The sequence below is a fragment of the Homo sapiens genome, chromosome 21 (assembly GCF_000001405.40).
Source record: "Homo sapiens chromosome 21, GRCh38.p14 Primary Assembly".
In the NCBI taxonomy this organism is placed as follows: Eukaryota; Metazoa; Chordata; class Mammalia; order Primates; family Hominidae; genus Homo; species Homo sapiens.
Window position 1 is genome coordinate 32,290,437 of NC_000021.9, and position 116,787 is coordinate 32,407,223.

A 116,787-nucleotide genomic window follows, 5' to 3' on the forward strand; every position below is an offset into this window, starting at 1 on the left:
AACCACAAATTGGGTTCAGTGTACACTGCTCAAGTGACAGGTGCACCAAAATCTCACAAATCACCACTAAATAACTTACTCATGTAAGCAAATACCACCTGTTCCCCAAAAACCTATGGAAATAAAAAGTTTTTGAAAAAAAGAACAAAAATAATAAATTCTTCCAAAGACAAAAAAGAATTGATATTGCTATTCTGGGGTCGTTTGTGTGTACGTTGTATATTGAGTAATTATGTTAGTCTTGTTGGGAATATAATTTTAAGTTTTGGAGAAAGAGATACAGCTAAGAAAGATAAGGTTAAGTAAAAACTCCATGCTTGTGATTTTGAAGTGGAAGCATCAGTATGAACTCATGCTATTTTTTATCTCAAAAAATAAATATTTTCTAGCTCTCTACATTGAATTGGTCTAAACATTATAACCAACCCAGTAGCAACAAGCACCCCTATCATCTAGACCATGATAGCTAAATACCATTTTCTACTAAGAACTGGGATTCCTTGGAGAAATGACTGAATTCAAGGTTCGCGGGGGTATCCAATCTTTTGGCTTCCCTGGGCCACACTGGAAGAAGAATAATTGTCTTGGGCCACACATAAAATACACAAATAGTAACAATAGCTGATGAGCTTTAAAAAAAATGCAAAAGAATCTCATAATGTTTTAAGAAAGTTTATGAATTTGTATTGAGCCACACTCAAAGCCATCCTGGGCCACATGTGGCCTATGGCAAGCTTGTTCTAGGACAAGAAATGTACAAAATGTACATAGATTTAAGTTCAAAAATGCATTTTATATATATATATTTCTGAGACAGAGTCTCACTCCATTACCCAGTCTGGAGTGTAGTGGCATGATCTTGGCTCACTGCAACCTTCACCTCTTGGGTTCAAGCCGATTCTCCTGCCTCAGCCTCCTGAGTAGTTGAGACTGACTACAGGTGTGCACAACCATGCTTGACTAATTTTTGTATTATTTTAGTAGAGACGGGGTTTCACCCTGTTGGTCAGGCTGGTCTTGAACTTCTGGCCTCAAGTGATCCTTCTGCCTCGGCCTCCCAAATTGCTGGGATTACAGGCATGAGCCACCGTGCCCAGCCTCAGAAATGCATAATTTTTTTAAGCTTCTTATTATTTACTGTTGGAAGACGCTAGGCAGGGATAAATAGGTGCAGCATAAAAGACTTTCAGGGCAGTGAAACTACTTTGTATGATACGATAATGGTGGATACATGTTATTATACATTTTCCCAAACCCGTAGAATGTACAACAACAGTGAACCCTAATGTAAACTATGGACTCTGGGTGATAATGATGTGTCATTGTCATTGTTGGTTCATCAGTTGTAACAAATGTACCACTCTGAGGCAGCAGGTGGATAATGGGGAGGCTATGCAGGTGTGTGGGCTGGAGGTATATAGAAAATCTGCCCCTTTTTCTCAATTTTGCTATGAATATAAAACCGCTCTTTAAAAAAAAAGGTTTATTAGAAAGAGAGAGAGTAAGAATAGGAAAGAGAAGATACCTGTAAATTTAACAAGACTTCAGAGACACATCTCCCATCAAGCAATTGCAACACATGGCCCTTACTTGCTCCCAATTTGAGCAAATTAACTGTAAAAAAATTATGAGACAAATAAGGAAAATGTGAGCATTGACTAGATAGTTGATTCAATTAAATAATATTCAGGTGGGATAATATGGTTTTGTTTAAAAAAAAAAGCCCTCCTGCAGAGATACATAGAGAAATATTTGCAGATGAAATGATATATTTTGAATTTGCTTCACAGTAATCCAGGGTTGGAGACGTGGGTAGGGTTACAGATGAAACTAAATTGGCCTTGGCCATGATTTGATAAAAACTGTTCAAGTTGAGTGATGGTTACATGTGAATTAATTATGCTTTCTCACTGCTTTTGCAAATGTTGAAATTATCTATGATAAAAATTGAGTTTTTATCAAAGTTATGCAAATTTTGCATGTACTCTGATATACACCTATGTTTGTTTCAGTATTAAAATGTAACTTTTTTTCCTTTGAGATGGAGTCTTGCTCTGTCGTCCAGGTTGGAATACAGTGGCGTGATCTTGGCTCACTGCAAGCTTCTCCTCTTGGGCTCAAGCGATTCTCTTGCCTCAGCCTCCTGAGTAGCTGGGATTACAGGTGTGCACCACCACGCCTGACTGATTTTTGTATTTTTAGTAGAGACAGGGTTTCACCATGTTGGCCAGGCTGGTCTCGAACTCCTGACCTCAGGTAATTCACCTGCCTTTGCCTCCCAAATTGCAGGTAATTCACCTGCATTTGCCTCCCAAATGTTGGCTCCCAATGGCTGGGCATGGTGTGAGCCACCATGCCCAGCCATTAAAATGTAACTTTTATAGCAAAAATCTTTAATAAAAACATGGACACTCCAGAAAGAAGTGTGTTTATTTTGAGGATTTATATTCCCAGGATGTGACATTGTTTGCCCAGTGCAGAGGCTGATTAATGGCCCCCAAAAATATCTACATTCTAGTCCCCTAAGCCTGTGCATTTTACTTTATGTGGCAAAAGGGACTTTGCAGATGTGATTAAGGATTGTGAGATGGAAAAATTATCCTTGATTACCTGCACGGACCCAGTATAATCACAACTGTCCTTATAAGAAGAGGAGCTTTGGAAGAAGAGAGAGTTGACTACGGAAGAGGGAAAAGGTGATGTGATAATGAAAGCAGGGGAGGACGGCAGTGTGGTGGGGGCCATGAACCAAGGAATGAGGACAGCCCCCCGAAGCTGGAAAGGGCAAGGAAACAGATTCTCTCCTGGGGCCTCCAGAAGGAACCAGTCCTGGCAACACCTTGTTTGAGTCCCATAAGACTCATTACAGGCTACTGGCCTCCAGAACTGTAAGGCAAAAAAAAAATAGAAATTGACATAAGGTAAGACACCAAATCTATGTTGTTTTAAGTCACCAAGTTTCTAGTAACATGTTGCAGCAGCCATAGCACACTAATGCACCCAGGTTGCAAATCTCAGGGGTACTGGAAACAGCAGGGCCTGGAGACGGCTGTATCTGGCTGTATCCAGCTCTTTGCCTGGAAAATGAGGTCCCACCACCTGAGACCATAGTATTGTGAGAATTGCCTAAAGCACCTCGTCCAGGTCATCGTTCAATAAACGTTTGTGCCGTCTCCCTCTCTAGATTTCTCCCTTCTACCTTTCTCTCCACACTCAATCTGTAGTTGTGATGATCACTAATGTAATAGAAAACATCCTAGAAAAAAGAACTTCACCTTCAAGACTTGGGTTACAAATTAAAGGGAGAAGAAAAACAATGCTAACAGTCAAGGACTTTGAGGTATTTGTTAATATAAGTATGTCATTATTATCTTAGAGTTAACCTTGACAGCAGTGTCACTTCTTACTAATGTCAAAGGGGCAACATTTTTTTAAATTGTTTTTCTACTAGGGGACTTGCATGGATCTTTTTTTTTTTTCTAGTCAGTCTCTGCTTATCCATCATGGATATTTTAAAATCCAGATTATTATCAGACAAATAAATTCAACTTAATAATCAGTATTTTGTCAGACAGAAGTAAAAATTCCAAACTAATAAAATTATGCTCAACTGGAAAATGTAGGAAGGTCTTTTTAATTTTATCCATTCTGTAGAGGTATCTACTGGTTTTGTTTTTTGTTGTTTGCTTGTTTTTTGAGACAGAGTCTTACTCAGTTGCCCAGGCTGGAGTGCAGTGGTGCAATCTCGGCTCACTGCAAGCTCCACCTCCTGGGTTTACACCATTCTCCTGCCTCAGCCTCCCGAGTAGCTGGGACTACAGGCGCCTGCCACCACACCTGGCTAATTTTTTTGTATTTTTAGTAGAGAAGGGGTTTCGCCATTTTAGCCAGGATGGTCTCGATCTCCTGACCTTGTGACCCACCCGCCTCAGCCTCCCAAAGTGCTGGGATTACAGGCATGAGCCGCCGCACCCGGACAGGTGTCTCCTGATTTTAATTGCATCTCCCTGATGACTAATGACTTGGAGCACTTTTTGATGTGCGTATTGGCTATTCACATATCTTTCTTTATAAAGTATCTGTTCAAGTCTATGGCCAGTTTTTTAATTGGGTTATCTGTCTTTTTATTATTGATGTATATACTCTTGGTATAAATTCCTTAGTAGATATATAATTTTTAACTTTCTTTCCAGTATGTGGCTTGCCTATTCATTTTCTTAGTAATCACTTTCGATAAACAAATGTTTTAAATTTCAGCTGAATGTAATTTATCAATATGTCCATTTCTACAGTTTGTAAAGCTGCTGGGATGATGATTGGGATTGCAGGGAACACGATCAATTTGGGGCCATTTAACATCTTAATAATACTGAATTTTTCAAACCATAAGCTGGTATCTCTCTCCATATTTTAGGTCTTATTTCGTCTCTCTCAGTAACATTTTGCAGGTTTTACTCTTGCATATCTTTTGTTAATTTTATTCCTATGTGTTTTATAATTTTTGACACTAACAGAAAACATTTATGATAGTATCAAAAAAGCATTAATTACACTTAAAAATAATGTGTATTCTGCAACTGTTGAATATAGTATTCTATCCAAGGCAACTAGATCTAGATGATGGATAGTGGTATCACTACTGGCAGCAAATTCATACGGGTCTGCAGCAACCTCAATTCTTGCCTCCTCAGAAGGAAGAATTCAACTAAGGGGCATAAGACAGGAAAAGCGCCTGAAGCAAGTTTTAGAACAGGAGTGAACGCTTATTAGAAAGCTTTAGAGCAGGAACGAAAGGAAGTAAAGTACACATGGAAGGGGGCCAAGCGGGCAACTGGCGAGATCAAGTGCACAACTGGGCCTTTTGTCTTTGGGCTTTATATGTGGGCATACTTCTGGGGACTTGCATTCCTTCTCCCCTGATTCCTCCCTGGGGGTGGGCTGTCCACATGCCATGCTTGAGCCCACTCGCCCAACTCCTGAGATCCTATCAGGAAGCTGATGACCAGTTTTAGGTGTTTTCTATCTATTGGGATTCTGCCTTTTCTTGGCGCCGCCTGTGACCAATTATTACTTTAGAGAGATAGTTAACAACAGCCTAACCATCACTTGATGTTTGCCCGACACTCCTGGTGTATGTGTAGGGGGAGCCCTCTCCTGCCTTGCTCATACCTGACTAGCTACCCATTATAACAGTATTAGTCTGCTTGGTCTGCCCAACTAGCCCAAAGTCCCAGAGTAGGTGTCTTAACAGAAATATGGCCAGGAGTGGTGGTTCATGCCTGTAATCCCAGCACTTTGAGAGGCCGAGGCAGGCGGATCTCCTGAGATCAGGAGTTCGAGACCAGCCTGGCCAACATGGTGAAACCCCATCTCTACCAAAAATACAAAAGTTAGCCAGACGTGGTGGCACCTGCCTGTAATCTCAACTACTTGGGAGGCTGAGGCAGGAGAATTACTTGAACTCAGGAGGCAGAGGTTGGAGTAAGCCAAGATCACGCCACTGCACTCCAGCCTGGACAACAGAGCAAGACTCCATCTCAAAAAACAAAACAAAACAAAACAAAAAACAAAAACACAGAAATGTATTTCCTCACAATTCTGGAGGCTGGAAGTCCAAGATCAAGGTATAAGTGGGCCTGGTTTCGTTCTGAGGCCCCTTGCAATTGTCAATGGCCATCTCCTCCCTGTGTCTTCACATCATCTTCTTTCTGTGCCTCGGTGGTATCCCAACCTCCTCTTCTTATGAAGACACCAGTCATCTTGGATTAGAACCCATTGTCATGGCTTTTTAACCTAATTATCTCCTTAAAGATCCTATCTCCAAATACAGTCACATTCTGAGATACTGGGGGTGAAGGCTTCAACTTAGGAATTTGGGGGAGCACAATTCAGCCCAGAATAGTGTTATTTGCACAGTGTTGTACACACCTGGGAGACATGTGTACAGCAGTGTACACAGAAACATCTGGAAGTACACAGGTGGGTGCATGGTGTGGGGGATGTCTTTGTGATATTTTGATATAAGAAACATGTAGAGTCATGTGTCACTTCACAACGGGGTTACATTGTGATAATTGCATCGCTAGGTGATTTCGTTATTGTGTGAACATCAGAGAGTCTACTTACACGAATCTAGAGGGCACAGCCTACCACACACCTCGGCTGAACGGCCTAGCCTATTGTCTCCAAGGCTATAAACCTATTGTTACTATGCTGAATACTGTAGGCAATTATAACACAATGGTAAGGATTTATGATAGTATTATGATATTATTAGTGTTAGATATAAACATATCTAAACATACAAAAAGTACAGTAAAAATACACTATAAAAGATTTTTTTAAAAATAGTACATCTGTATAGGGCCCTTACCATGAATGAAGCCTCCAGGCCTGGAAGTTGCCCTGCATGAGGCAGGGAGTGGTGAGTGAATGCGAAGGCCTAGGACATTACTGGACACTACTGTAGACTTTATAAGCACCACACTTAGCCTATACTAAATTTATTTATAAAATAAAGTAAATGTGCAATGATGTTATGTTGGCTACGGTGTCACTAGTGATAGGAATTTTTCAGCTCCATTATAATCTTATGTGACCACTGTTCTATATGGAGCTGGTCATTGATGGAAGCATTATTAGTCAGCATTTGACTGTATTTGATCTTTGTCCCTGGTAGCACAGAACTCATAAAACTTGCAATATCTGAGTAATGGGGTAAGAGAAGCATCTTCTGTTAATCAGCATAAGCCACTTTCAACTCTACCTGAGTTTATGCCAATGAGGTGGGGGCTAGTTGTCAGAGGAACCAACCATATATTAGAGGGTTGCAATGTTCACTCCCACCCTGGAAAGGGGAGAGAGGCTGGGGATTGAGTTCATTCACTGATAGCCAGTGATTTCATCAATGGTGCCCACATAATGGAATATAATAATCATCTAGATGGCATAGCACATGATAAAACCCTACAAAAACCCTCCTCAAGGGGCTTCAGAGAACTTCCAAGTTGGTGAACACATTGAGGTGCTGGGAGGGTGTGCACCTGGATCAGGCGTGGAAAAATCCGTGCCCTTTCCCACACCCTGCCCCATGTGTCTCTTCCACGTGGCTGTTCCTGAGTTGTATTCTTTTATGACAAACCAGTCATCTAGTAAGTGAACTGTTTGACCTGAGTTCTGTGTGTGAGCCATTCTAGCAAATGACATAGTGTCAGGATTGAGTTACATTGTAGGACACCCAGCGAGTGTCTACCAAGAATAGGAAATTGCTTGGTATGGAAAAGCCCACAAGTCTGGCGTCAGAAATGTACGGTGTAGCGGGAGCAGAGGTTTTATTTTACTTTTCAAGTAGATATTTTGCCCCTCACTTGGGAAACACAAGAGCCTCATTCCTCCCCTTCTGGTCAACTGAACTACCCTCAAAGTGCTCCCCAAGGAATGCCTCAGGCGTGGCAGGCCTCAGCAAAACCAGCGGAGGGGCTCAAGTTATCTGGGTGGACTGTCTACACTGTCAATACCCAGGTTTACTCTGATACTGTAGACCTGAATCAAGAACACAAGAAAGCTGGGCGTATTGGAGGGAAAGGCCATGTAAGCCGTGTGTTTTGGCCTCCTAATTCTCAAAGGCTAAATTCTAGGGTTCCTCTCACCTGTGGTCCTGCTCATTCCAGATGTTCAGAATGTTCCTCTTGTTAGTGTCTGAGGATCTCAGAGGAGGGTGTATAATTTGGAGTCAAGCTCTACAGAAACCCAGAAGAATCTGCGTCACGTGTGGTATCAGCCAAGAGCTGAGTGGACTCTATTTCCCAAGAGCTTGGACCACATGGGGTTGTGTCAGAGATAAACAGCCTTTTGAGTCTGAACAAATGCAGCCGGCTGGTTGGTTCTTGGGGGGCTTAGATATAAGTGGAGAGGTGCACTCTGTTGGGGCAGGGGGCTCTCTTTTGGTTTTAATTAACTGGCTATGAGTACATGACAGAGGTTTACAAGTTCACGGCTGGCATCACTCGATTTCTGCCCTCAGATATTGAATCTAAGCCAGCAGTTTGGTGGTTGCTCAATAGCATCCAGAATTGCTTAAATGTAAGTCAAGGGCACTGTCGGGCTTACATTTTGGTTCTTTTAACTTTTCAAGTATTTAAGACAAAAAGCGATTGTCTTTCCAGCCCTATTGGGCATCTTCTAAGGGGCCCTGGGCGACTATTTCCCGCCCAGCTCCCTGTCCTCACACAGAGAGGGATCCTAGGGCTGCCCTGGAAAGCCGTTCTCCTGCCTCTCTGCTCTGTGTGCTTTGGAGTTTTATCAAGAAGGGGCAGATGGGAAGCTCTGCTGGATGCTGGCGTTGTGAGACACACCCCCCTGACCTTTCTTCCAGCCAAATAGCTCTGATAAGTGGGCAGACCTTGAGCCTAGAGACCCACAGACACACTTGGACGATTCCTGCAGAAATCAGTGAGGCAGTCTCCTCCCAGGGGCTTGGCGCCTGGCTCGAGGCGAGGCTGCCGGCCCGGACGCTGACTGCCCAGTGCCACAGACATGGCCAACGGGACCAACGCCTCTGCCCCATACTACAGCTATGAATACTACCTGGACTATCTGGACCTCATTCCCGTGGACGAGAAGAAGCTGAAAGCCCACAAACGTAAGTCTGAACTAGGGAAGCCGGTCAGACAGAGGCTGGGGGCCGGGGCCCAAATGACTGGGCACTCCCGGCTTTCTCTGCATTCACTTATTAACTCCGGTAGACATCATGGGAAAGCAGGAATGTGGCCAGTTCACTCATAGATATAAATGAATGGGGCTGGGAGAGAAACTGTATTTGCTAACTTCTGTAATAAGCTTGGAATTAACCTGCTAAGTCACGAAGACACTTTGGAAGCAGAATTTTTATTTTTTACTTTATTTTATTTTATTTTGGAGATAGGGTCTAGCTCTGTTGCCTAGGCTGGAGTGCAGTGGCGTGACCATAGCTCACTGCAACCTCGACTGCCCTGGGTCAAGTAATCCTCCTACCTCAGCCTCCCAAGTAACTGAGACTATGGGCACATGCTACCACGCCTGGTTAATTTTGTGTATTTTTTTATAGAGACATGTTATATTGCCCAGGCTGGTCTGGAACTCCTGGCCTCAAGTGATCCCCCAATCTCGGCTTCCCAAAGTGCTGGGATTACAGGTGTGAGCCACCGTGCCTGGCGAGAATATTCTTTTAAAGATAGATTTCTTGTTTAATTTGTTTGGGGCTCCAATAAGCTGAGCGAGTTTCCTCAAATTAAAGATTTGCCTTTTCCACTGTCTGTATTTAGATTTGGGACAGTTATTCTCTCCATCCCTAAAATGCAGATTTAATGATTTTTACTAAAATGCCAACATACGTTTAATCTTCATAGTCTCAGCAAGGACAAACCAGCATGACTTCACTTCTTTTTGCTCATCTGCCCTCGGGTTCCTTATCTCTTGGCTAACGTGGCATGTGTGGACAATCTTCTCTGAGGAGTCCAGCTACTTGATCACAATGACAAATTAGATGCGGAAGTGAGCATGAGAAACAAAACAAAAACAAAGCCTGGGAAGATTGGGTCTCAGCCCTGGAAACCCATGCGCTACCTATCCCGTAGGAAGTCTTAGCTTCCTTGGGTTTTCACTCACTATAATCACATACTGTCTGTCAAACAGTAAATGCAGGGCTGGGTGCAATTGCTCACGCCTGTAATCCCACCAACTAGAGAGGATCACTTGAGGCCAGGAGTTCGAGGCCAGCCTGGGCAACACAGTGAGATCCCATCTCCACACACACACAGAAAAAGTAAACGCAGACCAGGCATGGTGGCTCATGCCTGTAATCCCAGCACTTTGGGATTACGTCGTATGTCAGATGCGTCATGTGTCATGCATCCTATGTCAGGGGCGTCACGCGTCCTATGTCAGATGTCACACATCCTATGTCAGGGGCGTCACGCATCCTATGTCGGATGCATCACGCGTCCTGCGTCGGATGCGTCATGCGTCCTATGTCAGATGTTTCACACGTCTTATGTCAGGGGCGCCATGCGTCCTATGTCGGATGTGTCACGCATCCTATGTCACGTCATGCGTCGCATGTCAGATGCGTCACGTGTCCTATGTCAGATGTTTCACACGTCATGTCAGGGGCGTCACACGTCCTATGTCGGATATGTCACGCGTCGTATGTCAGATGCGTCACACGTCCTATGCCGGGGGCGTCACACGTCCTATGTCGGATGTGTCACGCGTCCTATGTCAGGGGCGTCATGCGTCCTATGTCGGGGCGTCATTCGTCCTATGTCAGTGTGTCGTGCGTCCTATGTCAGGGGCGTCATGCCTCCTATGTCGGATGTGTCATGCATCCTATGTCAGGGGCGTCATGTGTCCTATGTCGGATATGTCATGCGCCCTATGTCAGGGGCGTCATGCGTCCTATGTCGGGTGTCATGCATCCTATGTCGGGGCGTCATGTGTCTATGTGTCATGATATATCGTGTATGTCATATCAATGATATATCATGATTTCAAAGATGTATCATATTTCATATATCATGATATATGATATGATGATATATCGCATATGTATCAGATATATCAAATATATCATATGATATATATCATATCATATATCCATATATATCATGATATATCGTATATGATATCATATATCATATGATATATGATGGCTAATTTCTTTGTATTTTTAGTAGAGACGTGGTTTCACCGTGTTAGCCAGGATGGTCTCGATCTCCTGACCTTGTGATCCACCTGCCTCACCTTCCCAAAGTGCTGGGATTACAGGCGTGAGCCACCACGCCTGGCCCAATTAGGATGGATTGTAAAATGTTTGTGCTTATGCTCTGATGTGTGATGTGTGGGTTAGCACCATGCCCTTGGTGCTTTCTCATGATAGTGAGTGAGTTATTAGGAAATCTGGTTGTTTAAATGTGTGTGCCATCTCCTCTTTCTTCCTCTTGCTCTGGCCATGGAAAGTGCTGGCTCCCCCTTTGCCTTCTGCCATAATCGTAAGTTTCCTGAGGTCTCCCCAGAAGCAGAAGCTGCCATGCCTGTTTCCTGAGGCCCTGCCTGAATTGACTAATTACATGTTTGATCTTCATCTGTGCCCTTTTCCGAGGCTAAGCTTAGAAGAAAATCAATCTTACAGCAGCAATACAGATTATTCTAACATAGTGAGTCTCCAGATACCAGCCTAATGCTCCCTTTCAGAGAGTAGGATGGGCTGATTTCCCTTGAGTAGTGCCTGGCTTAATGCTCTATTATTTACCTCTCAGGTCAATATATCTGCTTCCCTTTAGTTATGGGTTAAGAAGAACTGGTCATAGTCCATATTGACCTCTGCTGTCATGGTGGTTCAATGAGACAGTCTGTTCCTCTGCTTCTCTGAGCACAGGACGCAAGAGAACAAAATGACACTGTCAACCAATTTCTCTGCACACAATGTAGAAAATTCAAAGTATAGATTAAACAAAACGACTACATAAAACTCTTTTTCTCTCATTCAGAGCAATCATATTCAGGGCATGACATAAGTAGTGAAAGTAATTTTTAAACAAAGATAACAGAATGTGTATCTGTAAATGAATTTCCATCAAGGTAGCACCAGGGGCAGGTGCAACACTTGAATGACTCTACTGTTGCTCAACAACTTCTTGAACTGATGTTGTTGGGTGGCCACAAAACATTCTAGCAAACATCTGTGGTGATAAATTGTGTATATCTTTTGAGGATGAATTTTCTTTTTGGAAATAGTTAAGACTGACCCAGAAAAAAGTCAGGTTAATGAAATGGGTGATTAAGCTGGTTGATACCATCTGGATGTCATAAATAAACTATCTCACAACATAGCAAAATTGTGTCTATGTGTGAGTCCTTGAAGGTAATTCCAAAAGAAGAGACCTGTAAGTATTTGATGAATATATGTGTTTTAGTAAGAATTCTATGACTCCATGGTAGAGAGAGGATGATTATTTTGAAGGTCACCTTTCATTTGGATTTTTAAGTTCTGGTACATTCATTGAGAAAGTCCGTTTCTTTGCTGACTTGGTAAAGAAAATGGATTACAACTAACAGAGTACCAGATAAAACAGAAGTTAGTTTATCTCAGTCTACAGGACTGGGCTAGTGAGGTGGCTCCATGGAGTCCTTAGGAACTCACATCCTTCTAGCTCATTGCACTACCATCCCTGGGACATGGCTGCCCTCATCCTCAGGTTGCAAGCCATGCTCTGACCATCACATCCGTGTTCACGGAGCAACATGGAGTAAGGGAATAAGAACGGACACACGGTGCTAGAAGTCTAGTAACCCCTGGAGGGAGGCTCCTAGAAGCTGTCCTGTGATGGCTCCACTCATATCTCATTGGCCAGAACCTTGTCACATTGTTCTCTGAAAAGGAGGCAAGGAAACATAGTCTTTAACTCAGGCAGCCAAGTGTCCTGCTAAAAGCAAAGGTTCTATCACGACGGAAGCACACAAGGGCTGACCTTAGAGTTGACAGTAGTAACCTATGCCCCAATTCCCTTTTTTTTTTTTTTTTTTGAGATGGAGTCTCACTCTATCACCCAGGCTGGAGTGCAGTGACTCAATCTCGGCTCACTGCAACCTCTGCCTCCCAAGTTCAAGCTATTCTTCTGCCTCAGCCTCCCAAGTAGCTGGGATTACAGGTATGTGCCACCATATCTGACTAATTTTATTTTGTATTTTTAGTAGAGACGGGGTTTCACCATGTTGGCCAGGCTGGTCTCGAACTCCTGACCTTAGGTGATCCACCCACCTTGGCCTCCCAAAGTGCTGGGATTACAGGCTGAGGCACCATGCCCAACCACATCTTGATTTTCTGCTGGAACTCTGGAACCCAAACGTTAGTAGAATGAAGAATGGAGGAATGCTAAAACTGTTTATTTAACAAAACAGAAGTGTCTACTATAAGAATGAACCCTTAGATTGGATTAATTTGTTAACTCCAAGTTAGGATAAGAATCCTCCCAAGATGAAGTGCAGCCTGGCCATGCCATCCAGAACCATTCCTGTCACTCCGCTGCTGAGGACTAATTCCCCTCATTCCACCAGTGTGGACCCAGAGGGGAAGGAGAGAAAGGAAGGAGGGAAGAGAGGAGAGAGGGAAGGAAAGGAGGAAAGAACAGGCAGGGAGGAGAAGGGAGGATAGGAGAGAGGAAAGGAGATAAGTTTCTATGGCTGGACCACTTTCATTGTCAACCCAGCCTGGGGCTCCCTGTTGGGAAAACCAGCCTAGGGATGTCTAACTATTTCTGACACTGGAGAGTCACACAGCTCTTGCTTTTGGAATGAAATGTTCTCTCCAAGCACTTGGGTGAACCTTCAGAAGGAAGAGGAAAAAGAATGATATTCTCTTGCCTATTTTTTTTCAACAGAACATGATGAAGGAGATTTTAGTAAAGAAAATGACTATTGGCTGACGATTGCCTTTTGGTCTGACAAAACTTAAACTCCACTTATATGAAGACACTGCGTTCTGTGAAACCTGTCATCTTATTTCTTGCTCAATATCTGGGGATGACGATAAGGACTCAGACAAGTGTCAGTCTGGGAGAAAGGGGCTCTCAGGTGCTGAGTTTGAAGCTGTTCCCTTAGATCCCTGGTAGAATTTATGTAGGTGCTATAAGACCTCAAACCCTGCACTATTTTTAGGAAGGAAAAAGAGCATTAGTGTCCGCAGAAACCTAAAATATCCCTACAGAATAAAACTTCCAATCCCATTTTCTGACAGCATATGCACTCTTTTACTGTAAGGGTTGTAAAATAGATTGTAACTCTTCGGGAGTGTAGGACAATGCACAGGGGGTGGGCAAGGAAGGCTAAGAGAGTCAGAGGCTTCTTTCAAAAATCCTTAAGCTGGCTGGGTGCGGTGACTCACGCCTGTAACCCCAGCACTTTGGGAGGCCGAGGCAGGTGGATCATGAGGTCAGGAGATCAAGACCATCCTGCCCAACATGGTGAAACCCCATCTGTACTAGAAATACAAAAATTAGCTGGATGTGGTGGTGGGCACCTGTAATCCCAGCTACTCGGGAGGCTGAGGCGGGAGAACGACTTGAACCCGGCAGGCGGAGGTTGCAGTGAGCCGAGATTGTGCCACTGCACTCCAGCCTGGTGACAGATTAAGACTCTGTCTCAAACAAAAAAAAACAAACAAAAAACAAAACAAAACAAACAAACAAACAAAACAAACCAAAAAAACTCCTTTTAAGCTTAGGACACACAGTTCAACCTCATTTCCCTTTCCCCAGGAATCCAGAGGTGCTCTTAAACAGTTCCCTGCTCTAGGGGACTGCGTCAGTTTCTCAGCTCGGAGACAGACAGGAGAGACATGAGAGCCAGCCTGGGGGTCTTTGCTGTCCCTGCCCCCGTGGAGTGTAAATGCCAAGTTGCTGATGAATTACAAGGCAATGGATGCTCATGATTCTTTCGCCAATACTGTGCCTTTTCATTATACCCTGTTTTGAGGGGGATTTGTTTTTTTTGTTGTTTTTTTTTTTTTTTTTTTTTTTTTGAGACAGCATCTTGCTCTGTGGCCCAGGCTGGAGCACACTGGCGTGATCGTAGCTCACTTCAGCCTTGAACTCCTGGCCTCAAGTGATCCTCCGACCCCAGCCTCATGAAGGGGTAGGACTATGGGCATTACCGTGCCCAGGTAATCAAAAAAATTTTTTTTTAGACATGGGGTCTTGCTATGTTGTCCAGGCTGGTCTCGAACTCCTGGACTCGAGTGATCCACCTCCCACCTTGGCCTCCCAAAGTGTTGGGATTATAGGCATGGGCCACTGTGCCCAGCCCATTATACCCTGTTTTTAATGTTACATTTTAGGGTCCAAGATCAACTCTTATGAGTCCTCAGTTTTTCCTGCTATCTCTCAGGGGTCGTAGATGGCAGAGATGACATCCTTTACTCAAATACCAATCTTCACCCCAGAGCCTCCACCTCTGCCTCTATGTAGATTACTCTCACTTTATTCATTCTTTCAGTGGTTTGCACGTTCTCTCATTCATTTACTCACAGTGTTAGTGCTGGAAGCACTGCAGAAGTTCAGAGGAGGAGGAGGTTGGGGGTGGAACATTGTGGGTGAATGAGGGGAGTTAGCAATTTCTAATGTGCTGGTTTAGCCCCCTCTGAATCCTGAACAGTCCCTCGCAAAAGGCGCTCAATGAATTCTCGTTAGGTTATCATCCTCTAATAGCGCCTTTTGGTCACACACATAGGCGTCTAGAATATCTCAGCTTGTGACATCTTGGCATTACGCAGTTGGTCTGGGATAAGACACTTGCAGACCCTAATTACGAGCCGGATTGCCCACAGCCACAGACAACCACCAAGAAAAACTGTCGTGCTAGAAAGTAGTTCCATAGCAACTGGCCTAACATTCCCAAACTGGAGCCTGGAGAAGGAAAAAGGCCCCTCCTGGCCAGCCAGGTTCTACCCAGGGCCCCAGGGGGGCTAAGTGTGTTTCCTGGTTTCCCTTTCCCCCTTCAGCCTCAGGCCACAAATACAGCCATCATGCTGGTAGCAAAAGTGCTTTTTCCTTCCTGCCACAGCCCCTGAGATGAGACTTCCTGCCTGAGAGAGGGACTCGCTATTTCCACCTTGCCGATCCAGGCATGAGCAGACCTAGGCTAACTCCCGTAGAGCAGAAAGGGCCTCCCCACCGGAGCGCTGTAGCCCAGCGCACATCCTCCGCAGGGTATCAACTCCTGGGGTCTCTGAAGCTGTTCCACCAACGGCCCCTGGTAGGCGCTGCATCCCTCCCGGGGGCCCAGGAGTCCTTCCTAACACACAGAGCTGCCCACAGCCCTCTCCTCTCCCTCCCATCCTTCAGGACTGTTCCTCTGAGCACCACTAGGAGCCGGGCAAGCAGATGCATGGGGTGGGGGGGCACACAATTCCATTCAGTGTTTCCTCTTAACAATCACCCTAAACAGACCCCGTGGCCAGCTGCCCTGAGGAAAAAGACACTTCTTGGCTCCCCTGTTCTTTCCCAAAGTTATTGTTAATGGGAGATCTTCCCCATGGTAACAGCTGAGAGGCTGGAGGACAACCGAAACTCAGGGCCCTCATTCCACAATACCCTGGGACTCCTTACTGCCCCTCAGCGTTGCTTTATGTTGACATAACCCAGCGCTGAGATGCATCTCCTCCTCCCGCAGATTCCATCGTGATCGCATTCTGGGTGAGCCTGGCTGCCTTCGTGGTGCTGCTCTTCCTCATCTTGCTCTACATGTCCTGGTCCGCCTCCCCGCAGATGAGGTGGGTAAGAAGGGGTGTGAGTCTGTGGGTCACTCAGACGCTCTCCAGTGAGTAACAGTGCAGGTTGAGTATCCCTCATCCAAAATGCTGGAGACCAGAAGTGTTTCAGATTTGGGATTTAAAAATATTTGCATTGTACCTACCAGCTGAGCATCTCAAATCCAAAAATCCGAAATATTCCAGCGAGCATTTCCTTTGAGCCTCATGTCAGTGCTCAGTATGTTGCAGATTTTGCAGCGTTTCAGATTTTCGGGTTTGGGATGCTCAACCTACGTCCCTACAATGGAATAGTATTCAGCAATAAAAAGGGATGGAGTTCTGATCCATGCTGCAACATGCATGAACCTCAAAAACATCATGCTAAGTGAAAGAAGACAGACACAGAGCTGCATGTTGTATGACTCCATTCACACAAAACATCCAGAGTAGGCAAATCAAATTCTGTAGAGACAGAAAGCAGATTAGCAGCTGCCTAGGTCTGGGGGGAGAGCGGGGAAGGGGGAATGACTACTGATGGGTTTCTTTTGGGGATGATAAAAATGTTCTAAAATTAAGCTGGGCGTGGTGGCTCACGCCTGTAATCCCAGCACTTTGGGAGGCTGAGATGGGTGGATCACTTGAGGTCAGGAGTTCAAGTTACCAGCCTAGCCAACTTGGTGAAACCCTGTCTCTACTAAAAATACAAAAATTAGCCGGGCGTGGTGGCACGCACTTGTAATCCCAGCTACTCAGGAGGCTGAGGCAGGAGAATTGCTGGAACCCAGGTGGCGGAGGTTGCAGTGAGCCGAGACTGTGCCACTACACTCCAGTCTGGGCAACAGAGTGAGACTCCGTCTCAAAAAAAAAAAAAAAAAAGAAGTTCTAAAATTAAGCCAGGCCCAGTAGCTCACACCTGCTGTAATCCCAGCACCTTGGGAAGCCAAGGCAGGAGGATCGCTTGAGCCCAGGGGTTCGAGACCCTATCTCCATAAAAAATAACAAAAAGTTAGCTGGGCATGGTAGTGCGCACCTGTAGTCCCGGCTACTCAGGAGGCTGAGGCAGGAGGATCACTAGAGCCCAGCAGGTCAAGGCTGCAGTGAGCTGTGATTGCGCCACTGCACTCTAGCCTGGGTGATAGAACAAGACCCTGTCTCAACAAACAAACAAAAAGTTCTAAAATTAGATTATGGTGATGGTTGCACAACTCTATGGATGTACTGAAGACCACTGAAATTGTACTCTTTAAATGAGTCAACCTCATGGAATGAAAATATATCTCACTAAAGCTGTTAAAGAAAATGAAGCCAACTTGACACCATGGGCATTAAGTCTTGCCGGCCAGCTCACCAGGAACATAAGAACCTTACCTTTGGCCAGGTGTGGGGGCTCACACCTGTAATCCCCGCACTTTGGGAGGCCAAGGTGGGCGGATCACCTGAGATCAGGCCTTTGAGACCAGACTGGCCAACATGGTGAAACCCCATCTCTACTGAAAATATTTTTAAAAAATCAGCCAGGTGTGGTGGTGTATGCCTGTAATCCCAGCTACTCGTGAGGCCAAGCAGGAGAATCGCTTGAACGCAGGAGGCAGAGGTTGCAGTGAACCGAGATTGCACCACTGCACTCCAGCCTGGGCAAGAAGAGAGAAACTCTGTCTCCAAAAAGAAAAAAAAAAGAAAAAAGAAAAAGAAAGATCCTTACCTTAGGCACCTATGGCCAGCATCTGTTCTCAGATGCCTGCTGTGTGCCACTAAATTGGAGGTGAAATCCAGGAGTTTTAAGGAGTAATTGGAACCCACCTTGTTTTATGTTAATTCTGTTGTGCTAGAGGATTGGCTGACACATCCAATGTTCCCTTCTAGGCTAATCAGCCCTCACAGCTGCTGCTCTCCTAATGACTGTTCTTAGGAGGGACCCTATATTTTGCCATCGCTCACCCGAAGAGGGCCTGTCCAGTGGCTGGCCCATGCCCTTGGAAACGTGTGCCCTGGCAAAAGAGCTGGGACTGGTCAGATTCTCATCTTTGGAATTTGGAATCTAGAACCTGAGGGATGGACCTGGTGGCTATGGGGGCTGCACTGATTGGTCCAGGAGGAGGACTAGGGCTGGGTGCCATTATAGACCATTATGTCCATTACGGACGGAAGTCTTGGGGACTGGAAACCCTAAGCGTAGGAAGCTGGTCAGCAGAGAGATGAGCCAAACTGTGCTGAGGAAGAGCTGAGTGGCCTTGGAGCCCCTGAGCCAGTGCGTCCCATGCCAGGTCCCGTGAAGAGCCGTGGACTCGCGCATTGGCACAGCGTCTTAGTGTTTTCTGTTGCTGTAACAGAATACCTGAGGCTGAGTAATTTATGAAGAAAAGAGGCTTATTTAGCTCATGGTTCTGAAGGCTTAGAAGTCTAGGAAGCATGGCACCGACATCTGCTTAGCTTCTGGTGAGGGCCTCATTTTGTAAAAAGATCTAATTCAGTCTAGAGAAAAAAAAAACTCATTACCTCTTAAAGGTCCCAGCTCCCAGTGTTGCCACACTGGGGACCAGGTCTCCACGAGTTTTGGTGGGGACAAACCATACCACAGCCCAACATTACCTTGAAGGGGCCTCTGATTCTCCTCCCCGCCCCTGCCTGCCCTGCCCGTGGTGTCTCACCCACCAGGGCTACACTCGCCAGGCCATTTCCGCTCACCTTTGGTCACATATGGAAGGTAGCTTTAGAGCAATGAAGAAATTCATTTTTTTTTTTTTGTTTTTGAGACAAGAATCTCGCTGTGTCACCCAGGCTGGAGTGCAGTGGCGTGATCTCGGCTCACTGCAACCTCCACCTCCCAAGTTCAAGCTATTCTCTTGCCTCAGCCTCCCGAGTAGCTGGGATTACAGGCACCCGCCACGACGCACAGCTAATTTTTGTATTTTTAGTAGAGACAGGGTTTTGCCAAGTTGGCCAGGCCAGTCTCAAACTCCAGACCTGTAATCCTAGCACTTTGAGAGGCCGAGGTGGGTGGATCACCTGGGGTCAGGAGTTCGAGACTGGCCTGGCCAGCTTGGCGAAACCCTGTCTCTATTAAAAATACAAAAATTAGCTGGGCATCGTGGCCGGTGCCTGTAATCCCAGCTACTCGGGAGGCTGAGGCAAGAGAATCGCTTGAACCTGGGAGGCAGAGGTTGCAGTTAGCCGAGATGGCATCACTGAGGTCAGGAGCCACTGTGCACAGCCTGAAATCTGTTCTTTTCTTTCAGTTTTTAGAACTCACATTCAATTTAAGCACATTTTTATACCCAAGACACATCTGAGGGATAAACGAGTGATGTCACCTTTCTTTACTACTCTTCTGAGATGACCTGCAGCCGCCCTATGCCAGGGAAGGTGCAAAGATCCCTGGTCTGGTCCGGCAAGCCCAGGGGCTGCCTCCACCACGCCCAGCTCCCTGGGGGGCACAGGCCTTCTGGGCTATTTCACAGGGGCAAACTGATGACACTATACATCCTGACCAGCTACATGGCTTACTAAAGAAAATGCTCTCAAGGCACTTGGTAACATTCCTGGAATGCTCAGGGCGGCAAAGTGGATCCTCAGCAAGATTTAGGAGTCATTCCCTGAGGAGCTGACACCTTCCCATGATGGGGGGGGGAGGGGAGGAGGGAGGTGGGGAGAGCATTCTTAGGCGAGTGCCATCTGAAAGCATGGCCTCTGCCCAGTGGGTTCATCACTTGGTACTCTTCATTTGTGCCAGCGCTGTAACCACATTTAAGTCGTTTTATACATCATCTCATTTCATCCTGAGGATATCTGTGAGCCAATATTGTCCCATTTTATGGATGACGTTAAAGGCAGCTGGGAAGTGGTGGCCAGAGCTCACTCCAGATGGCCATGTCCACTGCCCCAGCACTTCCCGGGCAGGAGAATCCACCCAGGGAGGACACATTTCTTTTTTTTTTCTTTTTTTTTTTGAGACTGAGTCTTGCTCTGTTGCCAGGCTGGGGTGCAGTGGCGCAATCTTGGCTCGCTGCAACTTCCGACTCCTTGGTTCAAGTGATTCTCCTGCCTCAGCCTCCTGAGTAGCTGGGATTACAGGCGCCCACCACCACACCCAGCTAATTTTTGTATTTTCAGTAGAGACGGGGTTTCCCTATGTTGGCCAGGATTGTCTCGATCTCCTGACCTCATGATCCACCTGCCTCTGCCTCCCAAAGTGCTAGGATTACAGGTGTGAACCTCCATGCTTGGCACAGGGAGGATGCATCTCTAGCCAAGTGTTTTAGTTTGTTCTCGGCTGCTAAGAAAGACATATCCGAGGCTGGATAATTTATAAAGGAAAGAGGTTTAATGGACTCACAGTTTCACATGGCGGGGGAGGCTTCACAGTCATGGCAGAAGGCAAAGGAAGAGCAAAGCCACATCTTACATGACACAGGCAAAAGGGCATGTGCAGGGAAACTCCCCTTTATAAAACCATCAGATCTCATGAGACTTACTATCACGAGAACAGCATGGGAAGACCCGCCCCCATGATTCAATTACCTCCCACTGGGTCCTTCCCACGACACGTGGGGATTATTACAATTCAAGGTGAGATTTGTGTCGTGACGCAGCCAAACCATATCACCAAGATACAAGTTGGCTTGGGCTATGGATATAAAATGAACTACACTCAGATACAGCGCTGGATGGGAGGTCAACCTGCTCCCCTCCACCCCCCACCCCCCCCATCCTAAATCAATGTAGGAAGAAGTGGCCTCCAGGGAAAGACCTGAGGCCTAGTTCCTGACAAAGCACTTCCTCTCCTCTGAGATTTCTCTAGAATGGCCACCTTTGTGAGCTGGCTGACCCTTCTCAGGAATTTGCCTGTGTGGCCTTCCCTATGGGGTCCGGGCAGATGGCAGGTGTGGCAGGAAACCCCCCAGCCCCACAGTATGGACTGTTCTGCAGCAACTATGATGCCTGCCTCCCACTCTGCTCTGTTCACAGGAACAGCCCCAAGCACCACCAAACATGCCCCTGGAGTCACGGCCTCAACCTCCACCTCTGCATCCAGAAGTGCCTGCCGTGCCACAGGGAACCCCTGGCAACCTCACAGGCTCAGGCGAGCTCAGTGGAGCCAGGGAGCAGAACTGGCCCTGACCAGCCGCTACGACAGGAGAGCTCCTCCACCTTGCCCCTCGGGGGTTTCCAGACCCACCCCACTCTCCTCTGGGAACTGACCCTCAATGGGGGTCCCCTCGTCAGGAGCAAGCCCAGCGAGCCTCCCCCTGGAGACAGGACCTCTCAATTGCAGAGCTGATGTCAGTAAATCGTGGCCATAGCTGAGTGAACTGGTGAAATCAAGCCAACCTGGACACATACGTTCCTCGTTCTTCTTAGAGGCCATTTGCATGTAGCAGAAAGGGCACCTAGGTCAAGTGCAACTAGAGCAGGAGCATCCTATGCCTTTGACAAAGATTGCAGTGGCCCCTCGAGTGCAGAGGTCATCCCAGGTGTTGCTGAGTTTATTGAGCACACCTAGCCTGCTTGCTTACTGCTTATATTTGCTCAGGGAAGAGTAGGAAAATAAAATATATGCAAATCAAGAGGAAAAGCTGTTTGCTTACTAATCTTTACTATGCCACTTTACCATTACTGTGTAATGCGTTATCAGCCCTGAGTTCACCTGGTCCTTCTGTACCTTTGTTAGGATGCTGGGTAAGTTCCCATCCAAGCTCCACTAACACCCGCCGGCTCCCCCAGATGTGATGGCATCTGCCCTGCCAGGTCAGCTCACTGCAGTCTGGGGACCTGAGTTGCACCTTCAACCTCCCCACAGCCTTTCAAAGACAGAGCCCAAGAAAGTGTCTCCCCTGGAGGGCAGGCAGCCAACGCCTGTCAGCAGCCAGGCCGGGTAAGCAGGATCTATGCCCAAATGCTGTCACAGAACACAAAGAGCCCTGGAAGCTGGCAGGAAAGGTCTTCTGGATGTGACTTTATGTGACAGTGGATCTGGGACCCTTGAAAGATCTAGTCCTCTAGTGCCCAGCAGCCTTGTCCCTGGAGAGGAGACAGCATCACACAGCAAATCTCAGAAGACCCATATGTCCCCTACAGCTTTCAGGCAAGGAGGGAGTTGATAGGTTTTATTTTTAAAATAACTGTGCCCCCCGCCCCACTTAAGATATTTCTAATTTAGCATTTTATATTTTAAGTCAGGTGAAGACCATGTTCGATCTATTCTCCATGGGATGAGATTCCCTTCCTCCACACTAAGTGACTGGAAAATACACGAACAAGGTCAGGGCAGTGGATTTAAAAGGGAGAACAAAGAAAAGCAAGACTGATGAGCTCCAGAGATGCAGAAAAGAAGGTGAGGTGCTGAAAATGTGTCCTCACTTGACTGAGCTGGAACTCGGCTTTGGAGCATTTGTCGCCACCTGACGTAGTATGTATTGACTTGCTGGGCCCTAAGAACCTGGGAGGCAGCTTAGGCCTGGAGCCAGGGATGAAGCCGTGGAAATCCACCCCACCTGCTCGCTGCCCCTCCCTGTGCCCCCAGAGGCATGGGGTTCAGGGATATTCCCCAGACCAATGTCCTTCCGGCCAATGCCCCCTGCATAAACAAGCAGAGGTGCCTATAACCAAAGGAATCCCCAAAGATAGGCCTTGGAGAGGTGGATAAAGATTAAGGGGAACCAGGAAGAGAACGCTTTGTTGGAGCAGCGCTTGCCTGAGTCCAGCTTGGATCTAAACGTGGGATTTCAAGTTCAGGATAGTCTCAAAGAATAGCGTTGTAAGGTTTATTTGGGTAGGGAAGGGGACAAGTGAGGTAACTGATCCTTGCTTTGTAGACAGTGCAAGACAATTATTTGTGGTGAAGGGACTGTATGCCAACAAACGTTACTCATGCTTTAGTTAAAACTTTAAGTCACCTAAAACAGAAACAATTCTAAAGAACACTGGTGGAAAATAGAAGTGTAAATGTTTCAGACAAAACCAAGGCATTGTCAGCACGATGTACATTATACGGCAGATAAAACAGCCACATCCTAGGCCACAGAGCAGATCCCAAGAGCCCCAGGCATGCAGGAGAGTTTTAAAGGAACAGACGGAAATTTTAACTGTGAAAACCACGAAATTTCATGACTTTTGTCAGCTACAACCCCAACTAATATATGACCATTAAGAGTAAAATTCTGACCTTTAAAATAAATGCAGGCCTATGTGGAGCAAAAATAGCCTCTTGACAACAATGAAAGGAAAACACAAAAACCTTACAAAAATAGACATTAACAAGCATTTATAAAATTCAAAATCCCCTCTTTGAAGTATAGCTTTAAAAATTACAGGCTGTCTTCTCAAAGCAGAGGTCAAATCACTTTTATTCTTTAAGGATTCAGTGTAACATCCTTTTCTTTAATAAAATAATTAAACACTGGCAGAAATTAACTTATTCAAAAAGTCATACTAATACTTTGTTATGACTTTTTATAGAAAAACAAACTTTATTTTTTTATTTTTTTGAGATGGAGTCTTGCTCTGTCACCTAGGCTGGAGCGCAATGGCACGATCTCAGCTCACTGTAGCCTCCACCTCCCAGGTTCAAGCGATTCCCCTGCCTTAGCCTCCCGAGTAGCTGGAATTACAGGTGTGCGCTACCATGCCTGGCTAATTTTTGTATTTTTAGTAGAGATGGGGTTTCACCATGTTGGGAAGGCTGGTTTCGAACTCCTGACCTCAGGTGATTCACCCGCCTTGGCCTCCCAAAGTGCTGGGATTATAGGCGTGAGCCACCTCACCTGCTGAAAAATAAACTTTAAACATCTCTCTTCGTTTTCATAAAAAAAATCTGATACCTTTTGACATTTCAGCTTTAACACAGATGAATCTCTTCTGCATTCAGAAGTGCTGCCTCAAACTCGAGCTATTTCCTGTGATGAGCTCCAAGCCCCTAGAGAGGAAGGGGCGGCCTGACGAGGCACTGGATGGGCCTCATGGCCTAGAAGTCCCCACATTCCTTGCAACTCTGATGCTGGGCACCTACAGGCCCGAGTTTATCATTTACTGGGCAGTTCAATAAAGTCCTCTCAACTTTTCTTGTCAAAGAACTGAGCCAATGTACTGAACCTGTTGTTTCCCATGCCTTCTCTGGAAACCCTTGACTCAACCAAACTTCTAGAAGCTGGTGCTGTGCTCGAGGCTCTGGTCATCAGGGTGCAAGGTGCTGGCCGGCAGGAGTCAAGCATCTGAGGCTGCGCTGGCGGCGTCCTTGCAGAGCACCACGATGGCCTCCTCTTCACTGCTCGGGGCATCATCTGCGGCCTCACACACCATCCGGACGTGGGTTAAGAGGGTGTCCGGCCGCTGAGCCCCCAGCCAGATGTCCTTTATGTAGAGAGACACTAGGAATGCTGCGGAGGCTGAACAAGAGCAGGGGATAGGCCATTAGGATGCACACCTGCTCAGCTCGAAAACAGGTCATCCTGCCCACAATGCAACGGCTTTGCCAAGTGCCCAAATGAACCGTGCCACAGGCCTGGGCAACCCAAGGTGAGCACACCGATACAACAACTCACTCTGCCTTTGCTTAACTTTTGTGTTAATCTTTTTTATTATTAAAAAGTTTCTTTTCTTTAAAAAAAAAAAAAAAAAAAGACAGGGTCTCACTCTGTCACCCAGACTGGAGTGCAGTAGTGTGATCTCAGCTCACTACAGCCTCAACTGCCTGGGCTCAGGTGATCCTCCCACCTCAGCCTCCAGAGTAGCTGGGACTACAGGCATGTGCCACCACGCCCGGCTAATTTTTGTAGAGACAGGGTTTCACTATGTTGCCCAGGCTGGTCTCAAGCAATCTCCCCACCTCAGCCTCCCAAAATGCTAGGATTATAGGTGTGAGCCACTGTGCCTGGCAGAAATTTATCTTTCTTCTGATGAATATGTGTGGATCCCCTCAAAAAGCTGTTACAAGACAAGTCTCTTCCTGGTTCTGACCATCCATGCCAAGAATGACAATGAAATTTGAGAAGAACTTCCCAGAATCATTTCCTACCATTTCCTCAGTGGCATGGGTGAGGAGGAGGAGAAAGCTTGCAGGCAAAAAGGCTCAATTCCCCAACTGCGGCCAGACCAGAGGGCAAGGTCACCCTGCTACCAGGTGAGCCTACCCGATAGGCTGCCAGCCCCTCCCTCCCCTGGGCCCCCACATTCCTCTGTGAAAGGACAGACCTCTGGGTTACCACACCCACCTCCCTGGAGCTCTAACGGCCCCCTGGAGCTTGTGCTACTCACTCATTCACACTGCTAGGCTCCTAGTGACTGCCAAGTACATAAACTGTTCATGTGCGCATTTATACGCATGTGAAGCTCTATGTGCACACACACGCGCATGCACATGCACATGCGCACACATGCAAGCATACGCACGCACGCGCACACACAGCTGGCCACATGTGAAACAGAACTCATCATGTGCCTAATGGTCAGAAACCCATTGCCTGCGGGGTGGAGGGATGCCAAGGTTCTGAGGTGCCCTCTCTGCACCGTCAACATAACCAGCACCAAAGGTTTCCCCTGCAAGCAAAGGCAAAGACTTCCTTCCCTTCACATTCACTGCCCAGTGGCAAGCTCTCTGCAACCCCAGAACCGTAAGGGGCCACCTAAACAAGCACAATACCCAGCTGAGGAAGTCAGCAGAAACCTGAGTGTTCTAAGCACAGAAATCACTCCTGCCCCCAGGCCCACTTCTGCATCTATTTCTTCAGCCTCCAACAAAAGAACCAGCCTTACCTTGTGTGGCTTCATCCTTCTCACTCAGAGAAGACAGGGAGAGGGCTTCCATGGCCGGGTGGAAGGGGCTCCCTGCCCGGCCCTGGGCAGCCACCAGCTGCAGCATGACCGTATTGAACAGGCAGGCCACCTCCTGCACAGGCCCTGCCAGCCCCTCAGCCCCACAGAGCCGGCTATACAGCCTGAATATGCTGCTCCTCACGGCACTGTCCTTAAGGAGGTCAGCCACGACCACAGGGTGTGGCAAAATATGGCTCTTAAGCCAGCCAATGAGTCCTGCAGCCTCTGCCCTGCTGAGCGGGTGCTCGGCCACCGACCGCAGCACCCAACTGACTGCCAGGGAAGCGGCAGCATATACGGGGCCTGGCGCATCGCTCTCGGGGCTGGCTGAGTCCACAGGCTCCTGAGTGGGGTCAGGACCAGGGATCACTGGTCTCCAGTAAGTCAAGATGGACCTCAGGAGGCCCTTGCATGTCTCCAAGGTAGATGCCATCAGCTCAGGGTCAGCCATCTCCTCTGCCTCCCCAGGCCTCCTCTTTCGGCCCCGTGGGCCTTTGGCTCGGGCTGGCATGACAGGCTTGTTCTTATCCTTGAGCATTTCTGTTAAATGCACAAAGAGAAGGTAATGAGACTGGGGTCCCTCCTGCCCACACAGATCCAGATGTGGGGAGGTGTCAATGGGGGACACGAGGGGCGGCTTGCATGTCCTGAGCACCCGGCCCTGCTCCCACGTCAGGAGCCTGGTGAGTGCTCGATGTTTCACTACGCCTGTCATCACTGTTATTATAACCAACTTATTAATCCTCACACCATGAGGTAGAAGCCATTACTGTCCTCTTTAAACACAGGGAATCAGGACAGCATCAGAGCTTCAGTCCAGGAGGCCAGGTTCCAGTCTTTTCCTTAACCCTGCACTACAGGAGGAGGTTGGGGCAAGTAGCTCATAGCTACCCCCAGCCTCTTTACAGGTGAGCACCATGATACTAAGGTAGGTGAAGTGACTTCTCCAAAGACAGGGAGCTAGTAAGCAGCTGGGCTGAAACTCAAAGGCTGCCCAGCTCCCCATCCAGGGCTCCAAGATGGATGTGTCCCATCTCTGAGCCTCATTAGCTTTGGAAATGTGGCTGAGAGACAGAGAGAGAGGGAGGGACGGACAGGGTGAGAGAGACATGTTGGCTACTCTGGGCCAGTCCTGGGTTCTGACACTCACTCATGAGCTCCCGGGCTTGGGCCTTCTCAATGGCTGCTCTCAGGTCTTCCTGGAGCTTGAGGTCTCTTTCAATGAGGCTCCACTTGTGCAAGAGGACAAGGACGTCCTTGGTGGAAAGCACTGTCTCATTTACGGTGAATCTGTTCATGTCCCTAAAGGCCTGTATGACAGTGGCCCGGTACCTCAGCACGGAGTCAAGTGTCCCGAAGAAGTTGGTCAGCTGGACGGGGGCCAAGGTGGGCCTGTTTGGGAGTCAATGTTACAGACTGAGCAAAGGCTGCTGCCCCTGCCTGGCAGTCAGCACTGCGGCACCCTGACGACATCACACACCCAGAGGTGCACACAGTCCCTCCAGGAACCAGGTTTTCCTGCACAGCAGACATCTAGCATGGGCCCCCAGGACGCAGAAAAGAAAAAAGTGAGCCACTCCAGGAAGGCACAAAGGGGACCTGGAGTCTGACCTGCACCCCACAGGCACAGAAACCTCCTGAAACCCTGGCTAAACAGGGCAGCCAAACACACAGCTTGACAGCCAGGGTACCAAGAGCCTGCGAGGGCTCCACTCCAGGCCTGCCAGTTTCCCTTGCCTCACAGACCACCAGTAAAGTGAGAAAAACCCAGGGAGGCCCTGGGACAGTGTCACCACCCACGGCCAAAACCTGATGACCACCAGGAGGAAAAAGATCTCCCTGAATTCCAAGACAGTTAAAGCCTGTAACATCAGTTCCACACAATTGTAAACATAAAACCAGTATTTTAAATAGCAACTGGTTCTTAGACACCAGCATGTCTTCCGAAGATCCCTACATAGGAAAGGTTGACTATCCAGCACGGACTTAACAATTTAGTTTTGAACAATACAAAACAAAAGGCCTTGTTCTTTTTATCAGGACATTTTTCCTTCTGAGATTACAATCCTCTTGCTACCAACCTTCTGGTTCCGGTTAGCATAACTTGGCTCCCAAATCAGAAATAATGAGTGTACACAGTGTATTTTCTGTAACATGGTAGAATTGGAGGGAAATTTAGCTCTTCTGAGGAAACCAAAAGCATGACTCCAAGGGATCGGAGGAAAATACTGAAACATTCCAGAGAATTCATGGACAATGAGTCTTCGCAGGCTAATGAAGGCAGAGGCAAGTTTGGGAACACCCTGTCTTATGTTAGAGTCACAGAAAATATTTTCTTTCTAAGAAACATCACTTGATTCAAGTGTTTGAATCACAGTATCAAGGCAGATGGCTCGCCAGCTAAAAATGACCTCGTACGATGCACATTAGGTGTTAATGTTAACAAGTATGTTAAGTTCTCGGGGTCTTGACAAGAAGCTTTATAAAATTGAAGGGCAAAGAAAGAGCTAATAAAATAGATGTTCTGACACTACCTACACCTGACACTGGTGCTCTGCCCCAATCCACAGCAGATCACGGCCCAGCGTCCCCCTGGTACAGAGTCATGACTGAGACATGGTGTCCACAGGTGGCAGACCAACACAGCATCCAAGAGGCCAGAAGGGCCCCCCTGGCGGGGGCAGGACTCACCTCAGGTGCTTCATGAGCACGATGAGAACATAAAGGAACTCATTGACCAGGTGCAGGGCAAGCCGCTTGGCAGGCTCCTGGGAGCTAGGCTGGCAAAGGCGCTGGCTCTCCCACTCCACTGCCTTGTCCCCCAGGTTGGTCACCCACAGTGTGTGTAGCAAGGAGATCACATTAGACAGCAGCGGAGTCTCCAGAAACCTAAAACCAAGCACAACAGCCTTCAATCCGCCACATCCTGACCTTTCAGCAGGATCAGACTATCGCCCTCCATAATCCTATCTGCTCATCCCCCTAGATAAGCATAGTCTCCAAGTAAAAACAGGGTGCTTGCTATACAAACGCAGCTTCCACACAGGACAAGGTGCACCGTCCTAACAGAAGATTGCCCTAAGTCCCTCCAAAAATTCAGGAGCCGCTGGGGCACACTAATAAAAACTGTCCTGTTCATGACAACAACTCAATTTCTAAAACAAGACACTATAAGCCAGGAACATTAGCTAATTGTGCCTTTTATAAACCTGAAACAGTCTTGAAGTTGATGTCCAAATACACATTCTAATTTTGGATATTAATTTCTTCCCCCCACCCACTTTTTTTGTTGTTTGCAGATGTACTTGGATATATTAGTTTCTTTTAGAGAAATTTCAGGAAATGCTTTTAAAAAAATGCACAAAAGGGCCTGCATTCTCCCAGGCTTATTATAGTAGTTAGTTCTTTGTAAGACAGAGCCCTCCCGCCAAGTGCTGTCTGCTGTGACAGGGTCTTCATCTTTTCAGACAGTCTCAAACAGCAGGAGAATCAGGAATCACAATAAATCATCAAGTTCAGACCCCTGGTGCTGCTCCTCTAATGCGGGCTCATCACTGAGGACAGAGACCCTGCACTGACAGCAGAGCCCTGTCACCCGTCAGACCGGCCTTCCTGCAAGAGGGCTGCAGCTGCTAAAGCCTTAGAGAACAGGACATTCACTTCAGAGCACAGAAGGCTGCTGGGACACCGGGGAGGAGTCTGACCTGTGCAGAACAGAGCCAGACAGGCTGGCGGAGACTCTGCCAGATGTGAACAGCAGCTGGTGTCTGCTGTCCCATGGCAGACAAGAGACACTCAAGGAAAGGCTGTGAATGGAGGAAAGGCACTTTGGCACTGCCAGGAACGGGACTGCCAGGCATATGGTAGCATTGGAGGACACTGCATTTCAGAGAGCATGGATTTTACTGGACATTTCCAACCAACAACAGAGCTGGCAGCAGACGTCATCGTTTCTGTTCCTTTCCTTCCCACCTGACGCGCACCTCGCATGCAAAAGGTACTTACTTGCTTTCAAGGATGTGTAAAATCCATGTTAAAAGGCTATAGTCTCGTATGATTTCATACGCAGATCTGGCAACCTGGGCAGCATTCTGTAGAATTTCCAGAATCCAATTCTGAAAACCCCAAACAAGAAGTTACTCTTCAGTGAGAAAACCCACTTTACTTGATTAAAGAAACCGTTTTAAAAATTAATGGTATGGTGCCATTACAGGTGGTGGCTGCAAATGAAGCCTGCTTTGCTAAGTCCGTCAGAGCGGTGGCCATGTACGAACGTGCCCTTCCCTACAAGAGACAGCCAGAGGACACAGACTTCCACAGCAATCTCTGGGCCCGGGGATCCCCACTTCCGTTAATCCATCATCTGGAACCCACCCACAAGCAAAGATGCACCACAGAAGCCAAATGGCCCAGATGCGCAGCCACCGGCACAGGGAGTGCGTGAGGGCCCGCCTCCAGGCCAGCTGCTGGCCGCCAGCCACGAGCCATGCGGCCCTGTGTTTACCACCTGGAAGGGAGGACATAAAAATGGGATGGTCCCCTGACTTGTTCATGGGGTGCTTCAGAATTCTCACATGCCATAGAAAACAAAAAGTTACTATACTCAAATTCAGTTTATTCAAATGGGCTTCTTAATCTTGACTTACTCCTATTTACCCACATTTTACATATGAGAAACAAAAGCTGACTACGCTAGAAATTAATCAAAATACTAAAAGCTTTTCCTATTTCCTTCTACCACCTACCTGTAATATTTAGAAGGTACACACACCAGCTCTTGGTTCCTGACTGGCTAGGTGAGGCTGTCTGTTTCAACCTGACCCTTGCTTTCTAAATGAGTTCTGACAACCCCCAACTTCTGTAGTAGGTGGAATCCTGGTGATTCAAAAGTGCCTCAGAGTACCTCAGTCACTGACAGGGGGTTTCTAGACTTGTGACCACTCTGAAGGCTCATGATTACTGATCAGTACCCCCCACTGATGGCCTTCGTATATGCCAAGGGCCGTATACACAGTAGGAGGGTTGCAGTGAAGAGTATTTAGAGGACAAATGACACTGGGGGTCACAACACTGCAGCCTCAAGTGAATCCACCTGCTCTGCATGCAGGGAACAGGACAGGCGCTCTCAACATCTCACTTCCCCTAACTGAGAGCCAGGGTTAGGTCGGTCGTGTCCAGGCTGGGAACTGAATTCATACGGACTTGACTTCCAGATAAAATCTTAAGAAGGGGCACAGACCTCTCGCTCTCAAATAAGCTTGCGGAACCCATGTACCTGTGCTGCCTCGTCACACAGCGGGCTGTGGAAGAAGGACAGGATGATGTGGAAGATGCCACGCCGGGCACACAGTTCGTAGCACTGCTTGTCACGGATCCCCTGCCGCAGAACGCCAAACACCCACTTCTGCTCTGTTTTTTGCTATAACCCAGGCACACAAAAAACTGTTGTTAATAAGTGAAAGTCCTTTCATCTGACAACTGTTCAAACACCACTATTTTAAGTGGTGGCAAAAGTTGTAACACAGCAGCCCTGACCTCCATGTCTGATTATGAAAAATCCCTGATCTCATCTTTGATTCCATTTCTTCAGGTCAGAAATAGAGGATCGAGTCAAGTTTAAATACTGAAGTCAGATAAGTATTCTATAAAAGAATATTTAATATGAATATCTAAAAACAGAATTTAATATTTAACCCAGTGATTCACCAAGAAAATATGAGAATGTCGTAAAACTCAGGACTCTGAAGCAGAGTTTTTAAGGTTTGAGGCGCCATGTAGAAGTGAGCCAACAGCACGGAGACATTCCGAAGTGCAGGCCTGCGTGGCCACCGACTGCACAATCGTGTTGGCCGTGCAGCATACAGGATCCATGGGGAAATGTCAGAATGACAACGGTGGCTGCATCATCAATTCAGGGGCCTGCAGAAAGCCGTGAGGACTCTGGAAGCATACCTCAAAGTCGGAGCTGTAGAAGAACTGGTAGAAGCCTGGCACTTTGTCCATGTTCAAGTACTCATGCGACAGCAGGAAGTTGCTGACCTTCAGGTACATGTGCTCCTCTGAGAACACAGGCAGTCAGTCAGTCATGGCAGGCCCCAGCAGGACGCCCCCTGGTCTGGCAGCACTAAGAGGCAGGCATTCTGGGTATCAGACATAAATCCCCTCCCAGGAACTTTTGTGTCCTGACCCAGAGGACTGGCTCTTGAGAATGAGAACAGAATTCAACACGTCAGCTCCATACCACACATGGGCTTGCTCTCCTAGCTCTGAAACCACTGCTGGATGTTGAGTCCTTCAGGGACCTCGCACCCTCCGCCTCCCCAGCTACCGTCCTACAGCACAGGCTTCAAACCAGCCGGTGGGAAGGGTGGGACTTGGTCACACATCCCACAGATCAGGGCTGACACCACACCCACCCGCTGCACCTGCCTCTAGCTTCTAACTGAAAGGAACCGTCACAGCGGGGGAGGCTCAGACACTACTGAGTGCCTCTGGAATGCAGCAACGCAGAGGGCAACGGACACCCTAGCTCCTGCTACCTCCTATCCTTGGATCACCAATGAGTCTACCCCATGACCATGCTGCCCTGCACACGCTCCACCCCGACATGAGCACCGGTGTGGGACACAGCCACACCCAGGACCAAAACCATCATGGTCTCTGCCAATTATTTTCTTCCCCTTCCAAATCTCCAAGGCAAGTAAATCCATGGAATAAAATGAAATGGGAGCAGATGAAAATGAGATCTGAATTCTAATAGCAACTTGACTGTGAACTAACTGTGGGGCCTTGACAAGCTATCTACCCTTGGGAGCCTCAGTTAGTGAGTATGGGGGATACAGGTGGAAACAGCACCCTGTGGTCCCTGATGGTACCAACTTTCTATGATTTTTCTCTCAATAACCAAAAAAAGTCTTAGAATGAGCTAACTTCTAGTCACACTATCTTAGCAGTGGTACCCCCATTCCTGTAACAAAAAGGAGCCTTGTTCTAACAGCGTGGATTACACATGTGCAGTACTCACATACCAAAAGCTTTGTAGCTAAGGACCCGTGAGCCTAAGCATGAATCAATGATGAATAATGGCGGTGATGGTGACGGCAGCTATCACTGATGAGTTTTTACTGTGCCAGGCACTTACATGTGTGTTAGTGTGCGTGATCTAGGCCAGGCATGGTGGCTCACACCTGTAATCCCAGCACTTTGGGAGGCTGAAGCAGGAGGATCGCTTGAGCCCAGGAGTTTGAGACCAGTCTGGGCAACATAATGAAACTCTGTCTCTACAAAAAATTAGCCAGGCGTGGTGGCATTCGCTGTAGTCCCAGCTACTCGGGAGGCTGAGGTAAGAGATTACCTGAGCCTGGGAGGTCGAGGTTGCAGTGAGCCGAGATCATGCCACTGCACTCCAGCCTGGGTGACAGTGCCAGACCGTGTCTCCAAAAAACAAAAAAAGTGTGTGATCCTCATCACCCTCACAGCAATGCTAGAGGCAGTGAGTCCGATCATCACCCCATCTTAGAGGAGGAAACGGGCATGGGGAAGTCCAGGACCGTCTGGCTGTGTCCACGCTTTCAGCCCCTGGGTTCCAATCCCTATGATGTGATTGGCCCACATTTTAACTTCAGTTTTATTTGCTCTCACCACAGTTTCCTATAACTACAAGCGAATATGAATATATACTCTTTCCCTCCATTATAAATACTGTTCTGCACTTTGCTTTGCCATCTACTTTTTTCTGGATTTCACCCCCCAGGGGTCCATGACGAGCTTCCTCATAGCCATCACCTATTTACTGTCCAGAGCTGATGGGGACTTCGGTGGCTCCTCATCTTCCACAATCATGAGCACGGAGTGGCCTTGAACACAGATGTGTGACCCACTATACCTGTGGGACTAATCCCTAGAAGTAGACTTGCTCAGCTTCAGCTTTTCAATTTCCCCTCAACCTAATTATGTCAGTGGTACCTGGTTTCAAAATCTGCAGGGCTGCTTTGGCAATGAAGAGAGCCAAGGTAAAAGTAAGTCTCATGTCCTGAGTTCGAATCCCATTCCGGACTACATCCAACAGGTAAAGTAGCTTGAAAACAGAACAGAAAAGGAAAATGTAAGATGAGCGTGTTCAGAGCTATGGTCAGTCCTCTCTGGTGCAGCCGAACCAGGGCTCGGCAGGGTGTGCCTGCTTCTCATATCCCAGGGGCCACTGAAGACGAAGCTCACAGGAGCAGACACACTACTTGCCAGCATCTCCGGAACGCTTTTCGTTTTTATTTTAGGAGTCAGTCAGGTGCACAACAGCAGAGAGAAGTCTGGCACCATGCCCTGAAAATCTAATCTGCTCTTGTTCCTCCAGCACCATGGGGTACAGGTTTCTAAGGTTCAGTGTGTCGTGGATAATAGCCACCTTAACCACTGAGTTTAGACCAAAGAAATACTCAGTAGAAGTCATATAATTTTGTCTACACACAACACAAGAAAGCCTGTAAGGAGAAACCTTTCTCAACCTCCACGGGGGGTTGTGGATCAAAGGCGACCTCCGGGATCACCTCCTAAGGGAACAGACTTTTGCTCTTCAGCAGAGATCTCCCGGCAACATGCCACCTCCGTGTTCCCTAGTAAATCCTTCTACCAAACCGGGTGGACAGCCAGCTCTCTGAAGTCCGCCAGGCCCACCCCCACAGTAGGATGTACGCTCTTCCTACTTACCTGGGACTGCTCTTGGAACCGTGCGCCCTCCAAGTGCGAGTAGTAGGCCGCCAGGACATGGTAGGCTATGGCTCGCATCTGGGGGTCATAGCTGCTGAGGGCTGTGACAGTTAGGCCCAGAGCATTTGAATCCAAAAATTTTCGACAATCCACCACAAACTCTGCAGGAAATGAAATACAGCATGAAACACACACAATATGATTTTATTATTCTTGTTAACCTGGAGAATTAAATTTCCTCTTGTGTCTTACCAATAGCTACATGTGCCAAGCACAAGGAATGCAAGTCTCTCTCCAACTCCTCCTAACTTCTGCTGAAGTTAGACAAAAAAACCTCTTCCTTTATGTGGCAATAATGACCATACCTTCAGTTTCTAAAATGCTCATACATCCCAACCAGGATAATTTCATTATTTCTCATAAACACCCAATGAGTCAGGATATTGGAGGTGACACTGAGACCCACTGCGGAGACCCCAGCATGCCAGAGGCCTGGGGAACACAACTGGGAATCAGCAGAGAAAATCAGTCCCCAGCTTCCACCTTGCTCAGCCCTCCACCGCGGGCGCCTGTCTATAAGCATCACCGAGGAAAGCACACACAGCAGTGAAAGCAGGAAAAGGCAGCTGATGCCAACCAGCCCGACAAAGGACTCACTCACACCCACTCTGCAACCCTAGCTCTTCCTTCAAATAAACAACACAAGTCTCACAGAAAAGTGGCTCATCAAGCTTAAGCAAAAGCTACGGTCCAGAGAGCCTGTTGGCTGGTATCCATTTGCCATTTGTGAGGCCGAGAGAAGCTGACAATCACTAGAGGAGAGGAGAAGACTCACAGAGAGAGGGAGAAGGTCAGACACATGAGGGGATGCGCCTTACCACAACCTAGAGGGCTCTTCACTAACGAAACTGAGGACACCTTCCCACTCCTTAATAAAAACCCAGGCTATTCTACAAGATAAATACTGTCAAGAAGAACCTTAGAATAGGAATTAATTATTAATGATTAAACTGATCATGATAATTATCCACAATGATGTTCTCGAGATAGAGTGACCAGTGGCCTAATTGGGAACCAAACACAAGCCAACTGAAATGACTACTCCAAATGAGTAATCATGGAATATAACATCAATAAGAGATAGTCCATTGATGACATTTTTAAAAGTTAAAGAAAGATAAAGCATTTTAAGCAGGGACACAGAAGATACAAAAACCCAAAACCAAGCTTCTAGAGATGAAAACTAAAATATCTGAGCTGAAAAATGCATTGGATGGTGAAATGGTTTGGATTTGTGGCCCTACCCAAATCTCATGTTGAATTACAAACCCCCATGTTGGAGGTGGGGACTCCGGTGGGAGGTGATTGGATCTCGGGGCAGATTTCCCCTTGCTGTTCTCATGCTAGTGAGTTCTCACAAGAGCTGGTTGTTTAGAAGCGTGTGGCACTGCCCCACTTCCTCCTGCTCTGGCATGTAAGATGTGCCTGCTTTCCCTTTGCCTTCTACCATAATTGAAAGTTTCCTGAGGCCTCCCCAGCCATGCTTCCTACACAGACTATGAAACCATGAGTCAATTAAACCTCTTTTCTTGATCAATTATCCAGTCTCGGGTTCTTTATACCAGTGCAAGAATGGACCAATAGAGATGGGATTATCAGTGATTAGACACTAGACCAAAAAGGATTAGCGAACTTAAGACAGCAATAGAAACTATCCAAGCTGAAAACACAGAGAGGAAAAATATGAACAGAACATCAGTGTCCTGTGGGTATGTGTAATAGGGGGTCCCTGAAAAAAATCCGAAGAAATAATGGCCAAAACTTTTTGAAATCTGACCAAAAAAAACTATAAACCTAGACAGCCAAGAAACTCAAAACATAAAACATTAAGAATATCATGCAAGCATCATCACAAATAAAGCATATATATTTATATATAAAAGAAAATCACACGAAAGCACATTGTGATCAAATTGTTTGACACCAGTGATTTAAAAAAAATCTTAAGAGCAGCCACATGACATACAGAAGAATGAAGATAAGAATGGCAGATTTCTTGTCAGAAATAACTCAATTCAGAAACCAGAGGAGCAACTTCTTTAAAGTACTGTAAGAAAAAAAACTGTCAACCTTGAATTTTATACCCCATCAAAATCTTTCAAAAGTTAAGACTTTTTTCAGACACAAAAAAGCTAAAACAATTGGTCACCAGTATCAAAATCTTTCAAAAGTTAAGACTTTTTTCAGACACAAAAAAGCTAAAACAATTGGTCACCAGTAGACTTGAACAATAAGAATTCTTAAAGGAAGTATTTTAGGAAGAAGAAAAATGATACCAGATAGAAATCTAGATCTACACAAAGGAATGGTAACAATATGGCAAATATCAAATATTTACACTTCTTTTAGAAATAATGACAATTTGAAGCAAAAACAACACTATATTGTAGGGTTTATAGCATACTGAAATGTAATGCATGACAAGAATAGCAGAAAAGCCAGAAGGGAGGAAATGGATCTATACTGTTACAAGGTCCTTATACTATACATGAAGTGGTATCATCTCACTTGAAGATAAACTATAATAGATTGAAGATGTGTACTATAAACCCTAAAGCAACCAGTAAAAATATGCATGCATGCACTCATACACATACAAAAGTTGCAGGTAAAAGTCAACAAGAGATAAAATAGAGTCAGATCAATAATCACATTAAATATAAATGATGTATGCACTCCAAAATAAAAGGCAGAGATGGTCAGATTAGATAAAAAGCAGAACCTAGGTACATGCTGCCTTCAAGAAACCCATTTTCAATATCAAGACATAGACTAAAAGTGAAAGGATGAAAAGAGCATAGTCAGATGACTCTTGGGCATAGCAGTTTAGGAACAAAATTTTCTAATTCTCTTATCTCTACTTTTTTAAAGCCAGAGTCTCCTTTGTCGCCCAGGCTGGAGTGCAGTGGCACAATCTTGGCTCACTGTAACCTCCACCTTACGGGTGCAAGCGATTCTTGTGCCTCAGCCTCCTGAGTAGCTAGGACTACAGGCATGTGCCACCATGCCCAGCTAATTTTCTTATTTTTAGTAGAGACGGGGTTTCACCATGTTGGCCAGGCTGGTTTCAAACTCCTGGCCTCAAGTGATCAGCTCGCCTTGGCCTCCCAAAGTGCTGGGATTACAGGAATGAGTCACCGTGCCCAGCCTAATTTTCTTATTTCTCACAAGTGACTGTTTTTGATAAGAGGGAAAAAGAAATCCAAAAGCTTTAAAAGCACCAAACTAGATACAATTATATTGTTTTACAAAAGATGGAAGAAATGTGTTTAAGAGACACCTACATAAGTACATAACAAATATAGGTAAATGGAATACATTTGGGAAAGAGAAAAGTCTAAACATTTAGTTTATACTCACTAAAAGCAGCTAATACTCAGCTGGCTGGGATATTTTTAGTAATCACTGACATTCTAAGACAAATGGATTTTCCACGTGTCCATGAGGAAAAGTCAGTTTCCTGTTTTGTGCTCATCTCTGCTACTCTATGAAAATCTTGGCTTTGTAACACTTATGGAAAAGAGCCGCCCTCAGAATGCTGAAAACATGATAGGCTATTTAAAAATAGTTATAAATGCCATTCTCTTTGTTTCAAGAACCTCATGAATAGCAACGTGGCCTTAACAGACCTTCAGATCAAAATGGCTTAACCAGGACAGTTATCAAGGATTAAAATTAAAACTGCCCCAGAACTGGGTGTAATGGCTCACCCAGCCTCCCAAGGTGCTGTAATCCCCCAGCAACTTGGGAGGCTGAGGTGGGAGGATTACTTGGGGCCAGGAGTTCCCCTGGCAACATAGAGAGATACAGTCTCTACCAAAAAAAAAAAATTAGCTAGGCATGGTGGTGCACATTTGCAGTCCTAGCTACTCAGGAGGCTGAGGCAGGAGGACGGCTTGAACAGGAGTTTGGGTATACAGTGAGCCATGATCATGCCACTGCACTCCAACCTAGGTGACAGAGTGAGACCCTGACTCTTAAAAAAAAATGTGCCCCAGTATTAGTGGGCTTCAGTAGCAGTGTAACTGCTGTTGGAGCATCAGAAATCTTCCTTACACCTCTTTTTACATAATATCCCCCAGAGGCACCCCAATAGGCTAGACTCATCACAGTGAGAAGAGTCAGAGGAGCCTGCGTGCTCTGGTCATCTAGTGATGAGGCTCAGAGAATTGCAAATGGGGCTTCCTGTTCTGGCTGCCTTGTGGCATGTGTGAATTATGAGCTGTAGATTTCAGCCCAGTTCTGTTGAGGACAAGAGTTTGCTGTGGAAAAAGCATTTGTCACTGCCATTGCTAACAGCCTTGGCTGGCCCTGTTTCTTGGCCAAGGACTCAAAGAAGGGAAGGAATAAGGTTAAGAAAATAGGTTCCCATTTCCAGCAAAGGGCTGAAAACGGAGCAGTGGGACTGTAATTACTCTCAAGACTGGCAGCCACATATAAAAATTAATTGGATGCTCAATTTAGGATTGCAGTTAGTTTAGCAATATCTGGACCCAGATGCCACCGCAGGAAGTAAAAACATACAGTTGAGAACTTCTGCTACACTCTGCATAGCTGAATCTCACAAATGTAACATGGGATAGATGCAGCTTGGCAGCAAAGATTACATCATGTGTATCGCCATTTACATGAAGTTCAAATACAGGATGCTGGCCCCTTCTAGGGAGGAAGGGGCTTGAGGAGCTGCTTACTGTTCTATGCCCTGATCTCACTGGTGGTGTCACCACTACTGACTTTTCTATGTGTCACACTTCAACTATTTTAGTGCCAGGAATTTGCCTCTTCCAATGAATGAGTGTGCTTCCTTTCAGCAGTCAATGAAATCTGTTTAAAAACCAGGCCTCCATCTTTCGTTTGGGATGACAAGATGCTCAGAGCAACATCTAAGAAATGTACTTTTTGGGGAGTGTTTTTTTTTTTTTTTTTTTTTTTGGGTATATCCATTTCCCTCTCCACCTGTATGCCTTTTGAAATGTTCTACTTTGATATGAATTTTTCGTGTAAATTTTTGACTATTGCAATTCCTTTTCAAATTGGGATAGGCAAGCTCTGCAAATTTTTCTACCTGTATTAAACCAATAAAACTTAAATAGTCGTATTTGGAAATTTAAGGTAAGGAAACTGGTACCTGGTACATTTTCCTAATTTGAAAGACCATTTACTAATGACAGCTCTTCAAAAAAGTCCTCCCAGACCAAGGGAAAAAAAAAAAAAAAGCACAGTACTCAAGATTTCATGAAAATTAACATCCTGATTTTGCTATTAAACTTTTTCCAAGCCTTTTTCTCCTGAAAGCTCTATCTGTTATAATTCACTAAAGTTAAAAGGTCCAGTAGTCTTGCATTTTTTTAGAGTATGGAAACTTTATTTCCATGTTTGATGAGTAACAGATTTAGCAGCACCACTGAGGCACAGGGGAAATCAGAAGAGCTTCCTGGCCACTGACTAGGAGATCTGCTGCAGTTAGCCTGCTGCTTAAAATCGCCATCAGGGCAATTAAGATATCCATTTGCTATTACCGTAATCTGACATTTGTATGAAATGCCCCCTGCTCTCTTGCAAACAAAATCCAGCTTCAGCAACAGAGCACAGTGCTCACCATGGGGAGCTAGAGCCAACACAAAGGCCTATTGATGGGAAGATCTCTATGATATCCTAGCCTCTTTGATCTTTTTAAAAGGGATACAAAGGGCACTGATAGAGGATTGGCAAATCTATTCAGAAGTAGGAGCATTTGTTGAGAAAATAAAATTTCAAGTTTAAAAAGGAGGAAAACAGGATGAATAGTGGAACAATGTCTCCCCAGTGCACCTAAATCTCCCCAGTTGTGAAGTCTGGGAGTCCATTCAGGGATCACGCGAACCAGCACAGAAGCAAAATGTGTGCCGCCACACCCCCAGCACACCCCACTGGAATCTCAAGCTGGACCTAGGAAAACATGAGGAACTGCAACAGTTCTCCCTCTAGAATGAGGAAACTGTGGCCAGAGGTAGGGCAGGAAGTGCATTTTCCCTGTATACCCTTCAGCACCTGCTGAATTTCAAACTGTGAATGTATTACCTAATGTTAAAAATTAATGAACTTAGACTTCCCAATTCTGGCAAGATGGAGTAGACATGCTTTTTCCTATTCTTCCTATCAAGTAGAACTAAAAATACTGAGCATCATATGTAGAACAAATATAAGATGATTCTGGAAGGTAGAAAGAAAGCAGACCAGTCAGAGACCTTGAGACCCAAAGAACAAGGGAGTGCGTTCCTGGGTTGTCTTCTTGCCTCATTTGTCCTAGACTTAGAACTCAAGTCAGCAACCTGGAAACATCGACAGGCTCTCACACACACAAAGGCCGGAACAAAAGCCTGTTCTCTCTAACAAAAAAGAATGGAAAAAGGGCTGCCTAGCAAGACAGAAAACTGTGAGCCAAGAGCGGCGATACTTCAGCCAAACACTTCACTGTGCCCCACTCCCAGCCACACCAGCAAAGGTGGAGCCTAGACTCCCACCCCTGCCAGGCTGGAAAGAGGAGCCCCAAATCCCCTGTTGGGGTGGCATGAGAGAAGGCCAAGTAGGGAGGCAGGATGTTCCTCTCCTGGGCAGTGACAGTACACTCCTCCTGCCCCCACTGGGGTGTCAGAGGAAGCCTAGCAGAGAGTAAGGACTTTCAGCATGCCCAGCAGTGACTGGGCAGCCCCCACTTCTACCTGTCCCCGCCAGGAAAGACCTGCAGAGGCCCAGTGAGCAGCTGGGACCCCCATCTCAACCAACAGTCACAAGCGGGACAGATGGACTTTTCAACACACAGAGGCTGTAACAACTGACAACAACAGGTGAAGCAGTATGAATCCAGACCTGGACATCACACCTCACAGAAAAGTGAGCTCAAAACAGATCACGGGCTTAAATTTAAAGAGTAAAACTAGAAACTTTTAGATAGAAACATAAGAAAAATTCCTCAGGATCTAGGAGTAGACAGAGTTCTTAGATGCCAAGAGCATGATCCGTAAAAGGAAAAACTGACCAAATGGGCTTCATCAAAATTAAAAGCTTTTGCTCTGTGAAAGAACTTGTTAAAAGGATTAAAAGATAAGCTACGGATTGTTAGATATTTGCAAACCACAAATCCTTCCAAGGACTAGTATCTGGAATATATAAAGAACACTCAAAACTCAATAGTTGAAAAAAGAAAGACAAAAAAAAAAAAAATCCCCAAACTCAAGTTAAAAAAACAAAAGACAAAAAAAAAAAAAAAATCCCCAAACTCAAGTTAAAAAAACAAAAGACAAAAAAAAAAAAAAATCCCCAAACTCAATAGTTAAAAAAACAAAAAACAAAAAATCCCATTAGAAAATGGGCAAAAGACATGAACAGACATTTCACCAAAGAGGATGTGCAGATAGCAAATAAGCCACAGGATGTTCAACATCATTAGCCATTAGAAAAATGCAAATTCAAGCCACAATGAGCTATCCCTGCACACTGTCAGAATGCTCCCAACCAAGAGACCTGACCAGCCTGGGAAGATCAATCTCAGTGTTTCTCAATGTGCGTTACATGGAAGTGTTTCTTTCTCTCCCCACAACCCATTCACCCACAAGGACTCCCACTCTGAGGCTACTAGACACAAAACATAATTTCCAAAATGTACTTAAGCCAAGAAAAAGGCAACCTCAGCAGGCTGACCCATTATCAGGACTAAAATCTCTCATTTCTGTTGGTATTTGACCAGTAACTAATAAAAATGCAGAAAATGTTCATCATTAGGAATTAGGAAAACATCAAAGACAATTGGACATTTCCAGATTTTAAAATTACAATTTTTTTTTTTAAATCACTGTATGTTCAAAATACTAACTGTGACTTTGCTGAAAATCACTGGAATGAACAGATGAGGATGGCTGAAGATCCTTTAAGAATTATTTCCAAGATTCAGGTCCTCATGTGGTAATTATGGCAATAATTACCATAATCAACCTGACCTCTGAGAAGTCATGCATAGCAAGCCCTGACCCAAGAGAAGACTGCAGTTACCTGGCCTGGTCAGCTCACTGAAGAGCTGAAGGAGAAAGCAGGGGTCATAGAGGCCATCAAGATCCACCCTGCTTTTGTCTTTGAATATCAGCTCCTGTGTGTCCTGAAAGAGCCAAAATCAACAAAAACGTGTGATTCAACCTCACAAAGGTAATACAGGTTGAGTATCTCTTATCTGAAACACCTGGGATCAGAAATGTTTCAGATTTTGGAATATTTGCATACATAATGAGATATCTTGGGGATGGGAGCCAAGTTTAAACACACAAATCATTTATGTTTCATATGCACGTAATATACATAGCATGCAGGTAACTTTATACAGGAATTTAAGATAATTTTGTGCATGAAAGAAAGTCTCTGTACACTGACCCTCAGGAAAGCAAAGGCGTCTCTATCTCATGTTAGTGCTCAAAAAGCTTCAAATTTTGGAACATTTCAGATTTGGGATTTTCAGATTAGAGATTCTCAACCTGTATGGCATAACTGTTTACCCTCTACTGCCAGAGCTCAAATTATTTTGAATATTTAAGGGCATAAAGCAAAGTGCTTGTGTAAAAAGCAGTGCTTGTACATGAAATGATAGGATCCTTGGGATGTGCTGCAACATAATCTCCTTGGGGGCAGGGGAACAGAGTGGTATAAACAGAACAAGCGTGGCCAGTGCAGATCATTGTTGCAGCTGGGCGGTGGGCTTATGAGGGTCTGGTCTCTATACCTTTATATATGATAAGATTCTTACTTAATAAAAAGGTAAATAACAAGAAAAACGAAGCTGAGGGTGCAGATGGAGCCCCTGAGGCTGGGGTGAAGGGGTGGGTAGGGACAGAACAGCAGCAGCCCAACCTCGGGGGGCAGCAGCCTCCGGTTCTGGGGGAAGTGCAGGATGGTCTGCATCATCCGGTCCCGGTCCAGCAGGCGAAGGATGTCCCCGACACTCGGCTGCTGCCACAGTGACCTGCCCAGGCTCCGGCACGTCTTGTGATGCTCCACGGCCGCTGGGCCCCACAGCAGCACCCTAGAGCCAGAAAAGGGAAAAGAGACTGGTCACAGAGCCCCCCGGGAACAGAATTAATCATGATAACAACAACAGGTAGCAGTTGTCAGGCTGCCAGTTCACACCAGGTGCTGTTCTGAGCATGCGACGTGTTATATCACTCAATCCCATCACAGCTTACGAAGTGGGTGGTGGTGATGGTGAGGCTGAGGGTGGGTGACAGTGTCAGTGATGACGACAGAAGCTGGTGTCTACTCAGCTGGCCCTATTCTAAGCCCTTCATGTAGATCAATTCACTCAATCTGCACAACATCTCCATCAGGTGGGTACTATTATTATACCCCTTGTGCAAATGGGGGAAAGAGGTGCGGAGAGGATTAAGCAAGTTGCTCAGCTGCTCACCTGCTCAGATGGTATGTTGCAGGGCTGGGATTCAGACTCAGGAAGTCTGGCTCCTGAGTCCATGCTAGAACATAGCGGCAGAATTCTGATCTCTCACTGCTCACATGTGGCCACGAGTGAACCAGGTCTGCCTACACAAGCCTTTCGGCTAAGCCCACCATGTGTGTGCTATGGACAACCTTCATACCTCAACCGCCACCACAGCTGTCAGAGGCCACCTTGCCTTCCTTCCTCCTAGAAAATGACTCCAGCCTAGCACTTCCCCCAACTCTCCTCCTCCCTCCCCCATCCACTGCCCTGCTGCTGCCCCGCTGCTGCCAGGCCGCTCCCCAGAGCCCAGCTGTGACGAGGAATGCTTCCCTGCTGTCTCCCAGATGGAATGGAAATGCTTCCATCTGGTACTTTCACCCTCCACTGGCAATCCACGTGGCCTTCCCATTGCCTGTTTCCCTGCACACATCCAATGACCCCGATAAGCCGGGCTACTCACCCTTTCCCCAAATGTCCTGAGTTTCCACTCCTGCATGCTGTTTCCTCCTCCTGCTGCCCCAGGCCCCTCTGCCCACCTCACCTCAATTAAATCCCTCTGACTCGCCAAATGCCAACCCTGGCACGAATCGGTCTTGAGCACATAGGGCCTGGCTCTTGGTGCTCCTGTAAGAGCTGGTTTATATCACGGGGCGTGAGTCAGCTGCCACTTTAAAAATGTCTAAATTTCTCACAGTCTGTTACCCTCAGCAGATGGGAAGACTGTATCTCATTCCCATAGGTTTTCCTGAGAGCACCAAGCCCAGCGCCTCCAGGCAATCAAGGAACATTATCTATAGAGCTAAATACTTCTAAACAAAATTCTTCTAAATACAGGTTCGCTTCTGTGCAAGTCGACAACAGTCACTAATGTCAGAAAAGGAAAGAATCATCCTTTCAGGAATGCTCGCTGTTCACCCCAGTTTCTGGCAGGCAGAGAGCCCATGCGCCAGGCACACCCGGCAGACTGCCCATCACAGACCGGCGGGAGAGCCGCCACGTAGCGTCCAGGATCCCCAGCTCAGCTCCCCGAGCTCAGGCCTGCTCCCTCATCTAAGGACGAGATGTTTATTTTGTTTGCGGAAATGCTCTGTGCCCCTTAGAGCCACAGTGCCAGTGAGCGGCACATCCTTGATTCGCTCTTCCCCGGCAGCTGAAACTAGACTCCCTTCACAGCCAGCCCTGTCCTGTGACTCCCTGGGCAGCCTCGCTTGGCGTTCTCTGCTGTGTTAGAGGTCGTTCTGCAGAAATGGGTAGCTGGAACAATGCTGCACTGTGATAAAACCCGCCTCCGACTTGCTCTCCCCTCTTCCTCACATAAGAAGGGCTATTCTACTCCAGAAAGGACATAACTGACATAGCACCAGCTCCGACGTCAAAAGAGCGAGGCTGCCGCAGGAGAAAGGAAAAGAGCTTCTATGCAAGCCCTGGGCATTCTTAAGAGACAGAAAAAAATGTTTTCATTTCCTTTTTCTTTCTTTTTTTTGTGGGGTGGGGAGGGTTGGGAGATAGCTTCTGGGCTGATACAGCTCTAATCTTTAAACAAAGTACTTTGACGTGGAAATTGTTTTCTCCTCCCTGCAAGCTCTCCTGAACAATCTTCCTTGGCCCAGTCAGCCCGCCTCCTGGCTGAACACACACACACACGTACATACTGAGCAGATGTTCCAGTGCTAGTCCCAAATGGCAAGGAGAAAAGAAGACTCTAGGGCAGCAAAGAGGATCCAAAAGTGCATTCTATCAATGGCACATTTGATCAAGCTCCTGCTTAGGTGCGGCACTTGTAAAGGTGAGGCAGGGCCCACAGGGAAAGGTGTCACACTCAGCCCTGCAGGACCAAAGCCCACCTGACCAAAAGACTGGGAGCCCAGGAAAGACAGACATGTACACCCACACCCACCTACATACACGCATGCACACACAGACACAAGCATGCATGCACATACAGACAAAAAAAAAGAGATTTTATGTACAGTTGAGCCCCCTGACACTTCCCCTGAAATCCCTATGGCATAAGTCAATCTACCTAAAGGCATGAGCAGAAAAGTTTTCAGAAAAATCAACCAAATGAGACACCCCAGTCCAGCTGACAGTGCACAACAGGGGCAATTCCAGACAGACAGGCACCCATCAGTCAGCTGCAGTGGCCCTGCCCAGATGCCTTATGGCATAAGGCCAAGCTTCCCCAGAGCACCCTATGCAGAAGCCAGTGTGAGTCAGGGGAGTGCTGCCTGCCTCACTCTTTCCCTGAGAACCAAAATGGAATGAGAGAAAATCTCGAGTCTGGAGCTCACTGTGTGGAGAGCAGGCTGTGACCTCAAGGCCTAGTCTACCTCTAGCCCAACACTCACCTGAAGTTGATGAGGCTGAGCTTGTTCTGCTCATACGCTCGAAGCAGAAGTAAAATCTTCTGATCTACAAGTCAAAGCAGGATCGGTTTAGGAAGATGAACCCCTGACACCCTCCTGCTGCTCCCACCACCTGCCCTCATACCCTCCCTGCTCAAATGGCCCGGTCCTCATATCTTCACCCTGCTTGCACCGCCTGGTCTCACTGTCTCCTCCTGCTCACATCCCTCCAGCTCTCATTCCCTATCTCTGCTCACACCCCCGGCCCTCACTCCCTCCCCCTGCTCACACTACCCAGCCCTCACACCCTCACCTAGGACGCTGAGAGTGGCGCCATAGGCCCCGAGAAGCACTGCAAAGTGGCTGCTCTCACAGACAGAGGGGCACATCTCCACCACCGTCAGCATCAGGTCCACCAGCGCTTCTGCAAGAAAACAACCCTGAAACACATGGCATGGTGGGGCAGACACACTGAATACCAGAAGAGGAGAGAGCCTTCCAGGCAACATTGAAATGCTGGAAATCTCCTCCTCTGAATAATACTGGTGTTTGGACTGCCATCTAATCCCTTCCCCGCTTATTTTTTTGTTATTATTATTTTCTTTTCTTTTTTTCTTTTTTTTTTTGAGATGAGGTCGTGCTATGTTGCCCAGGCTGAACTCCTTAGCTCAAGCAATCCTCCTTGGCATCCCAAAGTGCTGGGATCAGAGGCATGAGCCACCGCGCCCAGCCCCCCACGTGTTTTTCAATTAAGACATCTCCACAGTCACCTTTCTTCCTAGGCCTTTGACAAGGCTGAATTCAGTCCCTGCGCATTCCCCCTCCCAAATGTTAAGCCAATACAGATTTTCAATCCAGGCATGTTTTCCCCATGACTGTGCTACCAAAGCCTCTACTCTGTCTACTCTTGCCTGAATTGAATGGTGGAGCCCTTTTAGTTTTTCTACTACCCATACCAGTGATGTGGCTAATGGCTGTCTTCGACTTATTAATAGCAGTTTATTACAGTCTGACCCTGTGGTGATTGCTAATACTTCCGGGTGTGAATTTTATCTGTCTAAACAGAGCGTGGCGTCAGGAGGGCAGGAACCCTCGGATTATCTTCTCTGACATCCGACCTGTGAGCACTAAAGTGAATCCTTACTGAATTAGGGATGGAGCCTAAACTTAGGCTTTTGAAGTTCTTTACCACTGAACTGTCAATGGGCAAGTTCCAACCGTTTTCCCTTGATAAAAGTTTCAATCTTCCCAAGCAGAAATTTCATGCAACTAATCAATTTCTCTCAGGTTAGACACCCACACTTTTTTCCCACGCGTGACTTCCCCTCGATCCCAGATTTTAACATGAGCCCATGATAACGGCACTAAGATCTCAAACACAACTTCTGTAAGCCAGTTAAGGCCTTGAAAACAGGTTTGTATTTGCTGTTTGACCACAAGTCAGAGGAGACATTTCTTCACCCTGGATTTGACAGAAATAAAACATTCTGACACTGTCTTGGCAATGCTTCCTTAGCTCCGAGAGCCGGAGGGAGATGAGCCTCAGTGCAGCCAGTGTAAGGAAATCAGGAGATAAAATCTGGATACGGAATGGAAGGGCTGGGGTGAGGGGTCACCTTTTACTTGGCTGTCCGGGCTCTCCTCTCCGTCAGACGTCAGTAGAGTCGGCAGAAACAGCGAGTGCTGCATGAGCATCACGTAGACCACCGGGAGCTGGATGAGCTTCGTGCGCACGGAGCTTTCTGGGCTGTACAGGAGCTGTACGGCGGTGAGGAGCATCTTTAAAAATGTGTGGTCCTGGTACCGAAATCTAGGCGGCGAGAGTCAAAGGGAAAAGAGCTTTGCTAAAAGGAAAATTTATTTTACAGGAAACAATAAAGATTCTTTTTCTCAGTATTTTATTTATTTATTTATTTTTGAGATGGAGTCTCATTCATTCTATTGCCCAGGCTGGAGTACAGTGGTGCAATCTCAGCTCACTGCAGCCTCTGCCTCCCAAGTGCAAGTGATTCTCCTGCCTCAGCCTCCAGAGTAACTGGGATTAAAGGCATGCACCACCACGCCTGGCTAATTTTGTATTTTTAGTAGAGACGTGACTTCACCATGTTGGCCAGGTTGGGCTTGAATTCCTGACCTCAGGTGAGCTGCCCACCTCGGCCTCCCAAAGTGCAGGGATTACAGGCATGAGCCACTGCGCCCGGCCATTTTCTCAGTATTTTATTAAGAAAATGTTCAAACAACACCAAGTTGAGAATTTTGCAGCAAATACCCTATACCCACCATCCAGGCTCTACCACTGACACGGCACTGCATAGCTCTATCACAGTCTTGTCTGTCCACTGACACAGGGAGCACTTCTCAAAACAAGGGAGGGATGCAGTGCATTTATTTTCTTTTTTTTTTCTTTTTTTTTTTTTTGAGACGGAGTCTCGCTCTGTCGCCTAGGCTGGAGTGCAGTGGCATGATCTTGGCTCACTGCAAGCTCCGCCTCCCGGGTTCACACCATTCTCCTGCCTCAGCCTTCAGAGTAGCTGGGACTATAGGCGCCCACCACCACACCTGGCTAATTTTTTCATATTTTTAGTAGAGACGGGGTTTCACTGTGTTAGCCAGGATGGTCTCGATCTTCTGACCTCGTGATCCGCCCGCCTCAGCCTCCCAAAGTGCTGGGATTACAGGCGTGAGCCACTGAGCCCAGCCCAGTGCATTTGTTTTCTTTATGACTCAAACACCAAAAGAACTTCCTGCTTAGTGGAAACGCCAGGAGGCATGAGAACAGCTGCGCCTGAGAAAGAGGCAACTTAGTGCCTCCCAGGTCACCTTGCCCGGCCTCCCTCCTTCCTCACTCTCCTCTACTCAGAACTTCCATCAAATGGTTCAGAAGCCTTCTATGTCCTAAATCCCTTCAAAACCCACTAAGGAAAGGAAAGCAACACGCTCTAAAGAAAGTGTTTTTCAGTCCTATACGAATAACTTTAACCTAAGATGGAAAGAAATATCATAATTCTGTGATGGTAACCTATAGTTGTCATTAACCTGGCACCCACTCTCACTTCTCTCTCTCCTCTTGTGTGAAATACTTTTCTCTGTTTCAAGTTCATGGGATGGTCAGGGAAATGAAAATAATGCATGACTATCTGATTGCCCCAAACTGAAGAGCTGGAATGTATCAAGGGTCAGGAAGGATGTTAAGGGAAAATGAACGCTGACACACACTCTGTTGGGAGTGCAAATTCGCTGGCCGGGCACAGTGGCTTACGCCTGTAATCCCAGCACTTTGGGAGGCCGAGGCAGGTGGATTACCTGAGGTCAGGAGTTCGAGACCAGCCTGCCCAACATGGTGAAACCACGTCTCTACTAAAAATACAAAAAATTAGCCGAGCATGGTGGTGCGTGCCTGTGGACTCAGCTACTTGGGAGGCCGAGGCAGGAGAATCACTTGAACCTGGGAGACAGATGCTGCAGTAAGCCGAGATCACACCATTGTACTCCAGTCTGGGCAACATGAGCAAAACTCTGTCTCAAAAACAAAAACAAAAAATTTGCTCAACAACTTTGGAGAGCAGTTTGAGCATCTAGAACTGAAGATGCACCCACACTAAAAGCTAGTAAGTCCCCAATCCACCCCAAGAGACATGATAGAGACTGTAAGACTATAATGGGAGAGAATGAGAGAATGAGACAGAGAAAGAGAAAAACAGAGAGGGAGGGAGAGAGAGATGTGATGTAAAGGGGAGAATAGGGAGAACAGCCTAGACATTTGTCAGTAGAGGACTGGCTAAGTAATCTGGAATATAGTCAAAAGACCGAATATTCTACAGCAGTAAAAATGAATGACTTAGATCTACAAGTATCAGTACGGGTAAATTAGAAACATCTCAGTGAACAAAAGGATGTATAAAGAATGATACATTAAAAAAAAAAGAATGATACATTAGTGTAAAATGTTAAACACGCTAAATAATACTGTTTAACAACATACTAACACTCAGTGTATGAAAATACAAAATAAGATACTGACGAGACAAAGCAGAACCTCAGAAGAGTGTTGACCTTTGGTTACAGAGGGATGAGAAAGAAACAGGACAAACACAGAAAACTGTCAGCATGTATTAAATGTGGGGGCTACTATTATTCTCTGCACATTTCTGTATTTCTTTAAATAGTTCTTTTAAAAGACTGCTTCTCTCATCATCAGAAGCACCCTGTGTCAAGAGGCAAATCATTTAACTTCTCCAACTTCTATCTCTAAAAACGAGGTGACATCGGCTCCACCACGTGGATTATGCTAATAACAAGCTATAAAAGAGGCTTTGCATGCTGAACGACATTCACACCTTTACCGAAGGGCACCAAGAAAATAAAATCAACTTACTTGAGTCCCTTCTTCACGAATTTCTGCCAGTCACCAGGATCAACTTCATTAAGTGCATGCTATGAATAAAATAAGTAAGAAAAACACATGAAACATCTCAGTCTACAAAATACTAAAAGGCCCCAGCTGCAGAGCCTTCAGAAAGGCATCTGCCTCCATGGCCTGACTACCTCCTCTGTAAAACCCATGATCAAAGGGTTGAAAAGAGGAGCGCTGGTGTCCCCTTCTGCTCTGACACTTGTGATTCAACCCAGCAGCTGCTCTGTTCTGGACTCTCTGTGCAATGATTATTTTTTTTTAATAGAATAGGCATACAAATTTATTAATGTGCGTGGGAAAAATCACTGAGCAGTTACTCTTGTTTGCACAATTCTTGACAAGCATGTGATAGCTCAAACTTACAGGGGCAGAGAGCAGAACCAAGATTAATCTTAAAACAAAAACTAAAATGCAGAATATGAAATTACACTTAGAGCACTTAGAGCCATGTAATATGAAATTACACTTAGGGCCATTCAGTAAATATGAAACACAGTCATCCAAACAATCCACAAGAGCATGAAGGTTTTGGATTTTTTTTTTTAACTTAAAAAAAATTGTTTGGTTATTTCTGCTAGTAGCTCTGACATTTTATCAGCATAATTGTGTTTATCAAATAGTCAAAGGAAATTTCCTGAGTAGTCCTGTTATTTTTTTCCTTTGTCTATCATTTCAAATAGCACTAATAGATTTGTAATTAGCCTTTTATTAAATAGCCAATGAAAACTACTAGTGTGACACCTTTACCCAGCCTCCAGGACACAGGGTTGGATGACATGAAGAGGTCTGTGGAACTGGATGATCAATGCTGGCTCCAGAGAGACCAGCTACAGGCCGTGTGTGTGCAGGCTGCTGCCTCCCACCAGGCTGGCTGTGCAGTGGAGGCCACAGTTCCAGAAATCACAAGGAAATCCAAGGAGATCCTGGACCCATCAGCTGAGGTATATCTCACACTCGTGACTTTTTTTTTTCTTTTTTAAAAGAGATTGGGTCTTGCTAGGTTGCCAAGGCTGGAGTGCAATGGTGCAATGGCTATTCATAGGCGCAATCCCACTACTGATCAGCACAGGAGTTTTGACCTGTTCTGTTTCCAACCTAGGCCAGTTCACCTCTCCTTAGGTAACCTGGTGGTCTCCTGCTCCAGGAAGCACTAGTGCCAACTTGTGAACCAGGAAAGCCGGAACCCTGGTCAGGATCTCCTCTCGCTCCAGAGCAGCTGGAATTACAGGCGCGTGCCACCATGCCTGGCTCATCACATTTTTATATACATGTTCTCTTTCCCCCAGCATTTCCTGCAACTGGACATAAATGGCCAAGTGTGCAAAAATGGACCATGCAAAGATGTTTATCACAGCATTCTTTATCATAATAAAAAACTGGAAAACCACCCACAGCTCCAGTATCATACAACTGCGTGATACATGATGGTACATTTACCCATCTACCACTGACCACTAACAAAGTCACAGCAGGTCCGCAGTCATCGGGTGGGGAAAAAAAATCTCTAAATATGGTATTATGCTAAAAACAAACAAAAGACCAGGCTACACACAGCATGCATAATATCCTATTAATATATAAAATTATACATAATTTTATCACACACACACAGATATATAACAAGGTTTCTACAGGGAAATTCACCAAACTTATAATGAGATAGACTCTGGGTAATGGGAGTTTTTTTTTTGTTTTCTTCTCTATTTTTTGCAGTGTGAATACTTGCAATGAGTATGTCTTTTAGCCCTGTGATCACAAAAACCAGTAATTCCAAATTTTATGAGTGGTAGAGGAGAGTGGACATCATACAGTAGAATTCTACTCAGCAACAAAAAGTAAGAAACTACTTATTCCCACCACATGGATGAATCTGGAAAGCATCACTGAACTTAAAGAAGTGAAACGCATCACAGTTGACACACTATATGATTATACTGCACGGTTCCAAGTATACAAAGGTCTCAAACAGGCAAAACAACCTCAGGGTTACAGAAATCAAAAGAGTGGTTGCTTTGGAGGGAAGGGGATTTTGAGAAGATGCACAAGAAACTTTCTGGGATGATGAAAATCTTCTTGGATAGGAATGTGGGGTACACAGATACATGAAGTACACATATTTCTGTATATTTCAAAATATGTAAACTTACCTCAATTAAAAGAAAAGGCAGGTAAGGAGGGAGGCAACCCTCTAAAAGAGCCCAGTCTGTCATTCCATCATCAAGCCACCCACTGGATGGAGAGGAATAATGGCCAAATATCTCTAAATTTTGTGAAAACTATAAACCTACAGACCACGAAGCTCACTGAACCCAAAGTACAAGAAACTTGAATAAAACTACCCTGAAGTGTATCATTATCAAACTGCTTTAAACCATGTAAAAAAAAAAAATCCTAAAATCAGTCAGAGAAAGAAGACACAACACACAGAGAAACAAAGGCAAGAAAGGCAAGTTTCTTACTGGAAGCAAAGCAGGCCAGAAGACAGAAAAGCAACAAGTTTGAAATACTTAAAGGAGGAAAAAACTATCAACATAGAATTTTATACCCAGTGAAACTTCCCAACTTGTTTTATAAGGCCAGCATTACTTAATCCTTAAGACCAAAGACATTGCAGGAAAATAAAATTACAAATATCCCTCATGGACACAGATGCAAAAATTCTTAATGAAATATTAACAAATCAAACAATATATAAAAATAACACATCAAAATCAAGCAGGCTTATCCCAGGAATGCAAGGTTGGTTTAACATTCAAAAATTTGTTAATATAATTCATCTTATTGGTAGACTAATCAAAAAACAAGACATTATATAACATCTTGAAATGGAAAAAAGCACTTGACAAAAAGCATTTGACAAAATCCAAACATCCATTCCTGATAAAAGATGGTTCATCAATTCTGGGGTTATCCAGTATCTGCCACTCTGCCCCAGACACAGCCCCTCTCATTTCCTACAGGGCCATATTCATGCCACCTGGCTTGAAATGCATCTATAGCTTGGTTTGTCTAGCATACTCTTTCCCACAGAAATTTAATCTGGATCTCTAAGAAAAGACACTTACCAACAACGCATTTAATCTAAGCAGCATTTCCTTCTCCTGATTCTGAGTATTATCATCATCTTGCTGTCCACCACTGAAAGACACGATCAGCCACTTCACACAGGACTCCAAAAGGGTCCTTCTCCAGGCACACAGCTCTTCTGCTGACCCTTCCAGAGCTGCTGAAATGGAGTCGGCCACGATCCACCTGCAGCAGGAGATGAGAGTCAGAGACAGAGAGCAGGTTTAAATCCTTCTGACTTTACGTATAATCCAGCATCACAAAGAGCCATATGGGATAGATGCTGAGTCCTGCTCCCCACACTACCCACTCACAGGAATCACAGGCTTCCCTGGACTCTTACTCAAATGCCAAAGATATACCAAAATTTTTACAAGCAAGGGAAATACTATTAGTACACCAGGAAAAGGACACGTATGTCCAGACTTTTTCTAAATCAGGGTTTCTCAACCTCAGTGCTACTGACATTATGGGACAGATAATTCTACCCTTTAGAAGCCAGAAGCAACACCCTCTCATCCTAGTTGTGACAATAAAAGATGTCAGACATTGTCAATTGTCCCCTGGGAGAAAATCACCCCCAGCTGAGATCCATGGCTCTCAGGGAACCCGACCCAGCCATCTACTTGTGGAGATGTACAAGCTCCAGGCAGGATGGCTGGAAGTAGAGTTCTCATAGGAACTGCCTGATCACAGATGGGGCACAACAGTAATGCAGCAGTTTTTCAATGACTTACTCTATGAATTAAAAAAAAAATGACACCGAGAGTGGAACATCCTGCAACCAACCTGAGCCTTCATACCTCTTGTGACTGCTTGGGGTGTGAAGCAAGCTGGGCAGGCGGTCCATGAGTACACTGAGATCCTTGGCTCGTGCAAACGGGACCAGCTGTGCCAGGATCTCCTGGTACAGCCCAGATGCTGGGGGACTGTCAGTGCTAAGAAGCCTGCTCTGTAGCTGCCTCCACAGGGTCTTCCTCAAGACAGGAATGACAGCGGAAGACACTAGGGCAGAGATACAAAGGAGAAGTCATCACACCCAATGGTGGGCTGCAGCCAGCTTGGACCAGCTCCTAGGAACTGGTTGCTATATTTTAGGTATCCTGTGACCCTGGTGATGCCACACCGGTGGCCTGAAATTGGTCACGGCAGGAGTACTGACACCATGGAAACTGGCACACCTGTCTCCTTCAAGGGTCCTCCCCTATCTCATCAGTCAACACTCTTGATGGATACTCTTCAACACAGGGGGCCCTGGCTATAGACGCTATTTCTAAGCTCATGATGAGACCATGAGTGCCAAGGTTCTCAATTCATATGGGATTCATTCTTCAAAGCCATGGAATAGGGAGGGTAGCTGCTATGGTTTGGATGTCTGTCCCCTCCAAATCTCATGTTGAAATGTGATCTCCAGTGTTGGAGGTGGGGTCTAATGGGAGGTGTTTGGGTCATGGAGGCAGGTCCCTCATGAATGGCTTGGTGCAGTCCTTGTGGTAGAGTGAATGAGTTCTGGCTCACCCTATTAGTTCCCAGAGTGCCAGGTGTTAAAAAGAGCCTGCCACCTCCTGTGCCTCTTGCTTCCCCTCTGGCCGTGTGATCTCTGCAGAGCTGGCTCCGCTTTTTCTTCCACCATGAGTGGAAGCAGCCTGAGGCCCTCACAAGAAGCAGACGCTAGCTCCTTGCTTCCTGTACAGCCTGCAGACGCATGGGCCAAATAAGCCTCTTTTCTTTATAAATCACTCATCCTCAGGTCTTCCGTTATACCAATGTTAAATGGACTATGACTAGAAGACTTGCAGGGCACTGTCTTACTTTTTAAAACCTCTGTCATCAATGATAGGAAGTTATGCAAAACAGAGGCAAAGTGGTGAGTAAAAATCACCCATGCATTCAACAAAAGGGAATTACATTAAATTTGGGGTAATTGAAAAGTGCCTCAGCTCTGAAACCCAGTGAGTGGAGACAGAAGAGAGAGCTGAACCCAGGCTGCCTCGACTCAACATCAACTCATCAACATCTCCCCAGAGGGCAGGGAACCCTGGGACATGGGATGGATTGGCACCCAAGAACTCCTTCAACGTAACAGGACAGCCCTAAATAACCCCCGCTACTGTACCCAACTCCCGCCAGCTTCATGTGGGGGAACTCAGACCTGATGGGGCACAATGGGCTGTGCCTCAAGCCACAAAGTAGGGAGACTGAAGGGAGACAGGGTACTGGGGAGAATTACTCCACCTTTCTCCATCTTCAGAGTTGTGTCAGACACTGGAAACTAACCCACATCCCAGAACCTGAATTTCTAGGGTTTAAAAATGGCCATGCAGTTCACCTTCTTAGCCCGTGCAACTTAAGACCCCAGCTGCCCAAAGCTAGCCTTTCCCTTACCTCCTGCTGGGCGTGTGAAGTGGCTCCGTGTCCTGCACTGGAGGTACACATGGATGAGGGGAAGGAAGTCGTCCAGGTCCCCCTGGAGGCCGAGCCCTGGGCCAGCCTGCAGGCACCACTGCTCGAACCACAGCAAGTGGGTGCAGCTCTCCTGGAGGAGCAGGGCAGCGATGCTGAGGGCCGCCTGTGTGCGCCGGGCCAGGCAGTAGTCAAGCAGATCAGCCCCGACTGCGGGGGCCAGCACAGGGTCTCTCTGCAGAGTGTGGAGGAGCACTGTGTCCAGCTCGTCCACTGCTAGCGTGGGCAGCAGAGCCCCCAGGCCTCTCACATACTCGGAGGACCACAGGAGCTCACCACTCTGCAGCTGATCCTGGGGGCTGCAGGTCAGCAGCTGCACCAGGGTCTTTCCAAGAGCATTCAGGTGTCTTTCCTTCCCGGGGGATTTCGTGGGTTGCTGGGTCACCAGGTGTGTCTCAGGCAGGCTCAGCAAGGCCAGGGTGACCTCACGGAGCTGGGCACCCTCCATGTATGGATGCAGCTCCTGCAGGGCCTCCAGCTGCGGCGGGGTCTTTGGTGGTGATGTGGCCGGGCCCGCCCTCCTGTTCTGAAGTTCCTTCAGCACACTCTGGGTGATGGCCTCTGAGTACCTGGCCAGAAGGCCCAGCTGCCCAATGTTCTGGAGGATCGGGGCACTTGCTGCCAGCAGCTGAAGGACCCCTGCACTAAAGTGGGTGGCCAGGAGCTTCACGAGGACAGGGCTGAGCGTGTGCGGCGGGAGGGCCTGCTGCTCCAGGGCCAGGAACCAGCCCTCCAGGGTGGGGTGCCTGAGGATGGCCACAAGCACCTCCTCCAGCGTCTGAAAGGCAGTGACGAGGCACAGACGTCACATAGAGCACAGGGCTAAGACAGGGGCGGCAGCTGCCACGCAAGTATTCACTGTTGTTAGCGAGACAGAGAGCAGAAGGCCCCTTTCCTAATCCATTCCATCCTCAAGCCTACATTTCCATGCCCCCCTCGGGGTGCCCAAGGCATCGCAGCCAAGCCCAGCCAGAGCTGTCATCCAGTTATACCACAATCGCCTGAGACACTCCACCTGCCCCGGAAGGACTGGACTGTGACCTGGCTGGTGCCCCACCCACATTTGCGAGCACGTGTCTGAAGAACCCAGCCTGGGTGAATTTCCAGCATGGGAAAAGTGCTCTCTATGGTCACTCAGTGTGGGGGGCGGGCCGTGCAGAAACACCACCATGTGAGTAAGATCAATCAGCTGCTGGCTTCTCCTCAGCGGCCTTGCCCTCCTAGATAAATCTGGTTGAGGGACAGGGGTGTCTACTTACAGCTGGGGTGATGTCAGTTTAGATGAGACCATGTGTCCGGGGAAAGTGGGTTGGGATTAAACCACCGTGTGTCTACGATCCTGAATTGAAAGTAATCCTGTCTCCACTGTCAGGAGGAGACTGGGCCTTGAGTGACCCCACAAAACCCCCAAACTAGTTCTGACCTGGCCAACTGAGTAAACATTGAGCAGAATGCAGTTGAGCTCCCTTGCTGGATTAGAGAATAATTTCATTCAGTCATTCCTCACAGCCCTGCTGAACCGATTCCTCGCCAACGACACTCCACCAGTTCCCAGAGACAGAAAGAAATTTTCTTTCCTTATTTATTCTTAGGGAAGGAAAGAGGAGCCTATCACAGTCTCCACTCAAGCTTTACCAGTTAAAAACAGCAAAGCACGATTACATATTGAGAATGCTTTGCCTCACGCTGACTGGCTAATAATAGGTGGTCCCACCCAAGAAAATACCTCCCAGAAAGGCAACTCAGAGCTCAAAGGAAAAAAGTGTATATTTCAATTAGATTGTGCAACAAGGAACGTGTCTGCCTCCTGAACCCGGTAAAACAGGTTACATGGCAAACTGTGAAATAGTCATCTTGGCCCCAATTAAACAGCCTGCTTCCCAAGACTCCCAACAGGACAGAAAGGCTGCTGCTTCTCAGAGCAGTCTATTTCCTGTGTGTATTTCCTGTGAAAAGCAGCACCTGCTGCCCACCTTTCACTCAACACAAGCTGCAGCTATTCACACTGTTTCTCAGCAGGCTCACCTCACACAGCGTGAGAGAAAGCTGTCTGCAGGGAGGGTGACTGTACACAGAAAAGCAACAGGAAAGAGAAGCCCAAATTAAACCGCATGCTGGGCGGGTGCCAGGAAGTTTTTATGATCTCTGCTGTAGTTTCTGCATTTCCCAATTTTCCCACAATGGACCTATGTTTGTTTTTAATCAGAAGTGAAGAGAAAGCCACTGCCCATGACTCTGAGAATAGGCTACCAGGCAACCTGTGGCGGTACCTGATCATTGGCCAACTCCAGCGAGGCCACGGACTCCATGTCCAGGAAGAGGTCGGCTTCGGCCCGGGCGGCCTCGCATCTCTGCTGGTTCTGGGCATCCAGCTGCTCACAGTGGACAACCAGGCGCCTGAGGAGATCCAGGAAGAGCTGCAGGAGGGGCGGGCCCACACTTCTGCCCAGCTGTGAGGACAAGAGCACGAGCCTCAGCAGGGAAGAGACGGGTTCACAGCTACCAGGCAGTGACTTCCAGGGCCCGTGTTTTCAGAGCAGGAGACTCGGGAGGCAGGCTGAGATGGCAACTCCTCACAGAGTGTGTGAGACACCCATCAATGCAATGCCATTTCTCAAATAAGAGATGTGTCTTCCTAAGCCTTGGTGAAACACAAAGGTTGTTTTGACTAAACTGAAAGGGACAGGCCCACCTCAAAACTTAAAAATCCCTTGAACCACATCAGGAACAGAAATTCATCAGCCAGTTACTAAATTAATACACTTAAGAGGGAGGGCTGGGCCAGGCTCAGTGGCTCACGCCTGTAATCCCAGCACTTCGGGAGGCTGTGGCGGGTATATCACCTGAGGTCAGGAGTTCAAGACCAGCCTGGCCAACATGGCGAAACCCCATCTCTACTAAAAATACAAAAATTAGCCAGGCGTGTTGGTGTGCACTTGTTATCCCAGCTACTAGGGAGGCTGACGGTTGCAGTGAGCTGAGGGTTGCTGTTGAGGGTTCAACAGCTTGAACCCGGGAGGCAGAGGTTGCAGTGAGCCAAGATCCTGCCATTGCACTCCATCCTGGGCAACAAGAGCGAAACTCTGTCTCAGAAAAAAAAAAAAAAGAGGGAGGGAGGGCTGGGTGCGGTGGCTCATGCCTGCAATCCCAGCACTGTGGGAGGCTGAGGCAGGCAGATCACTGTGAGCCCAGGAGTTTGAGACCAGCCTGACCAACATGGTGAGAACCCATCTCTTCAAAAAACACAAAAATTAGCTGGGAATGGTGGTGCATGCCTGTAGTCCCAGCTACTTGAAAGGCTGAGAGGTTGGAGGGTGGCTTGAGTCCACTGAGGTCAAGGCTGTAGTGAGCTATGATGCGCCACTGCACTCCAGACTTGGTGACAAAAAAAACAAAGGCCCGGCAGGGCTGCCAACCCATTCTACTGTAGGAAGGGCTCTGTCTTGACCAGGCTGCCCTGAAAACAAAGTCAGGCTGACCTGGCTCCCATGGGCAGGGCTGAGGGACATGAAGAGTTTGCAGCTGAGGTCTGGACAGAACAGCACTTAAACTGCCTCTGCAGTGAGTTCCAGGGAGCAAGAGTGTGCTGGGCTGTGGGCCCGACTCAGAGAAGGCTTAGCTCTCTGGTGGCAGAGCTCTGAAGCCTGTGGAGGATGGGGGCAACGCTGACCTGGCCGAAGTTCTCCACAGTGCTCCGCAGGTAGAGCAACACCTGCTTGGCCGCGAGCAGGACCTGCTGCATGGACAGGTGTGGCATGGTGGCCTGCAGCTGCACCTGGATGTGCTCGTCCCGAAGCGCTTGGCTCTCGTAGGCTGCCTGCAGCAGGGCTGTGAAGGACGAGGCCAAGGGAAGGGCAGGGGGCGAGGGGCTGCCCTGTGCCTGCAGCAGCTGAGGGAGACAGCAAAAGGCCGGGGAAGAGAAAGACACATCACCACAGATGAAAACGGTCATAGGCACAGGTAACACACAACAAACGGACATTTCACAAAGAAGCACATGCTGAGATAAGACTAACGAATACGGGACCGTGTGGCATTTTACTTCAGTAGAGTAAGTTCTCGTACCATGTCATGCGTACTTTCCTAGAGCGTTTCCACTGACCACATGTGAAGGCCCAAATTCATGCTGCATCTACACCCCTTGGAGAACAAGGCAGAAGCCTGTCCCACAGGCAGGAGCCACGTGTGACAGAGGCAGGATGTGAATCACAAGAATCACTAGAAAGGGGGAAATCAGCCCACAGAGAAGCCCGCTCTGCGAGTGGCCTGCCTTCGGAAGACCTTCCCCAGGAGCTGCGGGTCGAATATCTTGTTAGAAGGACAGAAGATGGGCAGAACACAGAGAAATTTCTGGAGCCCTTCTGCCTCAAACTGAAGTTATTCATTTCTTCTAACATTACTACCAAGCTGCCTTCTTTATTTACTCCACGTGGCTTATGTTGCTATAATTCCATTTGACTTCCTTAGGCTAATAAAACCCAAGGCTGTAACATGCCCTGAAACTTGGTGGTTGTCAGTGTTCCCCAGGCCTGCAGCAGCATGTGTGAAATGCAAATTCTCAGGCTCCACCCAGACCTGCCGGGCCAGACACTGTGGCTGGAACCCGGCAGTCCAGTTTGAAAAGGCCCTCTGGGGAATTCCGACACACCCTGGAGGGTGAGAACCACTGCTAAGTCTTATTCCACAGAAGGTGGACACCCACTCCAAGCAACCACGAGGGGCAGGACAGAACCTCTAATACTGCCACATAAGTTGCTGTCTGGCTATCACTGTGGCCTACGTGTGGGGGAAGGTGGCAACATTATGGGTCAGGGCTCTGGAGCCAGACTGCCTGGGCCAAATCCTGACTCCGCCACTGACTGGTGTTGGAACCGCTCTGGGCCTCGGTTTCCCCATATGCATAAAGGATGGTGAGAGTCCCGGCCTACTTCTCAGAGTTACAGTAAGGATTAAACGGCCAAAAATACACATAGTACACTTAGTACAGGACCCGGTATGCCTCCAAAAAACACACAGAAAACATGCAATCGCTGTTGGCTATTGCTACCAATATCACAAGATAAGGAGGGTCTAAACTGACTGCTTTTTCGAATGCAGCTAAAATGAAATGAATGCACAAAAATGCATACCACAAATTTCGTGCCCCACACAGCATTGTAAATACCCTGCACATTGGAGCCAGAATCCCATTAAGAGAATGTAGTCCCCAGCAAAAGAAAATATACTTTTTCCTTTCCTTCCCCAACTTTAACAGAAGAGACCCTGCTGGAGGCCTTGAGGGGCCATGTGTGACAGCTGAGCACAGTTTGTCTAGGGCCATGCTAAGGTCTGCAGAGGAGAGCCAGGAGACAAGCACGCACAGATAACAAGGTAAGGAAAAAAAGGAAGAGGCAACGCTCCTGCCCCAGGCTGGAAGAGGAATTAACCTATTATCATTATCAGGGAGCCAATGGGGAATTTAATTTGGCTGCATCACTGAGTCCTGTGTGTTCAGTTATGTTAGCTGAGCACCAGGGATACTACTTAGCTTCCTCTCTTATGCAGGGGACTTTAGGGTAAGAAATTTCACCCTGCAGGCTGTCTGGCTACCCAACTGCACAGCTGTGGCCCAGCCAGCTGGGACCCTGGGAAGAACCCTGCACAGCAGCAGTGACCACAGCTGTGGCTGCAGCTCACCCAGGCCTCTCGGGCTTGCTCCGGGATCCAGAGGCTGTAGTATCTGTTAAACCGTGAGAGCTGCTGGCAGCAAGGCACCAGGCATGGAGGCTCAAGCTTATCATATGCCTGGAGCAGGAGACACAGAGCCAGGGGGTCCCTCTGGGTGTGGAGGAGGTCAGTCAGCACTGCCGTCAGATATGTCACAACGTTTTCCGCTGCAAAGGAACGAGATGCATATGGGAAGAGGCTGGCTGGGCCCACCCTTCTGTGACCTACCAACACCACCTTCTTCCACATACAGGCAAGACCCTGAAAAATTCATGCAACTCCATGAGGGGACACATAACCACAGGGAAGGAATTGCTACTACTGGAGACTGTACTAGGCTCTGTTTTATTAAACATATACAGCAAAGTCAGACATCCACTCCCGAGGCCCAGGAGTGAAGACCCAGGCATGTAAAAGGCCAGGCAAAAGCCACCTGGGACCAGGACTTGCTAGGTGCTCACCAATCCGTTTACTGTGCCTCGGCACACAAGCCTCTCTTGCGTGTAGGCTGGGACCACATGCCTGGTTAGTCACTTCCAGGCCATAACACCCCTTGCTTGACTGTCCACCCTTTCCAGTTCCCTTTCCATGGTGATCTTGGAAGCCATAAATTGAGATGGCATAGCTACAAAACGGGAGCAGCCTGAATCCCTGACCAACCTCCTAAAGGACAGCCAACCAGAAGAGCCACCTGGCCTGTATTGGACCACAGCATGGTCTAGAAACAGACCCTTATTTATTAAACTACTGACAAGTCAGGGCTTATTTGTTACTGCAGCAAAGCCTGAGTTCTCCCAACCAATCATGCTACTATAATCTGTGAGCACTTCCTTGGGTCTAAGTTGCCTGGAAAATCCAACAAGTATGAAGGATTCATCCTCTACATCAACGTATCAAGAATAAATGTTGACGAAAAAACATCAACGTTACAGAGGCTGTCTGGGCAGCCAGGCAAACACATTATTTCAGACTCACGCTCAAATGACCAATTTCCCAAAAGCCTAGCCAGCCCCAAGATCCCTCCCACTGTGCTCCTAGCTCTGCTGGCTGGGTAGCTATCACTCTGGGGGTTCTGACCTCCTATTGCCCTGGATTCTCAGCAATTGATCCCAGAGCCCCTGGAATCCCACCTCCCACCCTGCACAGACTAGCCGGCCAGGTGCAGCCAAGACATCCTGACTATACATAGGTACCTGCTTCATTGCCTGTCCCAAGGAGCAACTTATTCCTGGCTTCCAGGGCCGCAGGGACTACCGCACTGAATGGGAACGTGAGCAGGATCATGTCTTCACTCAACGTGAACCCTATTTCCTCATCCAAGCCTTCACTGCCCTCCACCAGGACATCCACCATGTCGAGAACATCTGAGACAGAAAGAGGAGAATCCAGCTGATGTGAGAGCCACTGAAGGGTTTCACTGCAAATACCCACAGGGAGGCAGAAGCAGAATACGTGCAAAAAGAAAAAAGCCAAATTCCTCTTGGGGGGAGCATTTAACATAGTTTGACCCTAAACAGACAAAAACATTGCCTATGAAATCTTTTGTATCTTTGTCTGATAAAATGCAGGATATTCAGCTGAGGTGGTAATAGGTTGAAGTTTCCTCAAGTGACACAAGAAGCCCAGGAACTTTAACCCAGATATTCAGGCAAACAAGCCAAAATCTGAGAGGCAAAATAGTGTGAGGGTTAAAGCACAGGCCAGAGCCAGAGTACCTGCGTTCTAATCCTGACTTTGCTATGTAGTAGCTGTATGAGCTTGAGCAAGTTATTATACTAAACCTCTCTGTGCCCCAGCCGCTTTATCTCTATATAAAATGAGTAGAATAATAATACTCTTTTCTCTTGGGGTTGCTTATGAGATTTACATGAGTTAGAACTTAAAAAGAGCTTAAAACCCTACCTGGCACCCAGTAAATACTATGCAAATAAAACAACAAGTGTTTCCCATTACATGAACACATAAGGAGATTATTTCCAGAACAGGCTGGTCTTTGCTGCAAAGGGACTGTGTGCACTTGGCCTAGGGCATTAGTGCAGTTCTTGTTCTCAATCTCTTAACACGTCACTGTGGCTTGGTCTTCAGACCTCTGAGCAGCGCAGAACAGAATGGAACATACCGTCAATGTGGGAGATGGGAATGCTCATGTCATCGGCTTCTTGCTTCGTCATAGTGGCCTGCAGCATGCTTGCTTCTTGGACAAAGTCAGATGCTTTGTCTGTGTATGAATAGGGATTCGCCACCAATGTCAATAAAATCTGGGCATTAAAGAGCCAAATAGAAAGCATTCAGATGGTCACAGGTGAAATGAAGAAGCCAAAAAATGTCACTGGTCAAAATCAAGGCAAGTGATAATATGTTCAATCCTTAATTAGAATAGTTTTACTATGAAATTGGGCCTAAACTTTTTATTGTGGAGTTAAAAAAAAATCTCCTTTTACTATAGCACTGCTTTTAATACCACTTTTGGTTTACCTATTCCCCTATGCAAAAACAAATTCCCAAAAGGAAATGAAACAGCATGCTGTAATATATACGTATTTTACAGATTCTAAAACTATGTAGATTCTGAAGTCTCAGCAAGAATTAGGAAGTAAGCCAGGACGAGAAGCCTTTTGGTGCTGGTGCATCAAAAATGCCTCGATGACGCTAAGAAGTTAATATAATTATCTCTGAGCATGTTCCTTTATGTGGGAAATATGTGCTTACGCGTTCCAGAAACTGAATCACAGTCTCTTTGTCCTCTTCCATGGTGTTCTCTAAATGCTCCAGCCAGAGCTCCAGCTCCTTCCAGGTGTGCTCAAACACCCCCGTGTCCCGCAGAATCTGCCAGGAAGTAGGCACCGGTGAAAAAGTCAGAACAGAACGCGCTTTCTTTCTTTTCTTTGAGACAGGGCCTCACTCTGTCACCCAGGCTGGAGTGCAGTGGCATGATCTCGGCTCACTGCAACCTCCGCCTCCCGGGTTCAAGCAATTTTTCTGCCTTGGCCTCCTGAGTAGCTGGGACTACAGGAGTGTGCCAACACGTCCAGCTAATTTTTCTAATTTTTTAGCAGAGACAAAGTTTTGCCAAGTTGGCCAGGCTGGTATCAAACTCCTAGCTTCAAGTGATCTGCCTACCTTGGCCTCCCAAAGTGTTGGGATTATAGGCATGAGCCACCACACCCAGCCTACAGGACCCACTTTCTGTCGGAGGTCAAGCAGTTTCATTGTGCTCCAGCACCACACGCCCAAGGAGCACGCAGGGGGTGAAAGTTTCATCCCATTTTTCTCTGAAAGTTAGTCTTTCAACATAACATCCCCAATTGTTGAGGGAAACAAGCAAATCATTCTATGCTCTCTCAAAGACAATATAATCTGGCCAGGCATAGGGGCTCATGCCTGTAATCTCAGCACTTCAGGAGACTGAGGTGTGAGAATTGCTTGAGCTCAGGAGCTTGAGATCAGCGGAGGCAACATAGTTGAGACTCTGCCTCTACAGCAAATAGTAATTAAAAAAGTAGCCGGGTTAGTGGTGGTGCGCACACATGTGGCCCTAGCTACTCAGGAGGCTTAGTTGGGAGGATCACTTGAGCCCAGAAGGTCAAGATGGCAGTGAACCGTGATTGTAGCAGTGCACAGCAGCGTGGATGACAGAGCGAGAGCCTGTCTCAAACAAACAAAAAAGACAATATGATCCCTTCTCTCAAGGCTACTCATCGTTTATCCTCATTTCCTAAATAAAAAGAAGGGAAAAAATTTGGCTGCTACTTAGGAGCCAAAGACCTCTGGATTTTCACAAAGACCCAGGTAAATGTGTAAAACTTGACCCCTCACAGCTACTCAACCCTTAGCCTGTATGAAATTCTCCAAGGTCACGAGCCAGTCACATCATATCACTTCAAATGCAGACCTCAAGACTCACTATTCCAACAGAAGAGAAACTGGTATGAGGCAGGACTTGAATGTGCAGAAGTGACGAAATGATTTCCCTAAATGGTCTGAAAGCAGAAACTCAGAGTCTAAGAGGCCTCACGGCACAGAGCCCTGCAACAGCATGCACCAAAGGAAAGCCTGACTGTGCCAATTTCACCTATTTGCAGTCAGTGATCACGAAATCTGGCTGGGGTCAGGTTCACAACTGCACTACCTGGAAGGAAATGGCAACCTATGGAGGTCAAGACTTAGACTGCCACATTCTTTAAGCAGCTCAAGAGAGAAGGCTGTAAGTGTAGCAAGGTTATCAGCATTTCAAATAAAAGTGAAAGGTCAAACCTCTGTACCCTAAACATAGTGCATCCCCCAAGCTGTTTGTTGCAGAGCAGAAATGAGGACTAGATGTCCTACTGCTATCATAAGACCTGACATAGCTCTGGAAACATGAGTATCAAGGACAAAACAAGATAAGGAAATAAATTCCTATTCTCTTCCACTGGCTTTGATGACCCATGTGCTGTGGGTGATGGATTCTGGCAAAAAGGCTGAAAGCCCTGGATAACGCCAGAGCCTGAGAAGGAGGAAAGAGGCACTGCCTAATAAACACCAAGAAGCCAAAATTTAGTATTGAGCCTACAACAAGCTAGAAATGACCTACCTAAAAAAAAAAAAAAAAAACATTTTTCCAATGCACCAGGCTGCCTCCCAGGAATGTAGCTAAGTGTAAGACACAATAAATTAAACTGCCATAAAACCTTCTATTTTAAAACTAAAAACAATTCCAATACCTCCTGAATTCAATAACTGTTAACTAAACACTTACCATAAGGAAGATCTATACAAAATGCTTTTCAGAGTTAGAAACTGGTAGAAAATGCTCACCTTCATGATCAGAAGTTTGGTCAATGACTTCAGTTGTAAATGGCTACTGGTCACAAACATTTTCATTAGTAAGTAAAATACTGATCGTTCACCTCCAATAATTTCTGCATCTGGGCCTTCCTAGAGTTTAAACAATATTACGTATTTTTAGTATATATAATTACATATATAATTTTAATATATAGTTATATATTAGAAACATACCATGGGGCCAGGCGTGGTGGCTTACACCTGTAATCTCAGCACTTTGGGAGGCCAAAGTGGGCAGATCACCTGAGGTCACGCGTTGGAGACGAGCCTGGCCAACATGGCGAAACCCTGTCTCTACTAAAAAATACAAAAATTAGCCAGTCATAGTGGTGCATGCCTATAGTCCCAGCTACTTGGGAGGCTGAGGCAGGAGAATCACTTGAACCCAGGAGGCAGATGTTGCAGTGAGTCCAGATGACGCCACTGCACTCCAGCCTGGGCAACAGAGTGAGACTTCATCTCCAAAAACAAAAAACAAAACATAACGTAGCAGGAGCCATCACTTGCTGAACACACAGTATGCTGCCAGGTCCTTACCTCATCTCATTTTAACCACAATTTGGCAGGAAGAGTAGCAAGAGTAAGCACAGGTAGCCCTGTTCCTGTGCTGGAGCCGTCCCAGGGGCCCAGCTTACACTGACTCACTGAATCCTCCCAACACCCCTGTGAGGTGGGTACAGCTGCTACCCTATTTTACATATATGGAAACTGAGGCACTGGGAAGGCACCTGGCTGTTTACTGGGAACCAAGGCAGATGCTGTGCTGTCTGGTGGATGGTGAGCAGGAGGGACCCCAGGCTGTCTGAGTCCATCAAATGATGTCCTTGTTACTTTCATCACGATGCCAGTGCTGATAGAACGGATTGCTTATGCATAATTTATCCTCCTCAAAAGGCTTTTGGGCTTTGAACAAGTCTTCAACAAGTACATGGAGCTCCAGATCCCCAATTCAAACTCTACTGAGCCTGTGTGTCTCACTACAGCCCTTGGCAATGAGGACAACCCTGAAAATGGTGAGGTGCTGGTTAGCTTAGGCAGAGCCAGCAGATATAAGCATAAGGTGGGGCGCAGGATATAAATTCACACCAGCTCTTTCAAATTATGAGGCCTCTGTTCACTTTCCAACTAAATTATCAAGATCCCATGAGCCTAGTTGAGCTGGAGTGAAAACCAATCAGCAATGCCCGAGCCTGTCACCTCCCCAGGACTGGTGGCAATGAACTCACATCTCAGTGGAATGGTGGCAAGCAGAGCTCTAGGCAGCACCGCCTGGGTCCCATCCTGGACCCACCACTCATGGACAGGACCCTGCAGAAGGTTCTGACACACTGTGCCCAGCTGCCTTGTCTTTAAGTAACGTGAAACGAGCAGCCACATGAAGCACCCGTAACCTGCCCAGCATGCGAGTAAGTTCTCAGTAAGAATGATCCTCAGCTACGATGCAGGGAAGCCTCAGAACGGGGACTCGAGGGAGAGACACATAGTCCCAGAGGCACAGCATTCTTAAGTCTTCCTGGAAATGTCGCGTGTAGAAATGCCAACATACATTTCCATACTACTGGTTCCATATAAGATCTAAGTCATTAAAAAGTACATCAGCTCAGATTATAAGAAACACTTGGACAATGATTAATTTTGCTTGATAATGTTCCCTCCTCCTCTTTGCATAGAAATGATGCAGCATCCTGGGCTTAAGCCCAGCATAAATATATGTGGCATCCTGAGCTTCCCTTTATGATTTAACATTATGTTCTCCAAAAAGTTCTGGTAGATATTTTATTAAAGACCTAGAAAAAAATGCTGGCAATGTCTACTGATTCTTCCACCAGCCTCAACCCTCTCCTGACTTGGTTATCTATTCTCATCTCGTCTTTAATTCTTCCAGGATGAGGACAAAAGAAAAGGAATGTATTTTATTTTGTTTATTATTTAAAAATGAGAAAAATGTAAAATGTAAAACAGTTGAGATAAACAAGAAACTCCCTGGACCCAGCAATGTATCTGCAGCAAGGACATGTTAAGCACCATATTTTACAAAAGCAAGCAGGTTCCCAGGCCTCCTGGTTCATGAATCAGGACCTCTGCTGTGGGTCTCTCTAAAATGAGAACTGTTAACCTCTTCCGTCTTGCCCCGTCAGGTTCTGAGCCAATTAGCAATTCATCAGGCCAAGAAGCCACCCGGCCCAGCAGGTAAGCTTAGGGCAGAAGACTGGGAGTTCTGCTTCCTACCTGTGCCTTTAACCACAGAAACTTGCTGGCCGGCAGCTCCAGGGCCACCTTCAGCATGTGGTGCTGCAGAATGGGAGGCACCTCCTCTCGAAGGCCCTGCTCAGAGATGACACCTATGGGTGAAAAAGAGGCAGGCTGAAAAAAGTCACATGGACGTGGGTGCCCAACAATTGCTGCCCTGGCCAGAAGGACAAGGAACTCACCATGGAGAAAGAAAAAGGGTGGATGCAGGGTTCTGTTTCTCTGTCCTGTGCTCACCCTCACATGGCACATCTCGCCTGATGTACCCCCACGCCCTGGTCTGTCCAAATCTTCCAACAAAAAGCCCAAATCCCACTTGCCTGAAGAAGCCCTCCCATGCCACACAGCCCACACTGACCCCAAACAGCTGGAATCAGGCACCCACCAAGTGCCCTCCAGGGGTAGGCTCTCGCTAACATTCTCCCTGACTCCCCAGACAGCAAGCATTTTGTGGACAGAGACTGCAGCCACCTGCACCTGAGATTGGGTTCTCATCCTCTAGCCGGCTCTCTGGGCTTCTCCTTTGCTACCAAATACTAAATGGCCACATTCTAGTAAATTTCATATTTCCACAGCAAAGAGAACTTTTCACCTTCAAATGATTAAAAAGTGAATTGCAGCTTTTGAAAAGGAGTATTTCAATAGCTCATATAAATTCCAAGAATGATATTTTTGCAAGTCTTCTCCCATAGGCCCAATTATAAAGTGGATCAGACAAACTTTACCATCCAGGAAACATGACCAGACAAGCATTGTTACTTTTACAAGTTTGAACCTGACTCAGTGGGGTAAAAGATGAAGTAACTATGTCAAAAGTGTCTCTGCATAAACAGGATGTCCCTTCTGCAGGCCCCTCATTTCTGCTACACCCTCTGCAACCCTGCTCCCTTGAAAAGTGACTTTAGAGTTAACGTCACATGATCGGATTTGTGGGCCATTCATGTAGGTTGCTCAGCACTCAGAAGCTGGCTGGCTTCTTCCATTGTTCTCACTGCTACCAGGTGTTCATCTGATATTTACTTAAGGAAGACCAGCTATTTAAAAAATACTGATGCAAGTACAATTTCTCAGGCTGACGGATGAGCACGCAGCCAACCGTCCACCAGCCTTCCTGATTCTTGGCTGCAGGGCTCTGCTCTGGTTTATTGGCAGCAACAGTGGCGGCTTGTCTGCAAGACCTTGAAACCCACCTTTCAGGAGCTTGCTGAAGTCAAAGTTGTACTGCATGACCACGTGGGGGACCACCTTCTGGTAGAGGCATATGACCTGGAGCAAAACAGCTTTCAAAAGAATGGTTTCTGCATCATCTGCACAAAAAAAAGAAAAAGAAAGAAAAAGAGAAAAAAGAAAGAAAGAAAGAAAGAAAGAAAGAAAGAAAGAAAGAAAGAAAATAGCTTGAATTAGAAAACATACTGGTTCTTTGTCCTTGAGCAGCTGAACCAAGTGTGGCACCACACTGCAGCCAACTGCATGCTGTACACCGAGGCTGCAGACAGACTGCTCAGTACCTAGATCTAATGAGTCAATGTGGTAAAACGTTAAAACTGTTCAGGGGGTCTGGGTTAAAACCTCATTTCACTGCTGTGACCTTAGACAGGTTCTGGTCACTCTGTCTCCCTGTGCTTTCGTGTCTTCATCTGAGCAACAGGGACATACAGCAGGGCCTACCCTTGCAGGGCTGCCGAAAGGATGAAATACGATACAGACATAAGACACAAACCTCAATGCCTGACCAACAACAAGGCTCTGAGCTCTATCTGCAAACCAAGAGACAGCACCCCCATACTGTCATCCCTGGAAAGGCCAGAGCACATGGCACCCAACACTCAAGTCTTCAGAGAGACACAGTGCTCGCATAAAGATGGGCACGTTTCTAACAGATACTAAAATTCAATCTATGATTCCTTTCCAATTCTTCTCCCTAAGCAAAAAAGGATATAGACACATTCACAGCCAGAGGTGCCTTGAAACAAAAACTGCTCCAGGACTCTCTGGATAGGAGCTATCCTAGGCTGCCAGTGTCAGCTCTGTCCCATGCAAAAGGCAGAGGGTCCCCCTCACCCCTGAGACCTTACCGCACTGGTGAGCATCGCAGGCAGCCGGGGGCCCATCGCTCCTTTTCTGCCCTTTCTTGTCATCCTGTTTGGTCTCTTGCTTTTTAAGTGACTGCCAGACCCACACGACAGTGTTCAGGTCTGGCAAAATCTAAATGGGAAAAAGAAGCAGAACATTAGTTGTAGTCAACCACAAAGGGAGACAAATGAACTGAACACATTAACAAGATGCAAAAAACAGGGAGGGGGGTGCGAGTCTAGAGGAGTGCGTGTAAGAAGGAGAGGGAAGAGTGGTGAGAAAACAGGCCCAAATCCACATAAGTTCTGCTCTGCAGTATAATTTTTTTTTTTTTGAGATGGAGTCTCACTCTGTCGCCCAGGCTGGAGTGCAGTGGGGTGACCTCAGCTCACTGCAACCTCCGCCTCCCAGGTTCAAGTGATTCTCGTGCGTCAGCCACCTGAGTAGCTGGAACTACAGGCACCCACCATCACATCCAGCTAATTTTTTGTATTTTTAGTAGAAGCAGGGTTTCACCATGTTGGCCAGGCTGGTCCTTGAACTCCTGACCTCAGGTGATCCACCCATCTCAGCCTCCCAAAGTGCTGGGATTACAGGTGTGAGCCACCGCGCCCAACCATGTTCTGCAGTATAATTTCTAGAACTATACACAGTAAGGATTTGGTGAACAGGCAAGTGCTGATCATTAAAACGAACCCCTTAAACCTCATTCACCTAAGCAAAAGACACAGGGAACAAAGAAAGACTTTCTCAGGAGCAGCTCAGGGAAAGCTGCCCTGTGTAACTGGGGCTCTCAGAGCAGCCGGCCAGTTTACAGAAGCCTGGTCTTCAGCCATAGGAAGCAAGAGGGGCTTCCTGAGCCACTGCATCCCTTCTCACTGGGCCACAGTGTGGTCTATGTGTGTGCCTGCAGCCATGGGTGAGGGGTAAGGACACAATCTACCCCTCGACAACATCACCACGGCTCCTGATTGAACATGAGGTCCCCACCAGAGACAGAACCCCTGTGAGAGAACACATGTATCGTCTAAATTCTTACTCTGCACAAGGACTTTGGGATCATGCTCTGTGACATCACTGCCTACAATCACAAGTGGCAGGTCTTCTCAGCTGACCCTCAGCACCCACGCTACCACACTGCCCACCGGCCTGTCCAACCCTGCGGCTCCAAGGACACATCACTTGGCTTCCACCCTAGGGCTGCAGAATGGCCTTTTCCACCTGGTGAGGTCTGGAAGGAAAGCCCAAACCCAGATCAGAGCCTACCTTGCTCAGGGCTTCTCTGAAGAGCTGCACGAATTCTTCCATCATCACAGCTGTGTACACGCCTGATTCCTGCCACACCTCTTTATTCAGGCAGTGGTCAACAGTTTTTAATGCCCTCTTCAAAATGACAGAAATAAGGGATAAGGCTGTGTGCCTCACTGAGGTGCTGTCCAACTGGGAAGAAAAAGAGTTAAATGCACACATGTCTCTAGGATACACAGATTTGCTAAGCTATGGGCTTGGCTGGCATTTGCCCCTCCTCAGGTCACTCACAGGGAAAGCTGCATGAAACTGCTGGTCTCTACGCTCTGAGAAGAGGCGACCTGGGTACCTCGCCCTCCTGACATCCTCTGGGTCTGACTTCAGCAATTGCCAGGAAATGACCACTAATGGTGGCATCCAGCAGTAGTTTCATTTTTATCATCTGCTCTTTGGTAAGCCTTGAGACAACCACTCAGCTACCATGAAAGTTCTCCATTAACAACAGATCTCACCAGAACCCACTCTGCCACTATTTTTTTTTTGAGTCAGGGTCTCACTCTGTCGCCCAGGCTGGAGTGCAATGGTGCGATCATAGCTCACCGCAGCCTCAAGCTCCTGGGCTCAGGCAATCCTCCCGCCTCATCCTCCCAAGTAGCCAGGACTATAGGCACCTACTGCTTCTGGCTTTCTTTTTTTTTTTAAGAGATGAGACTTAGTATGTTGCCCAGGCCGGCCTCAACCTTCTGGCCTCAAGCCAATCCTCCTGCCTCAGCCTCCCAAAGCACTGGGATTATGAGTGTGAACCACTGTGCCTAGCCTTTTTTTTTTTCCTTTTGTAGAGGCAGGGTCTTGCTATGTTGCCCAGGATTCTACCACTATTAAAAGCATTAGCATCAGGTGGAGGAATGGCCAAAAAAAAATGCATCAGGTACTTTAGTATGAAAATCCACCTCCAAGCTCAATGAGCAAGCAACCCACATCACAGGCCTGTGACATCCAGAGCTCTTGACTTCCAGTCAGAATGACACCTGGGAGAGTCACTCACTGCAGAGACTGAGTAGGGTTCAAGAACCTGTGCTACTACCAACAGTAGGAAAACAGTCCCTGCCCCTGCTAGTCACAGTGTGTTCTGGGGCCAGGAGGATCATATGATGGCATCTCCCGGAGCTCAGGAGAAATGTAGAAGCCCAGGCCCCGGCCCACACAACTCAAGCAGAATCTGCATTTCACATAATCCCCAGGAGAGCCCTCCGACACTGAGATCTGAAAAGCCCTGGCTGGGACACTGCAGACTGACAGTGCGGTAGAAACAAAGAGCTTTTCTGGTTTACTTTCAGCTCAATAACCACGACACCCCAGAGCCCCAGCATTCCAGTCAGCTGCGGCTTCACTCTGTGTACACTGCACACTAAATCAGGACTACAGGAACTATCCTAAGCCAAGAATGGCCAGCCCCACAATCGCTTCAAAGGCAGGCCCCACACAAGCGTGCACACCACACCCAAGGGGCTGGGAGCACAAAGCTCAACCAACAGCCTGAGGCCCTGCTTCCAAACGCTTTCTTATTTCCTGTTTCTAAAATAGGCTAAAGCTTCTCCTCCTGACTCTAAAATGTATGCTTTAAAAGTTTTTTAGACAAAACCATAAGAAATAAAACAAAAAAAAACAAACATCATCCAACTCCAGTCCCTGGATGCACTCACATCACTGGGTCTCACTTACATAAAAACACAGTCTTGGCTCTCGGAAAGGGCACCTGTGGAGGGAAGGCAAGGCTGGGCTCAGTGGCCCTGGCCCTGGCCCTGCAGGGCATGGCAATAGCCAACAGCGGGAGAGGAGGCTGTGTCCTCTGAGACTCCTTCCTTGGAGCCACTCCGTGCAGGAGCTAGTACACCCCTCTAGGGGCACAACCCTTTGTCCTGAAACAACACTGTGAGAGGAGGAGGAGACAGGCTTTTCTCTCCCAGACTACTAGGAGCAAGCTTGGAAGGGAGAGCAAATGCAGCCCACAGAGGAGGCACATCTGGCTGGGTGTGGCGGCTCAGACTTGTAATCCCAACACTTTGGGAGGTTGAGGTGGGAAAACTGCATGAGGCCAGGAGTTTGAAACCAGCCTGCGCAACATAGCAAGACACTGTCTATACAAAAAATAAAAATAAGAAAATTAGCTGGGTGTGGTGGTGCGCACCTGTAGTCCCAGCTACTCAGGGGGCTGAGGTGTGAGGAACACTTGGGTCCAAGAGTTTGACGCTGCAATGAGCTATGATCACACCACTGTACTCCAGCCTAGGCAACAGAACAAGACCCTGTCTCAAAAAAGAAAAAAAAATTTTAATAAAAAATAAAAATAAATAAAAAATAAAGGAGGTTCATCAAACTAATCCTTTCAATCTGGTTTTCCTGCAAGCCCTCTGAGAAATGCAAATGTCTCCCACATTAATTAAAACAGTTGGGCAAGCTAGCTGGGTGCTAATTTTGCATACGATGATTTGACAAACACAACACAAAACCTTTCTGCCTACTCCCACACAGGCCTCCTCTCTACTCCTCACCCCATCATCACCCATGCTCAGCACAAACCCTGGAGGGGTATCAAAAAATGGTGAATCTCACCATGTGGTCTCAGGAGTCCACCCCACTTTACAGTGACTGTGCGCATTACCACAGGGCCAACTGAGGCCTGTGCAACCCCTCACAGCCAACCTGTTCCTACTGAAGCCACACAACAACTCAGCCTGCCTGGAAGGACGAAGACACCCTTCTGAATACCTGTCCTCCCCCAGGTACCTCAGGCAACTTGGGGTTAGGAGGCACTGGCAGGGCCCAGGACCCACGTGTGCCAACAACCCACAGCCATTCACCTAGGCCCATGATGCTGCGGTGAAAGACATGTGAACCCCCCAGAATGTGGCTTCTGATGGGACATGGGGACCTTTATGATAAATAATGATGTAAAATTTAAGTATCAATTTCTTCCATGAACATGTCCTCCAAAAATGCCTGAAAACAGCTGGCCTTCAAAGTATATGTTTGCCAGGCATCTTAACACCATTCATCTAAACCATAAAAGAAAGAATTTGCTAGGCAAATTTCAGTCCTACCATGTCTGGAAATTCTAAACTAATGAGATTTTAATGATAAACTTTCTTTCTTCTGATTTAGACATTCTTTCATCCTCAGGCAGGACTAGAAAGGCTTGGAGGGATGCAGGGGTCCCTGCTGTGTGATGGAGCAGGGCCAAGGACATGAAGTCCGTTGTCCCTAGAAGCAAAGTCTCTTTGCTCCAAGGTCCTTACCCAGGTGCGTGGACCTGTCACTTATGGGCTATTTCAAACTACAGCCTCTGTCCTGGAAGCCTCCGAGGCCCCCTGACAAAACACAATCAAACACATCCAGGCCAGTTCTCAGAATAATCACATCATGTAGCCAGCGAGTTTAGCTGGAGGCAGTTCCAGAAGTGGGGCAACCACATGGCCTTACGTTTAATGCTTGGGTGAACATGCTCTTATTGCACACCAGGGGCACGGTGGTCACCATCACCATTGCCAGGAGCCGAGGCAAGGGTATAAACTCTCTGGTCTGAAATGCCCGGGAAATCTCCGGCTGAGCCTCATAGATCTAGGAAAAGCAAAAAAGAGATTTAGGTGGTGCTAGAAGTAAGTTTCAAACCTGAGACTAGCTGTAGGCACCCAAAGGTGAAGCCATTCAATCAAATAATTATAGCGGTAAAGGTCCGAGACTCCCCACAAGGCAGAGTGGAAGATTAACCCTCAAATCTACTTGTCAAAGACAAATCAGGTCAGGAGACTGGCTGTTAACAGAGAAAGGACCTTCAGAGCAGAACTTGACCTGTGGTCTGCAGAGTCTCTTAAAACCTCTGATGGCAAATAAATCACTGCCAGAACTACGAATGGTACTACTTACCAGTTCTTGCTGCACTTGACAGGCACCTGACAAATGATGTCAGGAAGGGATGTCAAGAAGCCATCTTCTCAAAGCTTCCTCACAACGCTTTGGGATAGGCACACTTTACATTAAAACAAAAATATATTCACAGATGACAAAATTGGACCTCAGTGAGGTTAGGTAATTTCCTTAAGGCCACATAGCTAGTAAGCAGCCAAGTAAGGACTCAACACTGGGCCTGCAAAAACCACACACTCACCCCTCCCCTATCCTACAAATCAGATGTTTCATCAGATGCAGCTCCTAGTAGGGGTGCTGGCCCCAGGACTGTCTGTACCAAAACAAGGGGTGGAGTACATCCTCCTCATCCCAAGGGTAAATGTGGAGACTGTGCGCATAGGCACTCAAGCAGAATAAAAGCTGGTTTTATAGATAATGCCAGGCCCAGGTAGAGGCACAAGAAACAATCCCAGGTATTTTACCACTAGGCAAACCATGAATCAGTGACAGAGAGTTCAAACAAGTCAGGCATTACTGCCAAAGAACAGTAGGTACCTCTACTTGTAAAATGGGCAGATGCTGACATTATGATCAAAAGGAAGGTAACGCACATCCACTTAAACCAGCAGACCAACGTTCCACAGCTTATTTCAAGTTGTTCTAATTGAAGCAGCAACCTTTAAAAACTATCCTACAAGTCAGACATTTCATTTTATTTTACTTTTTATGAGCCCAGATGGAGAAGAGATAATCGGGCAACTCATCAATCCCAGTCTAACTGTGCTGAGACTCAACAAGATTTCACTCTAAGCAAAATCTTGATGAACAGGATAAATTGGCTCAAAAGATTCTAAATAAACCTCAAATTCAGCTCAGTGAAAGGCAAAACGCTATAGAAGATAAGGACACCAAATTTACATGGTCTAAAATATCCCTTTTTATCCCTGAAAGGTCTTCATATTGTATAGTTTACCAGATGAGAATGTCTGCCTGTCCCCTAACTCCCTATGCCCCCCTACCTAGCTAACAGACTTATTTTTTTGAGATGGAGTCTCGCTCTGTCACCCAGGCTGGAGTGCAGTGGCGCGATCTCAGCTCACTGCAACCTCCGCCTCCCAGGTTCAAGTAATTCTCCTGTCTCAGGCTCCCAAGTACCTGGGATTACAGGCGCACACCACCACACCCAGTTAATTTTTGTATTTTTAGTAAGAGACAGGTTTCGTCACGTTGGCCAGGCTGGTCTCAAACTCCTGACCTCAGGTAATCCGCCTGCCTCGGCCTCCCGAAGTGCTGGGATTACAGGCATGAGCCACCACGCCCAGCTTAGCTAACAGACTTTTAAATATCATGTTTTTTTACCTTGTTTAGTAGTTTGATATTATTTAACCAAGTAGACTTCGCTCGTGGGATAAAGGAAAACGTTACTTCCTTGAAGTATTTGTTCAGTAAGTCCGGGCACACTTTGAGGATGTTTACCACAAGGTCAGCCACCAGATCATCATCAGCTGCAGTTTTCAAACCCAGCAAGAAGTGCAAGAGTGTCAGGTTTCCGCCTCTGTTAGAGAAAGACACATGGGGAGAGGTCAGCAGAAAATGGTCAAAGCACCCTGAGAGCTCATGGTGACGTGCAGCTCTGCAGAATTGCCCTCAGTGAACACAGCAATAACAACGTAGGGAATTTCCCCCAGGACGTAAAGTGGGGGTTCCGTGGCCTGGGGGTTCCAGCTCTCCACAGAGGGCTTCCCTCTCATCCTCTACTTCTGAGTGGCTGAAAAAGTCTCTGTCCTGCGATCTTTCTTCTTTCCTACTTCCCTCCCTTGAGTTCAATTTGCTTTCTAAAGAAAAGGAAGAAAACCATTCTCTCTCGCTCTACCTCAGCCACCTACCAGTCTGCCTAGAAGTCAAGGCTACTGAAAAGAAAGGACAAAACCAGCAGGGAGGAATCCATGCCCCAAATTTCATTTTGAGATTTTACTGACGTTCCTCCTCCAGCCACACACAAAAAAAGCACTATGTAGGGCTGGCTGTGGTACTCACAACTGTAATCCCAGCACTTTGGGAGGCCAAGGTGGGAGGATCACCTGAGGTCAGGAGTTCAAGACCTTGGCCTTGAACTATGTTGGCTTGGTCAACATAGTGAAACCCTATCTCTATTAAAAACACAAAAAAATTAGCCAGGCATGGTGGTGCCTGCCTATAGTCCTAGCTACTCAGGAGGCTGAGGCAGAAGAATTGCTTGAACCTGAGAGGTGGAGGTTGCAGTGAGCTGAGATTGCACCACTGCACTTCCAGCCTGGGTGACAGAGTAAGACTCCATCTGAAAAAAACAGCACTATGTAAATACATATGTGAGTGTGAGTGTAAAAAAATGCAGATAAGACATTTTTCTCTTGAAAGGGGGATTTGTTTTAATTTTTAAAATTTTTTATTATTTCTTCAGAGACAGGGTCTTGCTCTGTCACCCAGAATGCAGTGGCGTGACCATAGCTCACTGCAGCCTCGAATTCCTGGGTTCAAGTGACCCTCCTGCCTCAGCCTCCTGGGTAGCTGGGACTAGAGGTGCACACCACCACATCTGGAAATAAAGTTTTTTTTATACGAACTGCTCATGAGTTGCTGCATGGTCCAGAGCGCCATTAAATTATTTCTTGACAAGAAATCTGACAAGACAGCACGAGGTCTTTGCATGGACCTTCTGCCTTCCCTGTTTCTAGCTTATTTCAAATTCCTTCATTTTCATTTAGCAGATGAAAGAAGCTAGGATGTGGAAAAAATCTACCGTAGAAAAATACTGAAAAGTTATCTCAAAGTGGACAGTCTTCAAAGGTATGAAAAGATAATAAAAGCAGGTGAGCCCAGGACTTCAAGGCTGCAGTAACCTACGACTGTGCCACTGCCTTCCATCCTGAACAACAGAGCGAGTCTCCATCTCAAAAAAAAAAAAAAAAAAAAAGTAAGAAGCAGGAAAGTCTGCAGAGACTAAAACTTGCATAAAGGGAGTAAAATCCCAGGATCCACACAGCCAAAGCCCCAGGACACTAGGCTTCATCTGCTTCAAAGTCTTTTTAGAAAATATGCCCTTTCCTATCTGCTTGACCCTGTGAAGTCAAAACATCCAGAAAATCCTCAGACTCTGTCTCATGTGCACGACACAGTGATGGTTTCTAGGGTCCCCGGTGTCTCACATCCCCCTTATAAATTGAGTAAAACTACAATGCTATATGAGAGCTTTACATATAGTAAAAAAAGTTTTTTAAAAACCAAATTAGAAAGTATAATTTTGATCAGAAAAACTATCCTTTAAAAAAGGACATGAAAATATCCTTTCCTAATATGAAAATGTCATGAACAAAATAGTTTGTACTGTCAAATGAAAAGGATATTAAATCTACAAAGAGTGCTAAAAATACTACACATGCTTTATTTTAATCAACAACGTAATAAAATGGAGAGCATTAATATTTATGTAGTGCACAACACATGCCAGACACTGCTCTAAGCAGTTACCACCACGTCTCTGCGACAGGCACTACTTTTATTCCCACTTTATAGACAAGATAATGGAGGCAGAGAGGATGCCTAACCCAGTGAAGGTCTCAGAGCTAAGTTGGGATTGAAGCCCAGCTGTCTGCTCTGTTAACCTACACCAGCGACTGGCAAAGTAGGGCCCAGCACCTATCATTGTAATTTGATTGGGACACAGGTAAACCTACTTATTTACATCTATGGATGCTTTGCTGGCACAACTGAGTGGTCACAACAGACTGTGTAGGCTGCCAAGCCCAAAATACAATCTGGCCCTTTGTAGAAAAGTTTGCCAATCCTTGCTCTATGCTCTAACACCAGCTTTCAGTGAACACCTACTATGTGCCAGGCACTGTCCTAGGGACTGGAGGCCCATAATAGACCAGCGCCCGTTCTCACCACTTCTCACCAATCTGATAATGAACAAGCAAATAAATAAATCAGCAAATAAATGTATGAACAGTCAGAAGCCTAAGCCAGGCAAAAAGCACAGTGACAGTGGAGGGACTATTTCAGAAAGGGCTGTCCGGGAAGGCCTCCCTGAAGTGGTGAGGTCTGCACAGGAACCTGAATGAAATGAATGAGTGGGCCACGTGTCTACTGGGGAACAGGGAACGATGCAATTCAGTGTTCTCAAAGCTTTCTATCACCATCCACAAACAAATCTCCTTCCTTTCCCTTATGCACAAACACTTGTCTTTTGCCCATGGCTTCAAAATTCACATAAATCACAGCTTGCTGCAAAGAGACGCACACCCACAAGTTGATTCAATATGCTCATTAAATGCTCATCTATTTCATGGGCCTAGTTATGGAGGAAAAATGCTTTAAAAAGGGGGAACAATGCATGTGTTTTAAGCATGGTGTAATATTCTATTCGACTATAAAAGTCTGCTGTTATGTTTTGGCAGGAAAATGAGCTCATTCTTACTGATGAAAGAAAAAAGAAATGATGTGACAAGTTAAATCACAGTGACCTCAGAATCAAAACACGTCCAAAGTCATAAGCAGACAGAAAAACTCCCACCATGTTATTCCATTCTGAAGGAATCACCTGATTTCCTGACTGGCTGAAATTAGAAGTAAATCAAACTGCCTAAATCCTTGTGATATAATGCTAGGATAGAATAACAAGGATTAAACAATAAATCATTTACACATTTACAATGACAAGAAAACATGGCCAATATTTTTATTGTCAAGTGGGAAAAAAGCAGATAGGATGAACAGTAGTAAGCCATTTTTGTTATTAAAAAAAAAAATCACATAGACCTGTATTATACGATTACAAAAAGAAAGTCTTAAAGAATATGATCAAAACCAGTAGATTTGAACTTAATATGTTTCCTTACTGATGAAATGTTACCACAATTGTGAAATGTGAAACAAAATGTTAAAAAAAAAAACAATTTTGAAACCGTGACTCATGGGCAGCCTGTCAAGGAGAGGGAGGACTGTTTTAGTATCAGTTTGGAGCTGGACTTCCTGGATTCCAGTGCAACCTCTGCCATTTAACCAGTGTAAGTGTCTCGACCTCTCTAGAACTACTTTCTTCCTCTGCAAAGCTGGCATAACAATGGTACCTGCGTCAGGACTGCTGTGAGGCCCATGTCAGGGCCAACCCTCTCTGGCAAGGCAGACGCCTTTTCTGAGCTCCAGCTGACGAACACTGTCTTTAGGTAAACATCCGCAGCACCTCCCTGGGTGAAATATCCCATGACCTAACTAAGTGCTAATAGACAGCTACCCTCAGAACTGCCCCTGAGGACATGCAACAAGGAGAAGTTCTCTGGGACTACAACTGTTCAACCCTGAAACGAGTTAGATAATGTCCACAATTCTAGTTCTAACCTACTACAGTTCCACTAGACACTCACATATGTGGTGACTTCTGAGGAACATACACACCCTGGGGTCCACAAGAGTGTTATACTTTACCTGCCAAAGGTACCCAAAGATGCATCGTAAAAATTAATTCCATGCTTGAGTGAACAGCAAAGATCCATCAGGAAGTTATGAACAAGCTCCCGCACCATGGTTTTCCCTGCTTCTTCGGCAGAAACCTATGAAGATTTTTTAAAAATTCAATGAAAATCCCAAGCTCATACACTTTAGTAAGAGCTAGAGTAAAAACAAGGACAATATTAACTGCCGATGACAATTTAGAAAACATTTTAAATACTTGGTGTCATTCCAAACAATAAATGAAAACAACAACAAAAAGATACACCGATCAAGATAAAAGAATACTCTGAAGAGGGGCAAGTTTAAACCTGTATTTTTAAAAGCTTTAAAGTGATCTAATTTCTCTTGTTCATTTGAATAAAATTCCATATTTGGGAGTGTTTTTATGCAGCCTCTGAGGCTTGCTGGTCTAGAGCATACAAAAACATGTTCAAAACAAGAGGACCTGGGCAAGTCTCCAAGATAAAAGGAGGTGAAATATTAGGCTCTTGAGAGGTGAATTATTATAACGTTAACAGGAAGTCTGTGCCTTTACTACTCTGGCCAAGTCCATGTTCAGTAACACCCTGAAGAAAATTAAAATATACACTGGCATTGGGTCGATGTTAAGAGCAGCTGTTTCAATTTAGCACGAGTTAACTAGCACAAAATAAATTATATATGTCAGTAGGTGAGGCTCCTAGACATTCAGGATCCTGAGGTTAAAAACAAACAAACAAACAAAAAACACACAACAAGCCTTGAAACTCCAACAACTGGACATGAAAGAATGGAAGGATGGGAAGGCAGAGGTAAAGCAAGAGGAAAAGATGGCCGGGATGACCCTGCAGGTCTAACAGGCAAGTGCTGCAGGGAAAACTAAGATATGGCTCAGCCCAAGGAAATCATAGTTTTCTAATTAAAAAAAAAAATTATTAGCATGATTAAGAAATTAGGGGAAAAAAATCCTATTGCAGTTAGCAGAGGGTTAATACAACCATATAACCACAGTCAAAAGAAACAGATCAAATGAGGGGACTTCAAGTCTGGTGCGGTGTTGAGAATTCTCCCTCTCCCAACCCTGAGGATCAAATTCCAACAACGAGGTCAACGAAAACCAAAAAGTGTCTGCACCTTGACATTTTCTGGGTTCACATCGGTAATCCCATTCCAGTTGTACAGCGATGCTATGTGGTTCAATAACTGCCCCGTAAAGAAACGCACCTTCTGGGTTTTTGTGATATTTTTATTGTGAACTACCTGAAACAATAATAAAACAAATTATTAAAAAACAAATTATGAAAAAGTTCATGGAATTCAATTATTTTTTAAATGGTGCTTACTGTTTTCTCATCATTATAAAAATAATGCTTGCTAGTGGCAGAAAATTTGGTTTAAAAAAAGGAAAAACATAAAGGGAAATTCACCAATATTCCCAACCATCCTAGGATATCGTTACTATTTTGATATATTTCCTTTCAGTCACCACCCACACCCACACAATATACATGTGTATGTATTCATTATTTTTTGCCTGAGATTTTATTTATATATGATTACTTATGAAGCATAAGCCTTTTCCACGTCATTAAACATCCCTTTAGAACATTTTGGGGGGCTAAATACCATTCTATCCTATGAGTGGACCACAACTTATCTAACCATTCCCCTGGTGTTTACAATTAGTTGTTTCTAAATTCTGGCTATTCTCCATAAAGCTGTGATTAGCATCCTTGAACATAGTCTTCATTGCATCTGACTTTGGACTTGACACTGGTTCCTGCAAGTAGAATTGTGGCACAAATTCTCAGCTCCACCCAAACCTAACCCCAGAATCCCTATGGGTGTGGCCCAGGTATATATATTTCAGATACATTCCCCTAGAGGTTCTGATGCAACTCCCCCAGTTCAGAACAACCATACGTCACGGTCCATGAACATATTTAAGACCTCTGACACATCCTGTCAGAACTGTTATCTTCCATAGGGGATACAACACTTCCTCCTCAAGAAAGTATCTGATTCAAAGCATCCTTGCTAGCACTGAACACCATTGTTTTTAAAAGTCAATGCTATTTTAGTAGGCAAAAAAATCTGTATGTCATTATTTGCTTTACTTTAAATTAGGGTTTCTCAACCTCAGCTCTACTGACACTTGGGGCCAGGTAATTGTTATGGGGGCCATCCTGGGCATTACAGGATGTTCGGCAGCATCCCTGCTGTCTCCCCACTAGGCACCAGTTGTACCTCCCCAGTTGTGACAATGCAAAATGTCTTCAGAGATTGACAAATGTCCCGTAGAAGGCAAAATTGCCCCCATTTGAGAATCACTCTTTAAAATACTTCGAAAATAAAGTCCTTTCATGCTTATTAGCCATTTTCATGTGGACTCTGGACAACTTGTCATGTTGGGAGGGTCATAGTTTTTCTTACTGATGATTTAAAGTGTTTCTGTATTAAAGGCAGTGATCTTTTTAGCAAGTTTTAAAATATCAATAAGATGCTTGCAAAAGGCAGAATATGGAACATGACACAGAACAACATTTTGCTAGATATGTGAATGAAGTATTATTTATAATTTACAGCTCACAATGATTACTTTGGGTTGCTGTGAAATGTTGACCAGCAGCTTTTCTGCTGCTGTAATAAAACAGCAGCCATGTCTGGACATCACTGGCTGCTTCAGCTATTCTTTAACCTTCTAGTCCCAGGATATGCTCATCAACAAGAACAAGTTTCTGCTTAGGGAAGAGTTTTCCACTCAACCAATACAACAATCTATGTAAGATAAGATGTTGTAGCTCTACAGTCCTGTAAAACACCGGAGAATATCTCCATTCCCAAGGGAAAACAGACAACAGAAACGCGGATCACCAAGCACATACCTTTGTTTTCAGTGTGGATAATAAAATATTGATGGTAGAGATCCTATCTTCCTTTATCCCTGAGCTAAAAATGCAAGGAATAAATTCTGAAAGTAAAAGTTTCAAAGCATTAAATTCAAAAATATTTTGAAAATGAGAATAGACGAGAGAATATTACTGTTTAGGTGGTACAGCAAACAATGCCATTTACTTTTTCAAGTTTTTTTTTTTTAACTATACAAGTTTCCGGTAGAAATAACCACTTCCATGACATAAGAAATCAAGAAGCCAGGCAGAGTGGCTCATGCCTGTAAGCCCAGCACTACAGGAGGCCAAGGTGGGAGGATCCCTTGAGGCCAGGAGTTCAAGACCAGCCTGGGCAATATAGCAAGACCCTGTCTCCAAAAAAAAATTTAAAAATTAGCTGGGTATGGTGGTGCGCACCTGTAGTCTTACTGTAGTCTTAGGTACCTAAGAGGCTGAGGTGGCAGGATCACCAGTACCCAGGAGTTTGAGGTTGCAGTAAGCCATGATCGCACCACTGCACTCCAGCCTAGGCAACAGAGCAAGACGCTGTCTCCAAAAAAACAAAACAAAACAAAACAAAAAGGAAGAAAGAAAAGAAATCAAGAGCACCTACAAGCGAACCAATGACAGAACTTTTTAAGAAGTTCAGTAGGTCTTTAGTTCCATTTTACTTTTCTTTTCTCATATTAAAATTAACTAAATACTATTTGAAAGAGAATGTACGGTATAACAAACTAATACAATTTCTCTCTTGCTTAGACTTGCTGAGATGTGTTTAAAGAGATGGTCATGATTTTTTAAGTTGGCAGTAGAATTTTGGGTGATTTAGTTTGTTTACTTTTTGCTTTCTCTTCCTACTTTTCAATCCCCAAGGAAATGGCCACCAGAGCTTGACACTGTTATCATTATTAATGCAGTAGTGACAGTGGGCAGAAGCAGCAAAACAATTACAAATTTCCTTGCTCCACACATGCTTACTGGGCACACAGAATTTCTACAAAAGCAAATTCATTATTTGTGAAAAAGGAAAAATCAGAAAATACCAGACAAACCAAAAGAATAAGTCAAAGCTTCAGTACCGAGAAGTTAACACTGTTAACATCATCTGAGTTAACTATTACCCTTCTGATGTATTCATGCTACTCTATTTGAGTAAAATGAGATCATACTTTATAGTTTTATAGTTTACACCCAATCATATATCACTAAAAAACTTTGAAATCATTAAGTGCAGCATGTTTTTTTTCTTTTTGAGACAGGGCCTCCCTCTGTCCTCCAGGCTAGAGTGCAGTGGCGCAATCTCCACTTACTGCAGCCTTGACATCCCAGGCTCAAGCAATTCTCCCACCTCAGCTTCCCAAGTAGCTGAGACAACAGGTACACGCCAACACACCCAGCTAACTTTTGTTTTGTTTGTTTGTTTGTTTGTTTGTTTTGGTAGAGACAGAATCTCACTATGTTGTCCAGGATGGTCTCAAGAACTCCCGGGCTCAAGCAATCCTCCAGCCTCCAACTCCCAAAATGCTGGGATTACAGGTGTGAGCCACGACGGCCAGCCTCCAGAGTATTTTTAATCGCTGCATTCCATCTTATGACCAGTCCCCAATTTGCTCAGCCAATCCCTTACTGGTGGATAGTTAGAAGACCCATTTCCAGCTAATATAAATATTATTCCCTAACAAAACCTCTACTCACATCTTTAATTATTTCACTGGGATAAATGACTAGACATGGAATTGCAGGATCAAGTATCTTAAAAGTTTTTTTATCTTTTTTCTTTATCTATTGTGCAACCCACTTCAGTGCCAGCAGCCTACGGGAACAGAGGCCAGGCAATGGTTCAGGGCTACAGTTTGCTCTGGCATGGGGTACTATGAGAGGTCCAGGGGGACGGGCCCATCATAAATCCAAACCCATGCATAAGCACCTTAAAAGTTTTGATGTGTACAGCCAAACTTCCCAGCAGAAACATTAAACTGTAGTATGTTCCAGCCCCCTTCAACAGTGTAAATGGTACCAACTGTCACTGAATAAAAGGCCAGACAGCTGAAATGGCCCACGGGAATTTGAAGAAACTACTGGCCCTGGCAGCAGCAAGATATCCTGAACCTAGTGCCTGGTAACAAGTAGGAAAAAAAAAAATCTGTCCGCTGCATTATGCAGAGACCACATCTCCACTCTCATGCTGCTCCACCACAGCAGCAATAGAGCGCCCCACACAGACCAGGCTGACCACATACAGGGTGACCGCCACCTGCACTCTCCTCCTAAATCGTCCCGGCAGTCACGTTCCAGGGGCAGTCCAGATCTCCCATCCTGGGAGGGAGAAGAAGGGCTGGAGACCCAAACACCCTGAGTACAGCACCCTGCTACTCCTCCTCAATAACTCCCAGAGTTCCGGCCAGGACATGGGACTGCTCCTCACCTCCAGACAGGCCAGGATTCCAGGGAATCTTACCGAGCAACTGCCATGTGCTGAGCTAAGTGCTGCCATTTATCATCTTAGTGAATCTCTTGATAAAATGCAAGGGGCCCTGGCAGATTAAATGATGCCAAGCCTCACTCTAGGGACACAGCCACCAAAAGGTGGTCAAGTTGGAATTCTCTGAAGCCCTGTTACTGATGTTCTCGTAACACAGGTCTAAGCCACCAAAGAAACTAACTTTGTTTTTTAAAACGACATCTCCCAAGGAAATCCAGGTAGCCAAGGCTATGAGTCTGAGTAGGTTCCATAGCCATAAAGCCTCCTTTGTTTGCCCGACTCTGCCTCTCTGAAGTCTGCATTTATCCTCTGTGACGGCATTGTTCAGCATTCCAGACGGCATAACAGGAACAACTCTGTTCACTCTTGACCAGTGATATCAAAATGGTACTGACCAAGGCTTTGCACCCGCTCACCCACCTCCCTGCCCCACATCCTTCAATCTGGTGTACACAGCAACTGCAAAGGCTGCAGACTTTTTTTGAACTTGGAAGAAACGGTTTGCAGTAGGTTTTTCAAAACAAATGGGCTTTCCTAACGGACAAGGGAGTACACCTACCTTTCACTTCCAACACCTGCACTATAGTGCTGTCATCACCCGCAATTAAAAAGGAGAGAGCAAACTGAACGTAGGCCTGCCGAACGTCGTACACTCCCTAGAGGACAAAGGAGACCTACATGTCACATGCATATTCCACATACAGCCAAAGGAATCAGCAACACAGTGGCCAAGCACACCCCTCCCGTCTCAACATCACCAGCCCCCCAGCCTTGTCCCCAGTCACCAGGGGATGCAAGTCTGAAACCAATGCTCATTCTCCATGGAAAGTAAAAAATTTTTTCCGTTCTCTTTCCCCGGTAATCTTCTCTACTTTCCTTCTCTTTCAAGCCCTATTCTCAATACAAAAGTATGGGTAAAAAATAGTAGTGTTCCCTTCCCTGACTATAACACATACATTTTCGTTTCTTGGCCACTTTGGTGTAGAGCAAGACTCTCAGCCTGCCTAGATCCATCTCCTCTCGCTTGCTGATGAAAATAATCTATGTTTTTGAAAATCCAGAGATGATGAAATGGCTGGTACTGCTTTTGGTGAGACACCAATGTGGTGATGTCTGGTTTTTATGAGATATTATAAATAACTTATTAGCTCATACCACAAACCAAAGCACAGATGCTGTCACGTTACTAACCCTGTTAGGCCTTCCCAGGGTTGTAGCCAGCACTGTCCACATGCATCAGCCACCAACCAGGGCACTGGGCACGTTTGGGGAGGGCCCCAACACCGTGACAGCAGCCAGTGCCTCTAGGGAAGCCGCTGATCAGCTTCCCCTCCCAGTATCATTAAGACAAAGCTGTGTCACATCACTCCTCGTTTTGTATCTAAGGAACTCAAGGCATGTGGTCATGTCAGTCTCTCATCAGCTGTTCCAGAACTAGCAGGTGTGCCTGGATCCTCCATTGCTTACACCCAGCACTATTCTCTACTTCACAGTTACTCCAAAGATACCTTCATTCACTGCCAAGAAATAAGTTAATATCACAACAAGTCACTGCCCCAAAATGCCTGGGAAAATTAAGGAGTAATCTCTGCCTTCCAGATAGTTCTGTTCCACTTAGTAGTAGCAGGAGAGGTGGTGGCAGTAGTAGTGATGATGATGAGGAGGAGGAGGAGAACAATGTTTACAGAGCACTTACTATGTGCCAGGCACTGTATCAAATGCTGCACATCCGTGATCTCATTTACTCCTCATAACAGCCTGAGGGAGAGATGCCCACACCACACCCATTTTACAGATGAGAAAACTGAGGGTTCAAAAATTCAGCCGGACACGGTGGCTCATGCCTATAATCCCAGCACATTGGGAGGCCAAGGAGGGTGGATCACTTGAGGTTAGGAGTTCGAAACCAACCCGGCCAACATGGTGAAACCCTGTCTCTACTAAAAATACAAAAATTAGCTGGGTATGGTGGTAGGCGCCTATAATCCCAGCTACTCGGGAGGCTGAGACTTAAGCCCGGGAGGCAGAGGTTGCAGTGAGCAGAGATCACGCCACTGCACTCCAACCTGGGCGACAGAGCGAGACTCCATCTCAAAAAAAAAAAAAAATTTCACTCGAGGTCACACAGCTAATTAAGTACCAGAACTGAGATAAGAAGTAATTGTACAAACATACGACTTATGTTCAACTACAGAGAAGTTCTTCCTTCTTCACAAGATTCTGTGGCATTTTCCATTTTCATTTCACTTTTTCTCAGGGTGCAAGGACCATACTTGGCATCAGTTAGGTCTCTGTGCAAGTCTTTAATTAATTCCATCTTATTTTGTTGGGTCTATGTTTCTTCTGGAGAAAAGGAAGGCTATCCAACCCATGCTCCCTAATATGTGGATCAAGGCCTTGCACACTCATTACATTTATTGAGTTTATCCCCGTCCATGTCACACAGCATCTCAGCAAGACCTTATTACACCAATGTGAGTTTCTTCCAAAACTGAGACCTTCAAACTATCCTCTCTGTTCTGAGGACCTATCTGTGTGTCTCATCACAATAAGGAGTTTGCATCCAATGATCACTGGTGCTGAGAATGTGCAGCACTTCCATAGTGTCAGCAACACTCCAGTGCCTTAACCCACCAATTCAGTTTTTATGAAACACTCATTCCATTCAAGATGCCATCATCTCAGGCCAAGAGAGGGTGCAAAGTTTACCAAGATGTTGTCCCTGTCCTCAGGAAGCTTAAGCTGCTCCCAAGCCATCTCTATGCCTCATTGTTCAAATAAACATACCATCTAATTCAAGCAGTTAATTTTCTTGATCTACACACACCTTGTGTTCCAGATGAATGCTGGTAAAATGCTAAAACTTGCCTGGCAAAATTAAATTAAGTTCTGTCTTTTCCCTGCTAGTGGAAAGTTCCTGTGCTTTTATTTTGTGTCCACTGAAGTAACAGTACTGGGAGTCAGGGCCCTGGAATGCTGGTCCAGGTTTTCTGCCATTCTACATCTTTCTATCCTGCTGGTACACAGCAGAACTAGACCTCCTGTGGGTCCCTCCAGCAATGAATTTATAAATGAAAAGGGATTTAGTTATCACCTCCTGGCTTCCATCTTTTATATCCCAGACAACTCCAAATTTCACGTCCTGACATGATGGAGGAACTGGGTAAGATCCCCAGGACACAGCAGCTGCCCACTCTAGGCTCTAGGCTCTGCCACTGTCGTGGCCCCCTGGGGCTCCATCCTCTGTTTCCAGTCCTCTCCATCAAAGGCGTCCCACTCCTACTGCAAGTGGACCACATGCCTGCTCTTCATTCCCACCCTGTGACCTCACAGGGTTATTATTCCAGGAAGAAAACGTCCTGAACTCTTCAGGGCTTGTTCTGCAAAACACTGTCTAAAACAGACCAAAATACACTTGGTAAAACTGCTCTTTGGCACAGGATTTTAACAATGCTTTCTTTGGCTGGATGAATATTATCTATAACCCTCCTTCTTCATGACGCTTTAATAATTTCCTCCAAAATGTTAACATATATTCATTAAAAAAAAAAAAAAATCCCTGCCAGCACTTCAACAACTAAATAGCATTTAAAAAAAAAAAGCAGGGGATGGCATGAGGGAGAAAAACTCAAAGACGCAAAAGGGATCAAAGATATTTAAGAAACATATCAACCAAATGCAATGTGGACTTTGTTTGGATCCCGATCTGAATCACAAAGTGTAAAAACATTTTTGAGACGGAAAAAACCTGAGACCAAACTGAGTAATAGATGATAGTGAGAAATTATTAATGTGTTAGGCGTGATAATGGCACTGTGGTTTCTGTTCTTTAAAAGGTCTTTTTCTGTTAGAGTACATGCTGAAATATTTATAGTGAAATATGATTCACGTCTGGGATTTGCTATAATCGACTGCCCCAGAGGAAACTGAAAAGGTGGAGGGTGGGGACAGTGGCTGAAGCTGGACAGCTGGTACAGGGGTTCCTCACGCTGCTCTATTTTTAAATGTTCCTAACAGTTCCTTATTAAATGTAATGTCTCAACTCCATTTCCTATAACATATAAGATATCTAAGATACTTATTACAGATTACACAATGAAAGTAAAAACACTTTCAACTTGACTGTAACTCCCATTTTACAGATCCTGGAGAGGTAAAATAATGTGCCCTGAGACCCTGAGATGAAACGGCTTGTGTGTGGCCCTGCAGCCGGGCTTCAGGACGGGAAGCCCTTTCCCACGCTGTCTGGGCTCCTAAAGTCTATTTCACTTAGACGGCGGGGAGGGCTGAGATCAAAAGAGATGGGTGGGGAGGGCATCTGATGGATAATTATTGCCAGGCTTACTGCCAGGTAAGACCAAAGAACCGTGATATTTGCCCTCGTCTGCAAATAGCACACACATTCTTTTTATTAGAAACGTATTTAAATGTCAGGAGCCATTACTCATTGAATGGAATTTGTTGACACATGGATAAAGCATAGTATCTAAGAGACATTAAGACCTGGAATTTTTTTCCTTAGAGAATACCTTATTTGTAATTCCAGTAAAACCCTCAACACCAGGCCAATCTCACAGAGCCATAAAAGCTACTTGGTATTATCAACCCTTTAGTCCAATTCCCGGCAATGTAGAAACTCTTAGTTCCCAGGGATACTGACAGAACAAGGCAGCACACTGTTATAGAAGTGAATTATTCTAATGTGGTTCTCCACCGCAGCAGATGGGATGGACTGATACCTGTCCCCTTATTCTTTACGTTCAGGAAGAGGGTGACACTCTGGCCAGGGCTGTTCACAGCACTGAATTCCAGCAGGGGAGCTGATATGGCAACCAGAAGAGGCCCTACGACAGACAACCTGGAGCCAGCACACGCGATGGGAGGATGCCCTCTCTCAAGCTCAGGAGTCCTCCAAGTGTGCCTGCTCCCCAAGAACCTTTCCAAACCCAAGTGAAATTTCAAAAGCCACCAGGGAATTTTTGTTTCACAGGTTTCCTGAAAACCAACCATCCACACTCCCATTTTTCCTGGGCACAATCCAACCCTTACCCATCACAAGATTGTAACTGGGAGGCAAAAGTCACTTATTAAAAAGCCATAAAAGTCCTCTCTGAGGACGTCACTGGCTTAGAGCTTCAAGGGCTTTCTCCGAGGTGGGCAGAACAGGAACAGAGGACTGGCACACACTACAAGCTTCAGGGCCATGGGCACATGGAGGGTATTTCATTTACCAGGAGAGGAGATGCCCACAGCTAAGTCATCCTCACAACCAGGAAGGCCCTGTGCCACTCAGCCCCCAGGAGCCTCCTCAGATATCCCCATTGTTCAGGCTCTGCCAGGTTCTGGCCCTATCGCCAGCCTGAAGCGAGTCCTGTCCTCACAGACAGATCCTGTGGCTGCTGACACACACCTTTCTACATAGACACCTCTCATTTCATCTGTGTGGGGATCAGGGGCAGAGAATGGAGGAAAAACCACTACAGTCCTCCAAGGGAAGGAGACCCATGGAAGGCACGAGACACTGTGGTCCCCTCACCTTTGAATCCCTCTTGGTCACCAGGGTGTACAGGGTCTTTTTATTCAAATCAAAATGGCTGCAGACGTCCCTGGCAGCTTCCGGACCCTGGGTCACCATGGCGGTCATCAGGCTCAGGCAGGCGCGAGCCAACCTGCACAGGGAACCAGAGGAAATCGGACACGTCAACAACAGCAGAAGCACAGAGCCGCCTCACCACAAAGCCAGCTGCAAGCTGCTTGTGTTATTTGCTATCCCCAAACCAGAAAAAAAGAAGGAAAAAGACATGCTCTTTTTTTAAGGAAAAAGAAAAAAAAAAGCATAAAGATTCAAAATAACGCTAAAAATTAAAACTAAGTAGGATTAACAATATAAACACAAGATTTGAAGAAGATGGACATTTCTCTCTGGAGTGAGCCACTGTGTGATCAATAGACCACACCTCAGTCCCTGTGACTGCAGAATACAGAGGACGACTTCTTCACAAAGGCATCTCTGAATGCGAGCTCTTGGCTGTCTTTCCGTTCTGCGGTTATCCAGATTCCATGGTTTTCTGAGCACCTGCTACATGCAAGGCCCTGTTCTAGGTGCTGGGAAGGTGGCATTTTATAACACAGGCAAGGCCCTGCCACATGCACCTATAGGATTCCAGTAGAGGGAGTCACTCAACAGATAATAGCAGCAAGGACAGTAGCAGGCAGGACAAGAGGGACAAGGGGTAAGTAAGAGAGGAGTCAGGGACAGCCAGGGCTGGTCCACAAAGGAAGGGGGCAGAGACTCGGTCACTGTGGCCTCGGAAATAGCTCAGCTCTCCTCTAGCCATAAAGGTACTGACCAAATGCACCTGCGGAGAGCTGAATGCAGACCAAACCCAAAGGCCCATCCTTTGTCACACCAAGGCAGACTGCCTACCTGTAACCTGAGGCATACAGGGACTCACAGATGAGCTTCATGTGGTTGTTCATCAGCTTTTTCACAATGTTGGTTCCCACAACATGGAAATGTGAAAGATCACTTGCTGTCCGCAATAATATGGCCTCGAAAACTTGAAATATTAACATCGTCTGCAAAGACAGAATTGAAACGCTTAGAAATCGTCTCATTTCCTTTCCTCCTGTACATATATGCTCCTTTTGTCTTAGCCATAGTTACTTGTAGGCTTAAAGCCTTCAACATGCAGGATGACGCCCACCCAGATCCTGAGTCAAACGCGACAGCTTGGCAGGCTGATCTGCAGGACCCATGCCCTGCATGTAGCCCCACTCCCATAGTCCAGCAAAATAAAGAACAGCTTGTTAGGGCCAGGCGTGGTGGCTCACGCCTGTAATCCCAGCACTTTGGGAGGCTGAGGTGGGCAGATCACGAGGTCAGGAGATTGAAACCATCCTAGCTAACACGGTGAAACCCCGTCTCTACTAAAAATACAAAAAATTAGCCAGGCGTGGTGGCGGGCGCCTGTAGTCCCAGCTACTTGGGAGGCTGAGGCAGGAGAATGGCATGAACCCAGGATGCGGAGCTTGCAGTGAGCCGAGACTGCGCCACTGCACTCCAGCCTGGGCAACAGAGTGAGACTCCGTCTCAAAAATGAAAGAAAAGAAAAGAAAAGAAAAGAAAGAAAGAAAGAAAGAAAGAAAGAACAGCTTGTTTACAATCACAGAAAATCAAATGAGAAGAAAATTCTCTTAATGACTGGGTCTCATTCCTTTAGAGATATTCAGATCTACATCCTTATAGCAATAACCCTGAGATTTCAACAGGCGCATCAATATCCCAATGTTCAATCTCTTTGGAATCAGAAAACAATCATCAATTCATTATGTGTTGTGAGTCTGTGACACCACATGTTTATGTGTTTCCCTTTTGTTTAAATAAACCATACCGAAACCAAGTATATTTTGATTAGGAATCTATGATCCTTCCTTCTGATGTCATTCATCAAATGTTAATAATAAGTGAGAATTTTCCACTAAAATGCTTTCAAGGTCATGGAGGCAAAAAATGAATACATTCCTACAGCACAGGGACAAAGCATCATTTTCTATAGAAAGTTGGTAATGGAAATTTCTATCACATTTTTCCTCATCAAACTTAACAGCAGCATTAACTTTTCTTCTCTTCATCAAGCCATGTAAGGAACAACTTACTTCACTTTCAGGTCGTTTCTCTCCACTTAGGAGCTGGAAAATTTCGACACACTCAACAGAAATCTTTATATACCCTTCCACAACATCATACACATCTTCTCGTGGTAGCTTCTTGGCAGCAGACACAAACGCTTCCAAGCCTGAAAAAAAAGTTATGTTCAAACATTAACAAGGTCAGTCTTCTTAGAAACAATCACAGCCACCACTGCAACCTGCTTTCCCTATTCTGTGACCTTCCCCGATCCACCTACACTGCACAGAAGCTACTATGAATGCTATCAACTTAACTGTTTCTCTCCAAAATTCATGTTGAAACCCTAAACCCGGCCGGGCGCGGTGGCTCACGCCTGTAATCCCAGCACTTTGGGAGGCTAAGGCAGGCAGATCACCTGAGGTCAGGAGTTCAAGACCAGCCTGGCCAACATGGTGAAACCCCCTCTCTACTAAAAATACAAAAATTAGCCAGGTGTGGTGGCACATATCTGTAGTCCCAGCTACTTGGGAGGCTGAGGCAGAATTGTGTGAACTCAGGAGGCAGAGGTTACAGTGAGCCGAGATCGCGCCATTGCACCCCAGCCTAGGTGACAGAGCAAGACTCTGTCTCAGGAAAAAAAAAAAAAAAGAAAGAAAGAAACCCTAAGCCCTAAAAAGACAGTATTTGGAGATATAGTCTTTTAGGAGATAACTCAGGTTAAGTGAGTTCATGAGGGTGAGGTCCTGATCTAACAGGACTGGTGTCCTTAGAGGAGAAGGAGACATCAGAGAGCTCCCTCTCTGCATGTGGATAGAGGAAAGGCCATGTGAGGACACAGCAAGAGGGCAGTTGTCTGCAAGCCAGGACGTGCCCTTACCAGGATGTGACTATGCCAATGCCTTGATCGCGGACGTGGCCTTCAGAACTGTGAGGAAATAAATTCCTCTTGTTTAAGCCACCCAGTCTATGGTATTTTGTTATGGCTGCCCTAGTAGATTAATCCACAAGGACATTATGAACACACTTAGAAACCATGAAGGCAATAAGGAATGAGACAAACTGAGTGCCAATGTGACTCCCAGGTTTGACTACTGAGTCTGGCAATGACTCGTCTGGATCCCCATAGAGCTTTTGTTCCCTCAACTGTAGAATGGGTATAACAAGAAAAACCATATAGAGCATGGTAACGAAACATTACCAAGAGCTTTACTTACATGACATCAGCTAATTCTCACTGCAACCCTCCACCCTAGGTATGAGTATTTTTTTCCCTAGGTACTAGTATTTCACAGATGAGAAAACTGAGGCCCTTGTCCAAAGGTACACAGCTTAGGAGAGGTAGAGCCAGGACTCCAATCCAGGCAGTCGGGCTCCAGAGCCCATATTCTCCCTCCACGAACTGGATGATTCCTGCTCATGCAATGGAGCTGATGCCTGTTGCTCTGAGTGCACTGGCACACAGAGTGTCCGTGCTGCACCTGGCCCACAGTCAGTATGCCAAGCATCAGTTGACATCAGTGCTCTTTCAAAACCCAAAGGAGGGCACCCCACTAGAGTGTTTCCCCATAAGGCCACCCCAGAAGTTCCCCACTCAAAAATCTCCCCTCTCAACAGCCTGAGGATTCTACTACCCTTCCTGCAATTAATACAACCTCCCCTCCCCTACCACTGACACCTGAATCTGAACCCCCACCACAACCCCACCCTACCAACTGGGAGCCACCTGTGTGCCGCTGCCCACAGAATTCTCCTGCCAGAACCTGTTCTATAAAACTGCCTTTCAGAGAATCACTTGAACCTGCCTCTCGGAGAATCACTTGAATCCGGGAGGTGGAAGTTGCAGTGAGTCGAGATCGTGCCACTGCACTCTAGCCTGGCAACAGAGTGAGACTCCGTCTCAAAAACAAAACAAAACAAAAAAAACCCTGCCTCTCTCTGGTTCCACTCTTTGGGCCATACTTCTCAAAACTAGGAAGGCAGGGCATGGCAGTGGGTTGGAAGCCGCATGAGAGCGTAAGCTAAAGGTAACACATCTTACTGAGGCCTTCATCTCTTCTGGGGAGTGAAGACTTCACCTTATTCAAAAAAAAAAAAAAAAAAAGCAGAGGAAGGGACTAAATATTTCTATTAAAACCCACTTAGTAATGACCAATACAGTAAAATGTAAAATGCCACAAACTTTAAGAAATACACTACAGTCTTCATAGACACATCAGAATAGCGTGGTCTGCTTTAGGGAGTGTCTGGGCATCCCTAAGGGGTCCTTCCTTCTCTGCCTTGGGGCCACAGGCAATGGATCTAATCCTTCTTTCCCACACCAGCTGCCATCACCCTAGTCAGCACCTCTGAACACCAAACACTTCCTTTAACCTCTCTCCAGAAATGAGAGTTTCGAGATCCTTCTGTGTTCAGGTCACTCTCTATGTTCCCTTGAAGCATGAGGCCCAGAACAGGGCTTGGTACTGCAGGTGAGCTCCACTAGCTGAGCAGAGAGGACCAACACATGCTTCCTCTTGGACAGCAATTCTGCGTGTCTCAGATTCAAGTCCTGACGCTGCTAAGCCACATCTGCCGGGGACGCATGAGCACGCCATTACACCAAAAACATACCAGAAAAGAACAAAATTGGAGCCAGACTCCTGGGCACAAATCCCCGCTCAGTCACTTACTAGCTGCATGGTACTCAGTAAGGCACTGAACTCTGAGCTCTGGGTACCTCACCTGTATAACGGAACAAGAACAGAACCTACCTGACAGGGTTTGTATGAAGCGTAAAAAGGCTAATTTACACATAAAGCATCCAGCATCACACTTAGGTCAAGGTAAACCCTCAAAACATAAGCAGCCCCCCGGGTGTCCTCAGCAGCAGCAGTGAAAATCCAGTCACATTCGGCCTCTGCCAGCCTCACAGGTGTTTTCAGATCCCCTTTTATGCTGCAACATTTTCCGCAGCAACCACCGCCATTCCTTTAACAGTCACTGAGCAAGTGCATCTGCTATGCCAGGCGCTGCTCTGAGCTTCGGGGCCAGACTCCATTGCTGCCGTCTGCAGCGTGGTCTGGTGGTGATTATGAGCAGGCCATGGGTGTTCTGACCAAGGTGACTGTGAGTTACAGGAGCTCAGTCGGCACAGGCACCCTGGAGTTATGCATACCTACTCTGTCCCTCAAGAAAACACAGAATGCAAGTGATAGCAAGGGCTGTTAATACAGAAAGAGCAGTGCAACTACTCACTCTTTTTTAAGGAATTATTCGTCAAACTCTAGCATGTAACTCTGAGCATTCCAGAGTATTACAGGGTGGAAACTGCTGGCCTGTTATGTTTGCCGTCTTTACAGGTTCATCTTTCCATACACCATTTACTGGGCACCTACCAGGTGCACCTACAGGGGGTGCCCGAGACGTGCTGATGAGCAAATTAGAAATGGCCTCTACCCACATGGTCCTTACAATCTAATGATAGAGACCAATGTGAGTATTTATTAAGCACCTACCGCAATCACTTACATAGACACGTATAGCACCTGTAGTAAGTGCTATGAAGCAAACATCAAGAGTATAATGAGGACTGTACCTAGGGAACATGATCTAGATTAGAGGGTTGGGAAGGTTTCCTTTGAAGAAGTAATGCTGAACCTATTATTAATAATAGTAAACGTAAGTATTGAGGGGGCAGAGGGTGAGACCACATTCCAGGCCCCAAGGCTGGAGGGTACACTGGAGCCAGGTGAGTGGGGAGGGGTGACTGAGTGAGTGGGGGAGGGCAGCCTGAGATGAAGTCAAAGAAGCAGGCAGGGCTAGATGAAGCAATGGAAATGACTTTGGATTTTATCCTAAGGGCAGTGGGATACCACTGAAGGGTGTCATGAGAGGAGTGACATAATCAGATTTGGAGCTCTGAAGGATCATTTGACTGCTGCACACAGCACGGGCTGCAGGGAAGCAACAGCAAGAGAGACCAACTCTGGGCAACTCCAGCCACGGTCCCAGCAGGGACTGATGATGCCTGGACTAGAATGATGATGAAGGAAAGAGGGGGAGCAGACAGATTCCAGAAATTCTCAGGAGGAGAATCAACCACCAAGGCCAGGGGACAGACTGATGCAGACGGAGGGTTCTGGCAGGAACATCCAGCTAATCAGAATTACCACTTATGCAGTGGGGAAACCAGAAGCAATGTGGGGAGAAGGAGATCAAGAGTTTAACCATTAGTGTACTCTCTTACAGTATGGCCTTTTCTCTATCACCAGTGGAGTCGTGGGCAAACACTTTCAAAGGAACTGGCTTAGAGCCAAACCCTTCTTGATGGGGGATCTTCCCACAGGCTGACACTGATCCACTCTGGAATATCCTCAGTCCTTACCAATCTAACCTGGCAGCTCTTGTTCCTCCACTACACGAAGGGAGCATCATCAGAACCCTTCCCTCACATGCCTGGTGAAAACAAAGTCTCCTAACAGCCATCAACTTCACTTCCCTGATCTTCCAGCAATCCTATCATAGGTTATGAGAGCGTATAAAGAGGAAGAGAGGAGGAGAGAATCCAAGATACAGACCAGATTCAAACACAAGTTCAACACAGCCTCAAACAAGGGATCCACACTTTCACCCATTGACTCAGCTTTGCCCCATCTTTCAACTACTCACCTACACCCATGCCCTGTCAACCTGGGTCTCCTTCTGACATGTGTTCAAATGATGTAGCACCTGAATGTCATGAGGCTCTCTGTGCAAGACCATGAAATATAGATACTACATCTTTTTAACAATTAAACGTGCTCTTTCTTCTGCCAGTAAGGTTCCTGTCCCTGTCCCATCCTACAATCCTTTTGAAAAGCCACTTCCTCTGATGGCCAGTGATGATGAGCATTTTTTCATGTGTCTTTTGGCTGCATAAATGTCTTCTTTTGAGAAGTGTCTGTTCATATCCTTTGCCCACTTTTTGATGGGGTTTTTTTTTTTCTTGTAAATTTGTTTGAGTTCATTGTAGATTCTGGATATTAGCCCTTTGTCAGATGAGTAGATTGCAAAAATTTTCTCCCATTCTGTAGGTCGCCTGTTCACTCTGATGGTAGTTTCTTTTGCTGTGCACAAGCTCTTTAGTTTAATTAGATCCATCAGAGAAATGCAAATCAAAACCACAATGAGATACCATCTCACACCAATTAGAATGGCGATCATTAAAAAGTCAGGAAACAACAGGTGCTGGAGAGGATGTGGAGAAATGGGAACACTTTTACACTGTTGGTGGGACTGTAAACTAGTTCAACCATTGTGGAAGTCAGTGTGGCGATTCCTCAGGGATCTAGAACTAGAAATACCATTTGACCCAGTCATCCCATTACTGGGTATATACCCAAAGGATTATAAATCATACTGCTATCAAGACACATGCACACGTACGTTTACTGTGGCACTATTCACAATAGCAAAGACTTGGAACCAACCCAAATGTCCAACAATGATAGACTGGATTAAGACAATGTGGCACATATACACCATGGAATACTATGCAGCCATAAAAAACGATGAGTTCATGTCCTTTGTAGGGACATGGATGAAGCTGGAAACCATCATTCTCAGCAAACTATCGCAAGGACAAAAAACCAAACACCGCATGTTCTCACTCATAGGTGGGAACTGAACAATGAGAACACATGGACACAGGAAGGGGAACATCACACACCGGGGCCTGTTGTCGGGTCGGGGGGAGGGGGGAGGGACAGCATTAGGAGATATACCTAAGGTTAAATGACGAGTTAATGGGTGCAGGACACCAACATGGCACATGTATACATATGTAACAAAGGGGCACGTTGTGCACATGTACCCTAAAACTTAAAGTATGATTAAAAAAAAAAGAAAAGAAAAGCCACTTCCTCAGGGGAGCCTTCTTTGAGCTCCCAGATTAGATCCAAGGTCTGTTAAACACCCTCAGGCACCATGTACCTCTCCTTTGGAAAACTCGTGCTTGAAACTGTATGTATGTGATTTTACTGACCAATATCTGCCTGCCCCACTCGACTGTTTGTAAACCCCACAATGGCAGAGGCTTTTTGACATTTTTATTCATCACTTTATCTCTACCGTAGCAAATAATAGCCTCTAGTAATACTTAATGAATTCGGAAATAAATAACTCTATGCTAACTAAGTATCATCTTCCTAGCTGTGACTAGCAAGTACAGGTATAGGTATCAAAGTTTAAAAACAGGCCAGGTGTGGTGGCTCATACCTATACTCCCAGCCCTTTGAGAAGACAAGGTGGGAAGATTGCTTGAGACTGGGAGTTCGAGGGCAGCCTGGACAACATAGTGAGATTCCATCTCTACAAAAAGTAAAAAAAAAAAAAAAAACATAGCTGGGCATGGTGTTGTGCACCTACAATCTCAGCTACTTGGGAGGCTGAGGTGGGAGGACAGCTTAAGCCCAGAAGTTCAAGGCTGCAGTGAGCTATGATAGTGCCACTGCACTTCAGCCTGGGCAACAGAGCAAGACCCTGTCGTTTAAAAAAAAAAATGAGGACAAAAATTGGAAGTTGAAGATATTTTGGCCATTAATTTAATCGTTTATTTAACCTGGGAGAAAAACTGCCACTGTTTTATTTTAGAGCAATGCTTCCACATGGCAACACGTTCAATTGCGTTTTTCCCAAACCATGTTACTTTCCAAACGATTACAAGTAGTCGCGAAGGGTGGTCACACTTTACAAAAAGTGTAATTAAATTATAGAGTCGGCTACATCTCAGTCACTGGCCCATTCCTGGTCAACTGACAAGTAGCTGTGGTGGCTTCTAGTAGCTTGTTACAAGTCATCAAGTCAGTATGAGTGTTGGGGGATGGAAGCTATTGAAAACGGTGCTGACGGCCCAAGGAGTAGCAAACTGTCTCATGAACCGTCCTGAGCCGACTCAGTAAGGACTCAATAGAGAAGGACACTTCATTTACTTCCCTGACAACTGCAATAAAGAGGTTTTAGAGCTCGCTGAGGGATGCTGCCTGGGCAAGGGAAATAAATGTGTTGTAACATGAAACGGTCCCAATCAAGCAAGTCGGGGCCCTCTCGCTGTCGCCGACAGTCCAGAGCAAGGAAGTACACAGCAGTCCTGAACCTCAGTTTTCTGCAAACCAGAGGCTTGCCACTGAGCCTATGTGACCCGAAAGCTGCAGAAAGGAGAGGCTGTGCCCGGCACACGGAGGCCGCCTCGCCAGCCTGTGCTCCCGACCCTGCGCCTGCCGCCCCGGACTCACCTGGCCCGGGGCCCTGCGGGTCCTTCAGCTGAGCCTTGAACCGCACGCCCGTGAGCTCTTCTTTGCGGGCGCGCTTGGCTGCACCCGCGGAGGAAGCCGCGCCGTCCTGGCCGCCCGAGGCCTTCCTCTTGGGGACCCCCATGGCCGAGAGGGCGGAAGCGCGACGGAAACGACACACCTGAGGGGACCCGGCAGGAGCACTGGCACAGACAGCAGACACGCGCTTCAGGCCCACATGGCGCAGGAAGAGGCGGGGCTGGCGGAAGAGGCGGGGCTGGCGGAAGAGGCGGGGCTCGGGGAAAGGCCGGCGGAAGGGGCCGACCCGCGCGAGGCTGGGACCGGCGGAAGGGGCGTGGCCTGCAGAAGGGGCGGGGCGATAGGGATCCAGAGTCTTGGGGATCCAGAGTCTTGGGGCTCCATGTGAGTTTGCTGTACCGGTTGTCCCGGTCACGGCATGGGGCGAGCGGACACTCCACGACACCCCCCGCCCCCGGCTGCAGGGTTTGGGGTCCACCGGGGCGCATTTCTGATCCCAGTGGCTCTTCGGGTGCTCTTGGCCGGAAGAACTCCCAGACCTTTCACTCCTGGCCTGGCCGATCCACGAAGACTCGGGCCCCGGCGCGTCCAAGCAGCACAATGAGTAGTTCTTGACCCGAGGTCGCCCTGAAGGTGTCGCATGAAGAGCTTGCTTCACACACAACAGGATTCGATACTTTGCCAATTCAAGGCCCTGGTGGCTGGCCGGGAAGGTGGATTCGCCTTGGCTAGGTGCCAGGCAGGTCCGCCTGTGCGGGTGCCCCTGACTTCGACCCCTAGCTTATGTCACAGCCCGAACCAGATCGACTGGTCTGGTAGCAGCCTGTCACTCCAGACTGTCCTCCACCCCAGACTTCCGCAAACTGATGGGCTCTTTGCGCCGTGCAGGGTGGGAGGAGAAGACCAAACGAAGTAACGTCTGTAAAACCCCTTCCTGGACAGCGTAAGGCCTCCACATCTAAGTTCCTGTCATTAAAATGGAGACAGCAAAGCCGACCCTATCCAGTCCTTGGGACTGTTATGAACAGAAAATGATGCAATGTATGAAAAACTGCTTTGAGGAGAAAAACAACACAGTGTGTTTTTGGAAGATGTGATTGATTTGTAAACCGCATTAAATGCTCTGAAATAAAATGAAAGTAAAAATAAGTAAAAACAGGCTGGTACATATTTTAATACGACTTCATCGATACTTAGGTATGTGTCCAAATAAATCATGAACCAGCGCATTAGATAAGTAACTTGGTGATTACTGAAATTCTCCATCAGGTTGTCCTCTAGTCTAAGAAAATTGTGTTTCATATTCTGTAAGCAGATGTGTTTTGAACATCTGAGGATGTGGGCTTTTGTGGCCTGTTGGGGTCTCAGAGTTTCTAGTAGAAAAAGCACGTGTGTTGACGCTGAGCCTCTGTCCCGACAAGATGATTGTGCCTGTGGAGATGTCTATGTTGTAGGCAGGTCAGAGAGAGGGTGTCACCCCTAGCAGATATGAGCTAATGCAGCAATGTTAAGAGAGGGGAATATGCTCAAAAAGTCATCTGTAAAAGGCAACACTCATTAGTGAATACAGACTTAATTCTGACTGATTATCCACACTGGTCCTCTTCTTTGGTTAATCGCTAACCACCAACTTTGTTTTCTGCCATGGTGGTCCCAACCAAAAAGTTATCAGAAAGAGTTAGGAAACAGTCAAAAGCCCTGAGTTCAGTTTCTGCCTGTGTGACCTTGGGCAAATTACCATCCCTCTGTGCTGGTTTGCTTTACAAACAATTAAAGAGCATGAGGAACTTCCCAGGATTATCCAGCTAGTAACTGGTGGAGCCAGGACTCACCCAGTGTATCCTAGTCCCAAATTAAAAACAAAGAAACAGAAGTTGGCAGTGCCCATTTACAGCCTTAGCCAGAGATGTATGGATGGCAAGTGTGGCTCAGAAGTGCATTTGGATGTTTTAGACTAAGTTAATGCCATGAATCATTGATGCTGGGTTAACCCTTTGTTCAGATATGAGGCTCACCAACCTCTGGATAGTGACTTGTCTTTCCATATCAAAGCTTTGTATTATTTGCCTCCAGGAGCATTCTGGTTTGTTGCAGACTATGTGGTACTGCTCCTAGGACATTCTAAGCTGAGGAAAAAAGCCCGAGAGCTTTTGTACTTGTTCCCTCTCTTTGAAACTCTTTGCCCAGAGCTCAAGTGGCTCAGATGTGGACTTTTCCTGTACATACCTCACTCTCTGTCTCCCGACCTTTCTTGATTGGGCCTACTTTATAAAGACACTCACTAATTACATCTGAGGGCTCCACCCTCATGAGCTAGTCACCTCACAAAAGGCCTCCCACAACCAAATATCACACTTGGGATGGGGTTTCAACATAATGAATTTGAGGGGGACACAAACGTTCAAACCATAGCACTTTCCCAACATGAAGATGATTTTTCAGTTAAGTTCTAACAATCTTTTCAGAAACAGATAATTCTCACCTTGTGCCGTTAGTTCCACAAAATAAAAAATAAAGTATCCCAACATCTTTTACGAGGCTCATATAACCTTAAATACAGAACAAGCTAAGGATAACACAAAGTATGAAAATGATGAACTTATTTCAAGTATGGATATAAATGTGTGTAAATAGAATATTAGTTAACTGAATACAAAACAGCACTTGAAAAAAACACAAGAAATACAAGGAAAGAATATCTTGCTTATATAACTCACCACAATAATGGATTAAAGGAGAAAAATCCGTTATTATTTCAATAGATGGAAAAAGACATTTGAAAAGATACCTATTTATGATTTTTAAAATTCACATAAAACTAGGGATAGAAGGACTTTCCTTAACTTGGTAAAGACTATATACCAAAAACCTGCAGCAATTATCATGCACAATGGGAAAACTATATGAACTTGAATTATGACTGGGAACAATAGGAAAAACAGGGATGTCCACCATGCTACTATCTATTACGAGAGGTCGTGGCTAGTGAAATAAGGCAAGACAAAGAAATAAGAAATGAAACTGTAATCTAATTGGAAAATTCAATAGAAATGCAAGCTAAATAAGAATTTAGCAAGGTTGTCAGACATAAAATCAGTTACCAAAATTGGTAGCATTACCTCTACATTAGCAATAGCTAATTTAAATATGTAGGAGAAGCTGGGTGTGGTGGCTCATGCCTGTAATCCTAGCGCTTTGGGAGACTAAGGTGGGAGGAGCACTTGAGCTCGGGAGCAACATAGTAGGACCTCGTCTCTACAAAAAAAAAAAAAAAATTTAAGTAGCTGGTGTGGTGGTGCATATCTGTAGTCCCAGCTAGTCAGGATGCCAAGGTGTGAGGATTGCTTGAGCCCAGAAGACCGAGCCTGCAGTGAGCCAGATTGCTCCACTGCACTCCAGCCAGGGCAACAGAGGGAGACCCTGTCTCAAAAAATAAAATAAATATAAAACAAAAATAAATAAATATGTGGTAGAAAACAAAGCACCATTTAGAAAGAAAAAAACCCTACAAATTCTCAGAATTAAACTAAAAAGACTGCACAGCATCTTTAAGGACAACATTGTAAAATAATATTTGGTTAAATAAAGATACATACTATGTTCACGGAAGAATGTCTTCACATTGTAAAACTGCTAATTTTTCCTAAATTAAGCTGTAAACTATTACCATTCCAATAAAAATTAAATTCAGAAAACCATAATATATTCTTATGGAAAAAGAACAATCCAGGAATAGCTAAGTCAGCTTGACAAGACTAAAGGGGATCTTACCTTATGCATGAAGACGTATCTCAAAGTTGCAATGGTCAAATTAGAATGGCAGTGGCAAAAGAACAGACAAATAGGCTGGGCGCAGTGGCTCACACCTGTAATCCCAGCACTTTGGGAGGCCAAGGCGGGCAGATCACAAGGTCAAGAGATTGAGACCATCCTGGCCAACATGGTGAGACCCTGTCTCTACTAAAAAAAAAAAATTAGCTGGGCGTGGTGGTGCATGTCTGCAATCCCAGCTACTCGGGAGGCTGAGATAGGAGAATCACTTGAACCTGGGAGGCAGAGGTTGCAGTGAGCTGACATCGTGCCATTGCACTCCAGCCTGGGCGACGAGAGCGAAACTCCGTCTCAAAAAACAAACAAACAAAAAACAAAACAAAACAAACAAACAAAAAACAGACAAATAGCCTGGTGGAATGGAATACAGACTCCAAACAGATCTATGTAATGGAGGTACAGGTTAACAAATCTGAAACTTCTTTTTACATATCCTGGAATTGAAAAATAAGTAAATGGATAAAGGATGGTGGGAGCCAGGCTTCACACTGTTGGAAAAGGAAGTTACATATAAGCAAAAGGGTAAGGCTAGAACGGACCCTGTGATACTGGATTAGAGTTGGAAACACCAGCATGATCTCATGTTTAGTTTAACACAGGTAGAGATGGATTGGTACAGAAATAAGTATAAATACATATTCTACCTGGGTTTGTACACAAGCATATATTTCCTAGCTCTGTTCACTGGTAGGGCCTAGAAGCAGTCACACCCCAGAAGCAATGAGCACACTCAGTGCCCAGATCTTGGTTTCTAATACCATTATCAAATAAAAGGAACCAGGGTGGGTGTGGTGGTTTATGCCTGCAATCCCAATATCTTGGGAGGCCAAGGTAGGTGGATCACCTGAGGTCAGAAGTTCGAGACCAGCTTGGCCAACATGGCAAAACCCCCATCTCTATCAAAAATACAAAAATTAGCTGGGTGTGGTGTCATGCACCCGTAATCCCCGCTACTCAGGACACTGAGGCAGGAGAATTGCTTGAACCAGGGAGGCGGAGGTTGCAGTGAGCCAAGTTTGTGCCGCTGCACTCCAGCCTGGGTGACAGAGTGAGACTCCATCTCAAAAAAAAAAAAAAAAAAAAGAGAAAAGAAAAAAGAAAAAAAAACACACAATAAAAATATAAAAATAAAAAGAACCAGGACTCCTTAGAGAAATGGCTGATTCTAGGGCTGGGACAGGGAACACATAAGGTGAGTGTGGAGTATCTTGTAGTACCAGAAAGTAAGAAATGCTTCAAAAACAAAAGAATGGAGCTATGTCAAAGAGTCACAGGAACCAACTTGAAAGAACTCCCAATGGAACAGTTTCGGTGACAAAATGAATAATATAGCATTGGATTATAACCTAGGGTAAAAAGTAAATATATGTAAGTCTATACTGATATAAAAAATGATGATCACCAGGCATGATGGCTCATGCCTGTAATCCTAGCACCTTGGGAGGCTGAGACAGGAAGATCACTGGAGCCCAGGAGTTTGGGTCCATCCTGGGCAACAGTTTAGCAAGACCTCATCTCTAAAAGAAATAATAATAATAAAATAAAAATAAATTGATTGCTAAGTAAATAAATGGGGGAGAAGAGATAAATCTTCCTTACAAAAGTAATCCAAATAATACATGTAGATACTTCCTGCTTCCAGAGGTGGAGCTTAATTCAAATACTCCTCCCCACTTCCCTAGTGTAGGTTTAGTGACCTACTTTTAAATACTGGAATATGACGAGGGAAAAATGATAACTCTATAATAGAGAAGCATGGCAAACACTACCTTATCCAAGGGATCAAAGTTAATGTCATGTATAAATCATGTTACTGTGATGTACCCCTGAAGTGATGTGATGAAGATGCTTTGCCTCTGTATATCCTTCCCGAAACCCAAAATCCCAGCCCAATTGTGTGGAAAACATCAGAGAAACCTAAATTGAGGGACAGTCTAAAAAGTACATGAGCAGTACCCTTTAAAACTGTCGAGGTCATGAAAAGCAATGAAGAACTGAAACACGACCACAGACCAGATGTGATGGGAGACACAATGATAAAATGCACTGTGGTACCCTGGACTGGACCCTGGAGCAGAAAAAGGCCAGAAGGGGAAAAACTAGTACAGCGCAAATAAAATAAAGTCTGGCGTTTAGTTAATAGTAACGTCCCAATGCTGGTTGCTTAGTTAGCAAATGTACCCTACAACCGTGAGAAATGTAAAACATCAGATGAAACTGGCTGAGAGTGTATGGAATTTTTTTCAAATGTTCTGCAAATCTAGAATCATTTCAAAATAAAAAGTGTAGTCAAGGCCAGGCACAGTGGCTCACACCTGTAATCCCAGCACTTTGGGAGGCTGAGGTGGATGGATCACTTGAGGTCAGGAGTTCGAGACCAGCTCAGCCAACATGGTGAAACCTCGTCTCTACTAAAAGTACAAAAAGTACCTGGGCGTGGTGGTACATGCCTGTAACCCCAACTACTGGGGAGACTGAGACAGGAGGATCACTTGAACCCAGGAGGTGGAGGTTGCAGTGAGCCAAGATCGTGCCACTGCACTCCAGCCTGGGCAACAAAGTGAGACCCTGTCTCAAAAAAAAGAAAGAAGGAAGGAAGGAAAGAAGAAAAGAAAGAAAGAAAAAAAGAAAGAGAAAAGTGTAGTTAAAACAAAGACCTATGCATAGATAGGAACTTTTTATTTTTAATTTTGAAACAGCTTTATTAAGGTATAACTGATATGCAGTCTAATGGCACATATTTACTGTATATGATTTGATGAATTACCTCCTGGCTCCTGGTAACCACCATTCTATTCTCTGCTTCTATGAGTTTGACTATTTTAGGTACTGCTTATGAGTCCTGTCCTTCTGTAACTGGCTTCTTTCACTCAGCAGACACCCAGAATAATTGAAATAAGGTTATTGAAGGGATATTTGCACTCCCTGTTCATTGCAGCATTATTCATAATCGCCAATTTACAGAAGCAACCTAAATGCCTATCGACAAATCAATGGGTTAAAAAAAAATGCGGTATTTAGTATACAATGAAATATTATTCAGCCTTAAAAAAAAGAAGGAAATCTTGATATTTTTGACAACATAGATGAACCTGGAGACCATTATAGAAATGTGATATGTGATCAAGACAACACCAAAATCAGTGGGAGAAGGGTGGTGTGGTAGATTACAAAATATGGTCACAAATTCCTCCCACCCTGGAATTCATGCCCCTTTGCAATTTGACTTTGCAGTTCTCATTGGGAGGTTGGGACATTTCTTCCCCTGTTGGGGAGCAATTTGGAACCACAGATCTCCAGGGGTAGCTGACTGCCAGTGTCATGATACTGTCATTATCTCTTCATTTAACATCTCCTCTCAGAGTACTCCTGGCTTGCTAGTTTAAATTGTGAAAATTTTCTGCATTAGCCTCATTTTATTTACATTCTTTGGTCTTTACTGTTCATTACTATTTAAATGTGTTAACATTTAAATGACATCTATACTGTAATTTTCCTTTGTCACTATTGAAGTCACCCTGGACTGCTAATTGCAAACATAATCGTATTTTCAGAGAGGTTTATTTTAGGCAGATTGCCCCTTAAGTTGCAGGAAGATGGAAAGAATGGCAGGCAGATCACCAAGAATACTCTGAAGATGAAGATGAATAAAGTGGGTAAGAGTGACTGGGATGGGCAGGGAATGGCAGACCCCTGAATGAGTTAGGGAGTGATCGAGCTTGAATATTTGTGCCACCCAGATCTCATATTGAATTGTAATCCCCAATGCTGGAGGTGGGGCCTGATGGTGGGTGTTTGGGTCATCAGGGTAGATCCCTCATGGCTTGGTGCAGTCTTTGAGATAGTGAGTGATTGCTCGTGAAATCTGGTCATTTAAAAGTGTGTGGCACCTCCCACACCCCAGCTCTTGTTCCTGCTTCCACCAGGTGAGATGTCTTGTCCCTCTTTGCCTTTGGCCATGAGTAAAAGCTCCCTGCAGCCTCCCTAGAAGCAGATACTGGCACTATGCTTCCTGTACAGCCTGTAGAACCAGGAGCCAATTAAACTTCTTTTCTTATAAATAACCCACCCTCTGGTATTCTTTTAGAGCAATGCAAGAACAGCCTAACACACGGAGAAAAGCCAAGGCAACCGATAGGTAAGAAAGAGCCCTCTAAGCAGAAGCTATAGCCAATGCAAAAGCACTGAGGTGGGACAGCAAAAAGGCCAGTGTGTCTGAAATGGAGGGAGGGCGATCATGGTAAAAGTGAGGCCAGTTGGAGTGGCTCATGCAGAGCCTGGTTGGACAAGGTAAAGTCTCCGTAGCATTTGAATTGTCTGGATTTGCCATTCCCAAACTGGGCACCAAAGTGCCCAAAGCACCACATTGCCTTGGAATGTTTTCAAAAGTTGAGGGAAATCCATCAATTCTTGACATCTGTTCATTACCAGGCAAACTACTGGCTCAAGGTAGTTCATAGATTCAACATTAGATTGTGCTAGTTTCCAGCTGGGTGCAGTGGCACACGCCTATAATCGCAGCACTTTGGGAGGCTGAGGCTAGCAGATCACCTGAGGTCAGGAATTCAAGACCAGCCTGGCCAACATTGTGAAACCCCATCTCTACCAAAAAAACACAAAAATTAGCCAGGCGTGGTGGCAGGCACCTGTAATCCCAGCTACTCAGGAGGCCGAGGCAGGGAGAATTGCTTGAACCTGGGAGGCAGAGGTTGCAGTGAGCTGAGATCGTGCCATTGCACTCCAGCCTGGCAACAGAGTGAGACGCCATCTCAAAAAAAAAAAAAAAGATTGTGCTACTTTGGAAGAAGAGATGAAGAGATGAGTTCACAGCTTTGCAACGCTGGGTTTCCGGGGCTTACCATGATGAAAAGCATCAGCCAAGTGTGGCGGTGCCTGCCTGTAGTCCTAGCTACTTTGGAGGCAGAGGCAGGAGGATCACTTGAGCCCATGAGTTCGAGGTTGTAGTGAGCTTATCGAGACACTGTACTCTGGTCTGGGGAACAGAGGAAGAACCTCTCTCTAAAAAAAAAAAAAAAAAAAAAAAAAAAGAGCAAGCACCAAGCTGAAATCAACACGGGTCAAGAAATGATAGTGTGGTATCCAATCTGATTTCAAGGTTGAAGAAATAGTGACATGTCCAACGGGCACACACACCCCATTCGAAATTATCTGTGCTTATTTAAGAATAAAGGAGGACTGGCCATGGTGGCTCATGCCTCTAATCCCAGCACTTTGGGAGGCCAAGGCGGGCGGATAATCTGAGGTGAGGACAGTCAGCCTGGCCAACATGGTGAAAGCCCATCTCTACTAAAAATACGAAAGTTAGCTGGGAGTGGTGGCAAGCGCCTGTAGTCCCAGCTACTCGGGATGCTGAGGCAGGAGAATCGCTTGAACCCAGGAGGCGGGGGTTGCAGGGATCACACCATTGCACTCTAGCCTGGGAGACAGAGGGAGACTCTGTTTAAAAAAGAAAAAAGAAAGAATAAAAGAAAACATTTTTATTTCCATCATATGTATTTACGTATATATGTAAACTGCTTCTTTATTATTAGAACACAAATACTTATGTTGTTTGGACATAGCTATTTAATAAACTTAACAGTTTAGGTTTGGGTTTTGTCCTGGAGCACTTGAAAAATTATTGAGACACTAAAGGTGCCATGAACTGAGAAAGATTGAGAACTTCTGGTCTATACCTTTGATCAGAGCTCACTTTTATTAATTCTAAATTCCCTTTGCGGACTTTGATTCTTTTTTTTTTTTTTTTTTTTTTTTTTGGCAGCCTTAAGCTTTCCCTTGAGAATGAAAATTTAAAACTTGTAAATTTTTTGTACACCCATGTTCATAGCAGCATTACTCACAATAGCCAAAAGGTGGAAGCCATCCGTGTCCATCAATGGATGAATGGATACACAAAATGTGGTATATACGTACCATGGAGTATTTTTCAGTCTTAAAAAGGGATAAAATTCTCACAACCTTGAAAACATTATGCTAAGTGAAATAAGCTAGGCACAAAAGGACAAATACTGTATAATTCCACTTATATGAGGTACCCACGGTAGTCAAATTCATAGAGACAGAAAGTGAAGGCCGGGCACGGTGGCTCATGCCTGTAATCCCAGCACTTTGGGAGGCTGAGGCGGGTAGATCACCTCAGGTCGGGTGTTTGAGACCAGCCTGACCAACGTGGAAAAACCCCGTCTCTACTAAAAATACAAAATAAGCCGGGCATGGTGGCTCATGCGTGTAATCCCAGCTGCTCGGGAGGCTGAAGCAGGAGAATCGCTTGAACCTCGGAGGCGGAGGTTGTGGTGAGCCGAGATCACGCCATTGCACTCCAGCCTGGGCAACAAGAACAAAACTCTGTCTTAAAAAAAAAAGAAAAAACAAACAAGAAAGTGAAATGGTGGTTGTCAGGGGCTAGGAGAGAGGGGAATGGAGAGTTAGTGTTTAAATGGATGCAGTGACTCAATATTGGAAGATGAAGAGATCTGGAGATGGAAGTTGATGATGACTGCACAACAATGTGAACGTACTTAATGTTACTGAACTTTACAGTTAAGATGGCTAATATGGTAAAGTTCATGTTACGTATATTTCACCATAATAAAAATACATTTTTGAAATTCATGGACCACACTCATCACTCCTAAAACATAAATTAAGATTCCCACCTACAGAGGGCGCCATTGACAGTCCTAGTGGCATTCGGGGGTTGGGTGTGCAGGACCCACAACTGCCTGAAGCTCCAGCCTTCTCCTTCCCCAGCCAGCTGCCTGTGCAACAGTCCTCAGCCTCCCCCACCTCTCCCTCACCCTTCTGAGACTTTTGCTGAGGTTTTTGTTTTGCTTGTTTTTTTAAAACTGCTGCCGATCAAGGGGAAACAGACTGGGCATATCCGTGACTACCCCTCTCTTTTCTTCCTTCTAGGAGAGACAAAGTCACTAGAAAAGCTAATGTGGTACCTACATACAACAAGATATCATTCAACCTCAGGAAGGAAGGATATTCTGACACATGCTACAACAACAGGGATGCACCCTGAGGTCATTATGCTAAGTGAAATAAGCCAATTAATCCTGTATGATTCTGCTGATAGGAGGTACCCAGAGAAGTCAAATCCATAAAGACAGAAGTAGAATGGTGGCTGCCAGGGCTGGGGAGAGGTGGGGATGGGGAGTTGGTGTTTAATGGGTACAGAGTTTCAGTTTAGCAAAATAAAAAGAGTTCTGTGGATACGGGGTGGTGATGGCTGCACAAGAATGTGAATGTACTTAATATCACTGAACTGTACACTTAGAAATGGTTAAAATGGGCCAGGCACAGTGCCTCACACCTGTAATCCCAGCACTTTGGGAGGCTGAGGCGGGCAGATCTCTTGAGGTCAGTAGTTCGAGACGAGCCTGGCCAACATGGTAAAACCCTGTCTCTACTAAGAATACAAAAATCAGCTAGGCATGGTGGCAGCACCTGTAGTCCCAGCTACCCAGGAGGATGAGGCAGGAAAATCACTTGAACCCAGGAGGTGGAGGGTGCAGTGAGCCCAGATCATGCCACTGCACTCCAGCCTGGGCTACAAAGTGAAACTCTGTCTCAAAAAAAAAAAAAAGGTTAAAATGATAAATTTTATGTTATGTATATTTTACCACAATAAAAATATTTATATATAAATTTGTGTATTTATATATACATATATACTTATGTATATTTATATATGCATATATAAAAATATCTATATTTTACCACTATAAAATATTTTTAAAAGAAAAATGATTTTTTCTTTTTGGATGTGTGTGTGTGTGTGTGTGTGTGTGTGTGATATCAGGTCCTTGAGGACTTGAAAAGCTCAAATCAGATTTGGCTGGCATTTCAGAAGAAAGCCAGGCCTCCAAAACTCAGGTGTGTCACAGAGGGCTCAGGGACAGGGATGCTGCTGAGCAGAGGAAAAGGATGAGGGAGTGAGCCTGGCCTAAGGAGGCCAACAGAGTGGGCCAGAGGTGGGGAGGGAAGAGGGTATTCAAAAACCAGGGTTGAGGAGAGTGTCCCAGCCAGTTCACAGGAAGAAGAAAAAAGTTCTGGTGGAAAAGCCATTCCAGTATCCCACTAGAGCAGCGGTCCCCACCCTTTTTGGCTCCAGTGACCAGTTTCTTTCATTCTCTTTTTTTTTTTTTTTTTTTTTTTTTTGGAGATGGAGTTTTGTTCTGTCATCCAGGCTGGAGTGCAGTGGCGTGATCTTGGCTCACTGCAACCTCTGCTTCCTGGGTCCAAGCGATTCTCCTTCCTCAGCCCAAGTAGCTAGGACTACAGGTGCCTGCCACCACACCCAGCTAATTTTGTATTTTCAGTTTTCACAACGTTGCCTAGGCTGGTCTTGAACTCCTAGTCTCAGGTGATCCATCTGCCTCGGCCTCCCAAAGTGCCGGAATTACAGGCATGAGCCACTGTGCCGAACATGGGGACCAGTTTTGTGTAAGACAATTTTTCCAAAGATGGGGGTTGGGGGGATGGTTTGGGGATGATTCGAGTGCATTACATTTATTGTGCACTTTATTTCTGTTATTATTACATTGTAACATATAATGAAATAATTACACAACTAACTATAATGTAGAATTAGTGGGAGCCCTGAGCTTGTTTTCCTGCAACTAGATGGTCCCATCTGGGGGTGATGGGAGACAGTGACAGGTCATCAGGCATTAGATTCTTGTAAGGAGCATGCAACCTAGATCCCTCACATGTGCGGTTCACAAATAGGGTTCACATTCCCATGTCACTCCTTCACTCCAGTCAAGGAGGCAGAGGCCAGGCAGTAATGTGAGCCATGGGGAGTGGCTGTAAATACAGATGAAGCTTCTCTCACTTCTCTCACCAGTATGGTGGCCCAAGGCTGGAGACCCCTGCACTAGAAGATCAGGGCTGCTGTCACTCAAAGGAACAAGGTGGAAACTGTTTCCACCTAAGAGTTCAAATTAAAACCAAACACGGTGGCTCACACCTGTAATCCCAGCACTTTGGGAGGCCAAGGCAGGTGGATCACTTGAGCTCAGGAGTTTGAGATCAGCCTGGGCAACATAGCGAGATCTCATCTCTACTAAACATTTTTTTAAAATATTAGCCAGGTGTGGTGGTGTACGCCTGTGGTCCCAGCCACTCAGGAGGCTGAGGCAGGAGGATCGCTTGAGCCCGGAAGGCTGAGACAGCAGTGAGCTGTGATTGTGCCACTGTACTCGAGCCTGGGCGACAGAGTGAGTGAGACTGTCTCAAAAACAAAAAAACAAAATTTAAAAAATAAATTAAAACCAAACACTATCTTATACCCAATAAAAAATAATATGCAAAGTCCATAAAATGATTATATTTATTGTCATGGCTACCCATGTGCCCATGTGTGAAGCTTCTACTCTGACTGGCTCCTTTTTTTTTTTTTTTTTTTTTTTTTTTTTTTTTTTTGAGATGAAGCCTCCCTCTGTTGCCCAGACTGGAGTGCAATGGCATGGTCTTGGCTCACTGCAACTTCCGCCTCGTAGGTTCAAGCAATTCTCCTGCCTCAGCCTCCCGAGTAGGTGGGACTACAGGCACGCACCACCATGCCCAGCTGATTTTTGTGTTTTTATTAGAGACAGAGTTTCACCATGTTAGCCAGGCTGGTCTCAAACTCCTGACCTCAGGTGATCCACCTGCCTCGACCTCCCAAAGTGCTGGGATTACAGGCATGAGCCACCACACCTGGTCCCGACTGGCTCTTCAGGCTCTAAACTCCACCACAATCCACAACACAAGTACCAGTCATGGCAGAGATGGGATTTGCATCTTTGAGCTCTGACCACAGAGCCCACACCAATAACGACTGCCCTAAAGCGTGACCAGGCAAGCTTGGTTTAGCAGAACCAGAGCTGCTGCTTTCCAACGTTCTAGGGAGTTTCCTTCCTTTAGCACACTTTCCTTAATGATGGCAGAGCACTAGGTTGGAAGAGTGCCTGGTGCCCGGAAGGAAGGGAAGAGCAGTAAGGAGGGTGGAGAGAGGGAGTAGGGGTTTCTGCCCTTTGTTCCCAGCTACAGCCCAGGCTGGCCCGGCTCCCTGTAGCATTTGCTGAAGGCAGCAGATCACTGGCACCTCAGGCCTTCTGTTGAAAGCAGCACCTTCCTGCCTCCCTCGATGGGGAAAAAGGCACCTGCTTTCTCCAGGATGAAATCCATGGTGTCCCCCAGAAACTGAGTGTGCCACTTAGAACACTTGGGAATTCCCACACTGAAAAATTCCCTTTTTTTTTTTTTGGAGACTGAGTCTTGCCCTGTCACCCAGGCTGGAGTACAATGACACGATCTCAGCTCACTGCAATCTCCACCTCCCAGGTTCAAGCGATTCTCCTTCCTCAGCCTCCCAAGTAGCTGGAACTACAGGTGCATGCAACTATGCCTGGCTAATTTTAATTTTTGTATTTTTTTGTACAGATGGGGTTTCCCAATGTCGGCCAGTCTGGTCTTGAACTCCTGACCTCAAGTGATCCTCCCGCCTTGGCCTAAAAGTGCTGGGATTACAGGCCTGATACCCACTGCACTCGGCCTTGAAAATTTCCCATGGATC

At 46.0% G+C, this 116,787-nt stretch overlaps 2 protein-coding genes, 3 long non-coding RNA genes and 1 other non-coding gene across 9 annotated transcripts, besides 10 other annotated features; 2 read left to right on the plus strand and 4 right to left on the minus strand.

Moving 5' to 3' along the window:
- MRAP (melanocortin 2 receptor accessory protein) lies at positions 1,377-24,348 on the plus strand. Of its 4 annotated transcripts, none has more exons than NM_206898.2 (5): positions 1,377-1,413; positions 2,557-2,696; positions 8,526-8,641; positions 16,204-16,303; positions 24,115-24,348. In NM_206898.2, the coding sequence occupies exons 3-5, from the start codon at positions 8,536-8,538 to the stop codon at positions 24,215-24,217; spliced, it is 309 nt and encodes a 102-aa protein (NP_996781.1). In that variant the 5' UTR covers positions 1,377-1,413; positions 2,557-2,696; positions 8,526-8,535; the 3' UTR covers positions 24,218-24,348. The 4 variants fall into 4 exon arrangements, with proteins under 4 accessions (NP_996781.1, NP_848932.1, NP_001272323.1 ...); NM_178817.4 differs by lacking the exon at positions 24,115-24,348 and adding an exon at positions 21,248-21,854; NM_001285394.2 differs by lacking the exons at positions 8,526-8,641; positions 24,115-24,348 and adding an exon at positions 21,248-21,854.
- Positions 1,469-8,334, minus strand: LOC124905009 (uncharacterized). Its single transcript, XR_007067843.1, has 2 exons — positions 7,650-8,334; positions 1,469-1,614 (listed from the first exon to the last, which is right to left on the minus strand). It is a non-coding gene; the product is annotated as an uncharacterized LOC124905009 (long non-coding RNA).
- Positions 16,022-16,316: a silencer, noted in NCBI's record as "tiled region #333; HepG2 Repressive non-DNase unmatched - State 23:Low, and K562 Repressive non-DNase unmatched - State 18:Pol2". NCBI's record gives its function as "represses a minimal TATA promoter and a strong SV40 promoter by Sharpr-MPRA in HepG2 and K562 cells {active_cell/tissue: HepG2 | K562}" and the evidence as "EXISTENCE:reporter gene assay evidence [ECO:0000049][PMID:27701403]".
- Positions 16,028-18,299, minus strand: MRAP-AS1 (MRAP antisense RNA 1). The gene is made up of 2 exons (NR_187556.1): positions 18,083-18,299; positions 16,028-16,390 (listed from the first exon to the last, which is right to left on the minus strand). It is a non-coding gene; the product is annotated as an MRAP antisense RNA 1 (long non-coding RNA).
- Positions 20,582-102,576, minus strand: URB1 (URB1 ribosome biogenesis factor). The gene is made up of 39 exons (NM_014825.3): positions 102,333-102,576; positions 95,109-95,248; positions 93,877-94,028; positions 92,986-93,118; positions 88,009-88,105; positions 84,962-85,047; positions 83,211-83,336; positions 82,071-82,195; positions 77,967-78,162; positions 76,182-76,319; positions 72,720-72,893; positions 71,456-71,585; positions 70,571-70,687; positions 69,360-69,472; positions 67,101-67,220; positions 65,013-65,129; positions 64,423-64,561; positions 63,497-63,667; positions 62,274-62,470; positions 60,268-60,486; positions 58,868-59,047; positions 56,520-57,375; positions 54,938-55,139; positions 54,134-54,320; positions 51,030-51,088; positions 48,271-48,464; positions 46,968-47,078; positions 46,658-46,721; positions 43,727-43,898; positions 42,881-42,983; positions 34,793-34,953; positions 34,055-34,166; positions 32,042-32,148; positions 31,365-31,508; positions 30,095-30,204; positions 28,781-28,978; positions 27,240-27,481; positions 26,030-26,629; positions 20,582-24,663 (listed from the first exon to the last, which is right to left on the minus strand). Exons 1-39 carry the CDS (start codon positions 102,472-102,474, stop codon positions 24,482-24,484), a joined length of 6,816 nt encoding a protein of 2,271 aa, NP_055640.2. The 5' UTR covers positions 102,475-102,576; the 3' UTR covers positions 20,582-24,481.
- Positions 40,219-40,811: an enhancer, noted in NCBI's record as "NANOG hESC enhancer chr21:33702964-33703556 (GRCh37/hg19 assembly coordinates)". NCBI's record gives its function as "activates a minimal SCP1, AML or CMV promoter by ChIP-STARR-seq in naive H9 embryonic stem cells {active_cell/tissue: H9 hESC(naive)}" and the evidence as "EXISTENCE:reporter gene assay evidence [ECO:0000049][PMID:30033119]".
- Positions 43,904-45,103: an enhancer, noted in NCBI's record as "CDK7 strongly-dependent group 2 enhancer chr21:33706649-33707848 (GRCh37/hg19 assembly coordinates)". NCBI's record gives its function as "activates an origin of replication core promoter dependent on BRD2, BRD4, P300/CBP, MED14 and CDK7 cofactors, with strong dependence on CDK7, by STARR-seq in HCT116 cells {active_cell/tissue: HCT116}" and the evidence as "EXISTENCE:reporter gene assay evidence [ECO:0000049][PMID:35650434]".
- Positions 61,281-61,390: an enhancer, noted in NCBI's record as "active region_18361". NCBI's record gives its function as "activates an Ori minimal core promoter by ATAC-STARR-seq in GM12878 lymphoblastoid cells {active_cell/tissue: GM12878}" and the evidence as "EXISTENCE:reporter gene assay evidence [ECO:0000049][PMID:35858748]".
- SNORA80A (small nucleolar RNA, H/ACA box 80A) lies at positions 86,751-86,886 on the minus strand. The gene has a single exon (NR_002996.2). It is a non-coding gene; the product is annotated as a small nucleolar RNA, H/ACA box 80A (small nucleolar RNA).
- Positions 91,692-92,891: an enhancer, noted in NCBI's record as "CDK7 strongly-dependent group 2 enhancer chr21:33754437-33755636 (GRCh37/hg19 assembly coordinates)". NCBI's record gives its function as "activates an origin of replication core promoter dependent on BRD2, BRD4, P300/CBP, MED14 and CDK7 cofactors, with strong dependence on CDK7, by STARR-seq in HCT116 cells {active_cell/tissue: HCT116}" and the evidence as "EXISTENCE:reporter gene assay evidence [ECO:0000049][PMID:35650434]".
- Positions 101,842-102,624: an enhancer, noted in NCBI's record as "H3K27ac hESC enhancer chr21:33764587-33765369 (GRCh37/hg19 assembly coordinates)". NCBI's record gives its function as "activates a minimal SCP1, AML or CMV promoter by ChIP-STARR-seq in primed H9 embryonic stem cells {active_cell/tissue: H9 hESC(primed)}" and the evidence as "EXISTENCE:reporter gene assay evidence [ECO:0000049][PMID:30033119]".
- Positions 101,842-103,406: a biological region, named in NCBI's record as "H3K27ac hESC enhancers GRCh37_chr21:33764587-33765369 and GRCh37_chr21:33765370-33766151".
- Positions 102,484-102,778: an enhancer, noted in NCBI's record as "tiled region #9918; HepG2 Activating DNase matched - State 1:Tss, and K562 Activating DNase unmatched - State 1:Tss". NCBI's record gives its function as "activates a minimal TATA promoter and a strong SV40 promoter by Sharpr-MPRA in HepG2 and K562 cells {active_cell/tissue: HepG2 | K562}" and the evidence as "EXISTENCE:reporter gene assay evidence [ECO:0000049][PMID:27701403]".
- Positions 102,625-103,406: an enhancer, noted in NCBI's record as "H3K27ac hESC enhancer chr21:33765370-33766151 (GRCh37/hg19 assembly coordinates)". NCBI's record gives its function as "activates a minimal SCP1, AML or CMV promoter by ChIP-STARR-seq in primed H9 embryonic stem cells {active_cell/tissue: H9 hESC(primed)}" and the evidence as "EXISTENCE:reporter gene assay evidence [ECO:0000049][PMID:30033119]".
- Positions 102,697-103,524, plus strand: URB1-AS1 (URB1 antisense RNA 1 (head to head)). The gene has a single exon (NR_026845.1). It is a non-coding gene; the product is annotated as a URB1 antisense RNA 1 (head to head) (long non-coding RNA).
- Positions 102,929-103,178: an enhancer, noted in NCBI's record as "active region_18362". NCBI's record gives its function as "activates an Ori minimal core promoter by ATAC-STARR-seq in GM12878 lymphoblastoid cells {active_cell/tissue: GM12878}" and the evidence as "EXISTENCE:reporter gene assay evidence [ECO:0000049][PMID:35858748]".
- Positions 103,525-116,787: the final 13,263 nt, after the last annotated feature.

Coding starts and splice junctions, on each gene's coding strand:
- MRAP (NM_178817.4), top strand. CDS start 8,536: ATGGCCAACGGGACCAACGCCTCTGCCCCATACTACAGCTATGAATAC. Junction 8,642..16,203: donor GAAGCTGAAAGCCCACAAAC/GTAAGTCTGAAC, acceptor CTCCTCCCGCAG/ATTCCATCGTGATCGCATTC. Junction 16,304..21,247: donor TCCGCCTCCCCGCAGATGAG/GTGGGTAAGAAG, acceptor CTCTGTTCACAG/GAACAGCCCCAAGCACCACC.
- URB1 (NM_014825.3), bottom strand. CDS start 102,474: ATGGGGGTCCCCAAGAGGAAGGCCTCGGGCGGCCAGGACGGCGCGGCT. Junction 67,221..69,359: donor TTCTGTGGTTAAAGGCACAG/GTAGGAAGCAGA, acceptor TTTAAACTCTAG/GAAGGCCCAGATGCAGAAAT. Junction 62,471..63,496: donor TGGGACAGGCAATGAAGCAG/GTACCTATGTAT, acceptor GTTCCTTTGCAG/CGGAAAACGTTGTGACATAT.